The sequence below is a fragment of the Brachypodium distachyon genome, chromosome 4 (assembly GCF_000005505.3).
Source record: "Brachypodium distachyon strain Bd21 chromosome 4, Brachypodium_distachyon_v3.0, whole genome shotgun sequence".
NCBI classification, from domain to species: Eukaryota; Viridiplantae; Streptophyta; class Magnoliopsida; order Poales; family Poaceae; genus Brachypodium; species Brachypodium distachyon.
In genome coordinates, this window is record NC_016134.3 from 14,116,782 (window position 1) to 14,254,852 (window position 138,071).

The 138,071-nt window shown below is 45.3% G+C and overlaps 12 protein-coding genes, 4 long non-coding RNA genes, 2 other non-coding genes and 2 pseudogenes across 26 annotated transcripts; 9 read left to right on the plus strand and 11 right to left on the minus strand.

The window, feature by feature from the left end:
* Positions 1-16,649: 16,649 nt before the first annotated feature.
* On the minus strand, positions 16,650-18,379 carry LOC100825437. Of its 2 annotated transcripts, XR_732205.3 has the most exons (4): positions 17,844-18,379; positions 17,190-17,712; positions 17,011-17,105; positions 16,650-16,928 (listed from the first exon to the last, which is right to left on the minus strand). It is a non-coding gene; the product is annotated as an uncharacterized LOC100825437 (long non-coding RNA). The 2 variants fall into 2 exon arrangements; XR_732203.3 differs by having other exon boundaries at positions 17,011-17,712; positions 17,844-18,378.
* A 1,122-nt stretch (positions 18,380-19,501) lies between these two features.
* LOC100834545 lies at positions 19,502-23,942 on the plus strand. 2 transcript variants are annotated; one of them, XM_010239250.3, is made up of 7 exons: positions 19,502-19,857; positions 20,293-20,350; positions 20,499-20,579; positions 20,677-20,712; positions 20,883-21,122; positions 21,213-21,347; positions 23,284-23,470. In XM_010239250.3, the coding sequence occupies exons 1-7, from the start codon at positions 19,658-19,660 to the stop codon at positions 23,323-23,325; spliced, it is 792 nt and encodes a 263-aa protein (XP_010237552.1). In that variant the 5' UTR covers positions 19,502-19,657; the 3' UTR covers positions 23,326-23,470. The 2 variants fall into 2 exon arrangements, with proteins under 2 accessions (XP_010237552.1, XP_003577356.1); XM_003577308.4 differs by having other exon boundaries at positions 19,505-19,857; positions 21,213-21,351; positions 23,284-23,942.
* Positions 23,943-24,359: 417 nt separating this feature from the next.
* Positions 24,360-24,462, minus strand: LOC112269024. Its single transcript, XR_002960615.1, has one exon. It is a non-coding gene; the product is annotated as a U6 spliceosomal RNA (small nuclear RNA).
* Positions 24,463-26,431: 1,969 nt separating this feature from the next.
* LOC100825744 (probable fucosyltransferase 8) lies at positions 26,432-28,639 on the plus strand. The gene is made up of 2 exons (XM_003575813.4): positions 26,432-26,742; positions 26,822-28,639. The coding sequence occupies exons 1-2, from the start codon at positions 26,568-26,570 to the stop codon at positions 28,315-28,317; spliced, it is 1,671 nt and encodes a 556-aa protein (XP_003575861.1). The 5' UTR covers positions 26,432-26,567; the 3' UTR covers positions 28,318-28,639.
* LOC112272323 lies at positions 28,525-30,574 on the minus strand. Its single transcript, XR_002965966.1, has 2 exons — positions 29,390-30,574; positions 28,525-28,844 (listed from the first exon to the last, which is right to left on the minus strand). It is a non-coding gene; the product is annotated as an uncharacterized LOC112272323 (long non-coding RNA).
* Positions 30,575-32,145: 1,571 nt separating this feature from the next.
* LOC112269025 lies at positions 32,146-32,248 on the minus strand. The gene has a single exon (XR_002960616.1). It is a non-coding gene; the product is annotated as a U6 spliceosomal RNA (small nuclear RNA).
* Positions 32,249-34,035: 1,787 nt separating this feature from the next.
* On the plus strand, positions 34,036-43,125 carry LOC100826369. 2 transcript variants are annotated; one of them, XM_010239251.3, is made up of 11 exons: positions 34,038-38,572; positions 39,120-39,661; positions 39,736-39,809; positions 40,590-40,674; positions 40,883-40,969; positions 41,177-41,249; positions 41,669-41,712; positions 41,836-41,964; positions 42,138-42,239; positions 42,371-42,513; positions 42,610-43,125. In XM_010239251.3, the coding sequence occupies exons 1-10, from the start codon at positions 34,471-34,473 to the stop codon at positions 42,419-42,421; spliced, it is 5,289 nt and encodes a 1,762-aa protein (XP_010237553.1). In that variant the 5' UTR covers positions 34,038-34,470; the 3' UTR covers positions 42,422-42,513; positions 42,610-43,125. The 2 variants fall into 2 exon arrangements, with proteins under 2 accessions (XP_010237554.1, XP_010237553.1); XM_010239252.3 differs by lacking the exons at positions 42,371-42,513; positions 42,610-43,125 and having other exon boundaries at positions 34,036-38,572; positions 41,895-41,964.
* Positions 43,126-43,397: 272 nt separating this feature from the next.
* On the plus strand, positions 43,398-47,139 carry LOC100835360 (DNA-directed RNA polymerase I subunit rpa49). Its single transcript, XM_003577311.4, has 4 exons — positions 43,398-43,979; positions 44,524-44,670; positions 45,128-45,436; positions 46,368-47,139. The coding sequence occupies exons 1-4, from the start codon at positions 43,428-43,430 to the stop codon at positions 46,806-46,808; spliced, it is 1,449 nt and encodes a 482-aa protein (XP_003577359.2). The 5' UTR covers positions 43,398-43,427; the 3' UTR covers positions 46,809-47,139.
* A 1,860-nt stretch (positions 47,140-48,999) lies between these two features.
* On the minus strand, positions 49,000-54,701 carry LOC100835669 (GRF1-interacting factor 2). 2 transcript variants are annotated; one of them, XM_024455066.1, is made up of 5 exons: positions 54,492-54,638; positions 52,970-53,142; positions 51,079-51,155; positions 49,698-49,785; positions 49,000-49,623 (listed from the first exon to the last, which is right to left on the minus strand). In XM_024455066.1, the coding sequence occupies exons 2-5, from the start codon at positions 53,048-53,050 to the stop codon at positions 49,258-49,260; spliced, it is 612 nt and encodes a 203-aa protein (XP_024310834.1). In that variant the 5' UTR covers positions 53,051-53,142; positions 54,492-54,638; the 3' UTR covers positions 49,000-49,257. The 2 variants fall into 2 exon arrangements, with proteins under 2 accessions (XP_024310834.1, XP_003577360.1); XM_003577312.4 differs by lacking the exon at positions 52,970-53,142 and having other exon boundaries at positions 54,492-54,701.
* A 2,962-nt stretch (positions 54,702-57,663) lies between these two features.
* LOC100836191 (proteasome subunit alpha type-5) lies at positions 57,664-62,399 on the minus strand. Its single transcript, XM_003577314.4, has 9 exons — positions 62,195-62,399; positions 62,028-62,109; positions 61,647-61,727; positions 61,019-61,132; positions 60,835-60,936; positions 59,431-59,489; positions 58,499-58,601; positions 58,099-58,164; positions 57,664-58,021 (listed from the first exon to the last, which is right to left on the minus strand). The coding sequence occupies exons 1-9, from the start codon at positions 62,206-62,208 to the stop codon at positions 57,929-57,931; spliced, it is 714 nt and encodes a 237-aa protein (XP_003577362.1). The 5' UTR covers positions 62,209-62,399; the 3' UTR covers positions 57,664-57,928.
* Positions 62,400-62,621: 222 nt separating this feature from the next.
* LOC100836496 (DNA repair protein RAD51 homolog A) lies at positions 62,622-67,269 on the plus strand. The gene is made up of 9 exons (XM_003577315.4): positions 62,622-62,726; positions 64,811-64,955; positions 65,041-65,151; positions 65,260-65,351; positions 65,437-65,531; positions 65,610-65,723; positions 66,302-66,431; positions 66,633-66,754; positions 66,861-67,269. The coding sequence occupies exons 1-9, from the start codon at positions 62,637-62,639 to the stop codon at positions 66,982-66,984; spliced, it is 1,023 nt and encodes a 340-aa protein (XP_003577363.1). The 5' UTR covers positions 62,622-62,636; the 3' UTR covers positions 66,985-67,269.
* Positions 67,270-68,833: 1,564 nt separating this feature from the next.
* On the plus strand, positions 68,834-70,658 carry LOC100826684 (UDP-glycosyltransferase 88A1). Its single transcript, XM_003575816.4, has one exon. It carries the CDS (start codon positions 68,965-68,967, stop codon positions 70,423-70,425), a length of 1,461 nt encoding a protein of 486 aa, XP_003575864.1. The 5' UTR covers positions 68,834-68,964; the 3' UTR covers positions 70,426-70,658.
* Positions 70,659-75,012: 4,354 nt separating this feature from the next.
* LOC100836805 lies at positions 75,013-78,204 on the plus strand. Of its 2 annotated transcripts, none has more exons than XM_010239256.2 (2): positions 75,013-75,307; positions 77,498-78,204. In XM_010239256.2, exons 1-2 carry the CDS (start codon positions 75,092-75,094, stop codon positions 77,879-77,881), a joined length of 600 nt encoding a protein of 199 aa, XP_010237558.1. In that variant the 5' UTR covers positions 75,013-75,091; the 3' UTR covers positions 77,882-78,204. The 2 variants fall into 2 exon arrangements, with proteins under 2 accessions (XP_010237558.1, XP_003577364.1); XM_003577316.3 differs by having other exon boundaries at positions 77,515-78,204.
* Positions 78,205-78,997: 793 nt separating this feature from the next.
* On the minus strand, positions 78,998-82,770 carry LOC100837115 (uncharacterized protein DDB_G0271670). The gene is made up of 5 exons (XM_003577317.4): positions 82,470-82,770; positions 81,759-82,338; positions 81,179-81,662; positions 80,971-81,052; positions 78,998-79,475 (listed from the first exon to the last, which is right to left on the minus strand). The coding sequence occupies exons 1-5, from the start codon at positions 82,623-82,625 to the stop codon at positions 79,191-79,193; spliced, it is 1,587 nt and encodes a 528-aa protein (XP_003577365.2). The 5' UTR covers positions 82,626-82,770; the 3' UTR covers positions 78,998-79,190.
* Positions 82,771-85,849: 3,079 nt separating this feature from the next.
* On the minus strand, positions 85,850-90,233 carry LOC100826997. Its single transcript, XM_010239257.3, has 6 exons — positions 88,886-90,233; positions 88,294-88,529; positions 87,397-87,594; positions 87,227-87,317; positions 86,407-86,650; positions 85,850-86,280 (listed from the first exon to the last, which is right to left on the minus strand). Exons 1-6 carry the CDS (start codon positions 90,163-90,165, stop codon positions 86,218-86,220), a joined length of 2,112 nt encoding a protein of 703 aa, XP_010237559.1. The 5' UTR covers positions 90,166-90,233; the 3' UTR covers positions 85,850-86,217.
* A 15,496-nt stretch (positions 90,234-105,729) lies between these two features.
* Positions 105,730-108,051, minus strand: LOC112272370. Of its 2 annotated transcripts, none has more exons than XR_002966076.1 (2): positions 107,859-108,051; positions 105,730-106,801 (listed from the first exon to the last, which is right to left on the minus strand). It is a non-coding gene; the product is annotated as an uncharacterized LOC112272370 (long non-coding RNA). The 2 variants fall into 2 exon arrangements; XR_002966075.1 differs by lacking the exon at positions 107,859-108,051 and adding an exon at positions 107,195-107,804.
* A 3,971-nt stretch (positions 108,052-112,022) lies between these two features.
* On the plus strand, positions 112,023-114,017 carry LOC100837423. Of its 3 annotated transcripts, none has more exons than XR_002965964.1 (5): positions 112,023-112,261; positions 112,368-112,514; positions 113,198-113,333; positions 113,413-113,512; positions 113,602-114,017. It is a non-coding gene; the product is annotated as an uncharacterized LOC100837423 (long non-coding RNA). The 3 variants fall into 3 exon arrangements; XR_001407579.2 differs by having other exon boundaries at positions 112,024-112,261; positions 112,346-112,514; positions 113,198-113,267; XR_138438.4 differs by having other exon boundaries at positions 112,027-112,261; positions 113,198-113,267.
* A 10,136-nt stretch (positions 114,018-124,153) lies between these two features.
* LOC100827299 lies at positions 124,154-125,043 on the plus strand (annotated as a pseudogene).
* Positions 125,044-126,718: 1,675 nt separating this feature from the next.
* LOC112268788 lies at positions 126,719-132,569 on the minus strand. Its single transcript, XM_024454910.1, has 4 exons — positions 131,842-132,569; positions 131,237-131,472; positions 126,955-127,151; positions 126,719-126,875 (listed from the first exon to the last, which is right to left on the minus strand). The coding sequence occupies exons 1-3, from the start codon at positions 132,357-132,359 to the stop codon at positions 127,051-127,053; spliced, it is 855 nt and encodes a 284-aa protein (XP_024310678.1). The 5' UTR covers positions 132,360-132,569; the 3' UTR covers positions 126,719-126,875; positions 126,955-127,050.
* LOC112268789 lies at positions 132,356-133,481 on the minus strand (annotated as a pseudogene).
* Between the last annotated feature and the right edge of the window lie 4,590 nt (positions 133,482-138,071).

Consider the following 138,071-nt stretch of genomic DNA (forward strand, 5'->3'; position numbering starts at 1 on the left):
ATAGAAATGGACCCATAGAAATGGACCTGACGTCGCATAACATCAAAATCCTCAAAGCCCCCCACCCAGGATGGTTCATTAAATTAATTGTTTTGCCTTACTCCAATAAAACATCTCATTTCTCCATAGACATAACAATATCATAATGTAGTAATTTCCCCCACGATACTATCATAGCTTAGCATTCAACTACAAACAATGGCAAATTGGTAGCAAGGTAATGGCAAGGGTAAAACTATACTACCTGGGATTTATAGCTAGCATAGAGGTACAAATAATATTCTAATGCAACTAATAAAGCAACTAGTGCATAGTAAAAATATTTGGAAAATGATCAAAGTGAACTTGCCTTGTCCAAGGTTGTGGTAGTTCTCGCAGTCTTCGCAACAACAAGGTTCACAATCCACACAATCTAAAATAAAAGAATACACACACACATAAACACGCTATTCAATACAAAAACATGCCATGATGCAAAAGTCATGAAGATGCACACTAAGGTTGGTTTTAAACTTAACATGTTTAGCTTCTGTTTTAAAGAACTTCGCAAAAAGTTTGGACATATTATAAATTAATAAAGGGGTAATTACTTTGTATGAAACAGAGATGAGCCTTAATTAAAAGCTTATTTGATTTTTGTAAAGCATGAAGCAAGATTAAATTTGTGTGGCAATATTATTTACAAAATAATTTCCCTTCTGGTCCTAATGGATAGAGAGTATACTCAAAACATTTTTCAACATGTTAACATGTTCAAAACTAGTTTGAAATAATTCATATGAATTTTAAACCCTAATTAAGCATTCTGCAATTTACTTCTGTCAAAATTGTTCAAAGTAAAAAATGAAACTATGCCAAAAGATTCTAGACATTGTGAGGATTCCAGAAAGGTGCAGAACTTCAAATTTGGTCAGGCAGTTTAAAAGATATGATGATTTGAAGTTTCAGGTGCTTTTCTGCAAAACTGCTAATTATTTTGGCTAGGAATTAAGTTTTAATTTTATAAGGTGACACGTGGCGCTATCCTACTGGTTGGTACCGGTTCGGGATTGGAATAAAAGGCAGCCGTCGGATCCACATAAAACGGATGGCCCAGATCTACCGATACCCCTTCACTTAAGTGTTCTAATCTCAACCGTGGAAAGGAGATCGGACGGTCGGGGAGCATCTGCCTTACCTCCGACGGCGGCGCTAGGGTTCCGGCGATGGCGGCGGTGTGGGAAACGGCAGCGTGGGCATTCCGGTGATCCTCGGAGCTCGGGAATCGGCGGCGGAGGTGCAGCTCCGCGAGACGAACTCGAAGGCGGCAGGGGTTTTCCCCGAGGGCGATGGGAACGACGCGTAGGACGATGGGAAGAGGCGGCGCCGGTGGTGAGCTTCGGGCGGGTCGGGTCTTGGCGCTATGGGGGCACAACAAAAGAAAAGGTGCGCGTCACGAGGTGCGCAAAGAAGGGAGGAGAAGGAAGCACCAAAAAGTGACGGTTGGAGTTCACAGGCTAGTCGGCGGCAACCAAAAAAGACGGCGGTGACCGAAGCTTCTCCAGCGAGGAATTTGGGCAGCCTGGCGGTGAAATTGAGCGAGAGAGGAGAGGGACTAGACTGTGGGGGTGAGAGGCTTTAAGATGACGCGGTCGGTTGCGGAGATGGGGGTCGTGGGCGAGAGGGACTCGGAGTGGAGGCGCGGGCGCGTGCGTGCGGGTCGTGGCCGGGAAAAAAGCCTGGGCGGTTGGAGCTTGAGGAAGAAGTTGACATGCGGGGCCCGCCCGTCAGTGGCTCAGGCGGCTCGGCCCATTTGGCCGGGCCGGCCGCTGTTTCCTTTTTTTTCTTCTTTTCCTTTTCGTTTTTTGAATACAAATTTTGATCAAAGCTCCAATTCAATCCAAATAAATTGCAACAAAATTTGTAAAATCATATTTTCATATGATTCAACTTTTGGGACAAGAATTCCCTCAAAATAAAATGTTTAAAAATACTTTTTCCTATAAACTAGTCTTTATGGCTTTTTAGCTATTAAAATAATTAGTGTTTCAAATCAAATTTGAAAGCCAATAAATGGGGTAGCTTTATAAATGCATTAAACCCCTTTTTTTATGCCTAAACCCTCATGGGTTAAAATGCAATTAACCAAAAGTAAGAAAAGGGCCAGATTCAAATAAAAGCATTTTTGTTAAAGGGTTTTTCTGAGCTAAACTTTAGGGTTTTAAATGTGATTAAATGCAAAGGTGACATGATGCTTATGAAATGCAATGCATATGAAGGGTTTTAAAAATTTGGGATGTTACAGTATCCCATACAAAATCTTGGAGCAATTCATTAACAGTTTCACAGAGTTCGGTATAGCATGAACATATGTAAAAGAAGCCCTTTTCAGAAAGAAAGAAAAATCTACGACATGACAATGCACTGAAACAACAAATTAGCAGCTTACCTTTTAGGCTGGGTCCTCCTCTGATCTCTCTTTCTTCCGTCCCTAGTCTGCTGCCTGCGCGCCTGCTACTCTTCTTCCTCGCGTTCTCCTCGGTCGCTTGCTGCTCCGCTCCATCACGGTCGTGCGCCTGCCCTCCATTTTTCCCATGTGACGGTCTTCGTCCCCTCCCAATGCGGCAGCGGCGGATACAAGTGCCGAGGCGTCCACAGCTGCGCCAGCCCGAGCTCCCAGTACGGCAGCGCCCCGAGCTCGTCTCCCACATCGGTGGTGCCTCTCCCCTCCTCCGTTTTTCCCCACCGGCCGCGCCAATCCCCTTCTCCATCTCCCCTGCAGCCGCGCCCCTCCCGTGTCATCCATTTTCCCCATCAGCGGTGCCCCTTCCCTCATTCATCTTCCCCCACGGCGGCGCCCTCTCCCCTCCTCGAGCTCCCCCATGGCAGCCAAATCGGCCTGAAGAATGCGAAGATAATGCAGTGAAGCACATGTGGATTGTGTACCTTCTTACTTGCAGGAGATTAGCCCGTGGGCGGCGGGGACGGCGCTCGGCGGCGGCCGGGGCTGAGCCCGTGGGCAGCGGTGACGGCTCTCGGCGGTGGCAGGGGCTGAGCCCGTGGACGGCGGGGATGGAGCTCGGCCACGGCTGGTGCAACACGCAGGGGCGACGGTGGCACTGCGCGGCAGCGCGAGGCGGCGGCTAGCGCATCGCGCAAGGGGTTAGGGAAATTTAGCGGAAATTAGAGCGACCAGCTGACGTGAGAAATTAAAAAATGGGATGCGTGGACGGCCTGCATGTGCAGTTTGCTAAAATTAACTGCGTTTAGTAAGATTCAACTTTAACAGAGTTTATTTATAACCAGACAGGCGATTCTTCTGCCTCTGGATGACAGACGTTTTTGCATTCCCTCCGGACGATAGAAGTGCATCCACCTAATATCCAGTGGGTAATATAATATTCAATTGACTGGGCAAGGACATGGTTATCGCGCAATATTTGTCCGACAGCAACGCTTCGTGGGATGGCTCACATCAGGGTGAGAACCAGAGGAAAAGAAAACCAGAAAGTACCGAGTTACTGTACGTTGGGTCGGTGGGCCTGTATCGTGAAATGGTACCAGACCAGAAGGTGTCGCTGGGGCGTGCATGTGCTGTGGCCTGTCCTGCAGCTCTGCTGGGTGGACTGAGCTGGCCCAGACCAGAAAGGTGCCGGGCCTGCGGGCCCGTCGACGAGGGTGAGCGAAGTGCACGATTGCTCCGGAACATCCAAAAAATGGGGCATCCAAATCACACACTTATGTAGGTTAATTAATCCATCTATTTACATGCTTAAGCATAGAACAAAGCCAACCTGATGCAATGTCCAGTGTCCTTCGATACTTTGTTGGGCCGTGCACGCGCAGCTTCTCGAGGCCCGTACACTCATTGACTAGTTCAGTGATGCATTGTGATGGTCGACCGACCTAACCAGCTCCAGGCCAGTCCATCGATCATTAATTTTGTTGTTTTGCAACGCAATCGACCGATTGATCGATCCGGTCGTCTCGGCGAGACTCTGTTCGCCGCACCTGCTCTCCACATCCGCCACTATTCCATTCCTAATTGGTAAGTCCATACTCGATCGATTAATAAATTCACCGGTCCATTGTTAAACTATTTTTCTAAAGGATGAAATAGGGAGCGAACGTTCGCTCTCTAGCTTTCTGGCGCGACAGGTAAAGTTGCCACCCTTGTAGAACTAAAGTTGCCATCGTCACAGACTAAAGTTGCCGGTCTCATAGAACTAAAGTTGCCATCTCACGCAACTAAAACGTTTGCTCCATAGTCTTTTAGCGCGACGACACAAAGTTGTCATCCGTATAAAACTAAAGTTGCCACCTTCAGAGGCTAAAGGTGCCACTCTACATACTAAAAGTTGCCATCCACGGACTAAACTTGTCACCCCACAAAGACACGTGGCACGACCCCAGCCATAATCTTTCCGATCGAATGGCCAATTGAACGTTCGCTCCGAGAGACTAAAGAGCGAACGTTCGCTCATTATAAATCCCGTTTTTCTAATCATTCAGTTCATCGCTAGACTCCTTTAACATTGATATATGATATATTTCTAATATTGTACTCCTTTGTTGGATCCTTTGTATAGATGCATTCAAATTTAGTCAAAGTTTAGACATCCTTTGTTGGACGGAGGGAGTATAAAATATCAAAATTTTGAGGTTGAATAATTAATTGAAAATATATTTAGCTGTGTTAGTTATGTGATCTTTTTACAAAAATAAGATTTCATTTTTGCATTCGCTCCGGGGCCTCAAATTCCTGGAGACGGCCCTGCGGGCCTGGCTGCTCCATTGGGAGTGGTCAGAGCATAGGCTGGCCCAAGTAAAAGAGGAATGCGTTTTCATATTTTTGGGATGAGTCAGAACAGTAGACTACCTCGAATTTGCAAAAGATTCAAACAAAAGTATCACACGGCAGCTTTTGTCATAGCCATGAGAGAGAAAGTCACTCGCCAAAGCATTTTGGAAAGAACTAAATGGAGAAAAATCGTTGAAATCCCAAGGGGGATGGACGGTACTGATGTCGGGCACTGGGGAGGTTGGACATACTAAAACCACTTCATGATGCGTGGTTTTAGTTCTTTCTACATCGGTACCGTCCATCTACATTGGGATTCTAACGTTTTTTCTGCTTTTAGTTCTTTCTAAAATGTTGTGAGAAATCGTAAAGTATTCTTTCTCTTACATGCTTATGACACCATCTGTCCAAATTCTGTATTCTTGCCTCTTCGAGCATGTTGTTTTGTTCGAGCCACATGAAAAATTCAAAACCAATGCTTTTCTTGTCTGGACCATGGGCCACTAGCCTAGGGCTTTGAATCATGTGGCACATGGGTGGCCTATTTAGGAAATATGGTGGGGTTGGAACCGAACAGGGCAGGAAAAAAAAGACCAAAGCAGTAATCCATGCATGGTGCGTGTGGGTGTCCGATGACGCAGCCCGCAATACTTTTAGGAAGAAAAACAATCGATTCACGTGTCAACAAGGAAATCTAAATGCTGCGCATGTGAGCTTGACCAGCACCCAGGCCCACATCGACAAGGCTTGAGGACCACCCCAGTCATCTTTTCCTTTTTGCATGCATCAAGTGATAATTTTGGTTTCAAATCCCTTCATTCTTGTAACCAATGGACAAAAATATCCAACATTTGCTGGCAGTTGCTCTGGATTTTTTTTTTCTAGCGTTGCTTTCTAAAGAAAACAAAGTAACCATGACCTTTTGGCCAGTCAATTGAATATTCTTATTACCCAATGGACAACAACCTTCACATGCTTTTGCACAAAGCAAGAGAAACCATTTTTCACTACAGGTTCATGTTATTACCCACCGGATGTTTAGCTGCATGCATTTCTATTATTCAGAGGGCAGAAGAATCACTTGTCTCATGATTCGAAGCACATGTACTGCCCATTCGGAATATTCGGTCCAACGACTCGGTACTCCTCGCGCAAGAATGCTTTTTCGGTACCCCATTGGACATTTGAGTTAATGTACTTGTATCATCCAACGGCCAAAAGAATAACTTCGGAATAGTACGGTCGGTACTCCACATTCATCTAATTGGTACTTCAATCACCAAGGAGTCGGTACAGCAAGTTCATCCAATCAGTACCTCAACTGATATGTATGCAGTACCAGGATCGAAAAGACTCGGTATGAACCAAATTTATTTTATCTATTATCACCCATTGAATATTTAGTTCCATATACTTCTATCAGGCTCTTATTATCCAATGGAAAATCAACTTCACATGCTTTTGCACGTTATTCCCCATTGTATATTTAGATGCATGCACTTCTATTGTCCACAGGATAGAAGTATCACTTGTCCGAAATATTTGTGTTACCCAATAAGATTATTTAGGTGGATGTATCACGGTTCAACAACTCGATACCACCGGTGCATCTAACATGTACTTCAGCAAACATGTGTTCGGTATCCGAATTCATCTTATCGGTGCCTTAATAAAAATGTGCTCGATGCCTAGGATGAAAAGAGTCGGTACAAATAAAATCGTTAAGAATATTTTGCGGAATCATTTGGATGATTTCTTGTGTTTGATACAATTATAACCTCGAAAAAAATCTTCGGTACCCCAACACATATCCCACATGAGTAGCAGATGAAGCCGCTCCGAATATGTGTTGCTGAAGACCGTCAGGTATTTTGACCTCAGGTACTTTACACATATTCAGCAACGTACCGAACAATTTAACACCGGGCACCGAAGATACTAGGTAATGTCCGACATGAACCCGCTGTACAGACTCCTTAGTGACAGATGTACCGATTAAATGAACATGGAGTAGCGACTCCTTGGTGAATCAGCATTCGCAGTAATCGTTTTGCCCGCTGGATGATCCAAGCACATGAACTGAAATGTCCGATGGGTAACAATAGGTAAAGTGAAGAATCATTCTTTTGTCCTTCGTGCAAAAGCATGTGGGCGTGTATCGTCCATTGGAAAACAAGAATATTCCATTGAATTGGTAAAAGCCTGTTTTCTTTTGATTCAGTTTGGAGCTACGTTACTCGAGTACGTTGTCTCTGCTTTGGAGAGTTGCATGGGTTGATCCGTAAGGCTACGTAAGAAACCCCAGTTTTATATCTTGCTAATGATCTTTTTCTGGATTGAAAATTCAGGAATTATCTCAAATCTTTGTCTGGATTGAAAATAATAATAATCAAGAATCCATTGGGTAATAACACAGGAAGATACATCTATCCTGCGTACAAAAGCATGTAGCAGTGTATTGTCCGCTGGGTAATAGAGAGACGTGAGAATTGAGGCTTCGTTGGATGGCTCACAGCTAGCTCGGTGCTTGAGAAAAAAAACCAAAAGTACTACTGGAGTGGGCTATTTGTGGTGGAGGTGCTGTGGGCCCGTCCTGCAGCTCTTCTGGGTGAACTGAGCTGGCCCAGAAAGGTGCCGGGCCTCGCTGCTTCATCGAATCCCCGTCTCCGTAAAAATATGCTCGGTGCCTAAAACCGAAAAGAGTCGGTACAAATAAGATTTTTTTTTCGAGAATCGTTTCGATTATTTCTTGTGTTTGATAACCTAGTAACTTCTCGGCGCCTAGGACCTAGGACCGAGCATATCTTCGGTACTCAACTTCATCGAATCGGCGCCTCCAGAAAAATATGCTCAGTACCTATGACTGAAATGACTCGGTACAAATAACATATGCTCGGTACCTAAGACTGAGAAGACTCGGTACAAATAACCTAGGAACTTCTAACAATGGACATAGTACCATCAGCATCTTTATGAGGGTACTCTTTAGCGCATCTGTTACAGACTTATCAAAGCAACCAAACTATTTAGCACCATATGTAGAACTGTTGATATCTGTTACTCTGTTACATACTTGCTACATCGAAATTGCTCTCCCATTAAATAAGCCAGCACACAGGCCAGACCAACAAAGGGGAAATCCCAATTAATAAGGAGAGAGAACTCCTTGAGTAGCATTCTTCATTTTCTGTTGTGCCTGCCTCCCAGCGCCTGCTGCAGCAGCAAGTGCCTGCCGTCCTCACGGCCGCCGCCAGCCCGCTGTTCCGCGCACGTGCCGGACCACGGCGAGCCACTGTCCATCTTTGGCACCCGCCGTATCTCCTTGTCGCTCTCTGCTCCTGCAACCATACATGCATGCATCAGCATCTCAAGCTGCCAAATTTAGGGAAATCGTACAAGAACATGCAGGGACCAAGATCTAGGGATCGAATTAACATAAAAGATTGGAGAATATTTAATACAAGAGAAGGCGGGTGAAAGGCGATTTGATGGCATCTCGCCGAGCCCTCCACATTCCATCGAACAGGTGAAAGGCGATTTGATGGCATCCTATTCCTGGAGAGAAATCGGAAGCAAGTCGCTCACTAACTGAGCGATGCTACTTGGCTGTCTCCTAGCCGCGCACTGTGAGGCAGCCATACTTTCACCAACAGCTTGGGGAATGGGGAGCTCTCATAGGCAGTGGCGGAGGCGAAGCAGAATGCATCGGCAGGGCGTCCAAGCAAACAGCCTGGCACCGCAAAACAAGGCACCAAAAATCAAAAATCCCATCACCATGAGGATGGAAACAACAAAGTGCTAAGAAATCAAACCTGGAATCGGGAGCCGTTTCTGGGTCGGTCCTCCCAGAACCTACGTGTTCGTGGATCTCAGGGCACCGGCGGAGAAAGTCCAGACCTAGCGACCACCGGTCCGGTCCAACGCCACCTTTGCTGCGGCTCGTCCCCCGCGAAGGCTTGTCCCCACAAGCTGCTAGAGAGGAGGCGTCCTACGGTGGTGGGCAGCTTCGCCCGATGGAGGTTGGGCAGGGCACCGTTGCCGCGGCTCGTCTGTGTGTGGGAGAGGTGGGTGGGGGTGTGGGAGGTGTGGCCGCCGGCCAGGACAAATAATGGAGGTCACGGGCATCCGGCTATGACCAACGGTAACATGCTATGCAGCTATGGCACAGGCGACGTAGGCCTAGGGACGGAGCAGAGACACAGGGCACGTACGATCTAGCTGGGCCTCTAAGCAGCGACCCATTTACCGATCCTAACACGAGCGGGCCACAACCTTTCTAACCGAGCACAATAACGAGAACCTTTGCTAATTTGGGTTGGGCTGCATGGGACTGGGACTTTCATCTATTTTCACACATCTACTTGGTTCTCTCACCAACAAATTAATAAAGGAATGGAGCAAAAAAATACATAAAAGTAATCAAGAAATACATCTAAAAAACAAAGAAATAGTAGTAGAGAGGGCATAAAGTTAGCACTCAAATGCTCAGACCCATAGCTTTTGACTTGTCCCATAAATCACCCGAAAACTTTACAAATTTCAAGGATCTGAGCCCAGGTTCCCAACCTATCAATCAGACTTTCTAAACGAGCAAGAAAATTTTGGATACTTTTTAACAATAAGTAACCGCACAAGTTAAAACAAATATCTACAAAAACTGCATAGGATTCACAATGATATGAATATAAGATCCGAGACAATTTCACATAGTTACCATAACCCAATACTTGAAGCTACCACATGTTCAGGCTATGGAACATAAATTGCCAATGATCGATGTGGAAAGCAAAGTTACAGTGACATGCACTAGGAACCTACCACTCCATGGGACACAAAGTTACCATATTAAACACAAAAGAAGCTATCATTCCAGCTTTGTGATTATCACATCAATAAGACCATAGTTAAATACCTTCATCCTTTAACAATTTGCTTGCATCATAATTAAATTCGTAAAAATCATCATATGGTCTCAGTTGTAAAGAAAACATAGCAAACATGTGTCAGTTTGATATGCCTCCTAGGAAAAGAAGGAAAAGAATACCACACAACTAAAAGTTACCATGCTATCGAATGCAAAGTTGTCATGGCATGCACAAGAAAGCTACCATTTTATGGAACACAAAGTTACCATGTTGTGACACAACCTCGAGGGGGTGGGGGATACGCAAAGTTACCATGGTATGCACTAGAAAGCTACCATTCTATGGAACGCGAAGTTACCATGCTATGACACAACCTTCAGGGAAAAGAATAGCGCACAGAAAAGTTACCATGCTATGGAACGCAAAGATAACATGGCATTCACTAGAAAGGTACCATAGCATGCACTAGAAAGCTACCATACTATGGAACACAAAGTTACCATGTTCTGACACACAAAGTTGCCATGCTTTTAGAGTTTGATATGCCTCCATGGAAAAGAATATCACAACCGAAAGTTACCATGCTATGGAATGCAAAGTTGCCATGGCATGCACAAAAAAGCTACCATTCTATGGAACACAAAGTTACCTCAAGGGGGAGGGGGGATACGCAAAGTTACCATGGCATGCACTAGAAAGCTACCATTCTATGGAACATGAAGTTACCATGTTATGACACAACCTTCAGGGAAAAGAATACCGCACAGTTGAAAGTTACCACGCTATGGAACGCAAAGATAACATGGCATTCACTAGAAAGTTACCATGGCATGAACTAGAAAGCTACCATACTATGGAACACAAAGTTACCATGTTCTGACACACAAAGTTGCCATGCTTTAGAGTTTGATATGCCTCTGGGGAAAAGAATAGCACAACCTAAAGTTACCATGCTATGGAATGCAAAGTTACCATGGCATGCACTAAAAAGCTGACATTCTATGGAACACAAAGTTACGATGCTACGACACACAAGTTACCATGCTATGGAGTTTGATATGCCTTGGGGGGAAAGTATACCACACAATTGAAGAAACACAAAGTTAACATGCTATGGAGCGCAGAGTTACCATGGCATGCAATAGGAAACTACCATGTTATGAAGCACAAAGGTGCCATGCTATGGAGCGGAAAGTTACAATGACACACACTAGGAAGTTACCATGCTATGAAACACAAAATTCCCATGCTGTGGAGCACAAAGTTACCATCGCATGCACGAGTAAGCTACCATTATGTGAAACATAAAGTTACCATGCTAAACACCAAAAAGGTTGCCATTCAAGGCTTTGTGTTAACTTATTACATTAATAGTATCATTTTTTTTACATGCATTCATCCATTTAACAATTTTTCTTGCATCATAAATTCCTAAAAGCATCACATGCTAGTCTCTGTTGTGAAGAAAACATAGCACACATATCATTTTCGTATGACTCTGGAAAAAAACACAATTGGAATTTATCATGCTATGAAACACAAAGTTGACATGCTATGGAACTAAAGTTACCATGGCATGTAATACCAAGCTACCATTCCGTGGAACACAAAGTTGCCATGCTATGGGAACCCAAAGTTACCATGGCATGTAATAGCAAGCTACACAGATATCAGTTCGATATGTTCAGTGAAAGAACAACACAATCAAAAGTAACCATCCTGTAAAATACAAAGTTACCATGAAACATACTAAGAAGTTACCATTTTGTAACGGTGATATACATCAACAACCACAATTAACTACCATTCTGAACCAACCCAACTGATCATGGATAATCAATCAACACTAAACATTCTGGCCACATAAAATTTTGCATCCATTGTAAACAAACCTGCAACCACCTTACAACATTAGATGAGATCCACCAAATTTCCTGAACAAATCCACCCACAATATCCGGTGCCTCCACCCCCAAATCCACTCAACGAACACCATAGCCATTACCCCTCCCTGCATGAATCTCCTAACGGAGAAATCACCCGTGCTAATTATCGCATTGTTGCAGGAAAAAAAGCAACAACATGAGCCATGTCCCCTTTGGGATCGTAGCTATGACAAGATCATCAACGTCTCCTCGTCTACTCGATTCACCCTGCAAGCAAAAAAACGGCCTCATACCCTCTTTGCTCACCGATACAACATCACACAAGACTACCCCTCCATCCTAGCTACTTGTGGAACACGAGGACACTCCTCTGAACCCTATTCTTCCAACTAGGCGCCACCCGAAACTCCATTACTTGCTCCTCCAACCAGTGAATCAACATCATCCATGACTTTTCCTTTGCTCGATCTCATAAATAAATGTGACTGCACAACCATGGAATTAACCCATGCGCCCCTCCCCTTTCCCCCATCCAAATCCCACCAAAATGCATCCAAAATACCAACACGAAACACGCCCCAATCGACCATACCTCAAAAATCTGCAACCATGAAATCCACCGCTGCGCCGTTCCCCACTCCCCCACCTCAATCCCACCAAAATCACCCAAAAAATCCAATGAAAATACACTCAATTGGACGTACCTCAAAATCCGGTGCTTAGATGGATGTGGGGATGTGCACGGCATGGTTTTGTGGGTGACCGGGAAGGAGAGAAGAGATTCCGCAGACGGTCGCGGAAGGAGAGAAAGCAGGCACGCAGATGGTCGGCGGGGACGACCGGCGAGGAGCTGAGCGCACAGACGGTCACCAGGAAAGAGAGGAGCGAGCGCTCCAACGGTCCGCAAAAAGGATTGGCGAGGAGCCGCGGGGAAGGAGAGATGCGGCGAGCGCAGATGCAGGCAACGCGAGCAGCAGCAGCAGCAGAAATGGAATGGAGAGGAGTAACGGCAAGCCACAGTGGAGAGCAGCACATGAATAAAGAACTCCCTGTTTTGGCTCCCGTGTGAGAAGCCAGCTAAGCAGGCAAAACAAACACGTGAACTGGACTCCATGCTGGCAGCTCGACCAATAAGAACGGTGAGCGCAAGTGAACACAATAAAGAACTTCAGCTCTTTATATTTGGGATATATATGAAGAGGTAATGTGAAAAAAAAATTGAGCAGGAAAATTAATACCATTCGTCCCACATGAAGTGTCGCAACTTTATATGCATGTACATAAACACTAAAACACGTCCACATACACGTGTATTTAGACAAAATTGTGAACTCAATATAGAACGTAGAGAGAAATCCTATACGACTTCACGATGCGTGGACCCATCATCTTAAGATAGTCTTGAGCGAGAGGTGGCCCGCTCTGTGTGCGCGCGATTTTGCTGTGATCATTTCATTGGCCACACGACAAAACCTGTACATGAAGAAAGGAGGTTCAGGCATGCAGCAGTGTGGCTAATGTGTTCCTAACGAGCATGGAAAAGAGAGGCAGGTGTGCCAAGACCTAACTGTGATGGCAAGTGGACGTCCGGCACGGCAACAAGAGCGGAACGCGGTGCAGACAATGGCGACGAACAGTGGTGCAGGCAGCGGGCGACGGCAAGGCTGAGCCGTTGAGGCACCAGCGGCGCAAGGAATTGAGATGCCGGGAGGCCCAGATGCGGCCCATAACAGCCGCCCTCTCGCCTCAACTGGCCGCTGCCGCTGCGGGCCCACGCTGCCGCCTCGCCATGGCTGCTTCCGTGAGGCCACCTGGAGTGCCGACCGCGGAGCCCCGCAGCCGCAGTCACTGCACGATCTTGACAAATAAAAACCATGTCCTGAGTCATGTAGAACGTACACAGGAACGAAAACCAGAGAAGACCATACCGAAGCGACACCAAATTTTTCCTGCAAGCACAGATAATCCTCTCAATCCAGAGACCTTACTGAAATGACACCAAAAATTTTCTGCAAGCACAGATAATCCTCTCAATCCCTTCACGACCCATCAAGTAGAACAGATTTATGAAAAGCTAGTATCCTACTGCGTGCACGCAGCCTCGGCAGCGGCCATCGCGGCATCCCTGTGGTCCTCCTCGTCGATCCATGTCCAATAGTGGCGCTTAACGGCGATGGCCGTGCCGCCGCCCCCGTGTCCCTCGCCCTCGACCACCTCGGCGTCCACCGCGTGCAGCACATACCTGGAGGGGAGATCACCGGGGTAGGATGCCGACTCCCGCTCGTCCACACGCGGTTCCGCCTCTGGGCCTCCCACTCGCGGCCTAAGATCCGGACGTGGGCACCAGGGAGAGGAGGCGGCAACCTGCGACGGCAGGGAAAAGGAGAGGGGACGGCTCGATCCAGATCTCGGGAGAAAAAAGTCCGAGAGAGAGGCGGTGGTTCGGCGTGCGGGTGGAGGTGATGCGGGTGCGGCGGCGACGGCGGAGGTGGAGATGTAGCTAGCCGGCTCGCCTCACTAGTGGCCGGGTCGCGGTGGTCGAGGCGAAGCAGGAGGGTGGAAGACAGGGGCAGGCGCGGTGCGGGAGGGATGTTTTTTCGAGGGTTCAGATTAGGATGGTTTTCCTGTGTTGCGGCCTGTGGGGATCGAGCGGGCGGGGCGAGATGGGGGTGGAGAGAGCCCGACGGACGAACGTACGTACACACCAAACTCGAAATTAAGTAGTAGCAAAGATGTATCTAGACGGTTTTTAGATATAGATACATCCATATTTGAGCAAATTTGAGCCACTTAATATGTGACGAAAGGAGTAGTATATACGGTTTTGCAACAAAAGGTCAGCGCGTAACCACACATTCAATAATTTATTCATGAATATGAATGTCAAGCATCAGTATTCCATACAGAGAAAATGTGTAAGAGCACAATAGAACTTAGGCTCCGTTTGTTTCGGCTTTTAGAACAGTTTTTCACGGAAAAAAGCTGAAGTCTAAACAAACAAGGATTTGGACAGACACTTTGACCAAAACCCAAAGCTGCTTTTATTTATATGGATCAAAGTAAAAGTAAATGTAGGAGGTACTTCCGCAGCTTTTGATAATCTCCACGTCCGGCTACCGGATACTTCGTGAAAATAGCAGCCAAACTGCCACCGTCGAGTCAAAATACCCAAGCTGTTATTTCTCTCTCTTCCTTTGATCTCTTCCAATCCTAGTTTTGAAAACCGGACCGGTAATCGAACCGCGAGGCTCTTGGTTCAGGGTTTTCCGGTCGAACCGCTGGTTCACCAGTTGAACCGGTTTGGTTTTTTAAGATGTAAAATAACCTTTTTAACTAAATACTGAAAAAAAAAGATAAAATCCCGCCGGAGCAGCGGCCGACGTGGGGAAGGCGCGCGACGGCCGGAGCGGCGGGCGGTGCGCGACGCGGGTGCGGGGAGGCGCGCGGCAGCTGGCGCGGGATCCGGCGACGGGGGCGGCGGGACGAGGGAACGGCAAGTGAACTAGCCGGTTCAAGCCAAACCACCCGGTTCATCGGTTTTCACGAAAACCAGCCGGTTCACCCTGTTTTGTCCGGTCTGCTTGGCCGTCCGGTCCACAGTGCGCTGAACAGACCGCCAGGAGCTGCGGTTTCGGTTTTTTCCGGTCAGACAGCCGGTCCGGTCCGGTTTTCAAAACTAGGCTTCCAATAATAGAGCCCGACCGAGCTTGTTCTGCCGCCGCTGCCTGACATCCCGACGGGAGACGTCGCGCTGACTCTCCCCAGCGCTGAAGTGAGCTCGCCTGGCCTCACCTCGCCACGCTTGCCCTCCTCGCTGTGCCGCTGGGCTCCTGGCTTTCTCCAGTACGTGCGACCCGTCGAGCAGTCGAGCTTCAGCACCCGACCTGCTAGACCTCCACCGCCCACCTTCGTCGCCATCCCATGTGTGCATGCGTGCGCCGGCATGCTTCCTGCTATGTCTACGTGCTGTCTGCGTGCGTGGACGGGTGCATGTGTTGCGTGGTGTGTAAGTGTGCGTATGTGCCCCTGTGCATCTAAGCCACTGATATGCGTGTGTGATTATGTGCAAGATGTGCTAATGCTACTTTGCACGTAGACATAGCAGGATTATCCTATGTCATAGTAAAATATATTTATTTATTAATATATGTTAAATTATTCGTTACTACTCAGATATGTTAAATCATTTACTGCTACTCAAATTAGCGTTTAAACGGATAGAATCAACAAGTTACAACACTACTATTTATCGTAGGGGCATTTCAGACATTTTCTCGGCTCAAAGCTACCGTTGTGTTGCCAGACGACCAATGTTGAACACAGCCGCTTTTCCAGCACAGCAGTTTTCACAGCTCAGCCAAGCCACAGCCACAGCCACTTATGCTACAACAAGAGCCCAAACAAACAGAACCTAGCACCTTGTGGTGGTAGTTCTATTTCCACACGGCCAGGCTAAGGCACTGTTACTGACCTAGTGCACTTTTTTTTGGAAGATTTTTTTTTTGTTAATGGCCTAGTGCGAAGCACCCATCCCTATCAGAAACTTGGTAGTCATCTTGAGAAGAAAAAAACATCTTTGATTTGAGCTTATTCTGAAAATAGAATGTGAGACTCCAAAGTAATTTTTCATCCAAAATAAACAGCATAGTCCTATTTCTGTTTAATCCAATGAACTAATTCCATAGATCTAACTTCCTACTAAATCTTGCATACCTTTCTAATAATTTTAAAATTTTCTTGGCTGCATTTTTTCCTGAAAGGCTGAGCCATTGAACCTTCTTCTCCTTTCTAATCTCTCTTCCATTAAACATTACAGCCTCACTACTTTTTTAAAAACCATAACAACCTCATCCTATCGAAGTACGAAACAAAGTTAGTGAAGAAAACTTGGAGCTACAAAACAAATTTAAGGGATATGAACTGAAGGATAAGAAGCCAACCTTTTATGTTGCCTAGTGCCTACAGCCTACAGGTCAAGTCAGTTGCAGCCAAACTTTTTATGTTGCCATGGACTGTTCATTGTTTTGTAATTCAAGAATATATTATTCACTATGGGCCATGGACTGAACAAAGATTAAGCCACTCAATTGTCTTTAGTTTATATTAATTCCATACACATGTACGAACTCACTGTCACTGTTACTCGACTACATTTATTTGTACATAAACTTTGAGTTCTTACACATCCAACCGAATTATTCTTGCTGCTATGTACTTCAAGAACACAAACCAAGAGGTACGACAATACTTGAACACAAATCAGTCCTAGCACTAAGCTCTGTAGTGTTGGCCCGTTCGTTTGAACATCACAATTTACTTGATCTAGATATTCCACCATAAATCTACATGTAATCACATAGCCACAAGAAATGATCCCAAACTGCATATATGGTCAACCTAGAGGTAAATAGCACATTCAACCAATTAAAACAAAAGATACTAACACATATGCAAATGTGCATAGCAAAAAGAAATAAACCTTGAGGGGCACAATCTTCTCCTTCGAAACATCTATAGAACAAATCACAAAGCTTCTTGTGCTCCCTCCCTCCCTCTCCATCGAAAGTTTTGAAGCTTATGCACATCATTTATCATTCCAGAAGTAAAAATGAAAATCGTTGACAATAGCTGCAATAGAAAGTACTAATTTCCTAGTACCTTGTTATCAGAAGAGATGTTCCAGTCTCTAGGAAATAAGCAGTGCTCAACTTTGAATCTGATGTGGAGTGTGCATCTCCAGGCCTCACAAAACCTAGTTGAGACAAATAAGAACTAATTAGGCACAAATAATATTATGGATGCAAGGATTGAAAAAGAGGCGCATCCACAGGAAGGCAGCCATGATTATGCCAAAGGTGCATTGTTCCAGCGAGGAGGCCTCGTTACCGTCGTATTTGGTGGGATTGAAATGTTTCCCAGTGCATGATGGAAAACCTCTAGTCCATAAGCCTATGTAATGGTAAAATAATATTACCTTTTATATGCAGCTCTGTATAATCATTCTAAAGCAAGAGACATGGATCAGCTTAGCTGGTTAAATTTCCCAAATTCCTGAAACATGCATATACAGGAAGAGGAGCCGTAATGGTTCTACTTGGTGATGACCCAGTCCCCCAGACGGCGTAGATGATGCTTGGGAGGTAGCCGAAGAAGCCGAGCAGCAGCGGATCCAGAACTCGATCTACAATTGTTTACCGGCCAGCACACACAGTTAATTAGTTGTTAACAACAGTCTCCCAAAGAAGTCGATATATGTTCAGATCCAGAAATCATCTATGTGCAGCTTCCTCTCAACGAAGAACTGCAGCTTACCTCGCGGGAGAAATTGGAAGCAGACGCCCAGCGTCTCGAATCGCGGCCGGCGCCCAGCTACTGTGGTGACCTGAGCGCGTGGAGGAAGAGGAGGGAGGAGATGGACGGCAGTCTGGGAGCCGCCGCTAGGTTAGGGAGGGCCGCCATTTCTCTCGGGATTCACGGGTTCAGGACGGCGGTCCGGGAGGCTGAATAGGGATCCCGCCCCCGCCGGCGTCTTCGCGGCCTCCAGTGAGACCAGATTGTGAAGGAGGCGAGGACGCTACGGCGTAACTGGGGAGGCAGCAGGGGCGACCTGGAGAAGAAGGACGCTACTCCCCAGACAACGCGAACAGGCACAGGACCTGCATACGAGCAGAGCAATCGGAAGAGGAAGATAAGCGCAGGGACGGAGGAAGAGGCAGAGAGGGGCTGCAGTCCGAGGAGCAGGAGAAATCGCGAGAGAGGAAGGCGGTCGGGAGCTGTCGTAAGAGAACGCGAGAAGGAAGAAAGGTCGGGATAACCCCACCGAATGCTGCCCAACGACGGCCCAGGCGCACAGCCCACGCTGAAACGGAAAAAAATCGTATGCGTCGACGTGGCCGATTGATAGCACGGGGCCTTTCTCAAGATGTGCTGTCGTGGATGACCTATCCAAATGCATGATCGATCGTGACTGACATGTATAGCTCGTTAAACTTTTACACAAGAGCACGTGATGCGTGTGTTCGACTGTTCATGTAATTAAGTTGGCCATATACGAGGACAAACTGTGATCTGGGAAATCCAGAAATACAAGACTAAATTGATCCTTGAGCTCCCTTCACATTTCTCAATGTCCATGTTACTCTTGATAAATTGAGTTTTAGTTGTACAGTACCTCTACACAATCGTACACTTTGGTTGGCGTAGTGTGAAATTTACTCAGGAATAAAACTCATAGATTTTGATCACATCCCACGGGAGAAATGTTCCACGATTCTCTCCACTCTTAAATGTGTCCTTGCATTTTTTTGGATGGAGCGAGTAAACGAGAGTATGCAAAATCATAAACTAGATGTTTTCATGTTGTTCTCCATTTATTTTTTTACTTTACTTTTTGCGCTTTGAGTGCTTATTTTCTTTCTAAGCACAAATGTACACAAAAACATTAGTTCAACAACTAAAGCCACGACAATAATTGAGGATCGGAAAGAGTACATGACAAGATATATTCTTTAGCCTAGCATGCATATTACGGCAAAGGATAAACCAATGCACATCACACACACGAAACATTAACAAAAAGAGTTACCTTTTCCATGTGCGTGGAGTTTCTCGGTGGTACGTGTAGATCACAATACTTCCCGGCGATTACACACCATTAATCAAATTGTATCACACGACTTCGAATTGATCAAAACCAAACCATCTTAACGTCCAAGTTGGATTGAGTTTTCGATCATAAACTGACCGAAACCGTGACCCTTTTGAAGACTAAAGACCTCATTTTGTTTGTCCCTAAATCAGTTTGCCGTGAGGTTGACTACCGTTTACCTTCTTCTTTTGACACCAGGTTGACTACTGTCTTTTTCTTTTTTTTACACGAGGTTGACTACTGTTAACTAATGCCAATGGCGAACTGACTTGTCGATGCCCCGTAGCATTTCCCATAAGCCCTTTTTAGCCGCCACACGTCCCCATGAAGATACACCCAAACAAACGCCACACGACACGCACCGTCTTCTTCTTCGTCCAGCCGCCCCCCCAATCCAAGCAGAGGACGAGGAGTCGGAGGATCGCCGAAGCTTCTAGAACCCTTTCGGGGGGCACCCCCTCGGCGGAGGCGGGGCGGCATGTGGGGGAGGCACTACTGGGGCGAGCGGCGGCCGAGCGCCGGCGCCGGAGGCGGAGACGGAGACGGAGCGGAGGCGGGCGGCGTGGTGGTGATGTTCGCGTGGCTGTCGAGCCAGGAGCGGCACGTGCGGGCGTACGTGCAGCTGTACGCGGCGCTCGGCTGGGCGTGCCTCGTCTGCCACTCTGACTTCCTCACCCTGTATGTATGCTCGCTTCCCATCTCTCCCCGGCCGACGGCCGTGCTTGACTGTTTTGCGATGAGCCGATGATTCCTCCGTAGGGACAAAAGCTGTTAGGAACCGAAATTGTTAAGTTTCAGAGCCGTTCGATCCGCTTCGCTGGTGATAAGAGGATGCGTGTTTTCACCAGTACAATTTTGGGTCTTGCTAGGTTGAGAATTGAGATACTTTGGGAGCACGCCGCTGACACCAGACTTGGTATGCGTTTACTTTTGGAACTTCCAGTTGATCAGATAACCCAGAATCTAGATAGCTAGGTAGGAGGATGACCCAAGAAAAAACCAATATGAGGATACGTCGATTTCCTGATTTTCAATTGTTAGTAGTGTTACTCGATACCTATACAATTTAATTAATTGAATCCCTCGTTTGATCTCATTTACACGTTTGTCCAGGTTTATCCCTGATAAGGCTGCCGTACTTGCCGACCGTGTTCTTGCGGAGCTCGTTAAGGTCTGTGCAATTGTGCATCTCACGACATTGTTATTCCGACCTCGCTTGGTCCATTACTGTGTAGAATATTAACTGTTTTGATACATTTAATTGGCTGTTGCATTCATGCATCATATATCTGGTACTGAATTGATCTCCAAAATTCCAGGAACTGAAGATTAAACCAGTGCCTGTTGTGTTCGCTTCCTTTTCGGGAGGGCCAAAAGGTTGCACATACAAGGTTCTTCAGGTAAAAGATGGTAGTCTGTAACGCTTTAGCCGGAGCAGTTATCTCTTGCTGCCTTATTTAGGATCTTTAGTCTAAAGCTTTCCTTGTTCACTGGCAGCTGATCGAGAGAAGGTGCGAAGGCCAACTGAGTTTGGTATGCACTTGTTTCTTGCCATTTTCCCCTTTTATTTGTGCTTGGTTCTCATAACAATTTTATTCAAGGCTTTTTGTTCATAAATGTAAAAACAGGTTGTAGTGCACTGATGAGTGGTATTTTAGTTGGTATTTGCACATGTTGATGAAAGCTTCATTTCCTTACGACAGGATGACTATCAACTCGTACGAGAATGTCTGTGCGGACAAATGTATGACTCGAGTCCTGTGGATTTTGTGAGTGATCTAGGCACCCGCTTTCTCCTTCACCCTAGTGTCCTGAAGATGTCTGAACCTCCACGAGTCTTATCATGGATGACTAAACGCATTGCCTCGGGTCTAGACAGTCTCTTCATTAACAAATTTGAAGCGCAGCGCAAAGAATATTGGGAAACACTATACTCATCAGTGGTATGTCACTCCATTGACCACGATGTCTTAAACCTGATCGCAGATAAACACTTCTAGGCTATATGTGACCTTAATTCATTATTTGTGCAGCATGTTGGCCCAATACTCATATTCTGTTCAGAGGATGATGAACTTGCTCCATGTTCAATTGTTCAAAATTTTGGGCGGCGTCTGCTGGAGCTTGGTGGTGATGTGAACCTAGTTAAATGGCACAGTTCTCCACATGTAGGTGCGCTCTTTATTACTGCTACAACCATCCAGTCAATGTGGAAGCAAGTAAATGCAAAGACTAATCCTGCTAGCAATCACAGTTTGGTTCTCTAAATTTACCAAAGTATCCATTTTCTTTTAGTTAACAAGGTATTGGAAACAACATATAGGATGCATAATGATGACACACTGAAACTGTAAAATTATGGGTGAACATGTACAAGGCTGCACGCTAGTGGTATCAGCCCGCAACTTATGAAATTTAGACATCAAAGTGCCAAACCATCTGGTAGTTTCCATGTTTCATTTGTCACTTCTTCTGTAACTTTCTGAAGAAACTCAGTTCTATAGTTCTATGGTACTTGAATGTAAATCATAGTATAATAAACAGGACCGTGACCGAACCAGCCAGGTTCTCGGTTCGCCCGTTCAGCAGTCCAAACATTGGTTCACCTGGTTCAATTACCGGTTTAATAATGTATAAATTGTGTCTAAGTTGAGTAGTAATCACGAAAATAATCAGTCTTAGTGGTCAGCAGGGTGGAACCTCACGCGTTTAGGTCATGAGTTTGATCCCCAATCGCTCTCATTTATACCAATTTGTCGGGGAAAACACAGGTCTGCGTTGGGCTTGGCTCAGATGGTTGGACGGCTCGCGGTTTCTCCAGTTTGTTGAAACACGGCCGGTCCGACCGGAATTTCGCCAGCCCACGTGCTGAATGGAGTTCTAGCTGCACTAGACCGGACAGTGCGGGTTCCGATTTTCTCCGGTCCAACCACCGGTCCTGCTTTTAAATTGTGATCTAAATACATCTAAGTTCATGTAGAACATTTGAAGTCATTGTGGGATCACCCTTCCCAGTGATAGTTCTCACCAAAGCAATGGTCCAATGTACTCATGGCCTGCCAAGTGCCAATTAGCTACTTTCCAATTTCAGCAAGCAGAACAGTGCTGTCATTCTGTATATGAATTAAAGGTCATAGCTCTGCACCCTACTCTTTGTATTTGTTCCCTAAGTTTTAATGAAATGGTTTAGGCTGGCCTTGGCCCACCGTGGTTCCCTTAAAAAAATAAAGGTCATTGGAAGCCTTAATAATGTACTGTTACTGTAATTAGTTGTTTGCATCGTGTCAGCTCATTTTCATCCTTCAAATTATCTCTTCTAAGCTAAAGCTATGTGCAAACCTTGATCATTGAGCCACATCATGGACATTAATAAATTTTAACCGCCTAATTCACAAAGCAACACTCATCGGGTCGTTGAAATAGCATGACCACTGCTGTGTAGGCGTGATCCACACTAGTCAAACACGAAACCAAAGCCCAAACATAACAATGGTCTAAACTGAAAAAAGATGCTCTATGCAACTAATCAGTTATAGACGTCTCAAAAGTTTTATTTTATTGCTGTCACAGTGCAAAGGCCTCATTCCAGTCAGAAGATATGGTTTCCTACATATTTGATTGTCTGGAAATTTTTTAGCTGAATAATAAGCGCTATAGGCTTAATAAGAATTCATATGAAACGATAATATTGTTTTCCCCATTTATTTTTTCTACTTTTCTGTAGGACTTGATAGCAAAGGTAGTTGGCTTGCTGTTCACTAAAAACCGACAATTTCTTATAAAGAATTGTTTTACGTAGGGACAGTTGAAACATAAAAAAACTGAGAGAAGCAAACCATGACTTGCATCAGTAAAATAATACGTCCCTCCTTTCACTAATTTCTTGGCGACCAACTATTGTCAGTTTAAACATGTCACCACCAGTCAATTTATCTGGAAGCCTCAAGGAGCACGATTAGTTACACTGCTCATAATTTGTATATGATAAATCTCTTTATATAGATGATTACCATTGCTTTATCTTACTTTGCTCGCATGGAAGATTATAATACCCATACACCGTGTTTTGTCTGCTTACCACTGTGTTCACCATTTGTTATGCAGGTCACTACAAGCATCACACTGAGGAATACCGAGCTGCAGTGACTGAACTACTGATGAAGGCTTCGGTGCTTTACATAAGCAGAAGACGACTCAACGACTACGGGGTGGGCATGAGTGTGCACGGTGACACACCTCATTCGGCTCGCAATCTTCATAAAGCGGCTGCGAATAACTCGAGTGATAGGCTAAGAAGGCTACCGACCGAGCCAGCCGATCATTTCTTCTTACCGAGCTCCATGGAGTACGAGGAGAGCGGCAACGAAGCGGCAAAACCTGAGTTATTCAACATGCCGAGCGTCGAAAGCTTGAACCCTGATGGCGTGTTGGGGAAGATGCTCTATGATGTATGTGTCCCGAAGAACGTGGAAGGCTGGGACTTCAAGCCTGCGTCGAGTCATTGTATTGCTCGCCGGCATGGTAATTTCAACCCAATAAAATGTATAAGGCGCTCGAGATTGTAATAATTTTGACTGGAACATCTCAATGCATTCTAGCTGACTGGTGTATAGTGTGAGTGTGAGAGTGCTCTTTGCTTGGTGGATGCTGGTATAATTCGAGATACCCAATATCCAGTGAATATGCGAGATATGTGACCTCTGTACAACTTAAATTATTAACCAATAAAGTTATGCAATGAGTGCTTTTTTGGTGCTGAGAAATTGCGGTTGCGTACAACACCATTGGTTGATTACTTGATTATTTTTGTTTCAGATATTCTTTGTCAATCTACGTCTCCCAATGCAATGAAATAACAGGGTCTGTGTACATTATTTTATCTTGTTCGCGAGTTCATCTTTTCCAGTTGTAACTTTTGAGACTTGTATGTTGAATGCTTTTTTACTTCAATTGTGGCTTTGTGATCTAATTAGTAAAAAAAATACGTGAACCTGTAAGCTCCAGTGTGAGGCAAGGCAAGTAGCAAACTGAAAACGAAGCTCCATCAGCTCAGGACTTCACTGTGAGACGACGCTAGCAAAAAGGACCATGTTGTAAGAGCAGAGAATATACAAAGGCGAGAAACAAAGGCTCTAGGGGCATATCTGTAAAGGAAAAGGGACCGGCGAGCGAAATCTCAAAAAAATTTGGACCATTTCTCGATTTGTGCGTGTCATCCTTGCGCAGGGGCCATGCTAATCTTCTCTGTATCGTTCCAATTTTATCGGATGTCCCCGAAGGGACAGATCAAGCTCAATCGGTAAGCGTTATAAACTGGTGTGTTTCGCTCTAAATAGTCGATGTGGTACTAAACGTTTTAGCGTATTCCTCGACCGCGCTCTATTACTGGGCCGGAACGACCTGCGCCAGCCTCGCGGTAGAGCGCACACGGGCTGGACTGAGCCAGGCCTGTTTCTTGCGACCCATCTCAGTAGAGAGCCAGAGCCCAGTTGCTGCGGCGAGCCCATGCGCCGCCAAGATCTCGCGGCATCTTCCTCCTAGTTCTGTTATTCGCTCATAGTTCAGCCTGGTATCGACACTCTGCTGCAGTCTGCAGATGAACCAAGCAATTAGCGAGACAGTAGTACGTGCTACTGCTTCCTTTGATTCTATTCAGACACTGCATAAATCAGCCGCCCGATTATCAAATAACCTCTTCGCAAAAAAAAAGATTATCAAATAACCTCATCTTGATCTAGGAATTTGACTGTTGCTTGAAGGTTGGGATTTTTTATATGCTTGAAGGCCATCGTCTGTTGCTACAATCCGTATCATAAGGAAAAGCAATTTAGTGAGCGCTTTCGCCAAGCGGATCAATAAGACTACTTCGCAAGAAAAAAGAAAAAAAAAAACTACGACTGCGTCAGAGACGGATGTCTCCGTAGAGATGAGTTTGCTTATTTCGTCAACTTTGATGTCACAAAGTCAAGCGGTGAATTTTGCGCCAATATTTAAAGGCCCTAGTATGTACAAACTGTGATCGCTGTTGTCAAATATTTTGAGATGATGTACAACTTATAGTTTAAATTATTAATGCTATCTTCTTTCTGGCTAAATCATATCTAACTTGTGAATATTATTCTGAATAATATAAATTTACAAGCTATATATGTCTTTCAAGCAACAGGAAAGCCGGTGGATCAATTATCGGCAGGCAATGATGTAGTGAGGAGATAGGTGACTGTTGGTAGCTTGGAACTGTGTACCACGCCTACTTTCTTGTTAAGTTCTCCATATATAACAAAAGAAAAGTGTATTTGGTATCTTCTACAAGTTGACTGGTACTCTGGTTACCATCATCTGCGATAGTCAATGGCCACTATCCAGCACTCTGCCAATCTGCCATCAGTGTAAATGGACTCACCACACACATTAAGTTACCGTCAGTGATTGCATGTTTCTGTAGCAGAGGTAGCTAGCTGACCATTTTCCAGAACAAAAGAACAAATCAAGAACCACATCCATTGCGTTTGTGTGGTTACTGCTAGACGAACTGCTCAGTGCAAGTTTGACCAGTGATTGCATGTTCCTGTAGCAGTGATAGCTAGCTGACCATTTTCCAAAACAAAATTACATGTAATTTGCGTTCCATAAAAACTACTCATTCCGTCCCAAGATAAGTGACCTGAAATTATATAGATTTTTATACAAATCAACGTCACTTATCTTGCGACGGAGGAAGTACTATTTTTTGAGAAGAGCAATCCATAAGTTACAACAATCCGCTTTTAAAATTTGCTAGGCTAGACGAACACACGATGCTCAGTTTGCTCTTGTTGAACCCTGTTGTGCTGCTCTTATTTTATAATCTGTCATGCAGAATACACACAAAAAACAATAAAAAGGTTAGTTCGCTATACAAGAAAATAAACAAAATTGGATATGCCACACGGGACTACCACAGTCCAATCCAATCCAAAAGATGCCTAACTAGTTTAGCTAGCTAGATTGTGGTTACAACCCTCAAACGGCGGCCTGCTTTCGGTTTTCCATTATACTTGCAGGACAGAGAGTACAATTGGGTGCATCACGTTTGGTGCTACCAGTCGGTAGTCCGTAAGTTCCTAGGAGGCTAGGATACTAACTACCTATGTCCTAGGAAACACCCAATTGATAGGTCGGTCCGTTGACAGTCGAGCAAATCGTACGTGTTCATAACTAGCATCGTACTACAGCACTTCGGAAGCTGGTACTACCATTCTGACATTCTATAATTTGAATTAGGCTATATAGTTCCGTCTACATTACGCATATATAAATGAAACATGAGTTCGAGTTCTTACAAGAGCAGCGAAGGATCCATCCACAGTTGAGTTGAGTTAGAGCTGTACAGTTCCGATTCCGAGCCGATGGAAGGTGTACCGCGAGTTCCGCCGGAGGCAGCAGAGAGACGCAGATGCCGGATAGGCGCCGCCATGGCAGTCTTGTTGGTGGTATTGCCTCTGATGCTGATGCGCGTCTTCTTGGGCGACCAAGCCGACTCCATCGACGCCCTGCTTCGGCAGGCCCATGTCAAACAGCAAAGTACGCACGCATATGCACCTGCTTTTCTCTTGGGTAAGCCTGGGGAATGAGTGTTTGCTGGATCGGTTCGCTTGTATAGGTCCCCGAAACGCGTCGGACCCGGAGGCGGCGCCGGTGCGTACCGAGCACGAGCACGACCGGCTCCTTGGTGGGCTCCTCTCCCCAGACTTTCACGACGAGCAGGCATGCCGCAGCCGGTATGAAGCTTCCACGCTCTGGAAGACATCGCCCTTCTCGGTCGCCCCGTACCTCGTCCGGAGGCTCAGACAGTACGAAGCCAACCACAGCAGGTGCGGGCCACGCACGGCTCGCTACCGTGAGGCCGCCGCACAGCTCCAGTCCGGCCGCAACGCCGGCGGCGCCGACTGCAGGTATGTGGTGTGGCTCCCCATGCAGGGCCTCGGCAACCGGATGCTCAGCCTCGCCTCCACCTTCCTCTACGCGCTCCTCACCGGCCGCGTCGTCCTCGTCCACCAGCCACCCGAGATGGAGGGCCTCTTCTGCGAGCCCTTCCCGGGGACCTCCTGGCTCCTGCCCCCGGACTTCCCCTACAAGGACGGCTTCTGGTCCGGCTCCAAGGAGAGCTACGTGAACATGCTTGAGAACAACGTCGTACGCTACGACATGGTCAATAACGCGAGCGCCCTGCCGGCGTACGTCTACCTCCATCTGGAGAACACCAGGTTCCGGTTCCAGAACCACACCTTCTGCGAGGAGGACCACCTGTTGCTCGATAAGTTTAAGTGGATGGTGCTCAGCTCCGACAGCTACTTCGCCGTGGCGCTGTTCCTCATGCCGGCGTACCGGGAGGAGCTGGACCGGATGTTCCCGGCCAAGGGCGCCGTGTTCCACCAACTCGGCAGGTACCTCTTCCACCCGGGGAACCGGGCGTGGGGGATGGCGCAGAGGTTCTTTGCCGGGTACCTCGCCGGCGCCAACGAGCGTCTCGGCGTGCAGGTGCGCGTCGGGCCGTACCAGCTGGCGTTCCCGTTCGAGGTCATGTCCGAGCAGATCCTCCGGTGCACGCGCGAGCACGGTCTTCTGCCGCAACTGACCCACAACACCGAACGGGCGGCCGGTAGTGTACGGCTGGCAAACAGCATAGCGGTGAAGGCAGTCCTGGTGGTCTCGCTAAAGCCGGAGTACTACGACAAGCTGCACGGCATGTACTACAGCAACGCGGCGGCATCGTCGACCGGCCAAGAGGTGGTGGTTTCGGTGTACCAGCCGAGCCACGACGAGGACCAGCGCACAGATTCGCGGGCACACAACGAGCGTGCTCTGGCGGAGATATACCTACTGAGCTTCTGCGACGAGGTGGTGACCACGGGGTGGTCGACGTTCGGGTATGTGGCGCACTCACTGGCCGGTTTGCGCCCGTGGGTGCTCACGCCGCTTGATTGGACCAAGATGAAGGCTGAGAACGCCTGTGTGAGGCCGGAGTCAGTGGAGCCGTGCATGCACTCGCTGCCGTCGTTCGACTGCTGGCGCAGCGGGCAGGATCTTGACCCCGTGGTGCATCTGCCGTTCCTGCGCCACTGCGAAGATGTGCCTGCAGGTCTCCAGCTGTTTTGAATTGGTACCATACATTTTGGGTTGGGTTCTTTCTTGGGCCAGAAAAGCAGCTGGGTTTTGCACCGCCCCGATGTGCCCATGTCTTACAAAATCACGTCCACAAAATAAGAATAAAAACGCGACGAGAGAACTAGGTTTCGAGGTTGAGAGCGCACCGCCGGAGCCGTCGTCACTGGGGACCTGCCATCTTGGCGTTGTGAGGTAAGGGGGCCTAGACGTATACATAAGTGTTTAGTAATATGAATTATGTGGTCATGATATGCACTAGTATTGTGTGTCTCTATCCACACATCCATAAACAGTGGTATAAGTTACGCCCGTAGATCAACCATGAGTGTACTAAGAAAATGCATGCTAGGTTGCACACACAGGTCGAATAAACAGTCTTTGGGTAATATTTTGAACTCATGTTTTCTCCTTAGAAAAAATAAGCACATAAATCAAATTGAAATGGATAAACTAGAGGGAGCAATTCTTGCTGAAGTTTTGATGATATAATCCGTAGACATCACTTTGGCAATAGGAATCTGCATAAGGCAATATAAACTGGATCAAGATCGCATAATTCTGCATCAGCGGAACAGTAGGCATTCAATTCAGAGTTCTAAAAGAAAGGAAGAAACAACGGCATCATTTGCTGGATTGCTACAATGACTAGTAATTGTGCGTGCGCAACGCAAATACCAGCTAAAGTTGATTATATAGGAAAAAGTCACAGATTCAAGAAAAGAAGACAGATCAAGCATATAGTAAAATTGTCTGGTAGTGTGAGATAGAAAAATCAAGGACATATTATATTATCTTGAAATAACACATAAATATCTTCTTAGGAAAAGAGCAATGGTTCAATTATTTCTGCATGTATTATCAAGCACTGGTCTTCCAATACACCCACTAAATGAGGAAACACACAATGAGTTAAAGCAGATCGTAATGTTATATGGCAGTGTGCATCTTGTTATGCAGAGGCCGGATTTTGTGAACACACACTTTGTATTGACTTAACGCGACAATGAGTTTCAATAATACGTCTGGTTATCGGGAAAAAAAGAGTAGAATGTAAAATGTGAACCTGATTGTAACTCCTTTGTCCTGACAGACTACCTGAAGTGCAATGGTACCAAAGCCTTATGCTTGAGCCAGGTAACAACACTCTGGAACAATGTCTTGCTATGGCCTGGGTCTAATGAAAAATTTAAGCTACCATAAAACCAAGTTTCAGCTGTAATGCAAATCATGTCAAGCAAAGGAGTAGGTTTAACTGGCTACTTAAATTTGGGTTTATATGAGGTATACCAGAGAGAGTAAGCTCAATGCTAATTCAGAATTTATCTAGCCTGCAACACTATAAGGTTAGCAAAACATTCGAAAACTCAGTACAGAGCATCAATTCAGTACATAACAGCTAACTGAACATTCAACAGAAAATAATTTATATTAGTAGAGACAGAAATAAAGCAGCAGCTGTTGTCATCAAGGCAAGTGGTAGAATGGCCAGTTCATCAACTAATTATATTCAGAAAACAGAGCATGCATATATAATAAGGAATGTGCTATCATCACAATCTTGTGTTCGATGGTCAGAAATAACTTTTAAGAAATTTGAAGAAAAGATGTCAAGAATAGAATGATCAATCGATTCCGATGAGAAACTATTGCTAAAGCATAGTTTAGATTTAATGTGCAAACTATGAAATTCATAATTCTCAAGTGACAACTACAGAAACTGACAAGGCTTTCAAAATGTAGAGATGCAAGGTTTGGCTGTCAATTTTGTGGGGGCATGCCAGTCAGGAATTAAGCATTCTCCACCTGCAGCTGGCACCATAGTCCAACTGATGCGCGCCACAACCCTAATGCGTGGATCTAAAGGTTATGCGCGGAGATCGCAAGCTTGGGCGGCGGCGCTAGGCGGCGGGCGAACCCCTCGCACGGTGGCTTCCAAGCGCTTCTGCCCACGCATGGCTACGGCGTGAGGCGGTGGCCTCCGGTGATGGCGCGAGGACGGCGGCTCTGTTCCTCGCACGATGCTCGATTGCGATAGGCTCGAAAACGGGGTGGCGGCGGCGGCGGCTTCTCGGCGCGGTGGCCGCAGCGGCGGCGGATGCGTGCGGCGGGGGCGGCGGATGTGTGTGCGTGTACGGGGGACGCCGGCGGCGGCTGCGCCTGCGTCTGCGCGGGGGCGCGCGTGATAAGCGGTGTGCGTGATTAGTTGAAGCAGGATTATTTTTGGGGCTTTGCTAAAGTCCACGCTGACACAATCTCATCCCAATTGAGAATTTGGGATACGTGAAACATCTACAAAGTATTCGAACTAGAAAGGATGAAAACGTCTTAATCGGACAAGTATGATTGCTGAAATAACTATTTCTAAATCGATCGAGAACTCTTTTTCTTTATATATTTCTTTTGATGGTGAAGGCACGCGATACATAGTTGATATATATATATTAATCCATCCAGTTTCAAAATGAGGATTGTTTTGATCTTACACCACTCATACCGGTGATGTATGTATACCAACCTTGTAAACAAAAGTTTGTGATATATGTGGAATGTTATATGGTATCTGCCGACTACATCAAAGTAGAAATAATAGAAGAAAAAAGATGAAATATACTTGAACCAAAGTTAGTGTGCATCAGCACAACACAGTAACTAATATATTCAGCAGTTAATCCATGCGACAGGTTCCAATGGAGCTAGGTAATTGATGCATGCATCAAATATTCCATCTCATTGGAATTAAATTACTAAATTTGAAGTTCCAAAATGGTTTATCTCCCAAACCATTACTGATTAAATATTCATCTCATGGTTGAGTTTGAGTTCCTCTCAACGAGACCTTCAAAACAAGACATTGTTTTATCATATTTTGACGCAGTCTAGTAGTTAGTACCATGCTAACATTGAATGATTTCTGTCTAATAGTTACCATGTTAACACTAAATGATTTCCGACAACCACCGATAAAAAAACGCCAAAACATAAGACAATAGTGAAAATGGATCGTCAATCAGGTGCATGATTTCGAAGATAAAAGATTTTAAAATTTTCAAACCGGAAGAATTTCGTGGATTTGGGTACAGTAGCATGATGCATGCAGACGCCACATGCTATATTTACTTTCGACACGTCTGATGGCTTGTTCAGAAAATGTCTGGATCCATAAGCAAGTAAATGCAAAGACTAATCCTGCTAGCAATCACAGTTTGGTTCTCTAGAATTAGCAAAGTATCCATTTTTTTAGTTATTGAAAACAACATATAGGAATGCATAATGATGACATGCTCAAATTGTACAATTACCCATTACAATATATAGGAATGCATAATGGTTACGCATTGCTGGTATTAGCCTTCTCTGAACGGAGGGAGTACTTGAATGTAAATCATAATTTACACGTTATTAACCAACAAAGTTATGCGTTGGCTGAGAAATTGCAGTTGTGTAAACCGTTGGTTGATTATTTTTATGACGGGCTCTCATGGTTAGTCATTGTTGCACAGGGAAGAATTTTTGTATCATGCACTGATTTTCTACTCCCTCCGATCATTGCAACGACAAGAATTTAGGATCGAAAAGAGTACTTAGGTCGAGACTTTGGGTTCTAATTGGAAGAAAAAAAACGTGGACCTATAAGATCCAATACAATAGGGCCGAAGGGAGAAAACAAAACCGGAGACCAAACTGAAATGAAGCTTCACTGTCAGAGGAAGCAAGCAAAAACGGACCTTGTTGCAAGAGCGCAGAGTACACAAGGGCGCGTAAAGAAAGCTCCAGGGGCATATCTGCAAGGAAAAATTGGACCGGCGCGCGAAATCTAAAAAAAATTTGGACCATTTCTCGATTTGTGCGTGTCATCCTTGCGCAGGGGCCATGCTAATCTTCTCTGTATCGTTCCAATTTTATCGGATGTCCCCGAAGGGACACTAACATGCCGTACATCAAAGCTTATAAACTGGTAGTGCTCGCTCTCGCTAGCCGATGTGGGACTAAAGTTTCGGGCGTACTCCTCAACCGCTCTCTACTGTTGGGCCGCAATGCCCTTCGCCAGCCTCGGGGGATAGGTCCGCAATGCACTCGGGCTAAACCGAACCGAACCTCCTTCTTGCGGCCCACCTCAGCAGAGAGCTGGAGCCCAGGTTCTCTTCTCTCACGTACTATGTGTTGCTGCGGCCTGCGGGGAGTCCATGCATGGCTCTGTTCGTCTTTGCTTTGCTCAAGCTCCCCGTGGCACAACTTGCAAGCACAACGTCACAACGTCATCAAGTTTCAAAAAAGAAAAATCAAGTTTCTTTAAAAAAAAAACGTCGTCTTGTGTTCTTGTCCACGAGTATCAGCTACCGTGTTCTACGACTATGTCTGCACAGCTGACAGCTTGGCAAAGATTGTACGCAACATACAACAAATGGTTGGTTACGGCTGTGGCAACGACTGCCGTTCTGCTTATGCACGCAGCCTTTGGATCAGCCAGCGTACGTGCAGCATATGGCGCCTGGGGAATGTTCCAATTAATCCAACGGTGGCCGTTATCGCCATTGTCCTTTTCTTCTACGGAATAATTGGCGCCAAATACGAATATACCATGTCTATCTGGTAGGAGTATGTGAAACGCCGGATGAGAATCTAATCTCACATGAGCTAGCTCAGACTCATGTGGAGACTTTTTTTTGGATAAAATACCACGTCCTAACGATCTGTCATGTCTTACTGCTAGTGACATGACAGGTGACGCTCGATCTAATAACTGTTGCATTTTTACCATGGCTTGTAGGTTTGCAGTGCTAGCCCAAACTTGATCCAACAATCTGGTGACACTGCCTGCCAAGTCTTTTATTATCCCCTACCTGTTCCATTGTCATGAAATGAATTTTTATGTGTTCTTCCTTTATTTAGAAAGAAATTTCACCGTTTCTTTATTCTTGAGTCGCGTGTTTGTATTAAATTCAAACAATATTTTCTAAAATTAGCAACTATAGTTTTTATGACGTTAGAAAATTATCGTTTTATTATAATAAAATTTAAGAAATCATGCATGACCATATGTTTGTATGGTCTTCTTTGACCACAACAATATTCCAGGTAAAACTACATGTACAAATAAGAAAAAAAAATAATATGACAGCAAATATTGAGAGAACTATTTCTCATGCATTCAATTATGATTGTGATGCTACTGGTTTTTTAATTAAATATAAGACAAAGCAAAACAACAATAAGCCAAAAGAAAAACAACAACAATAATGACCTCACTGTTAATAATCTTAAAAAGAAGAATCAATAAATAAGTAAGTGTCATCGTCGTCGCGATTCGTAATCCTATGCAGGTGGAGTGTGGAATTATCCCTTACTCGACACTCATTGATACCGGAATATGCTTCTCTCCGGCGGCCCCAAGAATTCACAATGAACCCTCCCTAATTGCCTAATTGGCCTCCCAATTCACAAATCCAAATGAGTTGTATTAAACCTCCTCGAACTCTTTTGTTATTGCTTGGATCGGACGCTAACCTTTTTAGCCCTTGATTTTTTTCACAGCTTTTAGAGCTTGGTTTCTCATTTCTTAGGTTCAAATTATCCACAAGTATTGATTTCTTTAGACGTTGGTTTCGCCGAGTCGGTGGCAAAAATCGATGAAAATAGACAAAATCAACAAACAAAAGGCGAATGATGTTGTTTTCGAAGTCTGATGAATTTCGAGACCAACACGGCCAGGGGTCTCCTCTTCCATCTCTCCTTCTTTTCCTTCCTGAGCCGAACCCCCTCGATCTCGCGGCCGAGCGACCCAGCCCCCCTGGCTTGTCTTCCTCCTCCGGCGAGCCTCGCCATCCCTCCCTCCATCTCGCCGCCGAGCGCCCGCCCAGCCCCCTCGTGCGAGCGCCGCCACCGCCGGTCGGTCTCCCCATCGATTCTCTCGCTCCTGACCGTTTCTCCTCCGACCACCCCACGAACCGATCGATCCCGCCCTTTAGCTCCCCGTCCCATCTCCTCAATCTTCCACCCCCAATTCGTGACGGAGGCGAAAAATTAAGATAGGGCGGCGCCGCCCTACCTTGCCCTACTGGCCGGGTCCGTCCTCCCCCCGCCCGTGGCAGCATCCCATGCCTTGATGATCCGCGCGGCGCAGAGGCTTGCAACCGTGCGGGCGAAATGTACGCCGTGGGGAAGGTGCTGTACACCGTCGCCGGCCCGTTCCACCCGTTCGGCGGCGCCGTCGACATAGTCGTCGTGCAGCAGCAGGACGGCAGCTTCAAGAGCTCGCCGTGGTACGTGCGGTTCGGCAAGTTCCAGGGGGTTCTCAAGACGAGGGAGAAGGTGGTCAACATCGCCGTCAATGGCGTCGAGGCCGGGTTCCACATGTTCCTGGATAGCAACGGTGAGGCCCACTTCCTCAGGGACGCGGACTCGAACGTCGAGCAAGGGGACTTTGTTGTGTCCCCTTTGTCTTCAGGGGATGAACGGGAGGTGCAGCCGATGCAGGATGCCCAGTTCAGGAAGTCGAAGAGCACTTGTGATGTCTCGACCATGGAAGCCAATGCTGGGGATGGGAAGGTGCCTGAGAAGACAATATCAAGGAGGGGCACCATACTTGAGCGGATGTTTGGACGGAAATCGATTACGGACAATGACCATGCCGTGGACAGGGTGGGCTCTTTGGAGCGTGCAGAGATTGCTGCTGAACTCCTTGATACAAAGTGGTCGACAAATCTCCCGCGTGGTTCAGAAGCTCATAAGTCTGCTCATCAACCTTCTAGTAGTCATCTGATGAATGCTGGCAATGGTAATCCAGTGGAAACCTCTAAAACGTCATTGCCAGACTGTAGCTTTGACAAAGGCAAAGTGAATTGCGACAATGTGGACAGCACTGCTGGTAGTCCACATGGTGGAAGGAGTTCAGGAGAGGAAAGCAAGCACTGTGTACAAACCACTAGTGTCAAGGTGGAGGAGGTTGCAATTTACGCGCAAAAGACTGGTGATTTGACTGATGGGATCATCTCAACCATAGACTGCCCGACATCAGAATCTATGTCAAAAGATCTGGAGACAGATAAAAGTATCAGTGAGTCTTTTAGTACTCAAGGTGAGTTGCAAGGTAATTTTGAACATGTCTCGGTAAGGGAAATACATACGAAGGAGACTCTTTCCCATGGCATTTTTGAAATCCATGCTATTGAGATGGACGTCACCGATGGTAAGAGTGAGGTGGTTTCACAGTTTGTCACTGTTGATTCCTATGGAGTTGACCAAAATTTTGCTCAAACAAAATCACCAACTTATAACACCAAATATTTATCAAGTGAAAGGCATGATGGTCCATTGATTGCCTCTGGCCAAGATGCTTGCCAAGAGAAAGCGGTCATTATCAATAGCACTGAGACTGTGGAGAGCTCATATGATGTGTCCAATATTTTGGTTGACAGAGATTGTGATGCTGAAGGTATCTCATTGGCTGATGGTCTACAAGTTGAAGAGCCTTCCAGAGTCTCTAGTGAAAACATAGACCAGGTAGATGCTGAGGAAAGACCACAGTTATATCTTGGTGGTTCCAACAAAGGCATACATAACTTGGATGTTCGAGAAGTTTCTGTTGTTGAGGTTGAGGATTCTAGTTCTCGAATCTCCCAAGGTAATCTTCCAGATAAGGATATTTCTGTCAACACTCTTGTCGATGATCATGTAATGTGCTCAGCCCATGGTCCAGACATTGATATTTCTGTGGACACTGTTGCAAATGATCACAGTATCAACTCAGACCATGGATTTCCTGGTGCTTCTTCCAGTGAAAATGATGTGGATGATGTAGCAAAGAATTCCACTGTGGAAACTAAAACATGCAATGGGGAATATCATGTTTCTTTTATTCAGACATCAAGGATGGAAAATGTGAGCAGCATTTGCTTTGCTCAAACAGCTAGTTTTCCTAATAAAGTAGAAGGTAGCGTTTCCAGTTTGTGTGAAGCTGAAACCGAGAACACGAAACTTGAATATGATGAGAACATATCTAGTTCTGCAACTGAAGTTGAAATTGGGTTTGTACCTGAGGAGCCAAGGGACGAAGCTGAAGCAGGAATGTCATTATCTGAGTTTGTAGAAGAAACAACTGATTGTCCTAATAAATTAGAAGATGAAGTATCCCCGATCATTTCTGATTTTTCCACTTTGAGCGAAGCTGAAGCCAAAAACACCAAACTTGTATACTATGAGAACATGTCTAGTTCTGCAGGTGAAGTTGAAATTGGGCTTTTGCCTGAGGAGCCAAAGGAGGAAGCTGAAGTGGTCATGTTATTTTCTGAGTATGTAGAAGAAACAACTGATTGTCCTAATAGATTAGAAGACGAAGTTTCCCCAATTATTTCTGATTTGTCCAGATCGAGCAAAGTGGAAGCCAAAAACACGAAACTTGAATATGATGAGAACATATCTAGTTCTGCAACTGAAGTTGAAATTGGGCTTGTAACTGAGGAGCCAAGGGAAGAAGCTGAAGCAGTAATGTCATTATCTGAGTATGTAGAAGAAACAACTGATTTTCCTAATAGATTAAAAGATGAAGTATCCCCAATTATTTCTGATTTTTCCAAATTGAGCAAAGTTGAAGCCGAAAACACCAAACTTGAATATGATGAGAACATATCTAGTTCTGCAACTGAAGTTGAAATTGGACTTGTGCCTGAGGAGCCAAGGGACAAAGCTGAAGCAGGAATGCCCTTATCTGAGTTTGTAGAAGAAACAGCTGGTTGTCCTTATATATTAGAAGATGAAGTATCCCCAATTATTTCTGATTTTTTCGGATTGAGCAAAGTTGAAGCCGAAAACACCAAACTTGAATATGATGAGAACTTATCTAGTTCTGCAACTGAAGTTGAAATTGGGCTTGTGACTGAGGAGCCAATGGACAAAGCTGAAGCAGGAATGTCATTACCTGAGTTTGTAGAAGAAACTGCTGGTTGTCCTAATATATTAGAAGATGAAGTTTCCCCAATTATTTCTGATTTTTCCAGTTTGAGCAAACATGAAGCAGAAAACACCAAACTTGAAGCCGAAAACACCAAACTTGAATATGATGAGAACATATCTAGTTCTGCAGGTGAAGTTGAAGTTGGGCTTGTGCCTGAGGAGCCAAGGGACGAAGCTGAAGCAGTAATGTCACTGTCTAAGTATGTAGAAGAAACAACTGATCTTCCTAATAGATTAGAAGATGAAGTTTCTCCAATTATTTCTGATTTTTCCAGATTGAGCAAACTTGAAGCTGAAGACACCAAACTTGAATTTGATGTAACTGAAGTTGAAACTGGGCTTGTTTCTGAGGAGACTAGGGACGAAGCTGAAGCAGTAATGTCGTCATGTGAGTTTGTAGAAAAAACAGCTGACTGTCCTAATAGATTAGAAGATGAAGTTTCCCTGATCATTTCCGATATTTCCAGTTTGAGCAAAGTCGAAGTTGAAAACACCAAACTTGAATTTGCGAACATATCAAGTTCGGCAAGTGAAGTTGAAATTGGACTTCTGCCTGAGGAGCCAAGGGACGGAGCAGAAGCAGTAATGTCATTATCTGAGTTTGTAGAAAAAACAACTGATTGTCCTAATAGATTAGAATATGAAGTTTCACCAATTATTTCTGATTTTTCCAGTTTGAGCAAAGTTGAAACAAAAAACACCACAATGGAAAATGGTGAGAACAGACCTGTGACTGAGGAAATAAGGGACGAAGCAGAAGCAGTTGTGTCATCCAGCGAGTTTATAGACGAAATCCAGTTTCAATTTAGTGACACTTTAAGTTTTGCTGATAAAAAGACTCTGGATGATCTGATAGGTAATAAAGCAGCAGGTGCAGGCGTACATGATGAATCTGCAAGTGACGCAGATGAACAGGGAGGAGATGAAATTGATCCTCAAAATAAACCGGAAGACCTTTCTGATTTGTCAAGGCCTGAGACTACTCTTATTTCTATTCCTGGAAGCGAGTTGCATCTAGCTGATAATAATATAGAGGCTAAATCTTTACCAAATCTCTGCTCTCACTTACATGATCTTGAAAGATCTGATAGTTTTCAAGTAAGTCGCTCGCTGTCAAATAGCGAGAATAATGGCGTTGACCCAGTCAAGAGTAATAATTCTGGCCTTACAGAGCAGGAATCAGAAGGAACTGGTGATTCAAAAGAAAATAGTGCCCCTCCTGGGCTTATCAACAATCCAGTGTGTGATGATAAGCACTCTGATGACCTGAAAGTTGATACATTCAACCCTTTTGTAGGTGAGTTTATCTTCTATATCTAAGTAGAAGCAACCCACTACTTGATTTCTCTAAACATGCAAGCATGCCACATCATCACATAATTAATTTGTTCACACCCATATAGTGGAAAACTTATACTTTTGCACATGCATGCATGTTACTTCCATCAAGTTATTCCCACTAAGTGAAAAATGTACAATTTTATTATATGTTTCAATTTTGAATACTCTTTATGTTAACTAAAAGTTTCCGCAACAACGTGCGGGGCATCATCTAGTTTTACTAATGCGAGCTAACTTTTTTTACGCCAGTAGGCTTTGATGACATTGATCCTGCAGTTTAAATGTGATGCTTATTTTCTAAATCTTAGTAATAATTCAGTTTTGTGGTCTGTGTAGTGAATTTTGTAGATATACTCATATACATCAAATTCAGCGGGCTTGTTACCTAGTTTCATTTCTACTTTTGTTGATTCCCTGTAGTGTTGTCTTCGTCAATGTATACATAGTGTAGTACTGAAGCAAATTGACAACGATAATAATCTCTAGCTGTGTCATTTTTGTAGAATTATCCCTATGCAGGCACTTGTTATCTGAAGGCATGGGAGCAGATGCTGCATGCAAAGCCTTCGATGCTGGGAAGATAACCTTAGAGAAGTTCCGTGCCATGAAGCAGTCACTGATAAGAAACGACAAGTTAGTTGTCAGGATTGCTGGCCGTTACTTTCCCTGGGACGTAGCTGCGCCTGTGGTACTGGGCATGGTTTCTTTTAGCCAGGAACAAGTCTTTGAACACCAAGGTATGATAAAGGTGGAGCGAGTTGAGCCAAGCACAACACAAAGTGGCTGGAAAATCTGGCCATTTAGTTTCAGAAGAACAAGGACTATGAACACTATACAGCCAGTTTCTGAAAGCACTGTGCAGAGTTCCGTATCCGTTGCTGTTAAAGAATCGGATGGAGAAAGAAATGAACCCATAACAAAGATGATGGAGAGGAAGGTTCGATCACTCACTCCAACATCTCAGGAGCTTGCATCTCTTAATCTCAGAGAGGGCAGGAACGTGGTAACATTTACCTTCTCAACTTCTATGCTTGGGGTACAGCAGGTTAGTTTCCATTCTTCAATCATTCCACATAATTTGCTCATGCAGTTTCTCATCCTTCCTTCCGTTTTCAACAGGTAGATGCTCTTATATATTTATGGAAATGGAATACACACATTGTCATATCAGATGTTGATGGAACTATCACCAAGTAAGTTGGACAGTTCTGCTCCATTTATACTTTGATTTAATTTTTAGAATTTGTTTCCTGATTGGCAGGACGTCACGTAATATAATAGGCATTGGTACATAAGACAGGGGAATGCGATACAGTTGAGGCACTGCTTGAGGATCGAGGGTTGGCCGGCCATGGTGCCGGGGATGAGAGGGAGAGTAGATTGGGGACAGGGATTAGATCTTTACTAGTTTGTTCTTATTCATTAGATAATCCATAAGGAGTACATGGTGTCCCTTTTATAGGGAAGGCACTACAAGTTGCCTAAGAATAGAATCCTAACTTTCGTAACAAAACTTTATCTTTATCTTCCTTAACCAAACCAAACTCCTTCCTAACTAAATAGATATCCCTACTTAAAAAAAAAGATATCCCTACAAAGTAAATAACCTACCATACTTATCTCTTAATCGATTCACACAGGCAAGTATTTAGCCAGTTATGTTCAGTTTTGCAAATATTTGCACAAACTCCAGTTGATTTGATTATTTTGTAATTAATGGTTCAACTTTCAAATGGTATCTTCTGTGTTAAAGAATAATAATGGTATATAAGTAGAGGAGTTTTTTTTAAAGAACAGCCACATTTTTTGTTTTTGGAACTTATCCTATCTACTTATAAGAGGGAGGGGAAAATAACTAAAGCTATTCACAACCTCTACTCCGTAGCAAATATGAGCAGTTGACCTTCTATACATACGGAAATTCTTTTATCCCAAACATAAAAACATATGTAACATTTACAAGATAAATGCAGGTCTGATGTTCTTGGCCAGTTCATGCCAATGGTTGGCGTTGATTGGTCTCAAAATGGAGTTGCTCATTTATTTTCTGCAATAAAGGTATGCATCAAGACAAAACATTTTAAATTTGATCTCCAGATCAGGCTTAAGACGATAGCAAACTAGCAATTGATCAATTATCATCTCTTCAACTACAGAAGATTCTCCAAATGCCTGAAGAATCTCATTTTCTCTGATCTGTGTGAATTAATGCAGCAGATGGCACTAAAATGTTCTTAACTGTGTTTGTTCTTATGGCATTTCACAGGAAAATGGATATCAGTTGCTTTTTCTAAGTGCACGCTCCATTTCACAAGCCCACTTGACAAGGCAGTTTCTTTTCAACCTAAAGCAGGTACTGTGTAGTCCATTCATAGTTTATCCCATCCTTTTTTCATCTGTTTGTGCCCGAAGTACACACAAGTGGTGATCAACTTCTTATGTTGAATACCGAATTAATTATTAGAAACACATGTGTTTTAAGTGCATAGGCAGATAATGTAATAAATGGCATCAGGGTTCATCTATCTCAATTCAACTCACACGCCAATATTCTTTTCAGGATGGAAAAGCACTTCCTGATGGCCCTGTTGTGATATCGCCTGATGGCCTCTTTCCATCTCTTTACAGAGAAGGTGAGCACTACCCTTCCCTAAATTACTATGTACCAGTTCTTTTCTCACTCTGGTAATTGCCCATATGTGGGCAGATTGGCTATATCCTCGCCTGTTGGTGCTCAGATGTGGAGGCCAGTTTGAAATTTAACAAACTGTTGAACATGATTACTGATTAACTTCAACATCCAAACTTCGAGACTCTGAACTGATTGGGATAGGGCTGAAGGATTCTAGAGGCTGAACTACATTTGTCTATTTAATTTGATCTGTACCAAGTGAAGCAGTATTAAAACCACAATTATATGGTTAATAGACCCAGTACTGGATAAGAAACTCACTCCCCTTTTTCGTTATCAGCATCATGATGAATGCTTACTCCTTTATGTTAGGTATAGTTTGAACACGCTGATGTTTAGTTCTTTGGTATTGATTTGCAGTTATCAGAAGAGCTCCTCATGAATTCAAGATTTCGTGTCTAGGGGTGAGTAACTGAGTAGTCCCTACCACACAAACAAAAATTGAGGAAAATAAAATAAAAGTATCTTGAATTCTTCAGTGTGCTCATGAGAAATAGAAGTATCTTTTGATCAACTGTTCCATACAGGCTATCAAAGCACTATTTCCTCCTGACTCGCATCCTTTCTATGCTGGATTCGGGAACAGAGATACAGATGAGCTTAGTTACCTCAAGGTCGGGATTCCGATAGGAAAGATCTTCATAATAAACCCCAAGGTAATAAATAAGACTTGAACGTCGATGGTCTCTGAATCTCTGATCCCCCTCCCGGTCTAATCCAGCAAGCATCACTATCTGCATAGTTATGTTGGGGTCCAGCCAGTGAAGGATGCTTGCACTGAAATGACATCGCTTTAAGAAACCTGTTTCTAAATTTTCCTTTTGTGCAGGGCGAAGTTGCAGTGAATCGTCGGGTTGATACAAAGTCATACACGTCCTTGCATGCTCTTGTCAATCGTATGTTCCCTCCTATATCATCAACATCAGAGCAGGTTTGTCATGTTTTCCAATTCAATGTAAATTATCAGCATTCTTTTGCAGTGTTTGCCCATCAGCCAAAGTATTACTATTTCATCAGTGTATTTTAAACCTTGAACTTACGGTGTGTTCTTTGTCATTTCAGGAGGATTACAATACCTGGAATTTCTGGAAAATGCCAGTGCCTGATATCTGAGGTATAACTACAGTTTGCGCAGTCTCATGATAGTCTATGGCACACAGCAATGGCCATAAGAAGGCAACCATGGTGAAGGATAGTGCACTGAGGTATTTTGTTTACATATCAGTTTCTGTACTACTACGTAGTTCCTTTCATGAGCTCTCACCTCACATTATCGACACACTTAACATATGTTTCCACAGGCCATTCACTGGTTGTTGATGTGTAAATGCTCCTGATATAAACTCTTGCAAGATCGACGATGTACATAGGACTATAGTAGGGAACCTGCATATACCCGTGTGGCGGCAGAATTTCGATGTAACTAGCTCCTGTCACCCAATCTGTTATAGTCCATCAGTTCAGAACCGATAACCTTCATGTTGCGACGGCAATGCAGTTGAAAATCTGGGAAAGATCTCTCCCTCCATGAGCTGCAAGTGGAAGTTATGTTAATCTGCTTAATGGAGGGGGCCAATCTGGGAGAGAGAAAGGGTTGTTGCCCTACATCCCATGCCATTTTTCTAGAGAGTTCTTTTCTTTTTTTTCCTTGCTTGCTGTACCATTGTAATTCTGTAGATGACAGCAATTCATATAAATATCAGGTAAGGTTTGTGCCTTTCTTGTTATGCACATGGTAAAAAGAAAAAATGAAATTTGCCTGGCTGCGGGCTGGAGCACTGCCTATTCATTAAGCACACGACGTGCCTATTCATTAAGCACACGATGTTTTTGTCACTGGTAAACTCATAATTCAAAATACAGTACTGTATCATTTTTAATCTGCAACTTCTTTAATTAGTGATCTAGTGGTTATTGTGGAGCAATAATCCTATTAAGTTTCTAACATGAAATAGCCAGCTGACAAAAATATTACAGCACCCTCTCCTCTGGATTACAGTTCTAGCGATGTTATATGAACAGTCCAAGATGCGCAAAATGCCAATTTGTGGAGGGCTTGCGCGCAAAATTCTGATCTTCCTCTTCGTATTAAGCAACAAAACCCTAGGCCAAACCATTGATGACCTCCCAAACCCTAGCCCCGTCCCCAATGGCGAGCCACCAAACCGGTGCCCCTTCTTCCCCTACCGCCTCCTCCTCCTCCAAGAAGAAGAAGAAGCACCGCAAGGCCGTCGACGTCACCGTGGACGCCCCTTCTTCCCCTACCGCCTCCTCCAAGAAGAAGAAGAAGCACCGCAAGGCCACCGACGTCACCGTAGACGCCCCTTCTTCCCCTACTGCAGCCTCCTCCAAGAAGAAGAAGAAGCGCAAGGCCATCGACGTCACCGTAGACGCCTCCTTCGCCGCCGCCGCCGCCGCCCCCGTCGTCGGCTACTTCCCCACGGGCTACGACCCTCTCGCTGCCGCCGAGCCCCCACGCGCGCGGCTGTTCCGCCACGAAAAGCACTCTAACCGCGTCGATCTCGTGGTGAGCGCCCCCGGTGGAGGGCTCGACTTCGTTGGCCGGAGCTACGCCGGCGAGACCGCCGCGCCGCATCTCTGCGGCTATGCCCTCGGCGTTCTCGACAAGGCCTCCGGCACCCTCAAGGTCGTCCCCATAGCTGCCAACAAGGTAAGGCGTCTCCATCGAATGGCACCAGAGTTTCAATCTTCTTCACTGTTATCGTGCCCAGTTGGCGTGAAATGGTCTGGTCACATGATACTGAAGCAAATCTAGTCGTTCTATGGACCAACTCTTGCTTAAGAAACTAGCATAATTACTCAAAGAAGCGAGAGATGCGCTATGTTATCAGCATTTTTCTTCTGGGCACTGGAATTGCAAAACTGCAATTGGTGTATGGATTACACGCTTAAAACAAAAATTGCTGCAACTGATTAAGATTTTATTGCAGCAGATTTCCAGCTGTTAGCTACTGTTGCTGGAGAGATGGTCTCTGAACTTTTGCAAGGGGACTTCCTTTGTAAAACCATTATAATTATTTACATTTTATCCTTAAAAGTGAAACCATTATAATGATTTACATTTTATCCTTAAAAAAATGATAGTAGCTGATAGTTACTTGTCTTCTTATCCGCAAAAAAAAAGTTACTTGTGTTCTAATAACATCTTTTATAGGATATATAACGTTGGTCTGAAAGTTTTTATTTCCAAACAGATTTTGAGGCTAGAGCCACATTTTGAAGAGCAGAAACCGGCGCATTCAGAGCAGTCAGCAGCAGAAGCAGGCTCATCTGTAGCAAATACTGAAGTGAAGAGACAGCAACTTACCGAGGCTTATGGAACCCAGAAAGACAAAGTCAAGGTGTGTTTCTGTCATACTGCCCTGCTGTTTTACTGTGTTTAGCGATGTATATTTTTTCAAATTTCATTTCATTTTGTGAGCTTGAACTTTGAAGTTGGTAAAGCTCGTAGAACATAAAGGGGTATGAATGAAGAGGCTCCTTTTTTTTGTAATGAAGGAACAAAGTGTAAGATGAACTGTCATGAAGCTAATCTACTTTTTAGCACATAGATAAACTTGGTTTTCCTCTGTCTTAAGTGTGAGAATTTTATTTATTTAGTGAATTTAAGTCAAAATACACTTATATGGAGTCGTTACATTTCCATTTTACATAGGTCAGAATCATTTTTATGATGTTACAGGGCTACTTTTTCTCCAATCTTGATAGCATAACAAAATGATACTCTCATATGCTTATCACTTGTAAGTTTTGGATACAGTCATGGTTCGGTTCAACTGAAGCTCTGTATTCTTGTAGGATAATAAGTGGAAGTCATTAAAGGAAGAAACAAATGATCCTGATGCTTATTTAGGCCTTGAGCTTGGAGATTCCAAGACCACTGCAGATGCCACTGACAGTCAGGCATCAGTAACTGTTCGCAACATTCCACCTTATGATCCTGCTGCAGATACATCAGAAAAGGCATATCTTTTTGATGAGATCATTCCAAAGAATATACGGCCACACCTCTTAGAAATTGTGGGACATTTTGAATCAGGAGAAATTAGTTCAAAAGGCTATGGGAGTTTTGTTTCAAATCGTGTGAATAAGTTGCAGCACCTTAAGGTAAATACATATGATCTTCTATGTGTATTTTATTTATATCTGGTGCTCACAATTCTTCATCTGTTTCAATCACAACATGCTCATAGTAGTATCGAGCTTCTTAAGAGAAGTAAATTTCTAGACTAAAGTAAATTTTATTCTAGACGAAACAGGGATGATGAAATGAAGGTCTGATATAAGTGGAGGGATTCTATTAGGGCATCTTCAACAACAAGCTGTTACTAATTTCTATTTTATGGTTTCTCTCTCTTTTTTCTTTTTTTTATTCACTTCTCTTTCCTAATGGACCCACACGTCATCCTCCTTTTGTTCTTGGTTCCCGCGTAGATGCTGTTACTTCTGCAAGTAACAGGTACTATTCTTTTTTTCCTATCTCTCCGCCACATATGACTAGTACCTGCTTAGTATCAACCATTGGAGATGCCCTTAATTAGCTCTGATATTGTGGTGCTTTAAGGAAGCTTCATCTGTTTCAATCACTACATGCGCTCAGTAGATCAAGCTTCTTAAGAGAAGTAACTTTTATTCTAGACTAAAGTAAATTTTATTCTAGATGAAACAGGAGTGATGAAAGGAAAGTCTGATATAAGTGGAAGGGTGCTATTAGTTAGCTCTGATATTGCACTCCTCTAAGGAACGATTAGTTTTTTGAATTGGCCTGTCTAGAACAGATCTTTATTCATTAGGCGGTTTACTTGTGATGTGGGGCACACATTCTTGCTGCTGTCATTTTTGAATGGCAGACATCAGGATGCTATGATGCCATGTAGAATGTCACTACTTTCCATCTTTTCCCCTTTTTGATAAGTACAAACCTGTGCTGCCAAAATGATGCAAAACCACTTTGTGCCTAGTGTCATACTAAAGTCAGTTGGTGCTTTTCTGGAGTTGTGAATTTGTGATCTAATGTCAGTAGCTTTTGTCGTTTCAGGGTGAAGGTAAGGAGAGGCTTGCTTGGATACTGTCCTACATCACGTATCTCCTGTCTTTGTTGGCACGGAACAGCGCCATGTCCAAGCGCGACAGAAAGGAAAACCTTAGTCATGGACCCACGATCCCACCGAACGTGCACCGTAACCTGCTGCTGATGTTTACGGAGCCAGGGTCTTCTGCCTTGTCGACAGAGAAACACGAGCTTCTGATCAATTACATTTTGGTACTCACACTTTATGCTGACAACTTCACATCCTCCCCTGCGGACATATGTGAGGACCTGAAAATGACCCGGGAGATGCTTAAACCCTATTATCTCCAGCTGGGATGCAAGTATGGTTCAGCAGGTGCCTTTAAACCCTCAGTGATAACACTTCCAGCCCCCCTCAAGTTTCCCCAAGAACCCACAAGGAAAAGGGGAAGACAACGTAGGAGATGATTGGTTGTGACAAGGAAGGCTGTTCCAAGATATGGTGGCCGGAAGTGCATCACTACTGTCGAAATTATGCGCCCTGGGCACAGTTTTTGTGATGTACTCAAGATGTTTTTTTCTCCATTTTCACTCGGAAGTTGCTATCAGAAGAAAAAAGAAGCATATTACTTGTGTATTGAGCTATTTGCTTGCCTACCGAGATATTATTTTGATGCTACCTTCTTTGATTAGCATCTATTCATCTGTTCCTTACTGTATAAGGCTTTTTGGCAAACTGGTAATGTGCTGTATTGGAGTGCTCCAGTTCTATAATACAGCTCATATTTGTGCACTTGAACCTCGTTAGCAGGAGCCAATAGAACAATGAGTTGTATTAGGCAATTAACAATAAAAAAAATGAGCTATATAAGATAATACAAAATACATGCTTCCCAGGAGATCTCTACCTAATAATAAAAGCAATAGTGTTTCTGTCGTTGGTTTTCATCCCAGCAATTTTTCGTTTTGGTCTTTTTTTTCAAAAATCAATGCACAGTCTAATTTGAGGATGAAACTGGGCTTTTTTTGTAAAACCCGTGGCCATCGGTCCCCTCCTCCTCCTCTGGTGGCTGCCGGCCCCATCTCCTCCTCCGCTTGATTCCTCCGTGGCCGCCTTACCCTACTCACGTGCCCGGCGCCGCCGACCCCCTCCACCTCCCGAGGCGCCCGCCCGCCCCCCTCCTCCTCCCGTGGCCGATGGTCCCATCTCCTCCTCCTCTACCCCAAGGACGACACCATCCTGATCCACCCATCATTGGCGCCAACCTACGTAGCTGCTGACGACGCCGCTGCCCTCCCCCGTGTGGACGTGGTGAGATCGAGGAGATCACGGGGAGACAAGCAGCAGAGAAGAGGAGGATGATGATGATTTAGGTGGTGAGAGGCACACGTGGGATTGTGCAGCCTCTGAACCACCGCGTCGTCCACCCCGCTCGCCACTGTGCTCCGACAGCGACACGGATTGTGAGAGGCGGTCGTGGAAGTGAAGGAGGGGTGTCGCTGATTTCGCTAGGCAGGAGTGCTCCGTTTGCTTGGAGCCGCTCGAGAACGATCTCGCGGCGTGGCTAGGGAAGGGAGCATTCGGGCAGTCCTCTGCACCGCTGCCGGACAAATGAGGTCATCCACTCTTCCATGAGGGCCAAGACAAATTCATGGCGTAGTTCGGTCTCAACATCGCCTCCTGGTGAACACCGCCACCCGGGTACTGCTCACTGGCGCTCGTCGTCTCCCCCGTCATCCTCCAATTGAAACATAGTTGCAAAAAATAGAAAAAAATAATATGCCTGATAAGGAGCTAAAAAAGGTTGGGCAAGTCAATTAAGAAGGCGATGATCCTCAAAGTCGAGGAGGTTGTATACTTTTTTCTTGCTTTTGTGTTTTATGATTCGCATAAAGAAATTTCAGTGAAGTACAATTTGGCATGCCCTCTGTTTGCTGATAGGAATGCATCTAATTAGTTTGTCCCTCGACAATTTATAGTTCTGATTGAATGCTTGTACGATTTTCTGCTACTAATCAATATATAATTCACATGTACATGCAGGTATCATTAATTTCTCCCTTTATATATAATTGTTATAAAAATGAAGAAACTTCTCAAGTTCATACCCTTCCTTAGCTTTTCAACCATTTTCCATCTCTTTGTAGATGCCTTTGTCATTAATTTTTTGTCATTAATTTTCTGTACCACAACAATGCAAGTCAGGAGACATGTTTGATTGAAACTATATTTGCTGAATATTAGTAGCGTGCTAATTTAATTTTGATTCTGAGCTCTTCAAATTTTTTTCGCACGGGATATTTGACTGCCTTTAAATATTTGGACAATTGCGGGCCGTGGCAACGCACGGTCATTTCTGCTAGGATATTCTTAAAAAAACATAACAAGCCTGTGTTTTAAATCTTTTTCATAAATCAAATCTCACAAAAGATTCGTATTACAGCGCAGCTTCAGACTAGATGCTTGAAGAAACACATGCTTCCCAGGAGATATATATTCTTAAAAGATACAACAAACATGTGTTTTTAATCTTTTTCAGAAATACTATCTCACACAAGATTCGTATTACAGCGCAGCTTCAAACTAGATCCTTGAAGTAAGAGGTGTCCCTTCCAAAAAAAAAAGTAAGAGGTGACAACGTCATACTCCACACTCCCATCACTCCCATCATATTAAGCATCATATTAGCGAGTAAACTGAAGTAAAATCATCCGGAACAATAGGCTGAAGGATTATTCCACAGGGGCCACAACAAGTTAAGAGTGAGATAACAATCTCGGACAGATTACATCATCATCACCAATCTAATGCTTGTTCTAAATGACTGATAAAATGAGTCTTCTACGAGACACAACGAGCAGAGGGGCGGCTTTCTTTCTTAGTATACATGGCATTGTATAGCCTAACACTAACAGCTTAGGATTGCTCAGCTACATCGCCACCTGCCTCATGATCCGCTCCTGTACTCTTGTGACTCTCGGTGCCAGAAGGTTCCGAGATGGCCCCAGCTACCGCTGCGTCCTGCTTACTTCCTCGGCTGTCTGCCAGGCCAGGTGCTGCTGCTGCTGCTTGGAGATCAGCTTGCATAGGCTGCATGCCGTTCACAGTACCTGGTCTCATGACCATCTGGCTGGGGAAAGCAAGAGCCTGTGCTTGCTGCTGCTGAAGCTGCTGGTGCTGTTGCTCTTGCATCTGTTGTGGGGTTAAAGGGGTTCTTGGAGGGAACATTGGTACTTGCGACATGTAATGCCCTGCACCTGGCATACCACCAGGCTGCACCATCTGTCGGCAGAAATGACAATGGAGTAAATGTAAAGGAAGGAGGGATTATGGCGCTAGCTGGAACAGAGATTAACCTGGGGGCGACTTCCAGGGTTCTGTGGTGGTTGGGCATCCGCAATGGCAGCCAGATACAAGAGATTCTTCTGAAGTTGAGCTTGATACCTAAAAATCCAGAGCATGAAACATACTGTTGTTATAAATGCATTAGCATCAGTACAAATTAGTTTAAAGGGGATGCGATCTATATAGGCAGATCATATTATTATTATGCCTAAGAAATTTGTTTGTTTTTGCACCAGAAAGTATATTGGGAATGTGTCATTTATCCCTCTGAATTGACAACTAAAACTAATGCAATATGAGAAACTTCACAAACGGACCAAAACTTCAGAGCCCTACAGTAAAAACTAATCTGTCTGAAACTTTAAGAATGTAAACTGTGAGAACACAAATAACAGTATATTTTACATACTGACATTGGCCTCAGAAGAATACTTTTTATAAGAATTCTAGAACAACTATAGTGCACATTTCCTCTCCCTAAAAAGCATTGTCCTCTAAACATGTTTCGTTGCCCCCAAAAATCATCATGCAGTTTAAATTTGACTCGACGACATTATGTTGCATGTTAGCCAAACTCCACCAACATATAGAAAAGGTAATACGTAAAGATTGAAGACAGTTGAAGAAACAAAAAAATCACAAGGCATACAATATCAAAGTAGAAACACTAACAAAAATATGCTACATGAAGTGCTAATTTAGGATCATCTACAACATGTCATCAAAATCCATGCTGGTTTCTCGCAGTAATCACTAGGCAAAAAACCTTCCATTGTATTTCTATATCACAGGCTAATAAAAATGTACTGAACATCTTAAGTTAGAAAGAACACTAAAACAAACAAGGCGGTCAGGAACTCAGGATGGGCAAAAATATGATCATATCTCACTGTGCCTGCTATGCATGTGCTGCATATCCATGTAATGTAAAATGCTAGTCCCATGAATTAGCACAATATGGTTAAATCTCTAATGACTAAGAAGATGCTGTTAAGAGATACTCGGAAACATTGTTATCATCAGATCTAACCACTATGTAGCATTTGTACTTCACAGCTCCTATACTTCTCTTAGTGTAATAAAATCGTCAACCATTTCTTGACCAACCCATTTCACTAAATATATAAAAGACAGCATCAGTATTACAGAGGGTTAAGATCAATATATAGAAAAACTGGTGGCATCCTCATCTAAAGGCTCATATATGTTTTTATATTTCAAACTGTAGCGTAATTAATGACATGAAACCAACCATGACACAATTAAAATTTCAATCAACATGTTACCAGTGTCATCATTGTGACGCAAATGAAATCAACAATTAAGTAATTAACATTTCATATAATAATGGCAAGCAGTAACACCTGAAAGTAACAAAATAAAGCTACTTACTGAGCACATTCAGTCAACTTTCCTAGGTTCTGATTTTCCAGGATGGCCAAAATAAGTTGCTTATTTTCATCCAAATACTGCAAAAAAGAAGAAGTTAGGGCTAGTTAAAATTAATCTAAATTCAAATGATGATCGTGCTATAGAGCTTGGCATACGCAGTCCTGAATCGTTCACTTTACCTTGTCTGTGGTGTGCATTTGTGCAAGAATTTACAGGACGTTTTATTCGCAAATAACCCTTGCCCTGTATTTTTGTATTGTGCAAGCATAGTTGGTTTCTTGAAATAGCCAATTACTCCTAAGTTAACGATGATCATTAATAGTGGGTCCAAAGGTCAATATGTTTATATGGGTACTGATTACTTTACGGAGAATTTGGTTAAGGTTTGAATCTTTTGGGATTAAAATTTAGTGCTTATGTAAACAACACAAGTCCAGATTTAGATCGCGCGGAGATGATATGCTATGAGATAATGAGATCTCGTTGTAACTGATTTGAAGGGTGGGGAGGGGGGATCTGAAACAAGGTTGTGGATAAGTGCCATCATGCGGCAGCTAGCCTCAAGTGCAAAGGCTAGGAAGCCACACCGCGGTCGTGGTTGATGACTGTCAATGGACAATTACAGTTGCTGAACATCTGCAAGAAAGCCACTTTCTGTGTCAGAGGGCCATGCTCCAACAGTGGTATTGCACAGCACTGGCTACGTATTGCATTGGTGAGAAATGATTGACTGCACGTGGTAGTTGGAGACGACCTTTGTCGGGCAAACCATACTGCCTTGCAGAGGGTCAAGGGCAGTCTGCAGTGGAACCATAGCTTTTGGCACAGATAGGGAACTGTATCTCGTGGTATGGGACCACAGTCAACAGGCCGGCGCGCAGCCACACATGCACATCAAACTGGGCGAGATTCAGTTAGATGTGCGATTGCCGGTAACCAGCAGCCTTCGCCAAATAATGACATTTGAACCGGAAAGTCCTATATGCTCATCTCCAATCTTAGTTATCATGTCTATGCCGACCGTCTTGTTTCTGGTCTTCTTTACTGTTCTAATGCCCTCATATGCTAATCAGAGCATCCAGGCGAGGAATCCACTCCACTGCGAATCTACGTTCACCGAGCGAAACGAAGGCACGATATAGCCTGCCCTCATGCGCTAATCAGAGCATCCAAACGAGGAATCCACTCCACTGCGTATCTACGTTCACCGAGCGAAACGAAGGCACAATATAGCCTGACGAGTCATCCTTCCTCCTGGAGCAAACCCTAGCAGGAAGGAAGAGGGTGCAGGATGGATCGAACCTTTTGAATCTGCTCGGTGGAGATGCCGGCCAGATGGGACACCAGCCAGGTGGGCATGGATATCGCCTACCACTACGATCTATAGCTTGAGGGCCTGTTCGTATCATCCCACACCGGCCGGTATCAACGGGGATTAGCAAAATGATAGAGCAAATTCCCCAGATTCCCAGTCAATCCCCCTCAAACCCCACCGGGATTCTGCCAACCGAACGAGCCCTGAGGAGGCATCCCCCCTCCTGGAGCAAACCCTAGCAAGAAGGAAGAGGGTGCAGGACGGACCAAACCTTTTGGATCTGCTCGGTGGAGATGCCAGCCAGACAGGACACCAGCCCAGGCAGGCATGGACATCGCCTACCACTACGATCTATAGCCTGAGGTGTCCCCCCTCCTGGAGCAAACCCTAGCAGGAAGGAAGAGGGTGCAGGACGGATCGAACCTTTTGGATCTGCTCGGTGCAGATGCCAGCCAGACGGGACACCAGCCTGGTGGGCATGGACATCACCTACCACTACGATCTCTAGCCTGAGGAGGCATCCCCCTCATGAAGCAAACCCTAGAAGGAAGGAAGAGGGTGCAGGGTGATTCGAACCTTTTGGATCTGGTCGGTGGAGACGTCGGCCAGACGGGACACCAGCTCGTCGGCGTCGGGCATGAACGTCGGCTTCTGCATCACAGCAGCTCTTTCTTCTCAATTGTTGGATTCGGTGGGGATGTAGATTTCTCTCGGGTTGCTCTTTTTCGAGGTTTCTCCGGTTTTTAAGCCTGAGGGCAAGGGGAGAGGTTTGGATTTCCGATCTGAGCGACAGGAGAGGAAAGGAGGGCGTAGATTTACATATCTGCCCTTGCCATAAGAAAAATGCTAACCTCCCCTTGTAAAAAGGTAGAAATGGACAATATTTTTTTTGGAGCACATACTAAAACAAGTGACCCACGCTTACACTGCCACACACATGTACTTTGTCTACTGAAGAAAAGAGTCGTCGCATTTTTTATGAATTATGAAGTTACCAAATACGTGTCACAGTTGACAGTTATGTAAAACCGAATGGTGATTCATGGACTACACTTTCAATAAGAGATCGAGTTCCTTAAATAGGAGAAAGGAATAAAGAGACAGAATAGATTTCCCCTGATGAACTCCATTAGGATTCAATTAAGATCTTATGGCAGGTTTATGAGTTGGAGGGTCAAGGGCAGTCTGCATCGGCACCATAGCTTTCATCACGGCTAGGCAGCTGATCATGTGGCATGGGTACCACCGTCTACTGCCCTATATGTCCATCTTCAATCTTCTTAGTTAATATGTATATTCCAACCCTCTTGTTTCTGATCCTTTTTACTGTTCCACACGCTACTGTAACTTTCCAAATGCGCCACTGTCTCCTATCACTCATACACAAATCAGAGTCTCCAGGCGAGGATTCTACTCCACTGCGATCAGCAAACCGCAAGAGAAAGATTAGACACAAAGGTAGGGACGCAAGCAGGATCCTGCATATGTACCGTTTCTGGATTAACTTCCAATCTTCTAGTTAAACTTTGAGCAAAAAATTTGAACTAGGATAAGCGGGATCCCGCTTGCATTGACAAAGGCCCAATATTTCTCTAGCTCGAGGAAGCGTCTTCACCCGGCACAACCCTAGGAGGAAGGAGAGGGGGCAGAGCGGATCACGTGAGTCCAAAGGCCAGCAGGCAGCGGCACATGCATATCGAACTGGTCGAGAATCAGTTACTTGTGTGATTGCCGGTAACAAGCAGCCTTCGCCAAATAATGATATTTGAAGTTTTGAACCGGAAAGCTATATATGTCCATCTCCATTCTTCTTATTTAATGTTTATTCCAACCCTCTTGTTTTGCTTTTTTTACTGTTCCAATGTCCCTCTTTCGTCCACAACGCTACTGCAACTTCCCAAATGCGGCACCATCTACCATCACCCATACACTAATCAGAGCCTCCAGGCAAAGAAACTAATCCACTGCGATCATCTGACCGCAAGAGAAAGAGCAAACACAGAGCCCCGATATTTCTCTAGCATGCGGAAGCGTGTTCCCCCAATCCCGGCGCAAACCCTAGCAGGAATTAAAGGAGAGGGGGCGTGCGGGATCGAACCTTTTGGATCTGCTCTGTGGTGATGCCGGCCGGAGGCGGCACCGCGCCGGCCGACCCCGGGGACATGGACATCGCCTGCTGCATCGCCCCCGCGGCTCCTTCTTCTTCTTCTCGGTTGTTGGATTCGGTGTGGTGTAGCTTTCTCTCTCGCTTTGCGCTTTTTCGAGGTTTCTCAAAGCCGGGAAGTGGAAGGGGTTTGGGTTTCACAACGGGAGAGGAAAGGAGGGTGGCGATTTACGGATCTGGCCTTGGCGTAAGAAAGAAAAATGCCAACTTCCCTTGTATAAAGTGAAAATGGAAAGAGGCGATTTTTTCCTAATACTAAATCCTTTCATATATGCAAGGCCCGATTTAAAAATCTCCGATGTCAAAAACAGATACTATAACACACATTTTGGAAACCAATTTTTGTTTTGGTCAACAGATTTGAAATTAAAAGGATTTGCAACTAATGTGTATTAGGAATGGTAGACATCTCTTGGTCACATTTAAACAGCTACGGAACCCAAGAAATTTGGAACTAAGAGAAAAAGGAAGTTGAAAGGTGACCTTATAACTTTGGAGAACCAAGATTTTGAATGTGACCTTTTTTTAGCAGATTTTCTTTAGCAGGATTTTGAATGCGACCTTATATACATGGAAGAATGGAGTACGAGATCTCGATCATACACATCACTGTGAAACAACCTGAAAAATTTGCCGGTTAGATGGTTGCGATCTTTTGAATACGCCATACACCGCCACATGTGTATCATCCATTGAAGAATAGGGCCTTGTCTGCAATCAGACGCTTCTTATGTAAAAGAGAATGATGATTTATACAAAGAGATCAACTTTTCTTGATAAGAATGTGTGTGATTTTGCCGTAATGAATTTCATTAGGATTCAAGTAGTCCTGATGATGAGTCCGAGTTAAGAATAGAATGTAAATAATTGGCATGATATATATTACATTTGTCACATCTCAATTTTTTTGTGAGAGAGGTGCTTGTTGACCTAAGTGTTAATGGAAGAACATGTACACACTTTGGATACATTTATCATTGCGGTCAACAACCGTAAATTGAGCCATTGTCTATGTTTCTTGTTTTAGTAGAGAAATGAAAATAAGTATGTTAAAATGTTAAGGCAACCTATTAGTTACGAAGGCCTAACTAGTCTAGAACAGGAGGACCAAGACCGATGGTATATCCTCCCCTGTAATAATCATAACTTCGAATATAAGAGTCTCAGTATTTTTATATTTGTTCTTCATCGCATGAACACGGTACTTTTGGAGACATTTTGCATCACTGAAGGATCAGCTATCGTTTCATATACTCCATTCATTTCAAAATATAGGGTGTATTATGGCTCGTTAAGCCAAAGATTTGACCAACGATGTACTCTATTAGTGTAGTTTCTGTGATACAAAACTATAATCATAAATAAGTTTCTATTCCATACAGATCGTTATGTCACATAAAGTGCATGTTAATATATAGAGAGCAATAGTTTATTAACATCTATCCTTGTCTTAACGAAGCTTCTTATATTACAAAATGGAAGGAGTGCCAAAATCCCTCTAAATATATATGGAAAAAAGAAGAACTTCCTCCGCTAAAATTTAATAATTTGTCTGTTACATCCGAACAGGAGATTTGGTTCACTCGCGATATTGTTCAAGGCATTCAATTTTTTTATATAAAATTATGGAAAATTTATAATATTATGAGACTTCATGCTATAATATTTTACATGCAAAATTCTGATTAAAAATATGGCCACCTATTAGCCTGCCAAAAGGCCCAAAAGGGCGTGAAATTAAACTATACAATGTTACTGACTTTACTCTTGTCGATCGGTGAGAGTGGAGGCAATGGTATGGGCAAATCTGTCTTTACCGATAGAAAAGAAGGTTCTATGGGCAAATCTGTCATAACCGAAAAGAAAAAGGCACACGCTATACTGGATGCGTGAGCCTGTGATGCTATTGAGCAGTGGAGTGGAGTGCAGCATGACCAACAGCACTTGGAGTGGAGTGGATCATGCGAAGGCGTGGAGGTTCAGGCACGTCTTCATTCTCCCCATCTTTTCTTGCCTCAGGCTAAAGGCGTTTTTGATCAAGAAGATTAGGAAAACTCAAAAAAAAAAAAAGGATTGCAATATAATGCACACTTGATCCCTATAAGATTTTATTTGCACCAAAGTTTGTTTGATTGCATCAAAGAAGTTGGAATTAATGAAAAAAATTCCAATAGAATATAGTACAATTTGTTCAATATACACAAAGGATGGTTCTATCGAAGGCCCTGGTTTTTTTTTTTTTTGCCCAAACCTGGGGTTTCAAATAATGGAAACCACGAACGGGTAATTAATCTAAGGTCTTTATTTGCAAAGGTAAGGCACATTGTTTTCTAAGAATTTGTTTCGGACGTGAACTTAACCAGGATGTTTGCCCAAACATTTCGGTAGATTGCGATAATGAGAAAAAAGAAACTGAATTTGATAGGACGGCAGAATTACAAACATAGGGAAAATGGCAGGAACCACCATTTAGATTAGGACTTATTAAAAGCGAAGAAGTATTTGATCATACACAAACTAGTGAGAAAAAGGTGCTGGAAAGCTTGGAATAAATAGTGAGAGTATTCCTAAGAAATTGTACTTGTATATAGGTTTTCACGGGCACCAGCTGCTCAGACCTAAAACAGAACAGTCAGAGAGTACAGAAGCCAAAATCATGGTTCGGAACTCAGAAAAACACTGCCGGTGCAAGTGTCAGATCCAAACAAGCCAGAAATGTCAGCCTCAAGCTCCAATCCAACGTGGTATTATTATGGTTTAAGTAGCACAACTGAGAGTGATTCATTAGGATTGTGTTTGGCATGAATTGTTTAGTTAAGATGCCGCGTATTTTTATTCTTAGTAGGTTCAAACAAAATCTTGATCTTATGCCTTTTTTTCCGTTATTCCCTTCTTTCCAGAATCCTGATTTGTTGCTTTGGGTTTGTTTGGTCAGTCTCCAACTCTCCATAGCTACTGAGTATATACGTACTTTTTTTCTATTTTCTCACAAGGGAGTATCTTATTTCTACTTTGGTAATTCCTGTTCTACTATAAAGCGCCACCAGAAACACTTTAACATGTGAACAGCTCACCTAGTCACAAGACACAACATTATGTTCTGAGCTTCCAATGATGGGTCATGGCAATGCTTCGGATCAGCAGTTAACTTGTGTACTTTCCAAAGGTTGCAACCAAATCTTGAAATAGATGTCAAATATTCTCTTCAGCCGAACTACTGGAAACAAATAAATCACTGGACTGGGAATCAGGCTGCCAGACACGATAAGCCCTAGTACCACGAGCCATCACAACAGTGGGCAGGCAGACACATCAACAAGCTCATACTGTTCCTTACAGGTTGATATAAAATTAACAAGACTGGCAGTGCTTCACAACCGCGCGATGACTGCCTCAACCTCTGCTGGGGTGTATAGGTGGTAGCTGGGGGAGACCTTTGCAATGTCGACGTTGTTCGGGGTTACCTGTTTAGGATGCAATTAGAGTAAAGTACCTGTTACTGTGAGATGGTTTTTGCTGAGATGAGGAAGGGGTACTGTACCTTTTCTTCCATAACCTGCTTCAGGATAGACAGGGCTATTGTCTCCGCCTCCGCAAGAGTCAGCTCCTGCATCGAGATCTCTAAGTCAATTTCCATATTTCTTAACACAAGATACAAAATGCAGATACAAAATGCATACGGTGCTACGTGATTGTGCATCGGTAGTAAATTTGGGCATATAAGCAGTATTTCAGTTGGGGGTAAACACTATGTGATTGGCTTTAATGCCATAGGTCACATGGTTCTGTAGATCTGTAATTTCGAAACTGGATCCGAACTCCTATACAATACCAGCACTGGTGCTCATAGACAGCACATCTCCAACATTTTGTATCTTGTGCTCAAACCAAAGAGCTGTGAATGTTTGCACCTATCCCATATTTAGTTTAGTGTACAGTACCTTGTTGTACTGCTCCTGTAACGAGCTATCAGCTCCTTCAGAGCCAGATCCGATTGCCTTGGCGTTGCATTGCCAGAAGGTCCCAGATGGGTCCGTGTAGTACCTGCAATACACAGAAATTGATCCATGGATTATTAGAGCGAAGTTCAACTGGCTCTGTAAACGGATCAAAGTTACGGTCAGAACAAATGGAATTATGCAATGATTGTTTGACAACAGAGGACAAAAATGCCACCATAGCAGAGTGTGCAAACATATGTAGCTGTTTCAAGTGCACGACCTCAACAGCTTACTCACAAATGAACATGAAATACATAATAGTTACGATTTCTAGGAGGGATATAGCATTTTTTTTCTTACGAAAAACGAACTATAGATAAAAACATATGGGTTAGTAACATAGCCTATAGAACCTCACAAGCAAGTTTTGGACAACAGCATCCGCTTTATATGCAAGCCTTTCAAATATCAACTCTGCTTGGTTATAGGCGAATATGATGTCAAGTTACAGGATGTAAAAACACCTTGAATTTTGAAATACAATGCAATTAGCCATAGTAGACACCTTGATGGTTGAATATGATGATCTTTATCACACCAACTTAAATTAATAAAAAATAACCAAAAAGATTACGTAGGCCATGTATAACAACTCTTGGCATCTTCAAAATTTTTTTTTGCGACAGCTCCCAAAAAAAGTACTTAATCACTTATTAGAGCATTGCAGACTATAGTTCATGTCAACAGGAAAGAAATGGTATCATCAGGGATAACAATTAACATGGCAGTCTAGAAGAAAGTCAATAAACAGAAAATATCACACAAAGAATGCTTCTAGTAATGTTACCAAGCAAATGTACTGCAAAATATTTATTATCCAGATACGAGTTACTGACAACCCAAATCACTCATTCCAAGGGATAAACACTTACAAGCTGGGTCCATTTTCGTCATGCCCAGCAATAAGGAGAGAGACTCCAAATGGCCGTGACTGCATATAAACAAGAACATCAGAATCCAACTCTAAGATATTTTGACCTAAAGGTATCAGTATATAGTAAAAAAAACTGCAGGAAAAATTGTAAGTGCATATATGCAACAAATAATTTGTAGCTGGGCATATCGAAATTGCTTTGTCTAGTGTGGCGTACTGGCGTTTTTGCTAAAACAGATTTGGTGCAACCATACTCATATGCATCCCCTTTGCGGTTTTTGAACTTGTATGTTTTCAAACATCCAGTGATAGATATGGACAGGCTATAGTCACCTGTCAAGTTTATTCAAAGATATGACTATCGGCTAGCTTGTCTCGACATAGTCCAAGAAAGCAACACTAGCCATTTGGTTAGCTAGCCCATTAAGCGGTTGATGCATGACCTCTGTGTTAGTCTGAGAGAAAGACGTGGGCTTGCCCGTGCAGGAGAGTCAATTTGACTCTCCTCCGATGGCAATGATTTTGCTGCAGTTACTAGCAATATTGCATAGCAAAGCCAGAAATTTTAAGTTCTACCAAATGACCTCCATGGTAAGCAAGACTAGAACTTTCTAGCTTGAGTTCCAAACGTACCCTATGTGTCCTGCACAAAAAATAAAATGATTGCTTGTTTATAGTAACATATGTTGAGTACTGTCCTTTGTCTCTTTCTGCAGCAAGCAACATATTTTTGGATGATCTTTTGCAAGTGACTATAGTACATCCCATCCTATCACCATGAATGTTTTTGTGAAATTTCAAAACTCGCAAGTTCAAAAATCCCGATGGGGTGGGGTGGAGATGAGTGTGGGTGCATCATATCATCTGGTATTTTGGCAACTACACTTCGACAAATAAAATAGATAAGTCAACCTTTGCCTGAGTAAGATAATGGCCAGCAAGGAAAAACTAAACATAACGCAACTGGATTGGTTTTGATCCACAGACTCTAGCTTTTCATAAATTTTGTTAGTGATCTCTACTCAAGTGCGCTATTTGGGTTAACTATAACACATAAAACTTTCCATTGGATGTTCAATTTCGTCACAGTTGAAATACTAATAAGGAACCAGGCAACCAGCAAACTGTGTGCAGTGACCAAAGATATGTTATACTCCCTCCGTCCAACAAAGGATGTCTCAACTTTGACTAAATTTGAATGAATCTATACACTAAGTCATGTCTAGATACATCCAAATTTTGACAAACTTGAGAGATCCTTTGTTGGACGGAGGAAGTATTTGTATTTCCTTTACACAAGAGAAAACAAGAAGAAAAGGATTCTCGATCTTGGTTCTCATCTTCTGTGCGCACAAGATCTATTGTAATTTGTGTTATAAGAATAAGAGAAAAGGAGGCCCACCATTGACTCTTCATCACCTTCACCAAAGCGCAGAGCCAAGTCACAGATGGCTTGGGTTGTAGATTCTACTGTCATTGGCTCCCCATATGAGAACCTATGATTCTGATCATGAACATAGTAAGTGAGATAGACGGATAAAGGATCACAACTTGTAAAACATCAATATAAAAAACCAAGAAGGTACCTGAGTCTCAACACGAGCATGCTCAACCAGTGTTCTAGCATCAGCAATAAGGCCACTCATGGCACAGCCTACATGCTCGTCAATTTCCATGATTTTCTCCACGCTGCTTGGTTCCTATAATCATAGTAAAGCTAAGTTGAATTCCTTAACAATTTGGGCATGTTACGAACAATAACACAACCGAAAAGCTGAATGATACTGGCTAAAATATTAAGGAACAACAGGGCGGCTCTTTTGGTAAAGCTAACATAAATTAGAGTAACACACACCAGACACCTAACATGCGACACATCATAAAATTGGATAACGTAGAAATTACATTACTAAACAACAATATTCACATCCTATTGACAGTTGAGATACAGAACAAAAAATATTGTGAGAATGCAAATCACATGGCCACGAAGGAGCCACCAGTAGTATATGTGGAGATAAGAACATCACCATCCTAAAGGACCCACCTAAGAATGTGAACATGCTAAGGGTAGACTTCTCATGCAACCATAAGAATTCATACATCATTCAGACAAAAGGAAATTCATCATAAATAAGTTCAGACACCGTGTGAGCATACAATTGACTAATCATTTCACCACCCAAAAATATACCAAGTAAAAGACGCAATTACCAGTAGTGGCGATGTCACACGTTTCTCAACTGCCAGGACAACACCATCCTTAGTCTTCAACCCGATCGCAGTTGATCCCAACTGAAACCCATTGCAGCAGGATGAGCATCATAAACGTTACTAACATTCAGCAAGGTACAATCAAGTAGACACGTAGAAGTAGTTACATCACATATCAGCATTACACAGACCAAACAAGCTCCAACTAATCCCAACCAAAACCCAGAGATCTACATCTCCATCCTAAAACCTCCGATGCCGCGGTATTGATTTGTCTTAAATCATCCCCCATAAACGCAAAATCATTTATCCCTAATAACCTCGCAGAACTTGAAGCGCAGATTTGATCCAAGGAACAAGAAACAGAGAAAGAAATCTCACCTTGATGGCCTCAATGGCGTACTCGACCTGGAACAGACGCCCCTCCGGGGAGAAGGTGTTCACCCCGCGGTCGTACTCCGTCCTGCGCCCACAAATTTTTTTATTAAAAAAAACCAAGCTGACAGATCGAATCGAGATGAACAGAGAAAGAAAACCCGGAGATTTACCTCGTCAGAAACATCTTGCCAGCGGCGGCGGATGCAGAACCGAAGCAAGGAATTCACACTCTTTTTCTCTACTCAAATCGTCGCCCAGGTATCTCGAGCGCTCGAAGGCTTCGTGCTCCGGGACCGGAGTTCTTCTTGGGAACAAAGCAAAGCAAAGACGAGACGAGACGAGAGACGGCGGCGAGTTGGGAAAGGAGCAGGCGTCCCCGCCGTGTCACCTACATGTGGATCCACTTGTCAGTAAGCCTCCTCTCTCGGGCTGGGTCGAAGCGGTCATAGATGGGCTCACTTGGGCCTTGGGAGCCCATCAACAGGCCCATCAAGTTCCAATAAATAGCCTCTGCGTCTCCGCCTTGGCGCCCTTCTTCATTCCCTTTCGAACCAACCGACTCTCTCTCTTCCCCTCCCCCTCTCTCTCTAGCTCTCGCTACGAGTGGGACCCATGGCGGCGACGGCGGCGGCGCAGCAGAAGACGGCCGCGGCGGAGCAGGAGGAGGTGGAGCACGGGCCCTTCCCCATCGAGCAGCTGCAGGTACCGGCACATTCCCCCTCCCTTGCCGAAACCCTAGCCGAATTCTTGGTCCGTTTCCTCTCCCCCAAATGGCCTCGTCAAGGTCAAGTTTTTCTAGGGCTTTTCGCACCGCGTGTGGGAGGATTCGTACGGGTTCGTCTCGATTTGGAGTTCCATTAGGTTCTCTGGGTGTGGGGTTAGGTTCTTGGTGGAAGATGCACAGGTTCTTGATTCGTTTCACCCCAGCCCAGGCCCCAAATGGGGACAATGTCGCGCGTTTCTTGGAGCTTCGGGTTCGCTTGCAGGCGAATTGAAATGATTTCCCCCCAATTTTGGTGTCGCTAATTGGATTTATATGTGCTTCCGCGTATTCTTGGCCACAAGAACTCAGGTTTTTGGTTCCTTCCTAAGGCTATCCGATCCCCGTCAAGAACATTTGTTGAAATTTCTAGTGCGCTTGCAGCTGCGATGGGATGTGATTTTCATGTTTATTTCGGTTGGTTGTTCATTCGTGGTCACAAAACGCTAGATTCTTTTTTTTCGTTAAAAAGGGATATATTAATAAGATCAAGGCATTACATCTTGGAGAACCACCTCCACCACACTCGGTGGGGCGGAACCCGGCCACACAAACGTGCGATTCTCCATACGAGCCAGATTAGCAAGCGTATGACTAGCACGATTTTGAGATCTATCCCCTTTTACAAAAGTAACACGTCGACCATGCGACACGTCGACATTAGATTCTTGATTTGTTAAAGTTACATTGTTCCTTTTTTGGGCATTTGTTCATAAGATGCAGTTGTTATCCAATGTTTATAATATACGTATAGCTCTTTCTAGAGGGTTTTGTCTTGATCTGGCATCATGATTACTATCTCCAGTGGGAATACTGATCTCTAGCTTCTACAAATTACCCAAAAATGGATCCAGTATATTTCTTTGGAAAATTGCTCTTGTCAAGAGTTGTTGTGATGTACTATGTTGTTGCACACGTGAAGTGAATGTACCATGTGATTTTCCATATGCCTTGTTTCTTATCTCCTCGTATGAACAGTATGTTGAACTGAGTAACTTACCTTATTGCACACGTGAATGTACCCTGTGATATTCCATACTCGTATGCCTTGTTTTTTACCTCCTGGTATGAACAGTATACAGGAAGCATGGCTTCATACTATAATTCCTTCAAGAAGTGCAGATCAGGTCTACTAGAAGTAGCATTTTGTGATGTTCTGTTTGTCAAAGTTGCCTAAGTGGATAGGCTGTTGTAAGGTAGTTTGGGTGTTCTTTTATCCCCATTTCAACATTGACATCTCCGAAGCTCTTCAGCACTAGTGCCTGTTTCTTGTCCACAATTTTCTTTAGATCTCTCTAATGTTGTGATCTAGGTGAATTGAAATGATTTTCCTCAAGTTTTGGTGTCGTGAGTTGAAGTTGAAGGTACCGTATTTCTGCAGACTTTGGTTCACAAGAACCCTGATTCTTGACATTTCCACGGTGCTTGCAGTTGAGATGAGATGATGTTTTCCCTTCATATTGCAGTTGGTTAGCTTATTCTTGGTCACATCTTGATTTGCTGAAATTAAATGGAGGGGGTTCTAGCATTGGTCCTTTTCGGGGAATTTGTTCCTAAGATGCAGTTATCATTCAATGTGTAATACTTGTCAAGCTCTCTCTAGTGGCTGTATCGATTTGCTATAATTCATGGTTATGATACTCACTGGATTCTTGCGTACTTGTGATTTTACCAAAGACTATAGGGAATTGATTGTTATATTTCAGATGATTCATTTCCCTGTGTTAGAGCATGTCAGCATATATTGTTCTTTCTGGAGGGACATCAATCTTGTGTCACTCCAGAAGGTGTCAAGGAATGGATGCCTTAATTTATTTCTTGAAGCAGTTTGCGTAACCTATGTAGTGATGTTCCTGTTTGGTGAAGTTACATATATTGATTGACCAAGGCTGTTGTAATGTATGTTTTCCTTGCTTTGTATCATCAGTGCCATCTTAGAAAGTTTTTAGCTCTAGTTAGTGCCAAATTATCGTCTGCTTCTTGTCAACAAATATTTTCGTTAAATCTCTGTCATTTTGTGGTAAAGGCTGCTGGAATAGCTGCACTAGACGTGAAAAAGCTCAAAGATGCCGGTATGCATACAGTGGAGTCTGTGGCTTACACTCCAAGGAAGGATCTGTTGCAAATCAAAGGAATCAGTGAGGCCAAAGTTGACAAGATAATTGAAGCAGGCAAGTAGTTATGAGGCTCGTTTATCTTGCTGTATGAAAAACTGTATTCGCTGTAAAATCCTAACTGTCTACAAAATCTTTGCAGCATCGAAGTTAGTTCCGCTTGGATTTACAAGTGCCAGCCAACTTCATGCACAGAGGCTGGAGATTATTCAAGTTACAACTGGATCAAGGGAGCTTGATAAGATCTTGGAGGGTAATCTGTTGTTTCGTTTGCTAAGCTTTCATGGTTTTCCTTTTTCTGCAGAATTGTGCAAGTGACTTGTGATCATCGGGTAATTCTATTTTGACCTACCTTCAACAGGGGGAATAGAAACAGGATCTATCACAGAGTTATATGGTGAGTTCCGCTCAGGGAAGACTCAGTTGTGCCATACCCTTTGTGTTACATGTCAGGTGAGATTTTATTATCCACGTCTTTTTTCATTGACACCTGAATCTTGTCATTAAGCTCTCAATATGTTGATGTGATATATTACAGCTTCCACTGGACCAAGGTGGTGGTGAAGGAAAGGCTCTCTACATCGACGCGGAGGGAACATTCAGACCACAGAGGCTCCTCCAGATAGCAGACAGGTCACACCTTGGTTACAGTCATTACTTTCGGTTGTAACATAAATTTGTTTACTAAACAACCGAATACTGAACTTCCAGGTTTGGATTAAATGGTGCTGATGTATTAGAGAATGTGGCTTATGCCAGAGCTTATAACACTGATCATCAATCCAGACTTCTGCTGGAGGCAGCTTCCATGATGATAGAAACCAGGCAAGTTCTTTTATTTTTATTTTTTGAGTGTCTGTTTCATGTTACTCTGTGGCTTTATGCAGACCAAGCATATACCAGTATGATTTTCTTGAGTTAGCTAGGATGTAAGTAACAAGCATTAAATGATTTATTGACGTTGTTATTTCTTGTTGAATCTAATGGATTGTCTATTGCTAGCATAACTTAGCCCCTCTGGTGATACTTCCATTCCATATTAGCAATGCGTTATGAGACTAAAATATGCATAATGTGTGTGGACTACTGTGAGTTTTCGATCTATACAACAGTCTCATATATGAGATTAAAGTATGCATGAATGTTTTTATTGGACCATTATGGCTTGTGAGTTTTCTAAATAGGCAATAGGCATTGAACTAAAATATCCTATTGTTCTTGGGTACCATTGTTATACTTCTGATATGAAGATATTTAGTTATGGTTACATGACATGTTTATTTTGCTTTACTTTTTTAACAGCCAAATAGACAATGCCTATTGTATTTCATTGCAAGTATGTTTGCCATACAGGCTAGTAGTAATGTAACTGATTTTTAGTTTGTAATATCCACATGTTGCAGGTTTGCTCTAATGATTGTAGACAGTGCCACAGCTCTATACAGAACTGATTTCTCAGGTAGAGGGGAGCTATCGGCGAGGCAGATGCATATGGCTAAGTTTCTGAGGAGCCTTCAGAAGTTAGCAGATGAGGTCAGGGATTTATTCTTTTATCGTCAACATACCCTGAAGCCACTATTCTTCGTTAAAATGAAATGATGTTTACACTACTGAGTTCTGACCTAGTGTGTTTCTCCAAAAAAAAAATGACACGATACTTACAGCTTAAGCAACTCTTGTCAGTTTTGTGTATATGTTTTGGTGTGCTAAATTTGATTTAACTACTCACTGTAGTTTGGAGTGGCTGTGGTTATCACTAATCAAGTGGTTGCACAAGTTGATGGCTCTGCCATGTTTGCTGGGCCGCAGATCAAGCCAATCGGTGGGAACATCATGGCCCATGCTTCCACAACAAGGTCAGTTACTGAATTATGTAGCCGGATATCTCTATCACAACCTCCTCTTTGTTTTCTGTCCACCTAATCAGGTTATCGCTAACATGTCAATACTGCATCATGTCAGGCTTGCTCTTCGCAAGGGAAGAGGGGAGGAGCGAATCTGCAAGGTAATAAGCTCTCCCTGCCTGGCTGAAGCTGAAGCGAGGTTTCAGTTATCTTCTGAAGGCGTCGCAGATGTCAAGGATTGAGATGATCTCTGCTCACATCAGGCAACAACATTGTCTGGCGTGCCGCTCCATGGCCTGCTGCTCGCTTGGTCAGCACTGCAGAGCAGAGGATTGATACTGAATAGGGGTTGCTCCTCCTTTCCTGTGCAACCACTTGTTTCATAAATAGGGGGGATGCACATTCATGAGGTTGTAGAGTATCAGTGAAGAGGTGTACATAAGAAGATGATGTCTCCTGCATTGCATGTAATGTAACATTTGCTACAAAAATACTGATCAATCCTAGTTGTGCTTTTTCCTCAAAAAGAAATCCTAGTTGTGCTGAATTGAACCTGTTTAACCTCACCTAAACCAACAAATCTGTCATATTTCCACCCCGCTCCAGCATCAATTTATGGAACATTTAAACTTCCTATGATATCATAGGCACTTGTTTTTGAAGGAAACATGGTAGGTAGAGGAAAAATAGGCTCTCCCTGGAATAGCGGCATGACTTCTTCTACGCCTGATATTATTTGTGTTTTTCTGGCATTGCATGTTTGTGATACAGATTCTATAAAGATAACTCACCTTTTCTATGATCATCCCTATTTTGGGTATTCATGTACTACATGAACTGCACCTTTTTTTTAGGATACACGAACAGACGAACTGCACCTTAATTTCAACTCTTGCCAACTTTCAACCTATAACATCTTTCATTCATTCAACTATTAAATCAACCACCTATTAACTGTACCAATAAATTTTAACTATAATGGATCTACCACCTTTCAAATCCAAATTAATTATCCATTGCTGAAGATATCATGCTTGTGTTGTATCTTAACGTGTTGGGAAATAGAGAATCTAATAAGACATACATAATTAGCTAGTCGTGTTCCTACTTTCTCATGCAGTGTCGAACTATGTATTTTTTAAACTCATTCCAAGTCGAAGTGGAGTTGTAATGTTTGTACCATCATGCTCTGTTGTATATACACATGATTTTCACATGCATTTTGCGCGGCGCTCTCCATACTTGTTCGTGAATTAATATGATCTTTTAGTCAGCATTTCTACGTGTAATTTTGTTGTTCTACAACAACTTACAGACAAGGTACTGGCATGGGGAATAACGTAGGCTTGCTGCCCGCTGTAGCTTTCAGTTTTTCCTTAACCAAATTCCACAATTGGAGAGGCGAGCTTTCAGTTTTTTATGAAGATATATATGTGCTTAAGTTTTTCTGAAAACTTGTAAAATTTGAGATGGAGTTTAAAAAAAAAATTAAGAGTGAAGTTTCAAAATTGTGGATGAGCTTTCAAAACTATTGAGAAATATTCTATCTTTTACACTTTAAACTTTTAAATTTTCAGGAATAAACTTTCTAACTCTTTCCTTTGACAAATTTTTAATATCTAAAATAAATTATGCAGGCAAGGAGCCTAGGATGCGCATGCGGTGGTCTCGACTGCTTTGCTTCGGGCTATAAAAAGCTGCTTTGATTGACTGAACTGAGATGAGCTACTCTTCATTGGGCTGGACTTGATTTCGCTCAAGCGATACTCTAAATATTATCGTTAATTCCACCCATTGCCACGTGTTAGCCGGACAATCGCGTTTCGCTTCCGCCAGGCCTTGTGTTCTGAAAGTAAAAAACAAAAAATTAGAGAAGAAAGACGACGTGTTTCTGTCGCCGCACTCCATGGCATGCTACGTTGCATAGTGGTGCCTCGCCACATGTTCCCTGTCGCTGAATAGTGAATGCTTTCCGTTCGTGTGATCCGGATTTCGGACCACGCAGCACATTTTCCAGCTCCTTCCAACCAATAATAAACGTGTAACGCCTCTACTGAGCTCTAGTAGCAAATTGCGTTGCGTTTAGGCCTCTATAAAATGGAATTGCCAGTACTCATTCGTCCCATCTCAACATCTGCCCCATTCGTCCTACACAGCACTCCCAAAACAGAACAAAAGCCTTTTCATCGACCCTTTGGCGCGCGCGAATACACGAGTACACGATGGTTGGCGTCGCGAAAGCCACCGACGGCGCGCTGGCGCCGGCGCCGGGGAAGAAGCAGAAGCAGGTGATTCTCTATCCGTCTCCCGGCATGGGCCACCTGGTGTCCATGATCGAGCTGGGCAAGGTCTTCGCCGCCCCCCGGCGCGGCCTTGCTGTCACCATCGTCGTCGCCACCCTGCCGCACGACACCACCGCCGGCGCATCTGACACAACGGGGCCATTCCTCGCCGGCGTCACCGCCGCCAACCCTTCCGTCACCTTCCACCGCCTCCCGCAGGTCGAGCTGGCCCGGCCCGTCGAGTCCGCCCACCACGAGGCGGTCACCTTCGAGGTCGCCCGCCTCTCCAACCCGCACCTCCGCTCCTTCCTCGCCACCACCGCCGCCACCGAGTCCGCCGTCCTGATCGTAGACTTCTTCTGCAGCGTGGCCCTCGAAGTGGCCACGGAGCTTCACATCCCAACCTACTTCTTCTACACCTCCGGCGCCGCTGCACTAGCCTTCTTCCTTTACCTCCCGGTTCTCCACTCCCAAACCGCGAAGAGCTTCCGGGAACTCGGCGAAGAGCTCCTGCATGTCCCGGGGATCCCGTCGTTCCCGGCGACGCACTCCATCAAGCCGCTCATGGACCGCGACGACGAGGCCTATGCCGCGTTCCTGAGGGTCCCCGCGGACCTCTGCCGCTCCCACGGCATTATCACGAACACCTTCCGCTCGCTGGAGCCGCGGGCGTTGGACGCCATCGCCGCGGGCCTCTGCACGCCCCCGGGACTCCCCACGCCGCCCGTACACTGCATCGGCCCGCTGATCAAGTCCGAGGAGGTGACCGGCGGGGATCGCAGCTGCCTGGCGTGGCTGGACTCGCAGCCGGAGTCCAGCGTGGTTTTCCTCTGCTTCGGGAGCCTGGGGCTGTTCAGCGCGGAGCAGATCAAAGAGATCGCCGTCGGGTTGGAATCCAGCGGGCAGAGGTTCCTCTGGGTCGTGCGGAGCCCGCCGGAGTCGGAGAAGAAGGATCCGGAACTGGACGCGCTGCTCCCGGAGGGGTTCCTGGCCCGGACGAGGGGGACGGGGCTGGTGGTGAAGTCGTGGGCGCCGCAGCGGGACGTGCTGCTGCACGGCGCCGTGGGGGGCTTCGTGACGCACTGCGGATGGAACTCGGTGCTGGAGGCGGTGGTGGCGGGGGTGCCGATGGTGGCGTGGCCGCTGTACGCGGAGCAGCGGATGAACCGGGTGTTCCTGGAGGAGGAGCTCGGGCTGGCCGTCGCCGTGGAAGGGTATGGCGAGGAGGTGGTGAGGGCGGAGGAGGTGGCGTTGAAGGTCGGGTGGCTGATGGGGAATAATGGCGACGGGATCAGGGAGCGGATGGCGGCGGCGATGCGGCGGGCGAGGGCGGCCGTGGAAGAAGGTGGGGAGTCGGAGGTTGAACTGAGAAAGCTCGTGGATGGGTGGTTGCTTGGTTGATGCTGCTGATGTGCGGCTGGGATTGTTTCCCTTTGGTTGCTTGTGGTTATGTGCTCACGACGCAAGCGTTAAGTTGCAAGTGTTTTACTAGCTCTCGTTTTTTTTTTCCTCGTGTTTTGAAAGTCTGAAACTCACGCGAACGAACCTCTGCAATGTTTCTTGTCCGTGTGCTTGTCTGTCTCTTTGTCTCACGATGTTCTTCAGACTCGAGGCCTGTGCTATCTTGTCATCCACCCTGATCGATCCATTTCTCGAGCCTACCATCCAAAATCGATAATACGGTTAACACACTTGACTGTGGCCAGGGCGGCCCCAGTTTGACAATGGGTATTCAAAATTGTTCTGAAAAGTTCAGAATTGTTCTAATAATTCATTGATCAAATTCATTGACGAAAATTTTGCATCTCTAATCGAGTGATTCCTGAGGTGTTGTCCTCTTGTGTGTAGTGCAGTGTGTGTAGCCGTTCTACGACCAACATCCAAAAACGGGAGGCAGGGGAGAAGTCGGTAGATTGTTGAATTTGAGACATATTTGTTTTGGGATTTAAAAGAAGGCAAGGAGGCACAAGATGCAGACATCGGTTGAGGTCATACGAGATTATGTATATACTGTAAATGGTTCGATTTTCAACGATCTAAAATCCTACTTGGACCATTGGAACAATTCAAGGGAACTAGGAGATAATGGCTAGTGCATTTTAGGGCTCAATGTTGCTTGAATACTAGTTTTATCTCAAATTACTTTCTACATGCATACATATATAAAGTACATAGTACATATATTCATTCTTTTGCAAAAAATTCAAGGGTATTCAAGTGAATACCCTTGAATTGAGCTGGGCCCGCCCATGACTGTGGCATGCCCATGAAAATTCTAATTAAATAGATCAGATAGCCAAACCTCCGCTTGACGCCGACGGCATCTGCACTTATGGTGTTTGCCAACCACGTGTCCACCTCCCTTTTTCTTAATCTCAATTAGCAGATGGATGGGTCCTACGTTTCTCTTCCTACTCCAAAATCCATCTTCTCTCACACCGACAGTCCCTCTCACACAGGTCATTCTTCTCTCTCTCTCTCTCTCTCTCTCTCTCACACACACACACACACACACACACACACAACTTCTTCCTTAAGGACGGCATGGGCACCTCCGCCGCCTTGCTGCAGATCCTCCAGGCGTCCCCCAACCTTCTCATGGTCGCCAAGCTACTCCTCGGCCTCCTCTCCGACGTTGTTCCCATCCGTGGCTACCGGCGCCTGCCCATGGTCCCCTTGCCGACCAAGATTGAGGGCGCTAGCAGCCATCTCTCCTGCGAGCCGCACCCTTGCAGCCCCTCTCGGTCTCCAACTCAGTTGTACTGGTGCATGATGTATGTACTTGTTTCTTGGTGATTTTGATCTATGTACTTGTTTCTTAGTGATTTTGATTTTATTTTATCTGTGTACTTGTTTCTTGGTTAAGGTACATGTGATGTACCATACGATGTACTTGTTGATGAGGTATTTGTTAATTGTATCTGTGATTTACTTTTATGTACTCGTCATATACCTTCATGTACTCGTCACGTGCACGAGGTAATTAAAAACTGTTAAGGTACATGTACTCGTATCATAAGTTCATGTACACGAGATATTTAAAAACTATTAAGGTACAATTCATATACCTAATGTACTAAATATGTACTTAAAAACATGTCATGTACCATAATGTGTTTACAAGTGGAAGAAAGAGAAGAGAAAAGGCTGTCAGGTGGTCAGTAATTCCCCTCTAATTTGAAGTATAATAAATTAACTAAGTGAGAGAGAGTGAAGAGGAGAGCCAAACGAGTGGCTAGGACGGTGGGTGAAATGCCACCACGGTCACAGCCTCGGCTTTAAGATCGGATATCTCTCTCGCGCGCCGTACGGATGTGCAAATCCTCGTCTTGGTCGAGCATGCATTTCCATGTCCTGGACTGGAGCATGTTTCATGACCAAACTGAAAATTACCATTATAATCAGTTAGTCATGTATAGAATAACTTTTTGGCAACCCCGAGTAGTCCAATCCACATCTCAAGATCGATCATGCTACCATCTCACGGCTCTCAAGATCTTGCTATGATCTCACGGCTAAGAACACACCACAACTGATGATTATAATGGCATTTGACTCACGCAGGATCTATCTTACCGATGTTATCTAACATTTTGTCCATGTGATTCGTTTGATACCTTCACATCTAGAGTATATCATTCGAAACATGGTCAACAACCAATACATATGATGTGCACAAGTGTACCCAACAATACCGAAGGATCAAACACCTTCCAAGTATATGATCAGCATTACTCGTGAAACCCAAAGAACTTAGCATACCCGAGTTCCTCGAGAGGGAAACTCAGAAGGTTCACCTCTTCGTATTATCGTATATAGGCGTTGGAGGATAGATTAATTTATCAACTTGAGGTGCATTATCTGTTACGCCACGACCTCATTTCATGTACTAATTAATGGAGGGATTTGATGACGCGTAAGGGTATTTCTCTCGGTTACAATACCCTCAATGGTAATTGTAACCTATCCCATTTCCTTTTGACCATCACTTGGCGTACAAGAAAGGAACCTAGGACGAATAAGGATCAAACTACTTCGTGGACGCTGAGATGTACCCCAACTTGGAATGTTTTCTCCTAGTCAGGGCGGTTCAGGAGTCATGTTAGCTAGGGTACGATTGAGTATCACCGTGAAGGCGTGAACCACCTGGCGGCAACCTATAAAGAGGATCCCTAGGCGTTCTCTAGGGAGATCAGGCGACGTTGCCGAGTTGGTAGTTTGAGGATAGATTACTCCACTCTTGATATTGTGTTATAGTAAAGATATTAGCAGGACATAGGGGCCATATCCTTACGGAACCTAGGTAACTTCTTGTCTGGCATGTCTTGAAGTTGCACACGATATCCTCTCATCGCCGTTGACTCCCTATAACTCTAGGGTACTCTCTTGTTTGCATGATCAACATAAAGACCTACCATTATGTCTTTTTGGTTTTTTGTTCACATGACTGTTATTGGAAGCTGCGGCTAGCTCACCATAGAACCTCGTGCTTTCGCACAGATTTCTAGAACCCCCCCCCCCCCCTCCGCTCCTCATCCCCTTATATCTATGTCTCCATAATGATCAATAACAAAATGTGTATAGATTGATATCTCATATTTGAATCTGTCGGTCTCTTTGTCTATTGCCCTTCTTGTTGTCTGCATGCACTGTTTGCGTCCATATATAATTCCACCATCGATGTAATTGTGAAAATATTCTCTTCCACAATATAATATGTTTTTAGTGGTTCCAATTTTTTAAAAGATGCAATATTCAGTTTCACTCACTCCCGTGTTTCTTATTGTACCCATGTAGTTATTTTTGTTCAATGATGTTTTCTATATAAGTTAATATTCAGGGGCATCCATGCCAGCTAGGCTGGCATTGGTAATCCTAGGTTCACTAGCTACATGCAACGATATTTCTCAAATGGAATCAAAATATTACTCTTTTATTTTTATTCATATTTAGTTTCATATATAAATTGATTTGATCATTTCATATAAATTTATTTTTGATATTTATGAACTGCATGCACACACATATATATACATGTGAAAAATCAAATTTATGTTGTTTCAAATTTCAAAATTAAAATAGACCCGTTTTCAAATGCATATATATACGGGTCGTGTTCACGTTTTTTAGAACCTAGGTAACTAATCAACCCAGGAAGCTAGAACTGGACAAGAACGCTTGCATGGATGCTCAACTTCATTGTACGCACAACTATTGGTTCTCTGACAGGTCTTTTTTCGGCAGAGCACCCCATGACTTGTCTTTGTCTTATCCTTAATTTGCTACTTCCTCCATCCAATAAAAATTGTGTTAACTTTGACTAAATTTGAATGCATCTATACCTAAGTCATGTATAGATACATTCAAATTTTAACAAACTTGAAACATCTTTTGTTGGACGGAGGGAGTACCATATGTTATTATTAGTAGAATGCACGCGCTCACCGGATCAGAGTTTTTAGTTCAGGAGTTTTTTTTGCTTATGTTATAAGATGATCTAGTTAATTTATGTATAAGTTGCAATAATTCGTGTTGTACATTTGAAAACTTATTTTGTGAACTTCGTCAAACATACATGTGTCCTGATTTCTTTTTGTGTGTTTGTGGGATTGTGTTACATACATACGATATGAATTATTTGAAAAGAACGTGAACCAATTTTGGATGAGGAAAGAAACCTAACGGAGACTAGGCACGCCCGGGCGCACAAAGGAGTCAGGGAGAAGTTTTGGAGGAGTCGTGGGCTTCAGCGTGCGGGATTGACTCGGTTTTGGGTTTTGCATGTTGAAAACGTGTTTTAGGCTTTGGGCTCGCCGAGCAGCCCGATCCGAGCTGTGCTCAGCCAAAATAAAAATCGAGCCCATTTTGTATGCTCAGCACGGGCTTTAGAATCTTCAGGCCGAGCACGAGCTTCTCCAAGCCCAGCCCAAACGAAGAGAACGATCTATCTGAGCCCAGTTAAGCCGAATCACATTCACACCTGAGACCTAAACGACCTAAACCCTAACCGAATCGAATTATACCCCCGCCACACGCCGCCATCGCCGGCGCCCGGCGGCGAACGCGAATGGACGTTCCGCTCCCCGGCGGGGCCATCGACATTTCGGAGGACTACTCCCCGGCGGCCACCGTCGTCCGCTTCGACTCGCCGCTCCCTCTGCTCCGGGCGCCCGTCCCCTCCTCCGCCGCCGGCGACGAGCCCCCGGTCCTCGCCTTCCGCGACGCCGCGAGCTGGCGCGCCGCCTGGGAGGCCGCCGAGGCCAGCCTCTTCTCCCAGTGCGAGGTAAATCCCTGTCAACTGGCTAGCCCCGAGATGAGTAATTGGGGTTTACGACGCTCCATGGTGTTATGTGTTCTGCGTGCGGATTTACTTCTTTGCAATGCTTATGTTGGTGGTGGAAATTAAATGTCGATTATGGTGTCGATGAAACTAGGCTTCTGTTTGGTTGTTAAGAGACACCGGTTTTTGTTCTTCCCTGTCTCGAAGACTATGGACGTTTAGTTTTGCAGCTGGCCGAGCTGACTCGCTCTAGTTATGCTAGTCGGTAAATTTCTCAGCTGCATACAGTGTGGAGAGCAAAACCAAGATTGTGGCTGATCTAGCGTTAGCTGTCATGGTTGGCATTGCTCTACAGTATAATTGGCAAATGAAGCGTCGGGTGTTATTCTGTTAAGTCGCAGTCTTGTGGAGGTGGTGGTAGTTATCAGACTCGTTTGGCATGTGGTTATAGTTGTCAGTTTATGCAGTATCACTGCTATTAAGCATTTGAAAAGTGCAACTTGCAGTTAACTACTCTACCTAGCAACAACTGATAGATGGATTAGCCAATCGATAGGTGCTGATCGTCTAGAATGCTATTGTCCCTGATGTAATGTAGATACGGATTGCAGATGGCAATGCATCTACATACACTGGAAGGCTCTCCCTGAACTCATCGTTTGTTCTCGCAGCTGGCCGAGCTGCCTTGTGCTAGTCATGCCAGGCAGCAAGTTTAGCAGCTGCGTACATCAAACAGGGCAGACAAGCTCCTGGCTACTGAAGATAAGTAGTTGGGGTTTAAGACACTCCATAATGTTACATGCTTAGTGTTTGGATTTACTTTTGCATTGCTTTGTTGGTTTCTGAAATGTTGATCATAGAGTTGACGAAGCTAGGCTTCTGTTTGGTTACTAAGATTCGCCAGTTTTTGTTCTTCCATGTCTGAAAGGCTATGAACTTTTAGTTTTGCAGCTGGCCGAGCTGACTCCCTCTAGTATGCTGGACGGTAAATCTCTGGCAAAAACGACAAAAATGATCTATTTCAAAAATTTCAACAGAAAATGATCTGTGTCCAAAATTTTTACGAAATCTAACCCTTTTTGGAAATGTCACACATGGTGGCATTTACCTAAGCAAGGAAACACCACGGTCAATGGCGTTAGGACCGTTGCTCATGGTCTGCTTTCATCGCCTGCGGAGCTGACGTGGACTACCTGAAAAGCCATGAGGTTCAGGGTCGAACGCCCAAGCTCGGGGCATTTCCGTTAGTTCATGTTAGCTTGGTCAGTGGTCAATGGCCAGGAGTGAGCTAGGGTGCAAACGACATTGACTGTGGCGTTCCGTGCCTAGCGAAATCCCACTTTGTGTGGCGTTTCAAGAAAAGGTTACATTTTGTTATACTTTTGAACATAGGTCACTTTGTGTTAAAGTTTCAAACAAGGTCAATTTTGTCGTTTTTGCCTTAATTTATCAGCTGCATACATTGAATAGAGCAAAACCAAGATTGTGGCTTCTTAAATTTTAGCTGTCATACTTGGCATTGCTCTACAGTAGAATTGGCAAATGAAGTGTCTGTTGTTATTCTCTAAAGTTGTGGTCTTGTGGAGGTAGTTGTATTTATCAGATTGTCATCTAGCAATTTTGCATCTAGTATAAATGCCAAGATCGGTTGGTATAGTTGTCAGTTTATGCTGCAGTAGCACTGCTATTTAGAATTTTAAGTGCATTTCAGTTATTTTATTCTTGGAAGGCAATGTGTGGAATCATTAATTCATGAGGGGGGTTAGAAATATTCTGGAAGTCTTGCTTATCAAGAATGAAATTGAGAAAATGAACACTTTTACATGCATGCCGGTTGGAAATAGAAATATGGCAATTGTACACATTGTGTATTTTGTTTACAAGTAGATTTTTTTTGCATCCTTGAGACCTCAACTGGCCCCAGTGCATTTGGCTTTCACACTGCATGTATGGATACAGAATATTCTGTTTCCGCCAGTGTTCTATCGGAAAAAGCCAAAAAGGCGCTCTGTTTCCACAACTAAAATTCTGTTTATGTTAACGTTTCGCAAAGTTCCGTTTCCATATTACCTCTCAGTTTCTGTTTTCAGCCCAACTGTTTGCACTTTAATCTGCTGTCTGCATATTGTACTTGTTAGTTTACTTGTGTGGACAACAGACCTTTCCATGTCAATGGAATTAACAGCAGGTTAGCTTCCATCATTTGGCAGGCCGGTGCACGGTCTGGCTGTTCAATCATGGCGACACGCAAATGCAAGCCCCCCTGGTGGAAAGGCTTGTTCGGAGGGGCACCGACCGACTATCAAGAAAGAGAGCAATGTGAAGAACGAGAAATGGCTTCTTGTCTCGAATCGGCAAAGGAGGCTTGCATCAAGTTCTCCAAGGAGAAGTGCTCCGCACCTTTCCGAGATGCAAGGATCGCTTCCGAGGGTCTCCTTGAAGACACAGATTTTGTCGTCTGGGGTGCTGCTGCTGGGAATAACAAAACATCGTCAGCATCCTTTTGTGTTGCAAATAGGCAGCACACGCCGAATCCTGGCGCTGCTGCCACGAACTACAAAGGGAGCGACTTGCTAGACAGCTTAGCGCCTGAAGATAAATAGCAGCCAAGGATGATGACTGATCAAAGGCGCGTGATCTCACATAATTTAGGTTGTTTTCGGCATGATGTTCTGTAAATGTGCTATAGTGTTCGTGCCAATTTTTGTGTCTCTGCACATAATCTTCTCTGTGTATCCTGTTTTGTAGGTGTGATGGTGACTAATGTTTTGAATTTACTGTTGTCCCCGTGCTGCTGTAAATAAAACATGATTCCGAGCTGGAGTTTAGTACTTGGAAACCACAGTATCCAGCGCACCCGTTTCTGGTTTAGAAGACAAAAATGCATGTCATTTGATTTTGCCTTGTTAGTTTGTTCACGACATGAGCCCTTGCTGTGTACAGAGTTGGAGAACGTTTGGACAGGTTTCTGAGAATAAAAAGGAGTTGCAGTCTTGACAAATACTGCTGCCCATGTCGTCGTCTTCTCCGTTGTCTCCTGCCCACGAACTTTGTTGATATGACCATCATCGTGCACTTCCCCATCAGCCTTTCCCCAGCCCAGTCTACCGAAAGGAAAGAAAGAAAGCAGCCGCGTCCCTCCTTTTCTTTTCTGGTGCCGCACGCATTTCAAGGCACTAGTCCCTGCCTCCCTACGTTTCTGACGATCATCCAGCGAGCGAGGGAGAGACACAGGGCTCGACGACAAGCTCGAGAGCAGAGAATGCTCGCTACAGCCAGCGTCGCGTCCTGGATGGCATGTGTCTGTCCGACGGAAGCTCGTCTAGCTAGGGGCAGCGCTTGTCTTGTTGGTTTCTGCACTGCATCGTCCCGACCGACCGACCCGGTCAAAGAAGGAGGGCACGGGTCCCCGTGATGCGTGCGTGCGTGCGTCCGTGAGTAGAGTAATTATTGGCTCGCTCACTGACTTAATCGTTGGCTGGTGATGGTTTTGGGTGCTTGTTTTGGCAGCCGTGTCATGTCACTTGTCAGGCTCGACCACGCATGCAGAAAAATTCAGCACGCGCGCCGGCACCGTCACATGAGGCTCAAACGACCGGCTTGTGAGAAATTCTGGCTGCAATTTGGCACCACTGTCTTGAACCCTTCCTTTAAGCTCAATCCATGTTCTTCCTCACAGACATGAGACATCGATCTTAGCAACGGATTAACGAAACAATAATGCCAACATTCAGTATATAACTCATCCTTTGATGCTGCTACATGACTCCACCTGATTCACACGTTCCAGAAGAATCATCAACCTCTTCTGAGTTCTGAATTACACATCTTCCACGGCCGCCGGGTCACCTATGTTCTCAAGTACACATCCAGTAGTACTATTACTCTAGTAGTAGTTCAGCAAGTTGCCGCTGACGACGCCGCCGCCATTGCTGTTGCAGGGGAAGCAGCCGCAGGAAGATGAGGCATTGCTGCTCCTGTTACCGGATAGACGATGGCTGATCGTCTTCACCCGCCGGGCGTGCTGGTGCTCCGTGGCGGCGGCGCGCCGGAGCTGCTGCAGGTGCTGCGCCTGCGCCGCCGCGCGCCACTCCTCGCCGCGCCGGTGCACGCTCGTCATCCGCCGCATCAGCTTCTCCTCCAGGCTCGACCGCATCTTCTGGATCTTCACCTGATTTGGATAGTACCAAAGAATGTCATCATTAATAATAAAACGTGTGGAGTTCTCATCTCTGACAGAGAAAAAACTTGCCCCAGATTAAGGAGTGCTAGTATGGTTTAACAATTTGGACCATGGGGTGCAGCATGGAGGGAAAGAGTTTTGAATTTACTCTCCAATGTCTGTACTCTGCACTGGTAGTCTAGTACACAGTGCAATTTGCATTAGTATCAGTATTGTACTGTAAGTGCGTTACCAGATCATTATGATACCACCACAAGCACATGCCTTCATCTTAGGTTAGGGTTAAAACATAAAATGATATTGTTTGGCTTGGTGCTCCCGGACCGAAGAAATTCACATGGCTACTCGGACTGACCTAAGAGTGGTAATACTAGTCCAGGTCACGAACAACATCGAAAGCGATGAACAATCAATGCTTTCGGTTTCGGCAACTGTAAACAACTTTGATTAGCAAAGGGCCAAAAGTATTTGCAGTGGATTTGACTGCCTTGGACGATGCGAAAGGCGAAGAAACGTGCAGATGACAGAGCTGTAATCCCAATCTTCTTCTCTACTTTATAATCCGGAATTTTCTTCGATGCGTGGTAAATACCAAGTTACTACTGATCAAGTAACTTCTGAAAAGTATTCAGTGGCCACTGGGAATTCGGAATACATTGTTTGAATTATGAACCGATGTACCAAAATATAGCACGCACGCCAAAATTAAATGTAGTCAAGTGACTATGATAGATAGTGCAGGATTTTGATAGCTTCAGGCCAGTTTTGTTTAGTTACCATTCTGAACATAAACAGTTTCGTCTTATTAGCAAAACGACATTTGGCTGTGTTGGAGGCTGTGAAAGGCGAAGAAACGTAGAAATGACAGAGCTGTGATCCCAATCTTCTTCCATACTAGTTTATAATCTTGAATTTTCTCGGCCCTTTGTAAATACCGAGTTACTGATCTCTCGAACTCAAACAAAATACTTCCGGAAACGACCACTGGCTATTATTGTTTGAGTTCTGAAGCAATGTCCCAAAATAATATGTATGCCGAAACTAATGTAGTCAACTGATATGCAGCTTCAGGGTTTTGGTGACTTCAGCTCTCACAAGGATTTTGGCAAAGATCAGGGAGGCAGGGTTCGTCAGATGCTATTCTTGCACTTAAGATTGAGACAAGCAATTATTGTTGTGAACTTCTTGTGCCTATGAGCATATCAGTAAGACAGTGACCCACAAAGCAAAGATCACAAAAAGGTTCTCAGAATGACCACACAACTGTCCTAGAATTGCACCACTGTAACACATTTTGTGACTACTGTTGAGTATTGACCATTTGGTATTGACAACTTTTGTGGTTGCATCTACAATGTTTTCTTAAAATTGCATCTGGATTTCAGATACAGCAAACACAGATAAGAATGCTGTTTTATCATAGCACAATAAAAAAATTGCAGCATGTATTATGAAGCAGGAACAAATGGAATTTGATTCTTACCTCTAGCTTTCTTGATTGTGCTTCAGCTTTGGCACTCTCCAGGTTAATCCAGGCCTGAATCTTTGCCTCTTCCCTCTGATACCTAACCAAATCAAACACAAGAACACACAACCAAATTAGTACACATCCTTACCTCTACCAAGAACACAGAGAAGCTCTTTAACTTCTTTTTTTAACGTTTACACTACAATTTTCAAAATTCACAAACCTTATGCAGCTCTTGGCCCTCTCATCATCCTCCCACCGGCACTCGCCGGCCATGGCGGCGCCCCGCCTATCGCAGGCGGTGCTTGCCTCGAAGTGCCTGAGGCTCTTGGACACCTCCTCTTCCTCCTCCTCCTTGGAGCTCCAGTTGACGAGCATGGCGTCGTCGTCGAACTGCGCGCCGGCCCCCAGATCCAACTTGGCGAAATGGCAGTCCGTCAGCTCCGAGATGTCCTTGCCGCCATTGCCGGTGTAGGGCACCAGGGGCCCCGACCGGGCTCCCGTGGGCGTGTTGTGCCTGGCCGGGGACGACGAGCTCTTGACCGGCGTCTGGCACCGCGAGGTCTCCATGGGCGTCATCTCCGTGCCCATGTCCCTCCGGTGGAGCTCGCCATTGTTCTTCGGCGCCGACGGCTCGCAGTAAGAGGAGCTCCGGAACACGAAGCTCTCCTTGGACGGCTCCGCGTTGTCAGACTCCGTGAACTTGTCTGCAGCCAAGAAGAACATTAATTTCTCAATGGTAAACACTAACAGTAAAATTTCTGACTCATAAATCCTGAACAAGGAAAGCAGAGCTCACTCACCTTTGAGGAGTACTTCTGCAGGCGGCGTGTAGAGCGCAAGGGCACTGTCGAGTGAGCTCCTCCTGGCCGTAACCGGATCCTTCTTCTCCGCACCGGCGGCTCTCTGAACCAAGCCGCCGCCGCCATTGTTGTGCTGCTTGGAGGAGCTGGGTTTGCCGCGGTGGTCGGAAGAAGACGACGACGACTGCCGCAGCCACTTCTCCGCGTCCTCCCATTTCGACGGCACCGGCCGCCGCGAGGGGACGAGCTGGTGGGGGTGTGCGGGGCTGGAGGACGAGGAGCTGAGGAACAGCAATGGCCGCCCTGGAGTCCCCGGGACCTGCTGCTGCTGGTAGTGCTCCATTGATCTCCTCTGAGCCGAGGCCGTGGAGGAAGAGGAGGAGGAAGTGGTGGAGGTTTCGTGGTGGTGGTGGTAGACATGGCCGTTGCTGCTGTTGCTCCTGGCCATGGCGGCCATGGGGAGGACGAACTCTGAAGTCTTGAGCTCCAAATGTGGGTCACTGAATGTGGGTCCAAATGGGTTCGCTCCTCCTCGAGCTCCGGCTGCTGATGCGCCAACTCCTACTCCCTGGAACGAGTTCTGCAATAATCCATGGAACAGAAATAGTTTGTGATGTGGGTATCAGAAGAGAAGAAATGAGCTGTGGTTTTGGATCAAGAAAGCAGGTAGCAGGAGGAAGGAATCAAGGAATGGTTTGGTTTGACACTTACTCTTCTTGTGGAGGGCAAGGTTGCAGAAGGTTGGAAGTAAGGGGAGGAGGAAGAAGAGGAGTTGAGCTCCATGGGAGTGTGTGACTTCACTTGGGTGCTTCTGAGCTGAGCTCCACACTGCTTGAGCTCAGAACTCAGAAGTGCATGTGTGAACATCAGGTACAGTAGCTACTGTAGGGTCCAGTGTCTTGGTAACACATACTTATGGCTGTGATTAGGAGGTCCCTGCTCTAAAATCTTAGTCAAAGATGGTCATTGTATCCCCTTAAAAAATCCATTAAAAATGGTCATTGTAGCTCCTTGTCGCTTGTGTGGTTCTTCAGTTAGACAAAGGAAACGAACATTATGGGAGTAAGGTAAGAAATATGTATTTTCTTGTATTTTGAATGGTAAATACAATAGATTTACATGTCTGAATATTCAGTATAAGTCAGGTGGATTTATTAGTAACAGCAAACGGCATAATTTTGATCCTTTGTCACTCTAGCTGCTGCTGCTGGTGGTGGCTGCTTCATGCATGCCTGCTGGTGCTCAGGCAGGCTGCTTGCATTATTAGCCCGTGCTCCTTTACTTTTACTGTTGGTTATTGTTTGGTATTGTCAGCACCTTTTAGCCCCCATTGAATTAACTGCTTCAGTTTTTGGCATGTGCTTCATTACTCCTCTTTGAGGATTGATGGAAAAATGTAGCAACTGGAAAATGTAGGAAACCAAGACATAAGAATTCATAAACATGTCTTTTTTTTTTGCTAAACGTGAGTTATACAAGAAATGAAGACAGGGAAGGTGAATGTAATACTCCTTCAATCCATATTAAATTGTCTCAAATTTGTCCAAAAATAAATGTATCTATGCCTAAAAAATTATATAAATACATGTTATTTCGATAATTAATATCGATCAAAGAGAGTACATATGAAGTTTAGCGCCTCATTCCAGATGGTCTTTATGCGGTTCCTCTGGATGGAAATCTACTAAATTCATAAGAAAAACATCCGATGAAAGGGGCCCTTATACCTGCTCTAGTTTTGCTGGAATGCAATAGTCAGGTTTTGCTGGAATGCATTAATTTTTTTACATGACAAATACTAGGAGTGTGTGCTCCAGTTTTCAAATTTGTACCTATGTCTAATCTTCAGTTTGAATTGATTTATATTGTTATAAATTTTTTCTTCAAAACACAGCACTGGCCAAGTGACCAATTGTTTTAAGATCAGTAAACTTTTCACTAGGAGTGCCAAAGCAAAACCTTTACATTTCATTTCTGCCATGGGCATCATTTAGACCTTTTTTGTATCACATGAAAATACACAGAAAAGATACCATCCAGAAGAATCTACTGAATTAACATAATTAGTATTTTAGTACACCACTACTTCCAATTCAAAATAAATTTCACAGTTTTTAACTAGACTTGAACCATGATTACGTCAAAACCGATGACACTTATTTTGAATTCGGTGGGAGTACAAGCTAAACGGCCAAGCAGCCCACGATCTCTGCATTAGAAGTTCAAATAAGCTACCTTGTACACTCCCAATCTAATCTCCCTACACTTAGTACCTTTACATTCCTGGACAGAAATTCAGATCACATTAGGATTTTGTCAGAGCTGTGCTGCGATAAGGACAAACCTTCCTTATTTTTCTTGTGAATTTATCTCCTTCCTATGCAACAACAGCAACTCCCATGCCCATGAGAAGCCAACCTGGCACTGTTCTTCACGTTCGTCTCTTGGCCCAAATACTTTTTTAAAAGAACTATTTTCCTGGAAACTTCTGTTTTACCATTTGTCACCGTGGGGTTAGTGAGGCTAACATCGCTGATCAGAGACCCTCGCTTGTTTCTTGCCTATTGTTTTTGCTCCCTTTGTCTCCTGCATTATTAACCCAACGGCTGCTGACACAGTTCACTGTTGCCTGGAGTAGGACGTAGTAGGACCATTCTTTCTTACCCTAGCACTTTAGGGTTGCACCATTCATTACATACAGCCCTATGGATGTCGAGGGGTGTGCATCTTTGACCAACATGAACTTTACGTCATGCTGTATTTGTACTTATTTACTGTGATTCAGCCATGCCCCATGCTGCATGTCCAGTTGCATTGAGAAGAGTAAAGACTCTGCACGGTGGAAGCTACATCATCATCAGGCTTTCAGTTTTAGGCGCGCTGGATGGAGGGGTCTTGCTTGCGGTTCCCTTGCTGCATGCCTTCACCTGGCTGCGAATGTGGGCTAAGGACAAGTGAAAAAGCCTACCAAGTAGTAGCTCGGATAATTCCCCTGGTGAACCGGACAAGGGAAAGCAAAGCATTGTCCTTGTGCCTCCAGTTTCTGCACTGCATCATCGATCAGCTCAACGAAAGCCATGGATCCACGAAGGACCTTCTCGATCACACTTTACCGCCCACAGCTATACAGATAGAAGTTTGTTTGTCTTTCAGGTCAGGAGAACAGTTTAGGTAGAAGTCCTTTTTTATTGTTTCTAAATAAAAGCTTTTGATAGGCTAAACTGTACCCTTCGGAAATAATTCCTGGGGTTATCACACTGCCTTGCTAGTTTTCAGAGCGCAAGTTCGATTTGTGTTTCTTTAGCGGAACGAAATTTATTTTATGTCCTTTGCCCTTGCTCTAAATTCCGAAATCGCTGGGATGTTTAAACTACAATGAGATCGCCGCGTAACTTTGGTGGATGATGGGCCAAAACCTGACCTCCCTCATCATTATCGGCCCAAACCGCAGGCCCAATAATTGTTCTAAGACCTGCCCACTCATTGGCCTGTTCAGGCAGAAACAATCAACTTTCCGGACCCGGGCCAGACATGAGCTCCGGCCTCAGGACACTGACTAAACAAGCTCTGCATCCACATCTCTATCTGATTGCCGATGCCGTGTGATACCACGGACTGAAAAATATTACAGTACATACTTAAAGAAAATGTGAAAAATATCTTTTTGTTATCTTAGAGCAAGGGGAAGGAAGGATCAAAGAACAATGGGATGCGAGAGACTGCGACCCATCGAACCTCGACGTAGTAATATTCTGCGAAGTATGCAGGCGGTGGGCTTTCTATAAATCGTGTGGCCTTCATTTCAATCCATGCATGCATGGGCTGAAATCTCAAATGAACTGAGACCAAATGATGGGAGCCAAACAAGCTGTGATTGTAATCATCTTATGCTGCATGCTAAAATCCGACAGCTCGTTTGTAGTCCTGATTTCATTCATTTGGTAAAAATGAACTGAAATCAAATTTTAACTGGATTTCATTCGAGTGAATTTGAATTGCAGATTCCAAAATCAGGTTGTTTGCCAACAAGGATTTGTAGAACGAGAGACAAACAAATTGGTTTCAAATCCAAAATGACTTCCAGGCTCAAATAATGGGAACCAAACAAGCTGCGAGTGTATTCATCTGCACACTGGAGTCTCTTGACTTCATTGACATCGGTTACTCCAGAGAAAGAAAACTCCAGAGAAATGGTTTAGTTTCCATGGAACTAACACTCAATTCCGTTCATTTCGTCCATCCGCATATACACTTCAAAAGGGCTGATCACCATGACAACAGCCCATGGGTTGAAAGCCACACGATTTAGAGTACGTCCACCATATACTTAAGAGTTCAGTGGACCAGCCTAATATAACTAGTTACAAATGCAGGTCAATACCTGAGCATTCCAGGCAAGTCGAAGATCCATGCAGCTCCTTGCACAGCTTTACTAAATTTCCAGTCGCCTGTGAGGCAATCAGGCAACTCTCCCTTCCGTGGCAGAGCTTGGGGTTGACATTGCTCTCTCCAGTACTTCAAGCTGAAACGAAGCAATTCAGAGATGTCAGTATTCCATGTATGCAAGGGGAAGCATTCTTTGTTCGCAGAGGACTTGATTCAGTAGCAAGAACATTTTTTCCAACATGAAAGAAATCTAGTTCGATACCGTCTCCACGAGTTTAGCCAATGAGTCTGTTAGGAACTCCATCTCATATTCGATAGCAAATTTTCCAGAGCACCCTTCAGCAGCAGATGCATTGTCACCTTCATCAGCCAACAAAGCTTTCATGGCATTTTCCAACCTCTGCTTACGTGACTCGCATAGTGAAATAGCCTTTGCACAATAGGGGATAGCATCCGCGAGCTTGGACACTGACTCGAAGGCCAAACACAAACATATTCGGAAGTTTCTACTACTGAATTAAGGAAGTCAACAAAGTCGATATCCACAAGATACAAGGATCTAAACTGACATTTTCCTTTGGTGACCACACTTCTGCACATCTACAGAATTTGTGCATTTGCGCAAGTGAATTTGGGTCCCAGATTAACTGACATCATACATCCATAAAAAATAATATGAAAATGACACCTTTAGCAACCTAAGCCCTTGTCCGTTTGAACCCATCCCTGCCTTGATCCAGGGGGAATGGAAGTGATTGTAGTTCATTTCCCTCCCAATCCCTCCCAATCCCCACTAATCCATAGGATTGGTGCCGAGCGAGGCCTAAATGTTTAGCTTAACCGACCAAAATGTACGGGTAGAACCAAAAACATATACTCCCACAAGGATGCACAACAACACATGGATTGCAAATATGCCGCTCTATACTACTCCCTCTGATCCATAAAAAGTGTCTTGGATTTAGTCTAAAGTTAGTACAACTTTGTACTAAATCGAAGACACTTATTATGGATCGGAGGGAGTATTTAACTGTTTATACTACTGTATGACAGACAATTGGCAGTCATCACGACGAGGATACAGTCTGGCAATTCCAGGGTGGTCAGCCTCAACCACATGCTCCAAGATGGCCAGAGCTTTGAAGTAGTAACCGAGCGAGTTGTCAAAGTCACCTGCAAATTAAATGTTGTGACATGAGTATAAAACCATCGACAAGTTAAATGTAGATGTCACTAAGACAACGAGAGCCACCTCTTCCCATGGAGACATCAGCCAGAGCAAAAAGAATTTTAAATTTCTCCATAGCGTTGTCATTTGGGCTCTTCTCAACTATTACTCTTGCAAAATTCAACATTTTCCAGGCCAGATCCAAATCAGAATCACCCACATTGTCATCATCCTTGCTATCACCAGTCTCATACTCTTGATCTTTGACATTTGAGTTTAGCCCTGATCACTGAATATATTAGATTCACTACAGCAGGTAGAAAAACACATTGAAAAGGATGATCAATTATTATACAGTGGGACTTTACATAAACAGGGAAACACCAAACAACAACAGAAAGCAATCAGATGGATGCAAATGCGCAAGTGATACATATTTTTTTTAGCGAAAACAGTTAACATCCAACTTAATCAATATAACATGATCATAATAATGCAATGGTCCATTTAAAGGCAAATACTTACAATTCTGATGAAAAATTAAATCAACAATTATACATTATTGCATAGCTGATGTCCAAGAGGAAGAACTTCTATAGAGCAAAACGATGGTCAACCCACCGTGCATAAACATGTTGGCAATAAAAGCATTTTTCTTCTCCCAGCAACATCATCTACTATCATTAAGCATAAAATCTAATTGGGCCTTCAGAATAGTTAGCAAACCATGATTGACAAAATGGTCCCTCTAGTGACTGATATCGAGAATTCAAGAGATAAATCTAAACGCAGAACAGTTCGATGTCCAAGTGAGACAAATACTTCACAAAATGCAGGAGTATATTACTAATTAGCAGTTTATTGAGTATACTATTTAGTAGGTATGGACAGAGGAAGAGCAGTGTCATCAATAAATAGGATGATATGCCTTTAAGTGTCTGTTTGGGGGAAAGGAATAATGCTGTATCTTTTCCAAATCACCTTTCCCTGAAGATGGAGATATCTTCATCGTTCCTACAGGAGGTCTTTGAGTTCCGGTATCGTCTTTGCTGGTCGTATTCTTCATTGATTGTTCAACTCGTGCACTCACGGGAACATTAGATAATGGAAAGGCTGCATCATCAGCTTTGTGTTGCCTTGCTTTGTGTAGCAAAGCACATCCATATTTGTAATACGTGCTAGCACACTCGGGAGCAAGTTGTCCATAATGTGCAGTCCTAGGACATAATATGTCGGTGAATCATTGTTTAGGTTATAACATAAGGCTATGAGAGATAATGAAAATTATATAATCCAATACAGAGCAGCACAGCAACAATTATTCCATCAAAACCAAGGTACCAACTAAGTTTTGATGACACCATTTTGTAACAATTCCTAGAGTGCTTCCTCCAATTAAAGTAACAATTGAGGTTCACGATTCAGCATTTCAGCTAAGGACAGATGAAAGTACCAAAACCAGAAAAGGACTGAACTAATTGGAAATTTTCCACCACTATCAGTCTGTAATTCTGTATACACATTTCAGCACATCCGGTAAGATGGGAGGCATTTGGGAGTAGAGAGAGCTAACCTGATCTCAAGGGCATGACTGAGGCAGTCGGCGGCATCGACGAAGTTCCCCTCTTTGATAGCCTTGGATCCCTTGTCGACCAGCTCCCGTGCTTGCCCTAGTGTTTTATCCTCCTTCCATTTTCCCTCGCTGGCGTTCGACAGTGGCAAGCCATGGTCCTTGCTTCCGGGTGGCCCGAGTGTACAACATGGAGAATAGAAGTCAACAACAGGAATCAATGAGCTGAACTCACTGTCCTCGTGCACCTTCCTCACCCGCTGTGAGTGGAGCTCAATTGTGAATAGGCCAGCAACCGTGCCCACGAAAACTGTGTTTGCTCCATCGGCAAAGCCCATCACCTTTGGTGATGTTTCTGAAGACTCGGTTACCAGGTCACCAATCGGAAGCAATTTGGCCAGGTCGATGACCCTGCTCTGTACCCATGGCACATCAGCGTCGTCTTCCGGTTCCCTTGACCACAGGATGAGACGTGAATCCCTGGCAACGGCAGCTCCCAGTCCACCCATCTCCGACAGCATAAAGACAAGTCTGTCATAGTCAAGCACGACCTCAAAGTCCAAGGGTGAGTCGAACAAATCCAGCCTGTGCCTGGCCAAGTCGTACTCGATGATGGAAGCACATTCAGACACGAAGTACAGCAGAGATTTCCCTAGGAGCACGCTGGGTTGGTTGAGATCGAAGGTCGTGCCGCTCAAGATGGCCGGCTCGCCCCAGGTGCCAGTCTCCGAAGAGTACAAGTAAGCGAAAGTGTCCAGCAGCTCTTCGTCGAAGCAGACGAAGACCACGCGGAAGGGTCCCCCGTGGCAGCCGCGGTGGTCGCACCCGTCCGCCGCGCAGAGCACGGCCGCGTTGGAGAAATCGCTGCTGAGCGCAGCGGGGGGAGCCGGCACCCGCTGATGGTACCCCGTGACTGGCTCCCACACGAGGAGGACCCGGGCCTCCTCGTCAGCCACGGAGATGAAGAGGGCGCGGCCGTGGCGGCAGTCGAGGGCGCGCCATGAGCGGCGGTCCGGGGCGGGGAGGGGGAACGGAGAGGCAGTGGTGGAGACGAAGCGGGGGTCGCCGGAGTTGTGGAGGAATCCGAGCAAGGGGGGAGCCCCGTGGCGCTCGTGGAGGCGGCGGCGGAAGCCGCGGCTGGAGGCGGCGCGGTTCCAGGGCTTGCAGACGTAGGAGGCCCGGAGGAGGCGCGCCGGGTCGTCGGGCGGGAGGAGGAGGAAGATCTCCTCGAGGAGCTCTTCCGGGAGCGCCGGCGGCGAATCGAAGCCGCGTCGCGCCGCCATGTGCTTGCCTTCGCTTGGTTGGTGTGGGGCGGTGGTTCCCCTTCGGAGTAGTCCGGAGTAGTAAGGACACGCGTCAGCTACTGACCACGAGCAATGTAGCTTCCTTGGCCCCAAGGAACCTCGAGACGGTCGATTTCGGTAGCTCGATTAGAAGAAAGAATTGAGCTGTGTATAAGAAAAACTGGGTCAAAAACAATACAATACATGGCTTATTTTAGGAAAGCCGTGCAGAAAATCCTGACTACAAGCAAAACACATGACCAAATTAAAAAAGGAGCCTCAACCATCAAGGCGAAGCCCCTCCGCTCCAACGACGCCGAACAGGGAACAACTCCATGTGCCAGAAGAGGTAGGCAGAATTGGGTTTCTTCGACGATCGGAGCAAGGAGGGGCTGCCCTGACTGGAACCACAAGCGCATTCCAGCCCATGCTGCACGAAGCCGCCGTCCCTGCCAAGTCAACCTCTGCAAGCCTACCAGGAGGGTACGGCGTCGGATGACGCCACCGTTGCCCGATCCGGAACGAATCTAAGGTTTCGCTTGGAAGCACCTCGTCTGCATAGGATTGGGAGTGAAGGGCTACTCGACGACGCCTTCAAGAAGGGAGCGACGTCCGTAGACGCCGTCGTCGCCGGCACCGACAAGACGGTGCAGGGTTTTCACCTGCAGCCTCCACGCATCCACCGCGGACAGGAGCATACAGCCACGCAGGCCAACTACCACCGGCTAGGGCGCCGCAATCGCCCCACGCACCGGATCTGACGCCCAAAAACCCGGATCTGGCACTGCAAGACCCGGATCTGACACCCACCGCACGCTCCGCAACTAGCCGCCCCGCAACCGGCGCCAGCCCGGCCCGAGCCCAGAATCGAGCTTTTTTTCTAAGCCCGGCCCAGCCCGAACTCCTTTTTTCTAAGTTGAAATATAGAAGAATTTTTTTAATTAGTTTCTAGTTTCCATTTTTTAAATTCTTTTGATACAATGGAGAAAATCCAAAAATTCTTTTCTATTTATGCATTTTAATTTCATCATTAAATAGAAACCCTTTTTTATTTTAGATAAATTTATAGAATGAAAGCTTTTATGATCTTATTAATAGGATTTACCAACCTTAAAGCAATGATTTTGGATAAGATAGGTGGAAGTTTTAAATCCTATTGCAAGAATCCCCGCTGCTGACCGCAGCCGCGCCCCGCAGGCACGGCCTCGCCCGCCGGGCCTCTGCAACCCCGCGCCGCCGCCACGGCCCTGCCAGCCCCACGCCTCCATCGTAACCCGGATCTGAGCACGCAAGGGCGCCGAGAGAGAGAACGCCCCGCCGCCACCTTCCCCGGAGGCCCTCCGGTCACGGCGAGGTGGGGGAGGAAGGGGACGAGGCCTCAAGGGCCGGTGAAAGGGCATTTCTCTCCTAAGTGCTTTTTGTGGTGATCACAACATGTTGTGTATCTAATCTGTGTGTCAAGTATTTCAGATTTCATAAAGAAATTGGCACAAGACGTTGATGTGGACCCTCAAGATGCTATGTAGCGTAGCGGTGTTAGCGGCTTTTTCGTTTTGATTTGAGTCGTAGGACATCCGTACTATTAAAAGGGAATCCACAAGGGAATGTAATGGGTGAATCAATTTCACGTACACAACTACATAATTTGCACCCACTAAAAAGCCTACCCCAAAAAGTGAGAGAGAAGAACTAAACTCAGCATGTTGTGTTCTGCCTGCAGTCTAGGTCGCTCTCCGTTAGGATCGGCGGAAAATGAGGCCGGAAGTTCCGGCCTGTCTCTGCGCAGTGCATAACGGTTCGATTTTAGGGACCCCATATATATACCCCTTCATCCCCAACGAGCTAGCTGACCGTTTTAACAGCCAAGAACAGCCCCTCTCACCCCAAGAACACAAAAAGCTCAAATCTCCAAGATCTCCCTCCCTAGCGACTCCCAACTCTTGATTCTTTGAGGATTGGAGGAGAAGATCTTGATCTAGGGTTTCACCAAGCCAAAAGTTGATTCCCCTTGTTTCGTTCGTGGAATTCGTTTCTCTTGGGCATTTGGGAGCCCTAGACGGAAGCGGTTGTCTTAAGATCTCCCTTGGTGTGAGGAGCTCGGGTATTGAATTGGGAGCCTCCAATTGAGTTGTGGAGATAGCCCCGGTCAAGTTTGTAAGGGTTTGGACTTCGCCCCCAAGGAAGCCACTAGTGAAGCTCACATCACCTTTGTGGTGTCGTGAGAGGAGAATAGAGTGAACCTTTGTGGCGCCTCTACCTTTGTGGTAGAGCACTCCTCCAAACGGAGACATACACCTACCCCAATCGGTGGAACTCCGGTGAAAATCTTCATCTCTCGTGTGGTATCTATTCTTACCCTTTACATTCTTGTTATCTTGTTGCTTCGGCTATTGCACTTCATACTAGGGTTGCATTCACTTTAGAGAATCTAGTGAGCCCTAAGATTAAGTGCTTTGTATCTTTCAAGAAAAGAAACAGAAAAAGTAAAATTCGATAGTCGCCTATTCACCCCCCCCTCTAGCCGACCATACCGATCTTTCAGCCGGCGGCGGCTAGGGTTCCCCCGAGTTGCCCGAGGAGGACGACGCGTGCGAAGACGTAACATGCTCTAACAGATATTGAAAACACTCAAAGCGAAAAGCTTTTCGGTTTTGGGTAGAAAACGGAACGAGTAGATGCCGAATAACAGGCCGGTCCAAAGATTTGAGTTTGATTTACAAACAAAAAACACACACACAAAGGGGGCGTCCAGATGCCACACCGGCAAGGTATTCGGTACCGGACCTGAACTCTCCGTCGCCACCTCTGCCGCGAAACAAAAACCCACCGGCAACCCCCTTCTCCTCATCTCAATGCTTAGGTGGCAATGCATGATAATACTGATGTTACTCCCACTATAATCACCCTCAATGTGTTATGATCATGCAGCGTAAGCAAGTAAGCAACGATGCATATGGATGAATGCCCTCAAATTTTAGCATCGCGAATTGCTTTCGAAGTCTAAACCGTCGCAATAGGCTTTTTAGGAACGTACAATATTTTTTTAGAAAAGGTAAATTACAGGGTGGTATATTACAGAAAAAAAACAGGAAAAAAACTATCTGAAAATTTATGTATGATTTTCTCTTGGTTCTATGAAAAACGAGATTAAAAAAGCTCTTCTTTGAAGATACTTCTGCATCTGATGAGGTTTAGCTGAATTTATTGGAACATGTCATCATTTCTACATTTCCAAATGCTCCATAAGACCAAAATTGAGATCTCCATGTGAAATAGTGCTCCAATCATATTTTTGGTGGTCTGGAAATTCCGGTGAATGGAGTTATCAGGAACGAAGTCAGTACAAATGTATTGCCAGCATGTCAACGCAAAGGGGCATTGGAAGAACAGGTCTTCTCTAGTTTCCAATGAAATATTGTTGCACATGATACAATTGTATGAGGATGGTGAAAAGTTCTCTGTTGAAACATGGTCAGTTCTTTAATCCCCACCCAAATTTGGATCATCTACGAACAGTAAGTTAATTTGTTGTGCTCTGGCAATTAATCGAAGCCATCGAGCAAGACAAGAAAAGTGCAGCTCCAGGAGGCAGGAAGGTGTCGAAAATTACCTTTTCAGCTGGCTTTGCTGGTGGTGCTAGAGACATCGATCGAGACGTAGTCGTTGCGCCGTTAAGTTTGGGCCATGCATGGGCCAGGAAAAAGTTGGGGAAGCCAGAGCTTGCGTGGGAGCCGTCATTTCTTTCGCGTATCCCTTTCGTGCAAGTGCTGTAGCTAGCTAAATGACCTTACATCAGCCTGTGTCGAAACTGTACTGATCAGGTAAACACTACGGGAAAAACTTTTTTTGCCGGAGGCCTCAGTCTTTGCCGGCGGCTTCTTTTCGGGCCTCCGGCAAAGAACGCCGCCTGCAAAGAAAAAACCTTCGACAAAGAAAACAAAAGACCCCCGGCAAAGAATAAAAACGGCCCCCGGCAAATAAAGGCCTCCGGCAATGAAGGTGGCCATGTGGACTTAACGCGGTAGTAACGGCGAGAAAACAGCACCGGCCTTTGTCGGCGGCCGGGCCTACGGCAAAGATATTCTTTTCGTATTTTTCTTTTCTATCCCATTTATCTTTTGTTTCAAATTATGATGTAAACCACCTTTTTTTGAGTTGAAATTTTTACTGTAGTTTAATATGGCAATGATGGTGAGCAATGTGAATTAAAATCATATTTTTTATTTAAAAATAATTATTTATCAATTTCTAGAGCCGTTTAATAGGGGAAAATGAAAAAATTACCAAAACATTGTAAGAAAAGAACAATTTTTGGCATGGTGTCATTTTATAGGTATATACACTTGGGATAAAAATTACAGATCCATATGCAAAATTAAAATGGTACATGTTTCACAAATTGCAACATCTTTGTATAAGTTTCCGAACTTAGCGCTCAAACGTCCATTTTGAGTTCCGAACCAAGTTTTACAAAAAACATTTCATTTTTTGAGTTGAATTTTTTACTATGGTTCCATTTACTGTTAATGATGATTAATTTCAATTAAAATCACCAACTTTTATGTAAAACTATTATTTATCAATATTTAGAGCCGTTTTAGGGGAAATATTCAATAATACTAAAAATGTGTCAAAAATTAGCAATTTTTGTCATGCAGTCATATTATGGGTATATAAGGTTGGGATAAAATTTCAAACCAATACAAAAAAGTTAAAGGGTACATTCTTCACAAATCGCACGATCTCGAGAATGAACCTTCTAATTTGAGTCCCGAACCAAATTTCGCAATAATGTTTCAAGTTTTTGAGTTCATTTTTTACTGTGCTTTCATTTGGCATTAGTGATGAGTAATATGAATTAAAATCAACACCTAATATGTAAAAATAATTACTTATCATTTTCTAGAGCCGTTTAATACAAAAGATGAAATAATACTAAAACTTTATCAAAAATGAACAACTTTTTGCATGGTGCCATGTTATGGGTATGTAAATTTGGGATAAAAATTACAGGCCAATATAAATAACTAAAATGGGTCAAACCTTACCAATTTTATACACGCAAAAGAAAAAGGAAAAAAATAGTCTTTGCCGGCGGCTTGGCCTTCGACAAAGACCTCGACCACGTCACCGATCCGCGTGACCGCGCCACGGATCGGTGACGTGGCGCGATCCGGGCTGCCCATCTCTTTTCTTCTCTTTCTCTCTGTCTCTTCCTCTTCCCGTCATCCCGTGTACCTTTCTCTCTGTCTCTTCCTCCTCTGTCTCCCTGTCTCTCCCTCCCTCCGTCCCATCTCCCTGAACGGCGCAGCAGCACCAACGCGACGGCGAGCAGTGGCGCAGCAACGGCGACGGTCCTCTCTCTCTTCTTCGTCCCTCCCCGCCCCTCTCTCTTCCTTCCTCCTCCCTCGGTCACGGCGGGGCTAGGGGCGGTGCGCGAGGTGCGGCGGCGGGGCTAGGGGCGGCGGCGGGGCGAGCCGCGGCAGTAGGGGGCGCTCCCGGCGGCAGGGCAAGCGGCGGCGACGTGAGGCGCGGCAGCAGGGGACGCTCCCGGCGGCGGGGCAAGCGGCCATGGCGCGCGCTCTCTCTCCCTCTATCTGTGTGACCCAGCTTTGACCGGCGGAGCGTGCGGGGCAGCCGGCGGCGCGAAGAGCAGGGGCGGCCGCGAGACCAGGCAGCGAGCGAGGCAGCGGCTGTAGGCAAGCGGCCCAGCTAGGGTCGCGGCGGGGCGGGGTAGCGAGCACGGTGACGCAACGGGGCGGGCGGGCGACCGGGTCGGAGGCGGCGAGGCGCATCCAGCAGCTCCGGTGGCAGGCGGACGCGAGCTGCCCTGGCTCTCCCCGCGCCCCTGTCTCTCCCCTTCTCTCCCCGGAGCAGCGGCGGCGGACAAGCGGACCCGAGTAGCAGCTTGACGGCGGGCTGCAGCGGCAGCCAGCTTTGCGTTGTTTTTATTTTTTTTTAAAGTTGGAATTTCTTTGCCGAAGGCCAAAATGGGAGCCTCCTGCAAAGCCACGCCGTGCCGTTTGTTCTCGTTATCTCCTTTTCTTTGCCGAAGCCACGAAATGCCGCCGGCAAAGGTTTTGCCGAAGGGACCGTGAAAAAGCCTCCGGCAAAGAAGCCTTTACCGGCAGGTCTTGGTACCGACGGCGTTCCGGGCCTCCGGCAACACCCGTTTTTCCCGTAGTGAAAAAAGTACAACTCCCAATTTTGTTGTTACTTTATAAACGTATAATTTAGATGATACTACAATCGAAACTAACATAAACATCAAAGATTATTAGTAAAACTAAAATGTGTTATGTATGAACGTGAGTTTCTGGAACCCGGGATCCTCGATGGACTCAATCCTGCGCGTTCGAAAAGGCTGCTGCCGCCCCTATAGGAGATGGAATCTGGCCCAGTACATGGTATAGAATAGTAGCAATACTGGGTGATTTGAGACAGATTCCTGGGCCATTTGAGATGGGTTTTCTGTACCATGGTCCGCGTGATCGGTGAAACGGTGGCCTTGATCTGGTCCACCGAAAGTGGTAGGACCTACAAGTAATATTCGGTTATGTATTATGGTCTTTCGAAATCAACATACCCCTCCGCTCCGTTATATACAAATCCACGTTACTTATTATTTTTATTTTAAGACGGTTACATCAGTATGCGTCGAAACTCCGATTCTTGTTTGAAACAGTAGTGCGGACTGCAAAAGCCATACCACTACACTATTACGAATGCTTTAGGACGGGCCGGGCTTTGGTGGTTGGAGCCAAGCATTCGGCCAACGCATGCCAAGACAAGACAGGCCATTTCTTTTGTTTCGGAGTCGAACCCGTGGGCTGAGGAGCCAGTCCCACTGGGCTCGGTCGATCCCTCTTGGCAGCATGGAGACAGGAGACGTACGCTTTCCTGCTAACACGAAGGGGTGGCCAATTTACATCGTGTTAGTTTGGCTTCTGAAACGGCATGTCGATTCCAAGCCAGCCCAGCCCAGGCGCCCAGCCCATCCCGAATACTAATGCTCAGGACGACGAGACACCGAGCTTGGATACAAGGTTTTGGCCCAAGACATGTTTAAAGCACGACGAAATATACACATGCATGCAAACGTGCCACCGGTGCCACGGGCTTGCCTAGCCATCCGCAGCCAAAACGCAGGCGGTGCAGCACGTACCGTCTCCCCACGGTGAAGGCATCAAATTCGGTCGGTCCCTTTTTGACACCATCGCGACTCCTGAAAAAAATCCAATTATGCATAATTCCGAAAAATAATCTAATCACACGATTTAGGAAATCCAACTTTTATATTTTCTCCGTCTCAAAATAAATGATGTGGATTTATATAAATTCAAGTCACTTATTTTTTTGGACGAAGCGGGTATAAAATTCTGATTATTATACGTATGTGATCTATTTCAAGAAACCGCTTGATGGAGTCTCGACCGGTGGAGAGGCATGTGCTCACAACGTGTCGTGCGGCAGCTATCGGCTGTCAGAGTGTCAGGTCCTGAGGTTGCACAACACATCGATCGTAGTCAAAGACCGTCTCTTGGCACACAATCGCAGAGGTACATGCGTAAATTGAGACATTGATATGTAGACAGGAACAAGCAACATTCGGGAACATAGCTTCTTTATTAATTTTCTCTCTTCTCAAGAGTACATACAATGAAGGGTTCCTCTCATTCCCTCAAAAAAAAAAAGGGTTCATAGGTCAACAGTTGAAAGGATGAGCCGATGAGTGTCCACTTAAAGTTAACATGGTGGGGAACGAGCGCACGGGAGGTGGAGGGCCTGGAGGCACAGTACCGATGCCCGACCCCACTGACGTGAGAGTGCCTTGTTGGGTTCTCGTCTTTGTTATACCCACTGCGGTTCAGCACGAAGCCCACTACATTACCAGAATCCTGATTACCTGAACTTGCGGCTCAAGACAAGAACAGATAAGGAAACCGACTTAGAATTTAAATACAAATACCCGGACTTTCCATCCGAGACCTAGCCTCCACGGCAATAATGTAATCTCTCCATCAATACCAGATCAGACGAGCAGTACGTAGGGGTATTATTTTGCGAGACTCCTGAACCTAGGTAAATCTTTGCCTTCCTTTGTTAGCTGACGGAATCGTCAACACACACGCATGTCACTCTTCCTAAACACAAAACCCCTCAACATGAGCATTGTGTCGAAGTCACCCCTTCGTCACCCAACCCTCTCGGTTCTGCAACTGTGGCAATAATGAGCAGTTTGTTGTTCCTTGAAGAGGTTGTGTCGGACATGGACCGAGGACTTCATGCTTCTTCCAATGGAGATATGTTCTCTAGGACACGCTAGTCCCCATGGACCTTAGTTGATGACTTCCGTTCGTGAGCAACGCGTCAGGCTGGCTCGACCCGATAGTGGAGCGAGGGCGACAGCATGCTATTGACTCGTTCTGGTTGAAGAAGGCAATGAGTTCAAAAATGACCTGGTTATTTTCTTTTGTTTTACTACGAATTATTAGGGGTTCTATGTAATGTTGGAGTTATTTAACCAAGTCCTTGTTCTTTCGCAATTAACGGTGTTTTTAAGCATTGATGCAATAGTTTTAAAAGGAACCGACTTTTAATTATTACTTTTAGCCAAATCAGAAAACAAGTGCAGGTACGTAGCAGATATGGTCGACACCAATAGTTGCGCAGGAAGTTGGAACCGTGACCAAGATGCTTAATTAAGAATAAAAAAAGAAAAGAAGCGGTCGTTTTGCACACTGGGAAGTGGGAGTAGGATACGCTGGCCGCCTTTAGACTTGGGAAAGCATTCGAGCCGAGTTGTCACAGACAGCAACACTCGCGTTGGCTCGCGACAAAAGAACATGCTGCAAGAGGAAGGTTGTCGACAACAGAAAACCATCCAACACGAGACAATGACACAACCAAAAGACCGATCTTCTGAAAAAAGACTGGACGCATTTCTTCAAAAAAAAAAGGACTGGACGCGATCCATGGATACACTTCAACATTTTCCTTTTGTAACAATCCGATCAACCCTATTGGAGTGATATACTCGGAGGCTTTGCATCAGAAAAAGCTTGAAGACGACAAAACCAATATCCAAGAATTGACAAAAGATCACCCAGGAGGAGCTTTTATGAAAACCAATACCTTCCTGTCCTCTAAGCTTGCGCTCGCGTGTATATATAAACTCTCCGGGGGGCTACGGCCCCGTGAAAGTGGGAATTATACAGAGACAGGACTGGCCACGCACTAGACCCATATGAAAGCTTTAGCTAAAGTACTGCTAGAGAGCCGCGCGCCTAGCTAGATGGAAGCTCGTCCGGCGGCGCCAGTAATCAACAACAACCACCTTGACGCCATGGAGCGGCGGCTCCACATCCAAGCCGCCGTGTACGCGCTGCTCGGCTTCTTCTTCCTCCTCCGCGCCGCCGTCCCTAGCATCGCTGACAGCTACCTCGCCGCAGGTCTGGCGCTCTGCGTCGCTGCCGTGGCGCTCTCGGTGATCTCCTTCCACCTCCGCCGGTTCCCCGTGGCGGCCACGGCCGCCGCTCGCATCGCTCAGGTGGCCCTGAGGCTTTCTTCTGATCCGGTCCATCCATCCAAGCATTTGATATTCATTCCGACGATCGGTCAACTGAGAAAGATCGACGAAGCTATATATAGCTGCATGCCCGTTTACTAGCTACTTGACTGTCTATATCTTGTGTTCCTGTCTCTATTGACTGCTACTCCAATGTGTAACAGTGTAAGCATGAAATTATAATCTTTGCTGCTTTGCATGGTCGTCGGTTCTGAAACATTACGAACGGCTTGACTATTTCAAAAATCATTTCCATGCAGACAGGCAGGAGGACGCGCCACAAGGCCGGCCCACAACAAAAAAATTTTGACATGCCGGCCCACAACTCATTCCTATCTACCCGGCCTTGTTGTATTTCGGACGGGGTTTTCTAGAAGCTGGTTTCTTTTCCTTTTGAGTATGACGTTTAAAAACCAGTGAACACTAAAAGGAAAATCATCATTGACAAGTGTCACAACTTTATCTAAATACATATGTACCTATACACTAAAATGTGTCTAAATACATGCGTGCATAAATTAATTAAGTTATTCCCTCCAATCCTAAATTGTTGTCGAAATATACATATATCACGTTTTTAAAGAATAGATGCATACATATTCGAACAAGAATTTAGAATCAGAGGGAGTACTGGACCATATGAGAAAAGCACTGCTGTGCCTCCCCATGCATGCACACGGGTGCAAACTGGCCTAACCGAGGTATTGGAGGGGAGGTTTCGGCCCAACTGAATCTAATTGATTGTCGAAATGCGAATATATCTGGGCCGGGTCAATGTGCCCAGTCATGGCGTTCATGTTTGCATTTGCGTTGAATCGAGCAAATGCATTTTCGTATGGACATGGGCCTCCAGAAGTTAAGATCCTTTGAGCCGGAGACATGCTTCTCTATCCGATCGGGCTACGCCGGGCTGCCATATATGGAAGCTACAGCCTTACTGTTTTCAGGAATTGACCATGCGATGCTCCTAGTCTACTCATCGGCAGGTGCATATGCAGTCAGTACGTATGCTCAAAAAAAATAAAAAATGCAGTCAGTACGTACATAAACGCACCCTTCTCTTGTGATTAGAGATTAAGCGGTTTTCATAAAGTGCGTCTAAATAATTAGGAGTTTCACCCTTTGTCTGATCCGTTTATTGGAGATCTAATGGTTGAGATTAAAAGTTTCAAAGTTTCTTCCACTGAACAGAGGTTTTATACATTTTGATATATAGTGACCAGATATTGTCACTATACTAAATGGCGGTAGAAAATTATCAAGCCTTCATCTTTTCCAGACAATACATACTAAAATTTGGGTTCACACGCCGCAGATCCAAAACTTTCATTCGTAAGATTTTGGGTTAACACAACAATGATCAGTACAATTGTTAAGACTTCCATTTGTATCTGTTGATCGGTCGACTTCATCTATCTCGAATGCCTTTGCATAGGTGGCACTGGATTTAAAGTTTAAGTGTCAATGGATTTTCTCTCGTAGTTTGATTGAATTTGTTCAAACATGTCAGGCTAGACTCAAATAAAAGCCCAAAATTCTTGTCCTCGGAATTTGGTGTGAGATTTACTAATAAAAAGAAGATTAATCAGGGTACAAAAATAAATAAAAATACATAAGATCGATTTGGACGTAACATATATCTCTGTCTCCCAGTTGAAGTGCTAATTCCAAAACTTTCTTCAGAAAAATAAATCTAAAACCCCAAGATTCCAAAACCAACCTTCCTATACGCGCAGTACTCTGCTTGACTCAGTGTTGACCAGGAGAAAGATGTTCAACTCGGCAGCGGCCTCCAGTAACTCCAAGAGCCAAGCTGGTTCAGAAAGTGGCATCATTAATTTTTCTCGTACATGCAGATGCTAGTACAAACAAAGTTTGAAAAAACATGCCACGCGCTTCCCTTTCCCGCGCCTTTATGACGTTGGCGCCACAAAATGTTCTCCGGAAACCAGCCACACACTTTTGGTACACCCTTGCTTTCGGCTTTATGTGATCTAAACACAGTCACTAAAGCAATATGGAATCTGCAGGTAATCGAGATTCCAGAGAGCCGATCGATCGATCATGATAGCCGGGCGCGCTATATATATATATTCAGAAGCTAATCTCAGAGCTGCAAAGTCTGAGACAGACAGAGGCGCCATTAGTACCAAAATAGGTCTATCATATCGATTAGCTGGAAATTAATGGCGGTTCCGGCCGCCTTCCTCCGCAGTTTTCTCCTGGCCATGGCGCAGCAGTACTACGACGGCGGAGAAGGCGAAGTCGGCGGCCACGTGGTTGCCGCTCGTCAGCTGGACCGACGCCTCCGCTTCTGCGCCGTCGCCTACATGCTGCTAGCGGCGTCCTTCTTCCTCCGCGCCGGCGCCGTGGCCGGGTTCTTGCTCTGGGTCGCCGCCGTGGCGCTCATGATGCTGTCCTTCCTGCACCGCCGCTTCCCGGCGGCCGCCGTGGCCGCGGCTCACGTCGCACAGGCGGCGATCCAGCCACTCTTCGAGCTCCTTAACTAAAGCTAGCCGTGCTTCATGCACATATGTATATGTGGGCTGCATATGCATGCATGTCAATTGTGGGTCGTTTCTTTTCCTAGAATCCTAGTACCATTCTCGGTTATTATTTCTGTGGGTTTTAATTGCTTATTGTCGACCGTGTATATATAAGAATGTACTGTATACAAATCCAAGTCACTTATTTTCAGACGGAAGGGTAATAATTAAGATGTGTTTGTTCAGCTTTTCGATGCGTGTATACACGTGTATGGACTCAGGTGAAATTCCGTGTGTGTTGTGCATCTTTCCCTAATAGCTCCTTTCATTTCATTTGGAAAAGATAAAATGAAATCCAATTTTTGATAGGTCATTTGGTTGAATTTGAATTCTGAGTTAAAAAATTATGCTTGTCTACCAAATGAATATGTGGAGTGAGAGACAACTTCGAAGAAATGATGGTTTTTAGAAATGAATTGGGATTAGTTATAGTGTATACAGTGAAATTTGAAATTGAATTCTTGTATCCAGTTCCATGCAGCCAAACAAGTTGGTTTCTGAAATTCAAAATGAATTACAGAATTGTAAACCCAAATAATGAGTGCCAAACGAGGTGTAAAAGCATATTATCTTGAACACAAGAGGGTGCTACTAATAAGATAGGAGAGAGACCGATGATGTGCGGTTCTTGCTTAATTCCAAACTTTGGGTTATGTGCTTTATTTGTGTAATGTATGGACAAATATTAATGGTGTCGCCGCTAAAAGGTGGTTTGCCCCAAATTTATAGGAAGTAATTAACAATACCAATACAAACTAGCTAGGTTTGTTATGCTACATTCATTTGAGAAGAAGATTCTTCCGATCGATGTGTGAAGCTAGCTAGCAGATGATAGGATATATCGATCGAGTTAAGTAGTCAAGATAATGTGTGAAGGTAGTGCAAAATTAACTAAATGAGATTATACGTACCCAGGATCGAAATCATCTACTGTTCCCTCTCTAATAATCGTCAAGTTGTCACTTTATATATATGGCGGTAAAAAGTAAGTCTCCATCTTTCAAGAAAATGTATCAGTTAATTTGGACATTCCCAGATCAATGGATTTAGAACAACTCCAGCCGGCCTCCTAAAGGCCCCCTAAACGGGCTTGGGACGCGCGGGCACGAAAATTTGGACCCAGCAGCCCTCCCCAATTTGTTTAGCCGGCGCGGCCCAAAAAATTAGCCGGCGCCCTCAGGCCGAACCCAGCCCAAGGGGAGGCGAGCGGGAGCGTCGGCGTCGCGTTTTATGGCGTGGGCCCGCCTTGTCAGCGCCATTTACTGCCCTCAACGGCTTCGGCATTAATCGCCACCAGCTTCGCCTTGGCTTCGCAGGCGAGTTATGATGGTTGCCGGGTCAAACCGCCGCCCAGTCTCGTCGGCTTCCACGCGGCGCCCCCGCACCTCCCGCCGCGTTCACACCCCCCGCGGCCTATAAAAGGCAGCACCGTCGACCTCGCCATTCATTCACCTCGGCCATCTCCTCCCTCGCCTTCTCTCCTCTCTCTCTCTCTCCCTTGCCCTCGACGCCATGGCCCATTGGGACGAGCGTCGCTGGCTCCGCTGGGACAAGGCCAAAACGATCCGGGCGGCGGGCTACCTGTCACCGCTGGACTGGCGGCTGCCCCCCGGCTGGCAGCTTAGCCGGGGCGGCAGGCCCATTCCGCCGGTGCCAACGGGTACGCGCCTGCGCCAGCACATTTGGGAGCGCTGGGTTGACCTAACGCCGGCGCAGCAGTCGTCGGCGGATGGGGATCGGGAGATCGGCAACGCCTGGGCCGGTCACTTCGCCGACGAGCACCGGCGCGCCGTCCAAGATGTTCCGCACCCGACGGTGCGGAACAACATCGAAGCCTGCAGGCACGCCTTCTGGCGGGGGCGCACCATCGATGGTGTCCTTGCCCACATCGCCGCCGGCATTCAGCCGCGGCTCGACGGAGGCGCCGCGCTCCCTCCTCCTCCACCGGCCCTCCCTCCCCCTCCTCCACCGGCCGGACGCCACCGCTACCTCTGGTTCGTCCTCGCGCGCCCGGCTCATTAGTCGGGTTCCTCATCGGCCGGAGCACGGCGGCCGAAGCTGGAGCCGGAGGAGTGGGCGCCTCCTCCGGAGTACGAGAGCGCCGCCATCGACCACCGCGGCGACTCCAACCCGGAGGAGGTCCCGGGTCAGGGCGCCGCCGAGCGCGCTAGCAGGGAGGAGGCAGGAGGAGGAGTGATGCCGGCTCCTCGGCTACACGTCCGAGGCCGAGGCCCAGGCATGGCGGGCGGCCGGGGCGGTCAAGGAGGAGGCGAAGAAGGCGGCGGCGCCGGCACTGGTGCCGGTGAAGCAGTCGCCGGGAATCATCGTCATCGACTCCGATGATGACTCCGGTTTCAACTTCGACAGCTCCGGCGACGACGACAGCGTGGGCGACTCGTGGATGGACCACCTAGACGACTAGGTTATTATTATTATTATGTAAATTATCGCAAGTTTAATGAAATGTCGTCTAATTTAATGAAAATTTGTGAGTTTAGTTTGGCTGGAACGCGACGGGCCCCCAATTTTCACATGCGCCCCCCTACCCCTATGGCCAAAATTGGGGTAGGCCGGACGCCATACGTGGGTGTGGTGGTGTGTGTGGACGGCTGAGATGGCTGGAGATGCTGTTACATCAGAGATTCCAGAACTTTCTTCAAAAAGTTAATTAAAAGACCAGAGATTCCAAGTGCAGTAGCGGCCTTTGGTTACTCCAAGAGGCAAGTTGATCGGAGATCCCAAAACGTACACCAACCTATACGTGGATGCTTGACGACCCAGTTTTTTGTCCCCAACCGGCCGGGCTTCCTCCCATTCCATTACTTTCGCAACGGAATGCAAAGCCAGAGTAATCCACGGACTGAATCCCCATTCCCAGGATACGGACAAAATGTAATGGGATAGTAATTTGGGTCAATTTTATTTACTAAAGGGCCACAAGGTGGAATTAACTCGCGAAAATTAAAGGTAAGGCAAAATTCATTAATTACCAACTTGTCACTTTATAATCGCGGTAAAAAGTCCGTGTCATCCCAATATCAAATCGGCATCGTCTTGACGTCTTAAGACCAATAACGCCGTTTTCACCTGAACTTTAGACTTTAGTTATCCAAGGCCGGCCAGCAGCTCTGTCGCCGGTTGAGAAACCAGCGGACATTATTTAGGTTTGTTGATAGTACAAGCCATGAACGTGTGTGATGTAATAACAGGTTCATCTTTTCCAAAATAATGCCTGTAATTCTTTTTTTATGTACGGATATTGCAATACGATCGAATTAGAGTCCGAAAGCTACAACCAATTCTTCATCCATGTCCAAAACGACCACTTTTCGAGCATTTGGTGACTGGTGAGTATTATAATTCAGGTGGTCGATCGTTATCTCCAGTCCACGCCCTTGACCATTCGAAAGAACAAATGTTACGCAGGGTGATTGATAGATGATGCAATGGTAGAGGTAAAGAAATGCCTTTAATTATGTGCTGCCTGCCCCTTCTATATATTTTAAAATTGCAAACAAGACGTGTCGTTACATTTTCAAACTACGAATAGGCAAGCACAATGAAGTACTACTTATGTCTGGTCTGGACAGAAGACTGGAAACGGCCGGCTGGTCACGTCAATGACGATACCCAGACCAATATCCTTGAGCCATCTGCACCAATGGTCTGGACTCTGGACGGGCCAAGGGTGCGTTCGGTTCCCCGGCGAGGGAGCAAAAGTGGACAGGAATAGTCATGGATGGCATGGATAGAGATATTGCTGTCCTGTGTTTGGTTGTTTAAGTTGGATGAGCACGACATCTGTTTGATTAGATGGATGAAGAATGGATGGCATGGTATTGGAAATTGAAGGGTTTAATTTCAAATTACAAATTTTAACATAATTTGATATCAATCAACATGTAATATGTGGTTATGGATTACAGATATCGACGTACACAAAAACAATTAAGATACGCAGAATCGCAAATCCCAGATCCACAAAATTATCAATCACAAATCGCCCTCGCGGTAGCCGTTCCTCCCTCTGCATGGACAGAAACGAACAGAGATAAGAACTATTCAGAAACGAACAAAGATAAGAAGGGAGATCGATAAAGCTCACCGGGTCATCCCGTGCAAAACCGAACCGGAAGCTGAACCGAAATTCCGGTTTTCGGTTTCGGGTCCGGTTTCAAGAAAGTTGAACCGAATGGCTTTCGGTTTTTTCAATTACAAACCGACCGGTTTTTGGTTAAACCGAAACCAACCCCAGCAAAGGAAAAATTTGCTTCGCTAGGGAGTCGAACAAAGATAAGAACTGTTCAGAAATGAACAGAGATAAGAAGGGAGATCGATAAAGCTCACCGGGTCACTCCGTGCAAAACCGAACCGGAAGCCGAACCGAAATTCCGGTTTTCGGTTTCGGGTCCGGTTTCAGGAAAGCCGAACCGAATGGCTTTCGCTGGGTAGTCGAACTCCCGTCCCCTGTGCCCCCGCTGCCCCTCCGAGCCAGTTGGGCTGAGAAACGTTTGTGTAACATCTGAGGAAAACATCTTTTTAGCTAGTTCATCAGTCGGGGCTTTCAGTTTCCCCTGAGCTTTTGCTATTGGGCTGAGTATGCTAGTATGGCAACAATATGTTCAATTCTAATTTTTCTTGGGCCGTTGCATATCGGTGAGTTCATCATTATTGTTGACAAAAATACTAATATACGTGCAATATGTTCAATTCGCAGAGTGTACTAGTCAGTATCATTATACATGCTCTTGACAACATATTTTATATGGGTGTTTGAATTTACGTGTTGTGTTGCTCAAAAATTCGTGTCAACTTTAGTTATTTTGATTATTACTGAAACCGAACCGAAATAGAATGGTTAAAACCGACCGAACCATATTTTTATACGTAACTGTACTAAGCGAAGCATACAAACCTTATTAAACCGAATAACCGAATTAACCGACCGAACCGAGTAACTGTATTAACCGAAGAGAGATCGACGGAGCTGGGCCGCTGGAGGGAGGAAAGATGAAAAGGGGAGAGAGGAGACGTGCGTGCTCGCCGGCGCGAGGAGCCGCATGCGCCTTGGGGACATGAGACGCGCGCGCCTAGGAGAAGGGCGCCGGAGGGGAGACCATGCGGCGGCGGCGACTCAGCGCGTGCAGCGGGCGGGCCGCGGGCTCTGTACCAGTCGCTTGGGAGCGGGGCGCGGGAGCTCCTCGCGGGCTGCCAGGCGGGGCGCCGGAGCAGCAGCCTTCGGGCGGCTGCGGGAGGGAGCGGCGCCAGCGGAGCATAGGGGAGATGCGCCGGCGGCGGGAGGGAGCGGGGGCCTCGCGGCAGGGGCAGAGCCGCGCCGGCGAAGCAAAGGGGAGAGGCGGCGGCGGCGGCGGGAGGGAGGGAGCGAGGCCGCGCGGTAGGGGCAGAGCCGCGCTGGCGGAGCAAAGGGGAGAGGCGGCGGCGGCGAGAGGAAGGAGAGAAGAAAAAGAATCAGTCGAGAGAAAAACGGTTCGGGTGAGAGGGTGAGAAGAAGGATGAGACCATCCGGCCAAATTATCTGGATCTCATCAGCCAGCATCTACAAGGAATGTTCCAATTACCTGGCTACCCATATCCACGCTGTCCACCCAATCAGACAAAGGCTATCCCTAAAAAGGATGGATATCCCTGTCCCATCCACTCCTGTCCAGACAACCAAATGCACCCTAAGAATGCAACAACCGTCAATTTTTTTTAGAAACATCTGGCTTTATTGATTCAATAAACAAAGTACAAGTAATCGAAATTGAAACGAAAACCAACAAAAAAAAAACCCTAATGAAACTAAAAGTTACATCAAGATTCTTTAAAGTAAATAACTCTTGATCCGTCATCCGTATCTTGAAAACTCTTTATGTTTCCGGTGATGAAATTGTAGAAGACCAAAACTGCACAAGCTGGACTAACCTTATAGTTTTTGAATAACCACATGAGTCGCTCACTGCAACCGATGAGAACCTAATATTGTTGAACGCACTCTGGCCGGGGACACACCCCTTGCAAGGCAGTTTGTCGATCTGCTGATTCATCGCCGAACCAACTAGAAAGAAGACCAAAATAACGAAAAAACAAACCGCGAGATCCGCTAGCTCCATGGAGTAGACTACACCAGGAAGAGAATGGAGCCAGGAGACTATTGTTTCATACGCCGTCGCCTTCTCCATCAAGACGCCGTCGCGAGGACACAAAACCTCACAAAAAAGATAGACGTTGATCTATGGTTCTTCTCGGCACCCGATGCCTAATTGGGGGTCGGAGACGAGAGGAACCGAAAAAAAAAACGCTGATGGGAAGACTCCTAGCGGCCTCCTGGCGGCTAGGGGTTGGAACGGGGAAATTACCCTCAGCATGCTAGCAGCAACCGCCATCTGGGAGTCTTGTCGTATGCATGCCAGTTAAGGCCCGGGCTCGCCGTCGTCCGTGGCTGCCGGCAAGCCGCTGAGGCGCTGAGGGAGGAGGCCCGGCTCCGGCTTGCGAGCACCAGAGGCATGGCCTCGGCTTCCTGGAGCGGCAGCGAGGGCAGGGGAAACGAGCCCAAAAAAGGTTTTTTTTAGAGGACGAGCCCAAAATAGGTGGGAACTGAGTCCATTGGGCCTAATGGGCTGTAGAGGTTGTAAATAGGTGGGATTCAGTTGGGCTGCCTGAGGTACAAACAAGCCTGAAATACCGAGTCGGCTCTGGCTCCAAAAGTGTCGGGCCAACCCTGCACCACCATCTTCTGATATCAGATTGTCACGCCTAAGGTTTAGCAGAATCTACCACATCCTGAAGAATGTCCGGAATCTAACCGTTCACACGATGCTGTGCCGCGCCGTGTGAACGGACTGCACCTTCTTGGCTTCTTGCAGTTTGTAAGGAAAACAATTCTACGGAGTACTTCTTCTGTTGAACGAAGAATGTTTAAGTTTTGACTAAAACTAAATTTAAATGTAAGAGTTACTATGACTAGCAGATAGGTATCAGATTAGTTGAAGAACTGCAGAAATAGCTCATGGGTAAGTTACCTATCTGCAGGTTCATACAGACATCTTTATTTTTCTACAGTATACCATATATGTTCGAATAACCGTATAGCATATTCCTCCTCAGCCCCATGAATCCCTTAGAGCATGTCCAGCGGAGCCACCAAACAGGACCTTTATCCTGATTTGGGGGCTTGAAGCCAAAAATCTTGGTCCAGCAGGGGTCCTAAACAAGCCCCAAAATTTTGGAAGGCCCCCAAATTAGCCCCCGAGCCCTCATCCTCACGGATCAAGTAGGGGCTTCCTACTCCGAGATTCCTTTCTTCTTCCCCCGCGTGGCTGCTTCCTCTGTGTCTTGGTTCGCCGGCCGCCTGGATCCACCTCCTCTTTCTCCGTGCACATCGCCGGCCGCCGGGGACCCGCCTCCTCCTTCTCCAGCGTCGGGCCGCCGGGGATCCACCTCCTCCTCGCGGGGCCTCCATCGTGGCGGGCCACCTCCCGCACCTCGGCCGCCGGCCTCCTCCTTCATGTTGGGCAGCCTCCGGCATCGTCGCCGCATCGGGCCGCCTCCCGCATCACGGCCGCCGGTCTCCTTCTTCTCCACTGACGGCCGCTGCCGTCTCCTCCTCCCCTCACGAGGAAGTGCGCCGGCGGTCGGCTTCCTCCTGGAGCTCGCCTCCTCCCGTGGCATGAGGACAACGGCCGGCCTCCTCCGTCGCCTCCACCCATCGGCCTCCGCCCCACCATGGCCACCGGCACAACAGCCTCCCCCTCTCCTATTTCTTTTTTTGTGTGGTCAAATTAGATATGGAAGTGGTGAATTTTGATTTGTGTGTGATGAAATTGAATGAAAATATGTGAATTTGATGATGGTTTGTGAGTTTGGATGAAGAAATTTGAAAGATGATGAATTAGGGGCTGAAAATTAGGGGCCATTGCTGGAGATGGGAGCAATTTTTGGGTCTCTACTTGTTGGGGCTGGCCCCTATTTTCATATTTAGGAGCCCTTAGGTGCTACCGCAGGACATGCTTTTAGGCTTTTAAGCAACCAGGCATGCAAGCTAAGCTAGTTGGGGATCGAATCTACCGGCCACCAAGCCCTTTTGCTAGCTGCAAGTTGAGACGTACGAGGAGGCCGGAATTAATACCCGGCCCGAAGACGGAAAAAGCTTTCTTGACCGAACTATCGTCCTGATGCAACTTCGGTATCCCAGCTTGGAGGCAGCAGAGAATTTAAACTTCTTCCGTAGTTTGGGAGGGATTAATTCAAGATTTAGCGATGGTTAATTCTTTTCCCATGCGCGTCAACCGTCGCAATAGGTTACTAGGAGTACTAGTTTTGGGAGACAAGAATCTCCCTGATACAAAGATTTTTTCAGCAGTATAGTGCACGACCAAATATATACTCCATCCGTCCAGAAATAAGTGACGTGGATTCGTATAAAAATCTATACAAATTCAAGTTACTTATTTTGGAATGGAGGGAGCATAATTTTTTTCCGTAGATAAATGCCTAAATCCATCCCTATGTTTAGGTCGATTCGATTTCAACAAAATTGACCTTGTGGCGAAAGGAATTCAAAGAATGAACTCGCTGCGGAATTATTTCACGCAGGTAACCCTTTTTCTCAGCGCCCAACAACTAGACGTTACACCAGGTAGCACAGCGCCTAATCAGCAGGCGCTATGTAACAGACAGCGTGGCACGAGATGCCAGCATGTCCAACATGTAGCGCCCAGGTGTTGGTGAACATGAACTATTCTTGCCACCTTCTCATTGCCACGCAAAATAGCCTCTTTGTCCACGTGGTGAACATGAACTATTCTTGCCATCTATAAAAGTATTACAACGGAAAACTTGCATCAATGCCCCTAGCATCAACGGAAAACTACAAGCATTCCTTTGAAAAATATTTGCACTCTTAGGGTTCCCCTCCAAACTAAACTTACCAATCTTGGGTTTCTAATACAGTATGGTTCAAAACATAGAAATTTCCCGGTAAACATGGAGTTCCCCAACACACTATGACTCAAACGAACTATATATAATCATACCACAACTAACCCCTTTCCAAAAATCACGAAATCCAACGAAATCTGCGGATTCTATTCGGAAATAACTAAACGAAATGGGGGAGGGTACCTTGATGCACTTGGGGGGGGGGGGGGGGGGGAATCCCGCAACTTAGCAGCCGGATTCAACGATTTTGCGGGAATCTTCAGGTGGTCGACAAAACACGGGTGCTGTTCTTCGGACTGGACATGGGGAAGAGCTCTAGGGTTTCGGCTCGAGCTGATATAAGCCACGGGTAATGTAGCGCCCAACACCTGGGCGCTACATGACCAGCCTAGTGGGCCTCGAGTTGGCCACGCTGGCATCTCGTGCCACGCTGTCAGTTATATAGCGCCTGCTGATTAGGCGTTGTGCTACCTGTTGTAACGTCTAATTGTTGGGCGCTGAGAAAAAGGGTTACCGGCATGAAATAGTTCCGGAGCGATTTCATTCTTTGAATTCCTTTCCCCACGAGGTCAGATATGTTGAAATCGACTATGTTTAGCTAGTTTCTGTCCTCTTCTGTGGACGAGCCGTGCTCGCGCAAATGCTAACGCGGAGACGGGTGACCCCCCACGATATTACTGCCCCGGTCTGAACCACACGATGCTGTGTGGAGATCTGTGAAAGCACTGAGTGGAAATGGTTTTTGGTATTATCTTTTGCTTTATACCGAATTAATGTGTCAAATCCTAGGCTATCAGTACAGGGGGTACTGTTTAGATGTGACCGGATGGCAGGGCTCTGCCTTGGCCCCTGCGGCCTTGTCCATGTGAGCCACCGAAGGGGTGAGAGAAAGAGAGACCGAGCCAATTAAAAAGATCTCCAGTTCTTCTTCCTCATGCTCGCGGCCGGTTCCAGTTTTTGAAATCTGTAATTTCTCCATTGGCGGAGTTTGGTGACCTCTGCAAATTATACGATCGGCTCGCGTAATGGATGAACCCACAAGGTACTGCTTATACTTTTGTTCCTGAGAACTGTTTCTACTTGTTTCGCTTCTACCTCCTCTGAATTGAATCCATGGAAGTTCCAGTTAGTTCTTTGTCTGCATGCAGCGCTGCTCCGCCTGCTCCATGCGCTAACAGGAACGCAGGACGAAGAATTTGAGGAAGCGATGTACCACAATGTGCTGACGAAGCTTCGGTTGAAGAGTGGCTTCCATCGACATCGAAAGAGAGCGGGCCATCTGTGTCTTCTCGAAGGTTAGATTTCATAATGTACTCCCGCTTCTATAGTTTTGTATTAAGGTACATATGCAAAGTATGTAAAGAATTTCAAAAATTTCTGATTTGTTTTCGGTGCTTGCATATAAGGAATGCAGTAACCTTATGGCGGTACTATATTCTATCACAACTCTTAGTACATTGTTTAGATTAATGTAATGGATGGTACTGGCACATAAGACATTTTGTTGGCTTGCTGTATTGATGTACTGTACTTAAATTAGTATTAGTACTTGGCCATTAGTTGAGTACTTTGACATAAGTAATTGCAGCAGGCAATGAAACTTTTGTTGTTACAATGATTTTTGGTAGGTAATCTCACAAGTTGACATGAAAATAGTATAATGGTTGATGTACTTACGTAATCAGTTGCATTCTTAATACACAAGAATACTATGGCACTAGTACTTAAATTTGTTGGCAAAAGTACTTGATGTATACAAGTTGTGTTTCATATAGTTATTATAAGAGTGGGAAAATATTATCCACTTTGTTTTCCCTCCAACTTATCATTACAGGTACCTATGTTTCCAACATACATGTTTTTGTTGTTCCAGTCATCTTCTGAATGTAGTGCTATTGTGTGAAGGGGTAACCATCAGTCTGGAAGTACCAATTTGTACTGAATATGATTTCATATGTACTGTACTATTAATTGCCAGGTATATCTTCTTCATAGGAATATTATCAGAAGTTTTGAGCCCTGATTGATAACAAAAGTTTGTTCTGAAGGTGAGTTGCACAATCTCGATACTACGAATGAGCCTGAGGCTCCTATCTTTGACAAGACACCTCAATGTGCGTAATTGTACTGATCGAATGTAGTTTATAAGTTTGGTACCTTGTGTGTATTGAGGTTTTGTTGTGAACTATGCAGGCATCACAAATTTTTTTATTAACTTTGCTGAGAACGGCAGTGATAAGAAGATAGCAGCGGGGCGAACCTGATGGCGCCATAGGAGAGAAAGATGCATCAGGTTAGGAGTTTGTGACTCGATAATGTGCAATTCATGTGTACTGTACTTCTGAATTCAATTAATTTCGTTAATTTGTATCATTCATGCAGAATCTTCGGTTGAGGCCTTAGGGGTGAAGGTGTACCAGAGAAGGAAGTTGTCCAGGAAAACATACAACATAGTACTTAGAAAGGCCGAAGAAGGTACTGCTGCCCTGATAAGTGAAGGAGCAAGTACTTTTTAGAAGAAAGGCCAAGATCATATATTCTTCATGCATAATGGGTGCAGGAATGTCTTTAATTTAAGCAGAGTTAAGAATGGATGTTGCGAAACTGAGGCCGAGATCTTATTTTGTTGTAATGATGGTACTATATGGCAGTTCAGTACTTTGGCTAAATTGTGAACTGTAATGAAGCCAGTGTGCACTTTAATTGTTCGTCCGAGGTCCATAATGTGTCATACATTTGTATGGATGTTATTTCAGATGCCCTTTGAGAACTATATGATTGTTCGATAATTAGCATAAGTTGTGTTCTTCCCATATGGAGTATAATTATTCACAGAACCTGGTTTCATTTGAATTTATGTACTTGCATTTTAAGTTTTCTCAAATTATAATGTTGCGGAACAAATATAACAATATGCTTCCTAGTACAGGAAGTACTTTCATATGTGTACTATATTGAGACAGATGCAGTCAGTGGTGAGGAACCAAAATGAAGTTCCTATGTACCTATTTGTACTCAAATAATTAATAGGAATAACTGATTTTGGAACCCTATTATGTGGATGGAAGACTGGCAGCTTATGATGGATCTTACATCATTAGTTTTCTTCTTAGATAATTTTTTGGAAATGAAGGTATAACAAAGATCAGAACATATCGATAATAATCATGATCTTATGGCAGACTGGCGGTATGATTTAGATAACAAGGTTTCATTGCATTTGAGAAACTTGCAGTCTCAAAGTTCAAACGTTCACGGAGAACATTGCGTTCTGGTTGTTCACACATTCATCTTCATGAAGTTCTTTTATATGTACACAAATTTCAGACAGTTGGTCAGGTTTCATACTAAAGTACTATAAAGTACTTGTTGTATTGAAGTAGTTAATCGGCTTATCTGATTTCTCGCACGCATTGTATGGACACCCTACTCTTAGTAGCATGTGTCTTAGAAGGTCGCTCTCATTGTCATGTAAGTACATGTACTCCGATTGTCGAGGTAAATTTGTTGGCACGTGTTGTTGTATGTACTCTACTGATCATATAGTTGCAGTCAAGGGGGCAAGTAGTTTTTTTATTGAAATAAGACATAACAAGAGGTACAGAACAAATTTCATAAATATTGTCAGGAAGGACGCATTCCGCTTTCTTGGATAGAACATACAGAAACATATGACAGTACTGACATTACGATATCAAATAAGTGGATACAACTTGTCCAAAAAGTGTACGGCATGATAAGTACATTCGATATTACATAAGTACTTCTGGTACAAGTTTAGTTGGTGAGCATGAGACAACAGAAAATTCAGTCACTGTGACATGGCTGGTCTATCTATCTTGGTTCGCCAATGATCTTCAGTACATGCACTGGGAGTCTGGACTTGTTTTTCTCAATAGTAAGGAGTTGTGTGTTGCATCCAATACAAAGTCTTGGCAGAAGTTCTGGATGTTGCGGACTTTGGTGTTGAATATCATGTACCATCTTCACAGGTCTCGTCTTGTGTTGCATCTTCTCTATTGAGATGAGCACTGCTCCTAGAATCAGCAGCATGTAACAGAGAGTACGTACGCTGAAGTACATGATGTAATGACTGTACATAAAGTTTGTAGAGACATATTCTAAGACGAAACATGTAACTGTGAAATCATACCGTTAAATATTGGATGGAAATAAAGAACTCTTTTAGTAATTGTATTGATCAACCACTTATTATCTTGAGTGCTCTTATACCACAATGTTCAGTTAATTTGGTACGAGCACATAATGAAAAACCGGCACTGATACAAGTACTAATACTCTTATCATTGATTATATGATATACCTGGAGTACATTTATTGTTCTAGTAGGATCAAGAACCGAGCCAAAGTACACGATGAGACGAATGAAGCCCTTAAGGTACATATCTTCCTTAGAACACAGTTATGCGTGTGAAAAATAGAACACAACAAACATTTGAAACAGATCGGCTACAATGTTCAGCTAATTTGGTTCAAGCACATAAATTTTGAAAAACTGGCACTTATACAAGTACTCATACTACTCATATCAGTGATTATATGATAAATCTGAAGTACATTTATTGTTCTAATAGGACCAAGAACAAAGCCGAAGTACATGATGTGGCACATAAATTATATATGTGAATGCATAGCCAGTTTGGTGAAGAAGAAGTGTAAGGTACTAGGTTTGAGCACCCTTACAAGTGGGCCACATGATTGGTACAGAAGTAATCTATAAGCATTTCCAAAGATAATGGAGTAAACAAGCAGTACCTAAGAAGTACTTAGAGTGCAATGGGTACCGTAAATACTTTCCCAATGAGAATCAATAAAGTTCAAATAATGATGGTACCCTTGTTGAAGCACATTTTGTTAGTAAAGTAATCTATAACCATTTGGAAAGAAGTGTGGACCGGCTGATCCATTAGAACTGATGATGTACAATGGGTACCATATTAAAGCAATCGCTAATTTTTTTTAAATAATACGATTTTTTTAATCATTTTTAAATATAATACAAGTTTTTCAAAAAATTTAAAAATAATACGGCCTCGGCTTCGCCCAGGCCGAATGGGCCCAGTCGGCCTAGCCGAAGCCGATTAGGCCCAATTGGCCTCGGCCAGGCCGACTGCAGGTCGGCTGCTCAGCGCATGGGGCCCCCACGAGGCAGTCGGCCTGGCTCAGGCCGACTAGCCAGTCGGCCTGGCCGTGGCCAAAAAGGGCCTGGTGGGTCTCCTTTTTCCCTTTCCCTTCCCATCCCTCCCGTGGCCTCCCGTGCCCGATTGAGCCTAGCCAAACGCTAGACGAGCGCCCCCTGACGAGGCTAATTTTTTTAAAATAATATGATTTTTTAATCATTTTTAAAAATAATACGCGTTTTTCAAAAATTTCAAAAATAATACGGCCTCGGCTTTGCCCAGGCCGAATGGGCCCAGTCGGCCTGGCCCAGGCCGACTGAAGCCCAGTTGGATTCGGCCAGGCCGACTGGAGCAGTCGGTTTCGGCCAAGCCGACGGGATGCAGTTGGTTTCACCGAAGTCGATTGGGGCTAATCCGCTTCGCCAAAGCTAGTTGGTTGCATGATCAATGCATACACGGCCGAGGCCAAATTTTTGTCTCGAATCCTTGCGGTTTTTTGAACTAAAAAAGACTCGATAGCTTGGATAAAGTAACATACATTGATAACGTGCTGGACAATTTTTGTGTCGATTTTTTGCGATTTTTTTGAACTGAAAGACTTGACAACTTGGATAAATTAACATACATCGATAATGTGCTGGTTACGGAACCAAGGCATGACTAAATTAACATACATCGATAATACCGCAATTGGACAGAATTAAAGATAGCAAATATAATTGAAACACAGTACAAGCACTACCGAGTCCACTTAGGCCATTTTCCGCTCGTATCGCCACGTTCTTCTGCAGCCTTTGCCACGGCGGCCCTTTCTCTTTGCCTCTTCTTTTCTGCCTCATGAGCATCCTTGCGCCTTCATTCCTCCTCTTGCATCTCAAGCGCTTTCTCCCTGTTTTTCCTTAGTGCTTCATCAAAGTAACGACGTTGTTCCGCTCTATGCTCTTTCAGCTCTCTCTCTTGCTCCTATTTCTCCTGGGCTGCAGCTTTTTCCGCACGCTCCTCCGCGTGGAAACGCTGCCATGCACTTCGGGACCTTGTTTTAATCTCTTCCACCGCCCAATCCGGCATCTCCGTGTCAATCCAACGATACCACATGCATAGGGGCGGAGGAGACTACAAAATAGCCTAATGTTACAAATAAATCGAATATGACACACACAACATGTTTAAGCACACCTATATGTGCTTACCGGAGGCTTGTCGTACGGCGAAACCGGGACATGTGGATCATGCTCATAGTTCGCACACATGAAAAACTTCATGCCCAGCTTATCTGAAAAATCTGTCACCTCATTCACCTTGCATAGATTGCCGCACCAACACCTGAGATGTTCCACCCTCGGAGGCAACATCGCTTCTTTCATTTTCCTCAGCCTCTCGCCCTGGTTGGAGCAAGGCAAACTCATTGGGGGACACTGGAATATTGAAAAAAATAGTAGTGGGAAGGATGCTTGGATGACTACCAGAGATGAGATATTTATAGGCTCTCAAACTCATTCTCCCGCCACCGTTTCCCGCCTAGTTTTTCCGCCACCGTTTCCCACCTGGTTCTTCCGCATCCTTTTCCCGCCACCGTTTCCCGCCTATTTGTATCTTCTCTAACGTTTTTAATTTGCAAATGTAACTTGAATAAGAATGCGAAAAATAGTAACATGTCTCTCTCATACATAGGTAGAAATATGTCTCATAAATAGGTATAAATATGTCTCATACATAGATAGAAATAAGTCTCATACATAGGTCCTACATGCAAATATCACGCACCGCGTCTGGGACGACGTTCCGGGGGTGCCTGTGGCGGGGTCCACCCATACCTATGAGGTGGCACAACGTTGCGCGGAGGAATCACGGACCCATCCTCGCGATACTGTGTATCCTCCTGTGTGGGGTCTGGTGGCGGAGTATTGAACATCCAGCTGTGTTGAACAGAATAGTCCTCTCCTTGAGCGTGATCCTGCTCACTACCCCACGAGGGTTCGGACAACGACGACTTATGCCCGTAGGCTCCTGCATGTGGGAAAGTACTTAGCATTAGAATTGTATAGCAGTCATGGTAATGAACACAATAGATAGAAATATACATATCCTGTGGCTAGGTCTGTGGACGAAACTCAAAGTTCATCGTGGGACTCTGCTGGTGCTGCCACGCCGAACCTCCAGCCTGAAAAGAGGGGGGCTGCTGCTCCCAGACCGAACCTCCAGCCTAAAAAGAGGGCTGCTGCTGGTGCCAGTAGTCTAAAGAAGATTGTGGCTGGTGTCACGACGAACCTCCGGCCTGCTCAGGAGGTGGTGGCCTGGGCGTTGACTGCTCTGGTAGACGTGGACGCGGGTGCTGTCGGGGGTACGGTGCTTCCTGCTGACGTGTCCGCTGCTGGTGCATGGAGGAATGTGGGGGCCGTACGGATGCCTGGTGGTGAACGATGTCCGAAGTGCGGGTGCACGTGATAGCCGCGTAAACAGAGCGTAGCTTTTGCTCCATTCGTCTAAGCCAGGACTGGTGCGGCTCCCGTGGTAGTAGAAGTGGACCGGTCGAAAGCGAACGTCCATACGCAGCGAACTCGGCTTGTAAATCCTGTGTCAACTGAGCCTGCAATTGGCACGAAGAGTATTACATATATATGGCAAAGTACGTAACAAACACATGCATTATGTTAAGAAAAAATATTTACCGCGTGCTGTCTAGAGCCTGAAGTAGACTGGCTAGGGTACATATCTTGCAAACTCGGCTCGGCTATCTCCTGTGGGTGAGAGTGTTGAATGATGCTCAATCGGGTAGCTGTCATGTACCTCTGCAAATAGCCATTGAATAGATCGAGATCAAAGGCCTCCAATGGCCAAACCCGTGTCGTCGCAGTCTCCCACTCTGTGACGTACGACTGAACCCTCTGCAGCCACTGAGTCTGGGTCCTGGTACTTCCCTTCCTAGTAAATCTGAGGTCGCGATAGAAAGTTGAACAATTAAATTATGGACAATTCTGGAAAACAATCATAAATTGTAGAACTGCACATACCTGTGGACGATCGGTGGAAGTGGATCCTTCGTCGGTGGAGGAATGACCAACTGGCGTGCACCAAACTGCCTCATGACCCTCTGCTGGGCCATCTCCTCCACGCAGACGTCGAAGATGATCTTTGATTTTGTCATCCAGCAAACATAATCTCTCGTGCAGACCGTGGACATCCCGCCAGGGTATCTAACATCGATGGCGTCCTGTGTGTATGGCTCCCAGACAACCGCCTCAGAGTGCAACATGTCGAACTGCTCGTTGAATGATGGGTAGCAATTCCTGACCTGATCGTGTGCAAAGCGTCTCTGTAAAAAAAAGAAGTTAGCTTCATTCATGGTTTATGTAAACTAATATATAAATTTTAACACAAATTAACACATAGTTCCACATAGAGTACAAATTAAAACATAATTCCACATAAAGTACAAATTAAAACACAGAGCACAAATTAACACATACCTTCAAAGCGTAGTGCCATACCCTCCTGCCAATCAGCTAGTGCCTGCAACGGTCCTATGGGATCACCCACCATTGGTAGTACCAGTAGCATCGACACATCCTAGAGAGTAGGAGCCATCTCTCCCCAGTGAAAGTGAAACGTGTGTGTCTCGGGCCTCCATCTATCCACTAAGCAGCTCAACAGCGAGTGGTCAATTTGTAGCCGTGTAGAGTTGAAGCCTCGTCGCTCGCCCTCTACGATTTCCGCACGAGTTGCCTCAACAAGTCGTGCGAAAGGTAAAAGGCCAGCCCACTTCAAACTGCATAAATAAAATGAACAAGTTGCCTCAACAAGTTGTTAAGACAGTATCGGAACCGTAGTAAAAAACAAACTTCACTACACCGGACATCTCTGATGCCTAAAAAAATGTTTAGATGCGTCAAATACTGAGCAGTACGGCATATAAAAAAATATTAAGACGCGTCATGTACTAAGCAGTACGGCATATTAAAAATATTAATACGCGACAAATACTAAACAATACGGCATATTAGCGTCAAATACTAAACAGTACGACATAAATAAAATCTAGCCCATCTATTACTACCGGCCATACTATTTAGACGCGTCAAATACTAGGCAGTACGACAGATTTAAAATATTAATACGCGTCAAATACTAAACAGTACGACATAAAAAAATCTAGTCTATCAAAACATATTACTACCGGCCATAATATTTAGACGCATCAAATATTAAGCAGTACGACATTAACCGTTGTCCAAAACAATGAGCACTACCAAACGCTAAAATATACTTCTATATATACATACACACGTATCTTCATAAACATATACATTATAGGATAAATACGTGAGACATTAGGATTTACCCTTGAAGCGTATGAACCCCAACCTCGACCAGCCTCACAGTCACCGGATGAGCACCACCACCACCTCCAAACTCCTCCAAACCACCCCCATTGCTCCAACTTTGCACCACAAAATTAGCTCTACATGGCCTATGAAAATAGTAGATCGAGGTGTCTTTGAGTGCCAACTAGGTAGGGGATGCGATTCTGTGGGTTAAATGGGATCAAAATGCACTAATTTGGGCCAGAAAATTGGGGCATTTGAGGAGAAAAGGAAGAACAGAAGAAGAACACAGAAGAAACGAGGAGGAAGAAGAAGGGGGCTCGGGCGAGCAATCTGGCTGGGCTCGGTCGGGCACGGGAGGATGGGAAGGGAGAAGGGAAAGGGAAAAAAGGAAAAGATTCCCCCGCGGCCCACCAGGCCCCTTTCGGCCACGGGTAGGCCGAGTGGCCAGTCGGCTCCGGCGAGGCCGACTGGGCTAAGTCGGTCTGGGCGAAGCCGAGCGTCTCGTGGGGGCCCCAGGTGCTGAGCAAGGCCCATTAGGCCTGGGCAAGACCGAGGCCGTATTATTTTTGAAATTTTTGAAAAACGCGTATTATTTTTGAAAATGATTAAAAAAAATCATATTATTTTAAAAAAATTAGCCCTGACGAGCGCCCCCTGCTTCTTCCTCCTCTCCTCGTTCTTCTGTTCTGTTCTTCTTGTGTTCTTCATTTTCTCTTCAAATGCCCCCATTTTCTAGCCCAAATTAGTGCACTTTGATCTCATTTAACCCACAAAATCGCATCCCCTACCTAGTTGGCACCCAAAGACACCTCGATCTACTGTTTTCAGAGGCCATGTAGAGCTAATTCTGTAGTGCAAAGTTGGAGCAATGGTGGTGGTTTGGAAGAGTTTGGAGGTGGTGGTGGTGCTCATCCGGTGACTGTGAGGCTGCTCGAGGTTGGAGTTCACACGCTTCAAGGGTAAATTCTAATCTCTCACGTATTTATCCTATAATGTATATGTTTATGAGGATATGTGTGTATGTGTATATAGAAGTATGTTTTAGCGTTTGGTAGTGCTCATTGTTTTGGACAACGGTTAATGTCGTACTGCTTAGTATTTGATGCGTCTAAATATTATGGCCGGTAGTAATATGTTTTGATAGACTAGATTTTTTTATGTCGTACTGTTTAATATTTGACACGTATTAATATTTTAAATCTGTCGTACTGCTTAGTATTTGACGCGTCTAAATAGTATGTCCGATAGTAATATGTTTCGAGACAAAAATTTGGCCTTCGGCAAAACCAACTTCATCCAGTCGGCCTGGCCGAAACCGACTGCTCCAGTCGGCCTGGGCGAAGCCAACTGGGCTTCAGTCGGCCTGGGCCAGGCCGACTGCCTCTTGCAGGGCCCCTCTCTGCGCCGCCTGGCCTAATCGGCTTCGGCCAGGCCGACTGGGCCCATTCGGCCTGGGCGAAGCCGAGGCCGTATTATTTTTGAAATTTTTAAAAAATACGTATTATTTTTTAAAATGATTAAAAAAAATTAGCAAATCAATCTCACAAAGAGGTTCGATTAATTTGAAATGATGATGCAGCCCATATTAAATCAGTTACAATACATTATATTACAAAAGTAACATATAACCTCGTGCGAAACAAGATGCGACGGACTAAACAACCAATACCTAGCAAGTACACTGGGTACCTTAAATGATATCACAATGAGAATCAATTATTAGTATGGTGTACCCATACCAAAGCAATAATCTGATGGTGACAGTAAAATAATTCCAAGTTATGTGATGCAGGAGGTCTCTGTTCTACTACTTATTAGCAGAGCAAACAAATTGAATGTACCAGTACAAAGGGTACATGAAGTAATGTTTAAATGAAATAAAAGTATATAGATGTTGTACACACAAGAACAATGGACAAAGTAGAGGTACATCAAGAGTTGTTGAGTGGAATGAAATTCGCGTACCTTGGAAGACTCATCTATGGCGTTGGATAATATTTGGGAGTAATAATAATTTTCGATGATTAGCATTTTGTGGTAGGACAAAAGTATTCCTTTCAACCAAATTAATCATCACAACAGATCGCTAATCACGACAGCACAAATCAGTAGAACAGAACACCGCCTCGATCCAACGTAGTGGGCCTGGCCCGCCCGATGCAGTGAGCAGAGCAGGAGGCAGCGGACGGGTGCGATCTGCAACGGCAGGCAGCGCGCCCGCTGGTCGGCAGCGCGGGCTGCTTAATTAGCAGCGGTGTTGGGCGGCTCCGTGGTGGGGATGGTGGATTAGCAGATTTGTGGATACAATTGCTCCTAAGCTTCAAAGAGGAATCAACGCCCCATAAATTGACGAGGTGGACAGATTTCTTGATGCAATAGACATAACTGCAAAGAGAAACCTACAGCCATGCCGTAGATGACGCAGAGCCTGCCATGGAGACGCAGATGACGGGGAGTAGCCAGAGAAGACGAAATGGCCGGTCGTCCAGGTCGAGAGAATCCAAACGATTCACAAGAAATCAAACTACATGATTGAAGGAAATCAAACCTAAGGGTACCGGTAACGGGACATGACGGGTCTGTGCAAACGCAGGCCTACGAAATTAGTCAAATCAGAGTTTCAACCTGCTTAACCACGCGATTTATTCGGACCGATCGATCAGAGGAAGAGCAGCATCGCACGGTGGCGCGCAAATGCACCAAGCTAGGCTCGTCTCAAGCTCAATCTAAACTTGGAGCCAAGAGAGCCGGCTCATGCTGAACCAAGTCCCCGCTCTCTCAGCTCGATCGTGTCCCGTAGCCCGATTCTTGGACTCCGAGGGAAGCTGCAGAGTCAAGCCCAAATTCCAAAGTGCAAATCTGCAGCCCGTACGTCTCCTATTCTCACTGATCCTTCGTCTCCTCGATCCGTCCATATGCTACTCTCATTACTCGCACAGGCGACTCCTCGTATGATGAACCAATGCGATCAATGCGCCATCAGCCCATGACCACAGATGCTCCGCGTATATAAGAACCCCACGCCGATCGAGCTCCCCACCCGTTCGCCATTCTCCTTGCATCCACCAGCAAACACTTCCAGCTCTTGGATCCATCTCCACTGAGCTCGTTTGACAGGCCTCCATCCAGCCATGTCCTCTGCCGGTGACGGCGTGCCTCTGCTGTGCCACACGCGTCAACCTTCGCCACACGACCACTGTCCGGATCACACTTGTTCAAGATCGACGGCTACTCCCGGACCAGAGGGTTCAGCTATCCTAAATGCATCAGGTCCGGGACGTTCGCCGTCGGTGGCCATCTCTGGAGCGTCGAGTTTTACCCCGATTGGGGTGACAAGCACTACTCGTCCATCTACCTCCGTCTCGACAACAAGAACGACGACGGTGATGCCAACGCAGTCGTCCTGGCACGGTTCAAGTTCAGTCTGCTCGCCCACGACGGAGACTCACCCCATGTCACCAACATATGTAGCGCCGCCTTCTGTGCCAAAGAAGCCAAAGAGCGTCGTCATGGTTTCGATGTGTTCGTCGGAAGCAGTAATCTGGATAAGGTGCGATCTTACCGTCGTAGAAGATTCGGTCAGGCAGGACACCCCGTCGTGCGTCATGGTGCCGCCGTCTGACATGCACCGGCATCTCGGCCGGCTCCTCTCGGCCGGTGACTGGTCGGATGTCACGTTTGATGTCGACGGCGAGAGGTTCGCTGCGCACAGGTACATACTCGCTGCCCGCTCCCCTGTCTTCGCGGCAGAGCTCTTTGGCCCGATGAAGGAGAACAACAATGCCGTGCCAGGCGTAATACGGATCGGCGACATGGAGGCTAAGGTGTTCGAGGCCATGCTCCATTTCGTGTACACCGACTCGCTGCCCCAGAGGCCCAGACTGACGGCGAGAGTGTAGGAACGGAGATGGCGCAGCACCTGCTCGTGGCGGCGGACAGGTATGATCTCCAGAGGCTAAAACTGATATGTGAGGACAAGCTGTGCATGCATATCGACCAAAGTACCGTGGCAACGACGCTTGCATTGGCCGAGCAGCATGGGTGCCGCGTGCTGAAGGAGGCGTGCTTCGATTTCCTCATGTTACGCGGCAACCTGAAGGCAGTCTTGGCAAGTGATGGGTATGGTCATCTGAAGAGTGTTTGTCCCTCCATTCTAGAGGAGCTGGTCAGCAAGTATGATCCTGACCGCTTCGGTCAACTTGGTGCCACGCTGATCGAAGACGAACGAACGGTTGCTTGAATTGCTGCATGTTAGCATATATGAGTCGTTTGAGCCCGTTTGTCGTTCCTTCTCCAAGAATTATATGATGCGTTGATGCTGGTCACGAAAATTTATCGATCGAATTATTTGATGTGAACCTTGTTTCTTCTTTTTTATGACTCACCAATGAGATATGAAGTGGAGTATGAGTATCAACATAGGATTCGTATAAGCTTGATCAAACTTCAGAAATCTGACTTAAGACAAAGCTAGAACACCTCACGGATTATATTTACGAACAGAGGAAGCAGTAACATATTGCAACTGCTCAGTCGTTTGGTAGTTGATTACTCCCTCCGTTCGTAAATACTTGTCGTGGTTTAGTGCAAATTTGCATTAAAAGTGAAATGAAATCAAATTTTAACCGGATTTCATTTGATCAAATTTGAATCCAGGTTTTCCAAAATCATGTTGTTTGCCAACAAGGATTTGTAGAAAGAGAGAAAAACCAAGATAATTGATATGTTTTTTTAGCAGAATTAGGAAATCTCGGATCAAATTCTTTTATCCAGTTTTGCGCCATCCAAACAAAAACTCCAAAATGAATTCCAGGCTTAAATGATGGAAGCCAAACAAGCTGTGAGTGCATTCATCTGCGTATGCAGCATGATCATTGCACACTGAAGTCTCTTGACTTCATTGACATCGGTCACTCCAGAGAAGGAAAACTCAACGAGTGGGAAAAGCACTCAATTCAGTTCATTTGCGTCCTTTGGCATATCCCCGTGCGCTTCAAAAGGGCTGACCACCATGACAACAGCCCATGGGTTGAATACGTCCACCATATACTTAAGAGTTCAGTAGACCAGCCTAATATAACTAGTTACATATGCAGGTCAAAACCTGAGCATTCCAGGCAAGTCGAACACGCACAGCTTTACTAAATTTCCAGTCACCGGTGAGGCAATCAGGCAGCTCTTTCTTCTGTGGCAGACCTTCGGGTTGACATTGCATCCAGTAGTTCACGCTGAAAACGAAGAAATTCATAGATGTCAGTGTTCCTTGTGTGCAAGGGGAAATAGTATTCTCTGTTCACAGAGGACTTGATTCACTAGCAAGAACAATTTTTCCAACATGAGTAAAATCAAGTTTGATACCGTCTCCTCGGCTTTAGCCAGTATGCCAGTTAGGAACTCCATCTCATATTCGATAGCATATTTTCAAGAGCGTCCTTCAGCAGCAGAAGCATTATCACCTTCATCAGCCAGCAAAGCTTTCATGGCATTTTCCAACCTCTGCTTACGTGACTTGTATAGTGAAATAGCCTTTGCACAATAGGGGATAGCATCCGCGAGCTTGGGCACCACTGACACGAAGGCAAAACACAAACATATTCGGAAGTTTCTACTACTGAATTAAGGAAATCAACAAAGCCAATATCCACAAGATACAAGCATGAAAACTGAAATTTTCCTTTTGTGACCACACTTCTTCTGCACATCTACAGAATGTGTGCATTTCCGCAAGTGAAGGTACACTTGCAAGATTTGGGTCCCAGATTAACTGAAATCATACATCTATAATAAAAATGAAATGACACCTTTAGCCAGTAAGCCCTTGTTCGTTTGAACCCATCCCTGCCTTGATCCAGGGGGAACGGAAGTGATTGTTGTTCATTTCCCCCTCAATCCCTTTCAATCCCCACAAATCCAGAGGATTGCTGCCAAGCGAGACCTAAATGTTTACCTTAACCGACCAAAATGCACGGGTAGAACCAAAAACATATACTCCCACAAGGATGCACAACAACACATGGATTGCAAATATGCCGCTCTATACTATTTAACTGTTTATACTACTGCATGACAGACAATTGATAGTCATTACCATGAGGATACAGTTTGGCAATTCCAGGGTGGTCAGGCTCAACCACATGCTCCAAGATGGCTAGAGCTTTGAAGTAGTAACCGAGCAAGTTGTCAAAGTCACCTGCAAATTAAATGTTGTGACATAAGCATAAAAACCATCAACAAGTTAAATGTAGAAGTACTGAGACAACGAGAGCCACCTCTTTCCATGGAGACCTCAGCCAGAGCAAAAAGAATTTTAAATTTCTCCATAGCGTTGTCATTTGGGCTCTTCTCAACTATTACTCTTGCAAAATTCAACTGTTTCCAGGCCAGATCCAAATCAGAATCACCCACATCGTTATCATCCTTGCCATCACCAATCTCATACTCTTATCTTTGACATTTGAGTTTAGCCCTGATCACTGACTATATTAGATTTGCTACAGCAGGTAGAGAAACACATTCAAAAGGATGATAAACTATTATACAGTGGGACTTTACATAAACAGGGAAACACCAAACAACAACAGAAAGCAATGAGGTGCATACAAATGCGCAAGTGATACATATTTGTTTAGCGAAAACAGTTAATGATCCAACTTAATCAATATAACATGATCATAATATTGCATTGATCCGTTTAAAGGCAAATACTTATAAGAGTAAAATGCACATGCAGTCCTAATTCTATTTCAAAGGTGCGAAGTTAGTCCTTAAACTTTGAAAATGCACGTTTGGGTCCTAAATCTTTTTTAAGTGGTTCATCCGAGGTCTTATGCTTGTATCTCAGTGTCTGACCGGGTGACGTGAACGTTTGACAACACCACGTAGGACTGGACCGACTTATCATGATGAAATGTAACTTTGCAGAAAAAAAACCATGGCCAGGTACAAGCACCGCTGCTCGTACGGCCTCTCGATGCGCCGCCATCGTCCTCTGTTCTTCTTCCAAAAGAGCCGCCACCCGAGGTGACCGCCGCAGTGACCAGCGAGTTCTTCCTCCTCTTCTTCATCCCGGCCGCGCACGGCAGCGGCTCCGGTACCCGGCGTCCTCCTCCGCCGCCGTTGTTATTATTGCCGGACTCCGTGTCATCGTGGCAGCAACTGGCGGTGTCGTCGTCGTTCATCGTGCGGCCACGGTCGTGCTTGACGTTGACGGCTGTGGTGGCGTCGAGGCTGAGGCTGCAGCCAGAGGCGTCCAAGGACTCGACGGCGAAGGCGAGGCCGGCCGGGCCAGGCCATCCTCGGCCCACGTATGCGTATATTCAGCATGGCGTGATGTATAATCAGGATGATTCAATCAATCACCAGTTGCCTAATACAAGGATTACAAATTTTCAATACAGCTTGAATATCAAGCGAAGCTATAAAAGGAAAGGGGAAAATCTCCCTTGCAATATATCTATAAACATTCCAACATGAAGTCCCGCCGCGAACTTGGGCGGCAGTCACTGCAGCAAGGAAATCAATCAATTCAACGACATCAGCGCAGAATTGATTCGATTAGTCCTTGATCAATTAGGTTTCAGAAACCTGCAGCGTACGTACTAGGCTGGATTCGAAGGTGCCGGGCAGGAGGACCTTGAAGAACTTCCGCCGGCGTACTAGCCGTGTCCGGGTTCACGTCCAGGGCCATGGTGGAGTGGGTGGACGGGCGGAGCCCAGAGGGCCGACGGTTGCGAGGCTTGGACTTGTCACTGGTGGCGCTGGCCACGACCAACATGTGCTGTTTCGTCTCCGCGCTCTGGCTTGACTTCAACATGGCGGCGTTCATGTCTGGACTTCAACGGACTGTGGGTTGGAAAGGAGAAGGAGTCGTGGGGATATGTGTAAAATTACATTTCCCGGCAAGTGGGCCTAGTCCTACGTGGCGTTAGTCAAACGACCACGTCACCCGGTCAGACACAGAGACACACGCATACTTCAAAAAGATTTAGGGCCCAAACATGCGTTTTTAAAGTTTTAGGACTAAGTTGGCACATTTGAAATAGAATTAGGACCGCGGATGCATTTTACTGTACTTATAATTATGATGAAAATTTAAATCAACAATTTATACATTACTGCATAGCTGATGTCCAACAGGAAGAGCTTCTATATAGCAAAAGCTAACCCATGCAACTACACTGTCTAACAAGCTATTGCGGAAAAAAGACCTTCATAGACCCACATTTATTTGTTCTGGCATTTCTATTCCAAGTGTAGTAGTACGGGAGAAAAAAAAAATACACAGATCTAGAAAGCAAGTAGCTGATATATGTTTGGGGGAAGGAATGATGCCTTTACTGTTTGGGGAAAGGAATAATGTTTTATAAGAGTAAAATATATCAGAGGTCTTAATTATTTCGTAAAGGTCTCAAGTTAGTCCCACTTCTTTGAAACTGCACATTTTACTCCTAATAGTTTCATAAGTGATTCAGCACAGGTCCTATTATGGTTCTGGCGCGTGTCCCTTACTGATGTGGCTAATAGGATCCACATGTCAGGGTGCCGAGGCGTACTATTTTTTGCAAAAAAAAACCTGCCCTTTTTTTTCTTCTCCCCTGTCAGCCCTTCACTCTCAGCTCATCCCCTCTTTCTTCCCCCCGAGCTCTCTCCCTCTGGCTCTGTACGTCCCCCCCTCTCTCCCAAGCCGCCCCCATTCCTTCTCCCCGAAGCCTGGCGCTAGCTCGCCCGCTCCGACGCCTGCCTCCTCCGCACCGCCGCACGCCCGCTCGTGCGCTCGCCTTGGTCTCCCCCGCCCAACAGCGTCCCCACGCGGTGATAATTCGAGCGCACGCACCAATGGCCATGAAATGGTGAACGAAGAGCGCCTTTGCAAGGCTTCGGTCATTTCCCCGACCACTGCTGCACCAGCACCCGCGTGAACGGCGGAGCTCGCCGGCTTCCGCCGCGCCAGGCACGCCACGCGCAGCCCCGTCCCGTCCTGGCCACTGCCGCCCGTGCTCACCTGGATCCTGTTGCGCCCGTGGACGTACATCTTGCCGTTGATGGCGGCGCCGTTGTTGTGCTTGCCGCCGTCGCCGTTGACGTGCCGTGGCTTGCCATTGGCGCTGCGGGGCCGTTGACGCGTTGGGCGGTGCCGTTGACCCTGCTGGTCGCGGCGGGGACAAAGGACGGTGGAGATCCTGAGGAAGGCCGGCGTGGTGGGTATTCCTGAGGAGGTGGCGGTGCTTGAGAGGTGGAGGGAGGAGGTGGAGGCCATAGACTTTTTGGGGAGGTCCATGGCGGCAGGGGAGAAAGGGGGGACTCGGGAGAGAGAGGTTTCGGAGAGAAGGTGACCAGTGCAGAAGCAGAAAAGGAGAAAGGGGTGACGGGGGAGAAGAAAGAAATGGTCCGGAGGGTTTTTGGCAAAAAAATAGTACACCTTGGAACCTGACACGTGGATCCAAATAGCCACGTCGGCAAAAGGCACGCACCAGAACCGCAACAGGACCTGTGTTGAACCACTTACGAACTATTAGGACTAAAACATGCAGTTTCACAAAAAAACAGACTAACTTGGGACTTTTACGAAAGAATTAGGACCTCCGATGCATTTTACTCTTTTCCAAATCACCTTTCCATGAAGTTGGAGCTATCTTCGTCGTTCCTACAAGAGCTCTTTGAGTTCCGGTATCGTCTTTGCTGGCTGTATTCTTCACTGATTCTTCTTTTCGTGCACTCATGGAAACATTTGATAATAGAAAGGCTGCCTTTTCATCTCTGTGTTGCTTTGTGTAGCAAAGCACATCCACATTTGTCATACGTGCTAGTGTTAGGATAATCTTGAGTTTGAGTGTAACTAGGAAAGTGTTTCCGCGTTGTTTAATTACCAAATCGTGAGTACTAGTTCTGTCCTAATAATACTCGAGTTAGTATTAGGAATCGGTGTTACTTTCCTTGTTTGGTTGTTCCTAATCAAGTTGGACACCTAGTCAGTGTAGGTGTAGGCAGTTTCTGTGCCGGGTTAGAGATATTGAGATAAGAAATAAAGCAAAGAAAGACACGACAGGTGCTTTTAGCCATAATCCGGTGATTGTCGTGTGAGGCTGTGAGCATGTGTCTTCACGTGATTAATCTTTGTGCAAACCAAACAGCTAGCACATTCGAGAGCAAGTTGTCCGTAATGTGCAGTCCTAGGTGACAACAGACATAAATATGTGGGTGCATCATTGTTAAGGTTATAACATAAGGCTATGAGAGAGAATGAAAATTATATAATCTAAGATAGAGCAGCACAGCAACAATTATTCAATCAAAACCTTTGATAGCACAAGGTACCAACTATGTTTTGATGATAGCACAAGGTACCAACTATTGCCAAAAAAAGACCTTCATAGACCCACATTTATTTGTTCTGGCATTTCTATTCCAAGTGTAGTAGTACAGGAGAAAAAAGGAAATACACAAATCTAGAATGCAAGTAGCTGATATATGTTTGATGGGAAGGAATAATGCCTTTAAGTGTACATTACTGTTTGGGGGAAAGGAATAATGCTGTATGTTTTTCCATATCACCTTTCCCTGAAGTTGGAGCTATCTTCATCGTTCCTACAAGAGGTCTTTGAGTTCCGGTATCGTCTTTGCTGGTTGTATTCTTCATTGCTTCTTCAATTCGTGTGCTTACGGGAACATTAGATAATGGAAAGGATGCATCCTCAGCTCTCTGTTGCCTTGCTTTGTGTAGCAAAGCCCATCCACATTTGTAATACGAGCTAGCACACTCAAGAGCAAGTTGTCCGTAATGTGCAGTCCTAGGTGACAACAGACATAAATATGTCGGTGAATCACCGTTAAGGTTATAACATAAGGCTATGAGAGAGAACGAAAATTATATAATCTAAGATACAGAAGCTCAGCAACAATTATTCCATCAAAACCTTTGATAGCACAAGGTACCAACAAAGTTTTGAAGACACCATTTTGTAACAATTCCTAGAGTGCTTCCTCCAATTAAAGTAACAATTGGGGTTCACGATTCAGCATTTCAGCCAAGGACACATGAAAGTACCAAAACCAGAAAAGGACTGAACTAATTGGAAATTTTTCAACACCATCAGTCTGTATACACATTTCAGCACATCCGGTAACATGGAAGGCATTTGGGAGTAGAGAGAGCTAACCTGATCTTAAGGGCATGACTGAGGCAGTCGACGGCATCGACGAATTTCACCTCTTTGATAGCCTTGGACCCCTTGTCGACCAGCTCCCGCGCTTGCCATAGGGTTTTATCCTCCTTCCCTATTCCCTCACTAGCGTTCCACAGCGGCAAGCCATGGTCCTTGCTTCCGGGTGTCCCGATTGTACAACATGGAGAATAGAAGCCAACAAGTGGAATCAATGAGCTGAACTCACGGTCCTCGTGCACCTTCCTCACCCCCTGTGACTGGAGCTCGATTGTGAACAGGCCAGCAACCGTGCCCACGAAAACTGTGTTTGCTTCATTGGCAAAGCCCATCACCTTTGGTGATGTTTCTGAAGACTCAGTTACCGGGTCACCAATCGGAAGCAATTTGGCCAGGTCGATGACGCTGCTCTGTACCCATCGCGCATCACCGCCGTCTTCCGGTTCCCTTGACCACAGGATGAGACGCGAATCCCTGGCAACGGCAGCTCCCAGTCGACCATTCTCCGACAGCATAAAGACAAGTCTGTCATAGTCAAGGCTGTCATGGTCAAACACGACCTCAAGGTCCAACGGCGAGTCGAACAAATCCAGGCTGTGCCTGACCAAGTCGTACTCGATGGCGGAATTACATTCAGACACGAAGTACAGCAGAGATTTCCCTAGGAGCACGCCGGGTTTGTTGAGGTCCAAGGTCGTGCCGCTCAAGATGGCCGGCTCGCCCCAGGTGCCAGTCTCCGACGAGTACAACTACGCGAAAGTGTCATCCAGCTCGTCGTCGAAGGAGACGAATACCACGCGGAAGGATCCCCCGTGGCAGCCGCGGTGGTCGCACCCGTCCGCCGCGCAGAGGACGGCCCCGTTGGAGAAATCGTTGCTGAGCGCAGCGGGGGGAGCCGGCACCCGCTGATGGTACCCCGTGACTGGCTCCCACACTAGGAGGACCCGGGCCTCCTCGTCAGCCACGGAGATGAAGAGGGCGCGGCCGTGGCGGTAGTCGAGGGCGCGCCAGGAGCGGCGGTCCGGGACGGGGAGGGGGAACGGCGAGGCGGTGGTGGAGACGAAGCGGGGTCGCCGGAGTTGTGGAGGAATCCCAGCAAGGGGGGGAGCCCGTGGCGCTCGTAGAGGCGGCGGCGGAAGCCGCGGCTGGAGGCGGCGCGGTTCCAGGGTTTGCAGACGTAGGAGGCGCGATGGGTCGTCGGGCGGGAGGAGGAGGAAGATCTCCTCGAGGAGCTCTTCCGGGAGAGCCGGCGGCGAATCGAAGCCGCGCCGCGCCGCCATGTGCTCGCCTTCGATTGGTTGGGGTGGCCGGCGGGGCGGTGGTTCGTCTTCGGTGCTAGTACGCGTCAAGCTTCCTTCCCCAGGAAGAAAACAAGCCAGCGCCACGATCCATACTGCTGGCCAACGGCCGGATCCGGGCGGGACCCGTTGAACAGACACCGAAACGGGCCGACCCGAAAATTCAAGTTCGATTTAGAAGGAAAAAAAACCACCGGCAAGGGTATTCTTCCGACCCTAACTCTCTGTCGCCGTCTCCGCCGCCAAACAGAAACCCACCGGGGAATCCCCTTCTCCTTATCCACTTCGGGCGCTTTTCTCGTTGCCACCAAGCCCCACATTGGCGGTGAACTATTCGGAGTGTTCCGCTGGCCGCCATGGTGGCCGGACAGCTTCCATGCATCCAAGGAACCCTGGCGGAGGCGGGCATGGCGGGGCAGACGACGAGGAAGCCCGCTGCTCGAATGATCTTCGGAGGCTAAATGGCATGTGAGGAGAAGCTGTGCAGACATATTGACGAAACCACCGTGGCCACAATGTTGGCGTTGGCCGAACGGCATGGGTGCCGTGTGCTCAAGGAGGCATGCTTCAATTTCCTCACGTTACGAGGCAACCTAAAGGCAGTCGTGGCAAGTGATGGGTATGGTCATCCGAAGAGTGTTTGTCCCTCCATTCTAGAGGAGCTGGTTAGCAAGCACTCCTCGGTCCAATATTAACTGATTTTTTTTATTACATGTATCTAGATTTTTTTTAGACATAGATACATTCATATTTAGACAAATTTGAGTCAAATTTAGACGGAGGGAGTATGATTCCTGACCACTTCGATCGACTATGTTAGCATGTATGAGTTGCTTGAGCCCGTTTGTCTTTCCCTTTCCAAGAATTACATATTCCGATGCTGTTCATGAAGCAGATTGATTTTTCGGTGGAATTATTTGCTCTGAAACTTGTTTATTTTCTTGATGGCAAATGAGATATGATATCGATTGAGTATGAGTATCACCAGCTTAAACTAAAACATATTTGGCACAAGCAATCATTCAGCCAACACGATTTCATTTGTTGTAACGTCTTGTCTTTACAGCCAGAAAAACATATGGACGTCGTCTCTTTAAGGATGGGGAGAAATCTATCTGACATACATATGACTATGAAAAGTCATCACTGAGCACTAATGGCAGAATGGAAGGTGACCGAACAAGCTGAATGGAAAAACTAATTAATCTAACAAATTCAGGCAAGCTGCAGACCGAACAAGCTGAATCAATTGTTTCCTGGGGACCCAACGAGACTAATGGCAGAATGGAAGGTGACAATCTACGGTCTTCGCATGATTAACCTTCTCCAATACGTTGCAACATGTCTATAATATACGGCACATGAGGAACAATTAATCAAAGACCAGGGTCTTCGCAAGATAAATTACCTGAAACATGCCATCGCATATCTTTCCTACTTATAAAGTTTTCACTTAGTGGTCGTCAATTCACCTCCCATGCATCTCCTTCCTGGGCATTGGCAACTAACAAATGGGGTCCGTCCGAATCACACTGATCTCATGTTCTTCTATCGCTGTCTTCGCAAGATAAATTACCTGAAACATGCCATCGCATATCTTTCCTACTTATAAAGTTTTCACTTAGTGGTCGTCAATTCACCTCCCATGCATCTCCTTCCTGGGCATTGGCAACTAACAAATGGGGTCCGTCCGAATCACACTGATCTCATGTTCTTCTATCGCTTAAAACTCCAATCTCCTCCAGTATCTTCTTCCTTCTGCCGGCCTCCTCTCCCAATCAACCCGCAGCTGCTGCATCCATTCTCTAATCCTCAATTCCCCATCAACCGAACTATTAAAGCAGGATAAATAGTCACTACACGATGGACCAAACCTAAGGGCACCTTTTCTGCCAGCAAAAATCACTAAAGAGGGCAGAATAACTGCCGGCAAAGAGTTTTTGCCGGCAGTCTTGCCTGCCCCCTATAACGCTGCGGGCAAAAGTCTTTGCCGGCAGTTTTATTTTTGCCAGCAGCTCAAGTGCCCTGCTACCTGTATTTTGCCGGCAGTCAAGTTTTTTGCCCGGTAGACAGATTAACCTGCCGGCAAATAGTTTTCCCGGCAGGTAGGTTTAATCCCGGCGGTTTGGTCTATTCCCGGCAGCTAACCTGCCGTAAAAAAAATACCTTTCCCGGCAGTTAGTTATTTGGCGGCAGATAATCTGCTGGCTCTTCCTGCATTCCCCGGCAGATAAACTGCCCTTGATTTTCATCCCACAATTAGAAAAAAAGTAATAAGCTGCATAATCCCACAGTTACACTTCATTTTCAGCCGTAAGTTCCAAATTTCCATTTAAAAGTAAGCCATGATATGTCAGGTACAACACATAGTTCACAACACTTCATGAACAACAAGAGCATTTCTGGAAACTTCATACAACAATGAACAGGAGCACAAATATGCTTCTAAAACAGAAACTTCAGGGGAAACTTCATATACAAGTTAACACCAATGCTATCCATCAAGCATTAACACGGAAATGCAAATCAGTAGTTCTAGATGGCACCAACTCGGACTGCAAAAGCGACTTGTGCAACGTGTCAACCTGGAAGAAAGAAAGAATGGAAGAGTTGTACAGTAAATAATCCATTTGCATAATTTCAGTTTTCAAGTTCTTAAAAATAAGTCACATTTGTTCTGCTAGAGCAGCCATCAACTGACAAGGCATAGATATAACAAGAAATCAGACTCCAAGTGTAGCAGTTTTCTGTAATACCTATTGGGATTTAATTCAGCATGCTTGTTGCCTTGAAGTTGTCCTTGATCATCCCCCTCCACCTGCATTTACAAAATTAAATAGTGAGAATCTTGAGATAATGTGGGGGAATTATTGTACTCCTCGTAGCAAAGTGTTCATAGCAAACAAAAACATACAGGAAAAGTTAAAAGGGATATAAGAGCAAGAGCACCCTCAGCTCCCTACATGGCTTTGCAAGGTGCAGCTTCCAGAATATCATCAAACCATCAAAGCGATACGCCACTATCGATCAAAAATAGAGACCACAAGGCAGAGGACACTATCAACTGACTAAGACACAAATGACATAGATAAAATAATTTCATCGCACAACCTGATTTTTGCATTTCTAGCAAACATATTTTTGATTAATGATAAAAAAACTTCCATCACCAATATGAGGTTCAACTGCGAATTCCAGAAAATTATCATGTTGGTAAGTCAGTCATACAAGAATATCAAGGACGATTTGAAATGAAGGTCAAAAGTTTTCCAGTTAACAAAGAAGTTACGTGAGCAGCAATGTTATACCGCCGCAGCAACAGTGGAGGAACCCGAGGGGGAGAACCTTCAGAACTCCATTTCTCATTAAAAAACAAAACCACAGTACTACAACTCAGTTCAATTTTCATAGTTATTAGATGATCTGGGAGGGGAGAACCTCAAGAACTCCATTTCTCATTAAAAATACAAAACTAAAGTACTAGAACTCAGTAATAATCTACTAATAGTTTCTTCTTTGTTGTGCTATACACTACACATGATATGATTGGTTTTACCAAGGAAAATTTGTCAACACTACACTACTTAAGCACTTAGTTAATTCAGTGCCATGCTTCATACCTCTTGTGCTGCTGATGGCCATTGATGTTGTCTCCTAGCTATTCTTAGTTCGATGCCCTACTGAAAATAGAGCAAACTGATTACCTCTGATGTGCTACCTATAAAAACATGCCAAATTATTCTCTTAATTCAATGACACGCAGCAGCAGCAATAACAACAACGAAATTAGCTTCTTATTTCTATTTTGAATATGCACTCTGGTTGTTCTTTCTAGAACAATGAAATTTTATTGACCATATATATCCATCCTTGTTTACATATAGGGAAGAAATCAAAAAATTGGTGGCCGCTTATCTCTTCTTAACAAATTTCATTGGTCAAATAGCAAGTCAGACCTACATAAGAAGTTTGTAGCAATGAACAAGCCCAGTACACTGGTGCACTGGCCTATCGCACTAGTAATCACCAACTCCCAAAAATTGGAATATCATGTACAATGAAAACAAAAAAAGTACCTCTTCTTAGGCTGCACTCTTGCTGAAAGTTGTCATCGAGAAGAATCAGGTTCTGGTTGTGGAGCAGAGGCAAGCAGAGTGTCATGGCTTCCTGTCCGGCCTCCTCACCGGGCACAGCCTGCATAGCCAACAGAGCCAGCACAACACATCACAGCCAGCTAACTTTCCGCCTTGCTGCCTGCCTCAATGGCCACGTCAGAGAACGGGGGAGGTCTCCGTCGCCGCCTTAACTTCCTGCTCACCGACCGGATCTAGGATTTGGGGGCGTGGGAGAGGTAGTGCGCGAGGGAGGTAGGAGGGAGATTGCGGGTTGGGGATACAGGAGGGGAACCAGGGCAGCCGTGCTCGCCGTAGATCCGGCTGGTGCGGTGGTGCTAGGGCGGAGGTTGCAGTGCAGCAGTGTGGTGGAGCGGCGCAGCGCAGTGGCGGGCGAGGAGGAGGATAGAGAGCACGGACCGGAGACGGTAGCACAGACGTGAGGAGGTTGGAGTCCGCACGGCGGCTGGAGTGCGCGAGTGACGGGGAGGATTGGGGGTGGCGGCGCAGCGCTTGTGTGCGGGATTATCTGGGACTGGGAGTGACTCTAGGGTTTCTTTTGTGCACCGGAGCTTATGGATTTTCTTTTCTCCCTGCAAGACTTATGGACAGGCGAGCCAGCCTCCCCCTCCTCCCCAGTTACTTGTGCGGTTGTGCCGACAGTTAAGCTGCCGGTGCCAATTTCTCCCGGCAGTTATGCTGCCCCTGTAACTTTGCATCTTTACCGGCAATGGATTGCCAAGGATTCTTAATCTTTGCCGGCAGATAATATGCCCTTTAATATTTGTGCCGGCAGTTTACCTTTCCCGGCAGTTCG

What these genes read in the sequence shown, in the direction of transcription:
- LOC100835360 (XM_003577311.4), top strand. Translation starts at nt 43,428, where the DNA reads ATGACCTCCCAAACCCTAGCCCCGTCCCCAATGGCGAGCCACCAAACC. An exon ending in TCCCCATAGCTGCCAACAAG is followed by an intron (nt 43,980 to 44,523) that starts GTAAGGCGTCTC and finishes ATTTCCAAACAG; the next exon opens with ATTTTGAGGCTAGAGCCACA. An exon ending in ATAAGTTGCAGCACCTTAAG is followed by an intron (nt 45,437 to 46,367) that starts GTAAATACATAT and finishes TTGTCGTTTCAG; the next exon opens with GGTGAAGGTAAGGAGAGGCT.
- LOC100836496 (XM_003577315.4), top strand. Translation starts at nt 62,637, where the DNA reads ATGGCGGCGACGGCGGCGGCGCAGCAGAAGACGGCCGCGGCGGAGCAG. An exon ending in TCCATGATGATAGAAACCAG is followed by an intron (nt 65,724 to 66,301) that starts GCAAGTTCTTTT and finishes CACATGTTGCAG; the next exon opens with GTTTGCTCTAATGATTGTAG. An exon ending in TTCAGAAGTTAGCAGATGAG is followed by an intron (nt 66,432 to 66,632) that starts GTCAGGGATTTA and finishes TACTCACTGTAG; the next exon opens with TTTGGAGTGGCTGTGGTTAT.
- LOC100836191 (XM_003577314.4), bottom strand. An exon ending in AAGGTGATGAAGAGTCAATG is followed by an intron (nt 59,490 to 60,834) that starts GTGGGCCTCCTT and finishes GTTTATATGCAG; the next exon opens with TCACGGCCATTTGGAGTCTC. An exon ending in TACAGGAGCAGTACAACAAG is followed by an intron (nt 58,165 to 58,498) that starts GTACTGTACACT and finishes ATCTCGATGCAG; the next exon opens with GAGCTGACTCTTGCGGAGGC.
- LOC100826369 (XM_010239251.3), top strand. Translation starts at nt 34,471, where the DNA reads ATGTACGCCGTGGGGAAGGTGCTGTACACCGTCGCCGGCCCGTTCCAC. An exon ending in ATTTATTTTCTGCAATAAAG is followed by an intron (nt 40,675 to 40,882) that starts GTATGCATCAAG and finishes GGCATTTCACAG; the next exon opens with GAAAATGGATATCAGTTGCT. An exon ending in TATCATCAACATCAGAGCAG is followed by an intron (nt 42,240 to 42,370) that starts GTTTGTCATGTT and finishes TTGTCATTTCAG; the next exon opens with GAGGATTACAATACCTGGAA.
- LOC100825744 (XM_003575813.4), top strand. Translation starts at nt 26,568, where the DNA reads ATGGAAGGTGTACCGCGAGTTCCGCCGGAGGCAGCAGAGAGACGCAGA. An exon ending in GGCCCATGTCAAACAGCAAA is followed by an intron (nt 26,743 to 26,821) that starts GTACGCACGCAT and finishes TCGCTTGTATAG; the next exon opens with GTCCCCGAAACGCGTCGGAC.
- LOC100835669 (XM_003577312.4), bottom strand. Translation starts at nt 54,575, where the DNA reads ATGCAGCAGGCGATGTCCATGTCCCCGGGGTCGGCCGGCGCGGTGCCG. An exon ending in AAGTTGACTGAATGTGCTCA is followed by an intron (nt 49,786 to 51,078) that starts GTAAGTAGCTTT and finishes CTGGATTTTTAG; the next exon opens with GTATCAAGCTCAACTTCAGA. An exon ending in ACCCTGGAAGTCGCCCCCAG is followed by an intron (nt 49,624 to 49,697) that starts GTTAATCTCTGT and finishes TTCTGCCGACAG; the next exon opens with ATGGTGCAGCCTGGTGGTAT.
- LOC112268788 (XM_024454910.1), bottom strand. Translation starts at nt 132,359, where the DNA reads ATGCTGTCGGAGAATGGTCGACTGGGAGCTGCCGTTGCCAGGGATTCG. An exon ending in AGTCATGCCCTTAAGATCAG is followed by an intron (nt 131,473 to 131,841) that starts GTTAGCTCTCTC and finishes GTTGTCACCTAG; the next exon opens with GACTGCACATTACGGACAAC. An exon ending in AGCTCCAACTTCAGGGAAAG is followed by an intron (nt 127,152 to 131,236) that starts GTGATATGGAAA and finishes GTCAGTGATCAG; the next exon opens with GGCTAAACTCAAATGTCAAA.
- LOC100837115 (XM_003577317.4), bottom strand. Translation starts at nt 82,625, where the DNA reads ATGTTCACACATGCACTTCTGAGTTCTGAGCTCAAGCAGTGTGGAGCT. An exon ending in CCTTGCCCTCCACAAGAAGA is followed by an intron (nt 82,339 to 82,469) that starts GTAAGTGTCAAA and finishes GGATTATTGCAG; the next exon opens with AACTCGTTCCAGGGAGTAGG. An exon ending in TGCAGAAGTACTCCTCAAAG is followed by an intron (nt 81,663 to 81,758) that starts GTGAGTGAGCTC and finishes TCTTGGCTGCAG; the next exon opens with ACAAGTTCACGGAGTCTGAC.
- LOC100826684 (XM_003575816.4), top strand. Translation starts at nt 68,965, where the DNA reads ATGGTTGGCGTCGCGAAAGCCACCGACGGCGCGCTGGCGCCGGCGCCG.
- LOC100836805 (XM_003577316.3), top strand. Translation starts at nt 75,092, where the DNA reads ATGGACGTTCCGCTCCCCGGCGGGGCCATCGACATTTCGGAGGACTAC. An exon ending in GCCTCTTCTCCCAGTGCGAG is followed by an intron (nt 75,308 to 77,514) that starts GTAAATCCCTGT and finishes ATCATTTGGCAG; the next exon opens with GCCGGTGCACGGTCTGGCTG.
- LOC100834545 (XM_003577308.4), top strand. Translation starts at nt 19,658, where the DNA reads ATGTGGGGGAGGCACTACTGGGGCGAGCGGCGGCCGAGCGCCGGCGCC. An exon ending in AAACACTATACTCATCAGTG is followed by an intron (nt 21,123 to 21,212) that starts GTATGTCACTCC and finishes TTATTTGTGCAG; the next exon opens with CATGTTGGCCCAATACTCAT. An exon ending in GCACAGTTCTCCACATGTAG is followed by an intron (nt 21,352 to 23,283) that starts GTGCGCTCTTTA and finishes TTTGTTATGCAG; the next exon opens with GTCACTACAAGCATCACACT.
- LOC100826997 (XM_010239257.3), bottom strand. Translation starts at nt 90,165, where the DNA reads ATGGCGGCGCGACGCGGCTTCGATTCGCCGCCGGCGCTCCCGGAAGAG. An exon ending in CACCCTGGAATTGCCAGACT is followed by an intron (nt 86,651 to 87,226) that starts GTATCCTCGTCG and finishes ATTCAGTAGTAG; the next exon opens with AAACTTCCGAATATGTTTGT. An exon ending in TGGCTAAACTCGTGGAGACG is followed by an intron (nt 86,281 to 86,406) that starts GTATCGAACTAG and finishes GCTTCGTTTCAG; the next exon opens with CTTGAAGTACTGGAGAGAGC.